Genomic DNA, 142,348 nt, shown 5'->3' with positions numbered 1-142,348 from the left:
GAATCATAGAACATTTAAGTTGGAAAGACCCACATAACTTACAGGAACAAAGTTTCCTAGGAAAGTGTGAAATGTTGAGTGAAATGACATCATTATCAAAATGCTAAAAAATAAAATTACTGCAATTAATATAATTTAATTATGAAGATTCACAGTGATTGAGTGTGGTGACAATCTGCCCAAGGAACTATTCTCCCTTGTTTAAAAGAAAAGTCAGGTAATTCATCCAGTAGCAAAATTACAGATGAGAGATCTACAAGATGAGGAACTAAGAGGTGACAGAATGAGCAATTTAATTCTTTTATCATTTTTCATACTTCTCTTTTCTTTCTGCGTTTTCTCAGGTAACAGCTTGAACCCAGCTCAGCATCACACCCAGATAAGCAGCCCCGCTGATCCTTAAAGGCTGTGTGTTTGTTCATCACACTTCCCAGCACTTTTTACCTTGAAAAATAATTACAATGGAGGACAATAACACCCTGTTTGAAACCTGGCTTTAAATAGGTCGAGTCGCAGCGCAACTGGTCTGACCTGGTCCGTGTTATCTCAGATGAAGCACGCCTGACAGAAGGAGATCTCTTTTGGCACCAGCCAACAGTCACAGACAGAGCTGGGAACCTGCATTGTGGAGCAGTGCTGGGGTAAGGATCCTTCCACCATGTGCCCTTGAAGGGCAGGCGCAGTACTGTCCTCCTTCATTCCAGACTCCTCAAAATGCTTCTGCAAGGCTTGCCACGAGCAGTGAGAGGTGGACCCTAAGGACTTGGTCTGAGCTGTGTCACAGTAAAACAGGACACATTGGAGCCAAGAACACCTAAGGAACTGAAATAAGGTTTATCATGGTAAGGTGTGGGGTATTTGGTGAGTGGCTGCACGGGGAGGAGATGGAAGCAGGACTTGCTTGAACCTGCAATAGGTTTCACAGGGATGAACTCTTTGCTCCTAACATTGTGTTGTGGACTTCAAGGGACTGGGAGTACTGATCAGGAAAGAGATTCAGGGTTCTGCCTGTGCAAGGCTCGTTGGATGATCTGGGCACAGCATTAGAGTTTATAAGAATTATCTTCTTTGAAGATAAGTTACTAGTGGTAGTAGCGAGACTACACTTAAAAGACTTTCTCTATATCTTCTTGAAGTAAATGGTGGGTTCCATTTACTCTGGTGCTTACCTATCAGCTGTGATTAGGTAATCAGGCATATGATGGCTGATAAGCATACATGGCTGATAGCAATGATAAAAATGAGTTTCCAACACTATCCCTATAATTTAAAAATACAAATTAATTAAGGTTGTTCTTTTTTAAATACAATCATTGAATGGCAGTTCTATGAGTAACTTTTCTATTAAATCCTAGGACAAACTTTGCTCTGTAAAAATATGTTGTTGCAAATGCTCTAAGAACTTAATTTACTTGCCCATAAATTGCAGCTCTAGAGAAAAAAAACATTTCCTGTTTGTCCAGGTCAGGAAGACTATCTTTAAGGATGTTTACAGGATACCCTGCATATGCAAAATCTCCATGACAAACAGAAATAATTCCAAAGTTATTTTCTTGAAACCTTCCTATCTTTAAAGAAGTGTTGCTTCTTTTGGATCCAACTCAGTGAATGACTGAAGTACCCCTATGGCCACTGTGACTTGGTTTTGTTTGCTTGGTTTTGTTTTGTTTTTTTTTTTTAAGGAAACCCTTAGGTGAATTCCAGATTCTAATTTCAGTTATGTTTGAATTGTGCTCTTATTCACTTTAGATGTTTGCAGTGTGGATCACTACTCTTTTTCTTCTCAATGCAGCCAGAGGTGAGACACATGGTTGATAACTATATAAATAGTAAAAGTTGTTATGTGCAGCTTACACTAGAATATCTATATTGTAGAAAAAGGATGTTCTTTGGGATGGATTTCATATACTCCATCGCTAGGACCACTGAGTTATGTCATGTCTTTTGCACATTTAAGCCATTTCTTTTTAAGTCTGTAAAGGTTTCTGCAGCTTTCTAACAAAATGGGAATTTGGAAGGTATTTTTATATTTAAATTGATAATGAAATTCTTCCAGAACATTTTCCCCTACCCACCCTCAACCCACACCAGCATTCATGGTAGCTACCACCCTGGTAATTAGAGCCAGGCACTTACTCTTCACAGCACTCTGCAGAGAACAAGAAAATAGTCTTTGTCCAAAACACCTCTTTACCAATAGGAAGGAATAGTTTCAACAGGGACAGACACACGGAACAAAAAGAAACAAAAAGACTCAAAAGTCCAAAAGTTTGCGAATATCAGAGAAAAGACACCTGTGAAAATGCCTGAGTCACTTGTGGACTCCTATCCGCAGCTCCACAATTAAATCCTTTTTTTCTTAGTTGCATTTCCAGTTTATATTGTTCTACCCCTGCATTTCCTACAGATTAAGTCACGGTCTGGTGGACTATGAGCCTGTCCTAGGTAACAACAGTTTCTCATTGTTTCCAGTGTCTTTTTAATAGCAATAAAAATTATTTGGGATTTCACAACTGTTGTGCTGCAACAATGTGTAAGGATGACAATTAATTGCAACACCCACATGTCATATTTCCATCGTTACTGTATTAAAACTGCAACAGAAATTGGGAAACTGGTCTTTAAGGCACAGACCTCACTTCCTGAGGCTGTGCTTTGCTTTCAGCTTCCACTCAAATTCCACTTTATTGCTTCTACTAAAATCTTATGGTGATTAAAAAAAAAAAAGGGAGCTGTTTAATGTACGTTGTGGAGCAACCAGAGGTATCTGTTTTAATGTTTTGGGCGTCTTTTACATCTTCCTGAATTGTTGCACAAGCAGTAACAATTTAGATAATCCCTAGAGCATTATGACTGATTTCAAGGACTACTCTGTGCTGGCAGCAAAAGCTGGTTTATTCTGTGGATCAAGATTTTATTGTCTTTTTCCGAGGGCTGGTAACAATATGTTTGACCATACACATCCTGCGTTCTCCTGAGTTCATCAAGCTGAGCTCTAGGCTATGTTTGGAGCAGGAATCACTCTTGAAGTTCAAATCCTTGCTACAGAGCACAAACAAGTCCCTTAACGAAAAATGCACACAAGTGCCACCTTGATCTGAATCACCCATTTTCTGCTTCACTGGTATAAACACTCTCCAGGCAGCTTCTTGAACAGAACCTGTTACGTTCACAGAACACTAACATTTTATTTTGTGTACACCAGGAGGGGAAGTTTGCTACAAGAGGCTTGGATGCTTTACAGATAGCCCCCCTTGGGCTGGGATCCCAGGAAGACAACTGGCAGGCTTGCCCAGCTCTCCAGAAGATGTGAACACAAACTTCCTTCTTTACACTAGAGACAACATGATGAAATATCAAGTAAGAAACTGCTTTGTTTTTAAACACTGACAGTACATGCAAAAAATTATAGGGATAGTTTCTTTTCTCCTTTTCTTTCTTTTATTCTGTATTTTTGCTCATAAGTCTCCCAGGAGAAGGCTCAATTTTATTAGACACATAATAATAATAATTTTCTTCCATCTTTTTCTTTTTCCTCATTTCAGCTCTCTGATGAGAGTCATCTGAGAAATTTTGGATATATTTTATAGGCTTCTCTACAGTAAGAAAATGGCCCAAATACAGTTTCAGGTTTAGCATTCTAAAGCTAGAGGTAGGGAAGGCAGTAGAAAAGAAAAACTCAATTTTGGCTCCTGCATTTCCACAGATTAAAAACGTGTTTCAGGCCCATATACACGACTCAGGAATGTTGTTCATAGGCGTGATTACTGGGTCCTCTGAAGGGCATACAATTAGTCTCAGAGGCTCTGCTTATGTGGTTGCCAACACTGAGCCCTAAGAATAGATAGTTAAGAGCAAAGACCAGAAGAGAAAATATGTATATTCACCAGAAAAGGTCAGGAAAATAGGGTGAAAAATTAAAGGAAGGCTTAGAAAGGAAAACAGGAGGCTAAAGACAAACTGGAGAAAGTGAAATCATATGTGGAAAGAGAAGGAAATAACCAAAACCAGAATGAAATGGGTATGGACAAAGAAAACAAACAAACGTTAAAACTTTTTTTTTTTTTACTGGGACTGAGGGAAAATAGATGCTAAAAGGATAAAGAAAAAGACTTGATAAGACATAGCGTGGAGAAAGCTTGAAGAACTGAACCAGGTTATCCCTCTTGAAGACACATCAGGCGGGAAAATATAGAGACAGCAGACTCTGGAGCTCTATGGAAAAAATGGAAAAAGGTGAAGTTATCAACAACATTTGAAAACTTGTGGACTGTGACACAGTGACAGATGGAAGTAGTGTAAAGGAGTCTGTAGGACTGTTTAGGACACATCAAATGGGAATGTACTGAAAGCCACAAGCAGTGTGTCAGCCCTTTCCTCTGGAATCAGCAAGTACTGGAAAAAGCTCACAGCAGGATGCTTGAGGTGTTGGAGATGTCTGGGCTGGGCCGGGTTTAACATGATGCAGGTTTTTGGAGCTATAGACTAATCTGGTGAAAGGTAAGAAATGACCACCACAGAGTGTGAAGAGCAAGAAAAAATAAAGCAAATACATATGAAGGGAGGGAGGGCAATTTGGTGGTGTTGTTGGCTTACATTACATGAAAAAGGCTTAATAGTGTTTTTTTATAAAAATGGCAGTCATAAACAGTAAAGGTGTTTATGATTTCTCCTCAATAAACCCCAAAATACCTATAGTCTTTGACTTTGTAAACCTGGTGGGCTTTCTCATAAAATATAAATGAGCTTAACAATGAAGGTCTTATCTTCAAAGGAAAAAGAAAGAAAAATAGGTATAGTTTCAAAGTCAACCACATAATACCTGTCAGAAGATGCTGTCTTTGCATTTCTATGTTTGATAAAATCTTGTACTTAATGGCAGTGTTGTACCAGCATATCTCAAAGCATTGTGTAGGGATGCCCATATTATTAGTTCAATTAACTAGAGGAAGTGAATAATTTGTTGAAGTGATTAACTGATTCCCCCTAGAAAGTCAGTGAGGAACAAGACTCATCTCTTCAGAGTCCACAATTATGCCTTAACCATTGGGGTTTTATCAAAATGTACACTGAGATGGAGCAGTCACATCCTTTTTGTGTTGTTTGTTGCTTGTTTGGTTTCTTTGACACAGAAAATTTCAGCTACAAATCCTTCAACTATCAAAGCTTCGAATTTCCGAACACACAGGAAAACTCGCTTCATTATACACGGCCACCTTGCCGGAGCAGATCTCCCCTGGATAACAAGTATGTGCAGGGTACGTATGACTTTCGTCTGACAGTCATTTTACTTGTATTTGAAAGTCCAAATATCCACATCTTAAAAAGTGGCTTAAAACTCCCATGTAAAATTTACACCTCTGTTCTCTTGTTAATTCAGAGAAGGGGAATGAAACTTAGAATGATACCCAGTTCCACATGACCACCCCCTTGTTCCTAGCTATGAGTATAGTGCACTTCAGCCTTCTGCTGAACGCCCTTTTGCTGCATTCACCTCCACAGGGAAAGCTGTAATTAACTGATTTTTCAATTCCTTGCTAATAATAAGGGTGGAAAGAAAAGAGTGATTTTTCTCACCTCAGGAAAAAGGTCAAAATTAAGGTTTCAGTTTGATTGAGACATTTGATCTAATAAAACCAAAAGGCTTTGTTCAGCAGATTGGTTTTCTTTTACTCGGGCACATTTTAAAAATGAACTTGTTTCAGAATAAAAAAAAAAAATCAGAAAGTTCCACTGGCAGAAGTGTATAAATGAAAGATTTTGGTTAGAACTTATGAACTTTGAGGCCGAACAGTTCAAGCAGGTGCACACGAATTTGAGAATCCTTTTAGATGATCCAAACATAACAAATTTGAGGAACAGATCTTGGGCAATAAAAAAGAAGTCATACTATCCTCTTTTGGTAACTGGGGTACTGTCATTAAGAGAAGTTGGTACCCTAAATCCAACCAAGGCATCTGGAATTGAAAACAGAACTGAAGAAAGATTCTGTGTCCTTATACAGTGCTCAGATCACTGGCTCCACTCTGCCTCCTTGTGTTGATTTTCAGCATCAGTAGGAATTAATATACTAAAGGTGTCTTCATCAGTTGCATAAACAAAACTTGGTTTTTTCTATAGTTAAACAAAATATACTTGTTTATGTTATATATATCCTTAAGGACCTGCTACAATTGCAATTAATACCGTTTTTCTTCTTGTCTCCCCTTCTCTTGTTTCCCACCAGTTCATGTTTCACACTGAAGATGTGAATTGCATTTTGACCGACTGGAGAGGCGGCTCCAGTGGTTTGTACACTGACGCGGTGAACAACGTCCGCATTGTGGGGGCTGAGCTGGAGTATCTGGTGAACTTTCTCGAGGTAGAAGTATCTATGGAATGTGAAAACTATAGTCTGTATGGTAAAGCTCATGTTCAGAGTGGCACCTTTAGGTTTGTGTCAATAGAGCCAGGAAACACAGAGGTAGTTGGTAACATAGCTGAAAGTGTCATTAAAAGGCTCTAATCTCGCACAAATGGAAATACCTGCTTTAGCACCAGACCACAGATAAGCATGTCCCTGGAGGCTTACAGGCCATAGTTGCTGAAAGTTTGTACTGGATGAACTTTTTACTGGATAAGAGATCAGATTGGAGACTGTCTAACAAAACCGGTAGGTCAAGAGTGGTAATTGAGGACCAATATGATTAAATATCCCTCTACGGGTCACACATACTGCCTCCTGCAGGAACTGAATTGCAGCAGAGAGAACTGACTCTCCTGCAGCTTCAAACATCAGGCTTCCCCTGTTGAAGCTCAGCTGAGCCTGGCACACCAGCAGCATTCCAGGCATGGTCCTCCCCATCCTTAAGGACCTGCGTGGTGGAGCATATCCATGACAGGATGGACACTAGATTCACACAGATGGTATGTCCTGACAAAGGCAGAGCTCCTTTACCACAGACTCCTATCCTGAACAGACAGACATTTTCAGGGGTGAGGCAATGGAGTCATTCATCTTTTGGAAAAGCAATCAGTGCAAATGTAGGGACTTATGTGCAGAAATTCCATCATCCTTCATTTCTATCATAAGGGCCAGTTCCTTACAGAGGTGTGGTATGAGAGAGGTGGGGTGAGTGGGGAATTGCTTCTCTTTAAGTAGAGATCCCATTGCCCATAACTATAACTTTCCACATAATACACCTGCCTCCATCACCCACTGCTCTATCCATGTCCTGGCACTGCATGGGGCCATGCTGCAGTTTAACAGACTTGTATTCCCACACTGCTTTTTAAGTTTCCATACATCTTCACAGAAGGACTATGGCTACTCTCCTGCCAATATCCATTTCATCGGCCACAGTCTTGGAGCACACGTTGCTGGGGAGGCAGGGAGAAGGAAACCTGGCATTGGAAGAATTACAGGTACTGAAGTGATTCTTGATGATGGAACTTTATATTTTCATGAAACTGAAGAATTGCTGCTCATTTATAACACACAATACAGACTGCAGTGCGCTGATTTGTCATAAACAACAGTGACCAGCCAACAGGACGTCACACAGGTCATAGGATAAGCCATTCCTGTGGAACACCAGCATTTCACATATCAACATTTAAAGCTCTGAGGAAGGCTCAACCGCAACAGACCAAAAAGGCATAACTGCCCTGACTGGAGCTAAGTAGAGGTCACTTTTCACAGGTCACAGGGAAAAAAGACTTTCAATAAGCCCCAGGGAGCACTTGGTTACGATTTGTAATGATATAAAGAATAGGAAGAGAATGCTGTATTATATGTGGAATAACAGACCTGTAAAACACTAGCAACTCGTTGTCATACTTGGTTTTAAAAACCCACTCTAACATGACTTTTCAGCAGTTCAGAAGTTTGAAAATCTGAAATGAAAAATTAAACCCCCTAGATAAGATGGTATTAAACCCCAGCAGGATAAGATGGTAAATAGCCTTGGACATCACCCTGATAATGAAGAAAGCTGTTAGTCACACAGCCACACACAAAGAGACACAGTATCCCGACACACTCACACATCGCTTTTTTTAAAGACTCACCATTTTCTGCTTTCCTTCTCCTCCAGTCAGTTCTTTTCTCTGCACAGACATTGGTTTGTCTGAGCCATGTACACAATAAGCAGTTCACATAAGCAGTTCAGGGAAACTGGGATCAGAGATGTATTTTCTTTATCTCCGAGGGAACCTCACTGACACTGAAGGGGTACCATTTTCAACTAAGACCTTTTGGATTTGTGGCCAAAAAAATTTTCTTAAACAAATCTACATGCTCAGAGTAACATATCAAGATTTCATGTTTTTGCTAACATCCAAAAAAACCCCAAACCAAAACCCAACAAACCTCTTCTTATAACATTTTCCCTTAAAAGTAAGCCAAGCAGCCATCAGCATTTTACAGTGCTGCAATGTCTCCAATCCCCTTTCTATTAAAACCTTACTGTTTTGCTGGCTGTGAACCACAAAATGGGTTTTTACATGTGGAGTAAAGGCAGAAATGTAATGACATATAGTATACACACCCTGTATGTGATGATATACATATAGTAGTATTTACTCAATCAGATGTATCTCCATTCGTTTAGGTTTGGATCCAGCTGGGCCTCTTTTCCAATATACTCCCACAATGGTTAGGCTGGATCCTTCAGATGCAAAATTTGTTGATATAATTCATACTCATGCTGGTCATCTTTTCTTTGACTTTGGTAAGTTTTCACCCAAAGGCTGACATGGGCACATGGGTTGGCCACAGTGTACCTGAGAGTGATTGGCCTGGACTCATTGTGCGTTTCAGCTCCAGGGATTCTTCAGACTTGTGGCCACCTGGATTTTTACCCAAATGGTGGGAAGAAGATGCCAGGATGCCACCAGTTTCATGTACCTCCTGCAACTCGGAATGTCAATGACCTTATGAGAGGTAAATGTATTTTAAAGAAGTAATACCTCATTGTAAGCTACAGTTAGAAATAAAGACTAGGATAAGGTAAAGCCTTTTGAATGTATATGTTATTTATGTAGCTCGGATTTGGGGGAGGGAGACAATACTCAAAAATGGAACATTTAAAGCTGCCTCTGAAATACCGTCAAATTTTCTTTTATACTAACCAATGCAAATTCCAGATGGAAACTTCAGTTAAAGCATAAAAATTGTTCATCACAAGCTTTATAAGAGCCTGCCACTGTGCTGACAGATTGATCTCAGTGGGAATTCCACACATGAAGGACTGGTAAAATTTCATTTAAGGCTAATCCAAAAATTAGTATTTTAAAATCTGAGCTTCCCTTCTCCCTTGAAAGACATCACTCCCACTATTACTGGGACTCACCATGCCATTAAGCTTTAGTATCTTCAAAGGAAACAGCTCAAGGTTAGAAATATAAAAGATAATAAAATGACTGTTCCATTAGTAATTCATGTTCTTCAAAGAAAGCTGGGCAGTTAATCAGAATTACCCTGGGATCCAGTACAATAGATCCACAAAATCCTGTCTTCTGATCCTAACCTACAGAAATGAGAACATCTGTTATTCACAGCTGAATGTTTTGAAATCCCTATCATTAGTTAAATAATGCTTTCAAAAATACTCTGTCTCAGAACTGGTCGAGAACTGAGTAACAAAGAGAACTGAAAGCTGGCTGGGCACAGTCATTTGGAACCAAAACACTTTCCAATTGGACTGCATAAAAATGTCTGAATTTTCAGCACAAATAAATATTTTCAAGAGACATTTCACACAGACTGTTTGCAATGTCTTGTCATGAAGGAGAAACAGCTCTACTGAACATGAGCAGATGGAATTTGTTGTTCATGCAGATCATAAAAATAGAGACAGCCTTAACTCGTGCCTCTTGGTTAAACCTTGCATTGTGCATCTCTGTTCTGTTTGGTAATATTTACATTTATGTAGTGCTTTTATGTATGAAGTGCTTTAGAAATAATATTTAGTAATTTTTTTTCTACAGTTTTGTCATAGTTTGAGATAGCCCCAAAATCCAATTCCCTAGCTCCATTCCCCCTCCCACATCTCAACCTAATGTGAGATGGGTTTTTCCAGACAAAACACACCAGACTCAAAGTGGGGGAAAGGGAATATGTTACAATGACTGTACAAATAAATACCATATCACATTATACACACGATCACAACTATCTCTACCATGACATATGTATTTACACTGATCAGATCTCTTCTCCCCTCCAAATAAAAGTCTAGGAGGGAAAGAAGGACAGATCCCTTCCAGTCCTTAAGCAGCAGCATCTTCTAAGGCAGCAGTCTGTCTGTCTTCTCCACATGCAGCAGCTGATAGCTGGCTTTCTGCCAGCACTCACGAGGGAGGTATCCAACCTCTCTCGGCCCCATCGCCTCCAACCGAGGGGTCTTCCGTGGGCTTCGTAACCCCAGACAAGGTCGTATCACCACGTCATATCACGAAGACACAGGGGGGTCTTCGTGATGGTCTGGTATCTCCAGGAGACTCAGCTCCTTGCAGGGCCTCTGTGCCCTGTCTCTCAGGCTGCCACCTTGGCAGCAGTGTGAGGGGGGAAGCCAAGGTCAACTCCCCCCGCATTCCATCTGGCCGTCCCGGTCCAGCTCTGGGACGTCTTTTGAGCTTCTCAGCTCCTCTCTCTCTCCGGTGCTGCATGTCTAAAACTCTTCTCCTTAATAGGAGTCCATCTCCCTCTTTTTTCAGAGGGATCTCAAAGGAGTTTTGGGGGGGGTCTATTATCAGTCTTACCCCCAGAACTCTGTCTCTCAGCTGCTGGCTCTCTCTCTCTCTCTCTCTCCCTTTCCAAGAGTCTTCTCTGCGGTGTTGCATGTTGTTTCTGCTGCTCCTCCAGTTCAGGTTCTTATCTGTCCTGGCTCTCTGCCACCGTTTCTCTGGTCAGTGCCGGCTGCTACTCTGCGCCCATGGAGAAAACATCTCCCGGCATACTACAGGCACTTAGTCCAGTCTAGCACTGTTCCAAGTCTTTGCAGTCCCCCCAGCCAGGGCTGGGAGGCCCCAGAGGCCCCAAGGGGCTCAGAGCCCCTTCCTCGTGGCTCTACAACATGGCCACCTCTCTACAACAACCAAACTACCACTCATCTCTTCCGGTGAGATTGTGGGATGTTGACATTTTTGCAGGAGCGCCCATTGGGCAGAATTTCAAAACTTCCAGGGGTTTCCACCCTTTGGGGTCTACCACTTCTCTTAGCCTCTGGAGGAAAACAAGGTTCAAACCACGACAAGTTTTTAATGCAGTAGGGAGAGTATAGCTGTTAAGTGAAGTTGGCGCTAACACAAATTAAGCCAACTGTAAGAGCTGAGGGTTTTAAAGTACAAACCCTTCCGAATTAAAGAAGGAGCTATAAAGAAAAGATATTCAGGAAGCCTTGACAGTGCAGATTATTATCAAGAAAAACATACAAGTACTTTTCAGAAGGGGTTTGGTGTGGTTTTTTTCTTTCCTTATGCAAAGAACAATGTGTCAATTGGTCAACACCAACTGGTATATCTTTAAGATGCACAAATATTGATAGTAGGGGTAGTTCTGATTTCACTGTAAACTGTGCCAGCTTGCAATTACTTCAGTGCCTCCAAGACTTCTCCTGTGACTAGGTGAGCCCCCACCATACGCTGAAGCAGAACAGTGCATATTTTTATACAACCAACCTAACTTCAGTATATTGTATTTTGATGAAGGAGAGACTTCAGCGTCAATGAATGCAACACTTTTTACAAGGGATCTGTAAATACAACCCAAACAGCATTTTCTCCTTTTCTTACTGGCTGCTTATAAATTTCACTCCGATGGGAAAATGTACTTGTTTTAAATAGTTCTGACAAAATTGAGAACACACTGCCATACATTTGGCTTTTCAGAGAATTTAACAGAATCTCTATTAAATGGCTACAGATTTTCTAGAGGTTAAAAACACTGAAAACCACTAAATTTAAAATAATTACTACAATTACCTTTAATTCTAGAAATTAGTGGAAACTGTGGTTTTACAAAATACCACATTGTGATAACTAAGCATATGAAAACTACTTCATAGTAACTACTGTTTGCCTTACAAAACCTAAGCTATGAATTCTTTCAGTCTTTGAAATATCAAAAGGAAATTCTCCTAAATCCTCCTTGTTTCTCATGCTAAAGTAAAAGCAGCTGAGTCCCCATACAGGACGGGAGGCTGCACGAGGTCCACCTTGGTGCATGTCCACCTCTGGTAGAACCTACTTCTTCCCCATCAAAAAAATATATATGTAGGCATAAATACACTTTTTTACTCCAAAACCAAATAATTCACCCTTTGAAGGTCTTTTAATTATCCCTTTTTTTTTTCCCCCTGAGATTTCACTCTTTGTGCAAATGCTTTTGAGAAAAAGAGACCAACAAACGTTGCTTTGGCATGGACTTTATGTCAGTGAATAGCTTCAATTGTTTTTCACCTGTTGTTTGGGTTTTTCTCCTCAGCATATAGAGCTATTGGATGTGGGCATAAAAGAAGTCTCCGGTATTATGCTGAGAGTATTATCACTCCAAGTGGATTTGTTGGGTATCAGTGTGAAACATACCGAGATTTTGTATTGGTAAGTATTGGGTTTATATTTATCTGAGGAATTATAGTCCTGCCTTTCTTCTCTTAATAATTTCTGGGACAACTTCTACATTCAGAATCATGGGACTGTGCAGAACCACTGACCACCTTCATCCAGACCACACTCAAAACCAGGCAAATTTAAAAGCAGCAAACTTTAAAAAAAAAATCTATAATAAAAAAGGACATAAAATATAAACATCTAAAACCATTACAAAGGGAGAGATGAAGAGGTAAGAGGATAATGGGAAAAAGTGGCTGGGCTCACCTTTTGGGTAGGTCAGCAGCAAGGGCCCCTCTGGCTCAAGGAAGTCCATCTAAACCTGATGGAGCCCATCATGAAAAGGACAGCCCCTAGATTTCAGAAAAGCTTCACTGTCTAAAAAATAAACATCCCCAATTTGTAGGGCAGGGGGGATATTTATCCAGCCCAGCATCGCTTACACAGCTCTCAGGCAGTGCAGAAACAGGGCAGCATGATGTCCTGGTGGTTCATATCTAATGGAATTGGGCTTTATTGAACCACTTCTGGCAATGCAACTGAGGACTGGCCAAGGAGGAGGACACGTCTGATTTTTTTCCATCTACTCCCACAGGATTTACTACAATAAGGCAAAAAATGTTGTTACTGTTTGTATCAATGCTGCCACGTAACTTGAGAGTTTGATATAATTCAGGACTTGAAAACCTCAACCCTGTGCAATTTAGTAATGTAAGGGAAATGGGTTTTTTTAATTTCATGATAGATAAGTGGTGATGATGATCATTTAGCTTTTTAGCCATCAAATGCACAAATAGCCAAATATCCACAAATATCAGTTCCAAACAGAACCTCCCATATATCAAAACTGAACTATGTAAATATAAAAATGCTGTTTTTCCCAACTACAATAATCTGCTTTCATGCTCATCTTTTTTCTCTCTTCTTCCTTTTTTTTTTAATGGATGTCAAGCTCCTGATCTGATTGTCTGATCTATGTAATAGATTAATTTCATCGAGGCTCTGCATGGGAATAAAGGCTGTAGAGCAGACAGAACAAATTCCAAAGTGAGAGTCTAAGTTCAGTATTTCTAAACTTAAATGTTTTTACTGTAAGAGTGAGATATCCAGCCAGACCTCCTTTGAAATATGGTGTCACGGTTTGAGATAGCCCCAAAATTCAATTCCCTAGCTCTATTCCCCCTCCCACATCTCAACCTAATGTGAGATGGGTTTTTCCATTTTCACATTATACACACGATGACAAACTATCTCTACCATGACATATGTATTTACACTGATCAGATCTCTTCTCCCCTCCAAATAAAAGTCCAGGAGGGAAAGAAGGACAGATCCCTTCCAGTCCTTAAGCAGCAGCATCTTCTGAGGCAGCAGTCTGTCTGTCTTCTCCACATGCAGCAGCTGATAGCTGGCTTTCTGCCAGCATCCACGAGGGAGGTATCCAACCTCTCTCGGCCCCATCGCCTCCAACCGAGGGGTCTTCCGTGGGCTTCGTAACCCCAGACAAGGTCGTATCACCACGTCATATCACGAAGACACAGGGGGGTCTTCGTGACGGTCTGGTATCTCCAGGAGACTCAGCTCCTTGCAGGGCCTCTGTGCCCTGCCTTCAGGCTGCCACCGTGGCAGCAGTGCGAGGGGGGGGAGCCAAGGTCAACTCCCCCCGCATTCCATCTGGCCGTCCCGGTCCAGCTCCGGGACATCTTTTGAGCTTCTCAGCTCCTCTCTCTCTCTGGTGCTGCATGTCTAAAACTCTTCTCCTTAATAGGAGTCCATCTCCCTCTTTTCTCAGAGGGATCTCAAAGGAGTTTTGGGGGGCTGGTACAGTCTTACCCCCAGAACTCTGTCTCTCAGGCTGCTGGCTCTCTTTCTCCCAGCTCTGTCTTCCAGGAGTCTTCTCTGTGGTGCTGCATGTTTCTGTTGCTTCTTGGTCTTATCTCTGGCTCTCTGCCACCGTTTCTCTGGTCAGTGCCTGCTGCTGCTCTGCGCCCATGGAGAAAACATCTCCCGGCATAACTACAGGCACTTAGTCCAGTCTAGCACTGTTTCAAGTCTTTGCAGTCCCCCCCAGCCAGGGCTGGGGGGCCCAGAGGCCCCAAGGGGCTCAGAGCCCCTACCTCGTGGCTCTACAACATGGCCACCTCTCCTACAACAACCAAACTACAACTCATCTCTTCCGGTGAGCTTGTGGGATGTTGACATTTTTGCAGGAGCGCCAATTGGGCAGAACTTCAAAACTTCCAGGGGTTTCCACCCCTTGGGGTCTACCACTTTCCTTAGCCTCTGGGGGAAAGCAAGATCCAAACCACTACATATGGTTACCCATCCTATCTATCACTAGCAGAAAACCTTTCAATGGACCCTGTAAAAGATGAATATATTACCCGTATTTTACAGATCAGGTAGTAAGGCACAACATGCATTAAGGTATTTACTTATGGTCTCTGCAGAACCACGAGGAATTACGCCAGATTTTCAACCTGTTTCTCTCTGATTTCCAACCAGATAAAATAACCTGACTGACCATTTCAACTCCTTTTTCCACCACACAGATAAATACTGAAGATATGATCTCAATTGAGAAGCAAGTACCTTTTCGAAAAAAAGGCTGGGAAAAAGCTGAAATATGCTAATTTCTTAAGCTTTAAGAAGTGAGATTAAAACAGAAAATGTCTGGTAATGCACAGTGTTATTTTCCCCCCAGGGAGACTGTTTCCCATGTCCAAAGGAAGGATGCCCACTGATGGGTCATTATGCTGAGAAGTTTTTACATAAAACTGAAAAAGAACAGCAAAAAGTTTATTTAAACACAGGGGCTTCCTCTCCTTATGCTCGTAAGTGCTCATTTTGGGTGGTGTATTCTAAAGTGGCAATTAATTATGTGTGAAAAAGGGCCTTACACATCTGCAGAGAGCTGCTGGAGTTAATGAGTGGCACTCATTAACTAACACATCTAGAATTTCAGGAGTGTTAGGAACATGCAGTACCATCATTATTTGGGAAAGCTGAGATAATTGTGGAAATATATCAATGATGCTCACCTTTCAGTTAAACTTGGTTATTACATCATAGCTTAAAAATTCTGTACAGCTGAAGGTGGGAGGAATGTTATGCTGGAAGTGCATAATTTCAAATAGGAAACTGTTACAATTTTTTTATTGACAAAAATTTATTAAAATTGGAGCATTTCAGAATAGTTTCATAAAGCTCATCAGGTCAAAATGGCAGGGAGTAATAAGAAGTACAGGTTTAATTGGGATTAATGTAGAAGCAGACACAGAACTGGGAAATAAGAAAATTAATAAATAAATTGTAATTCATCGCAGGTGATCAACTTCGAGGCCAACGAATGACAGAGAGCCTTTGAGGTTTTTATTCACTAGACACTAAAATATGAAAGCAAAAGTAAGAATAAACAAAATCTTATATTACACCTTCATAAGAGCAAAAAGTAAAAAAGTTATAGAGAAGCATGCTATTTCTCCAGTCTGAATGAATACAGTGATTTCAACATTTGCAAGCTGTTGAGTTTATAGTAATTATAGCCTGAAAGACAAATATAACCTTATGAATTGGGGGAAGAGATTCTTCTTTGAATAGCCTGAATTAAAGCCAGTACAAAAACTTCCCAACCCTAGTTGCTTGAAATCAATATAAGCTGTTGCATCCAAGGCCCTTCTTCTGCCTTAGACAGGCACAAGTGATGATATGATCTGAAAGCTTTTGGGCTGTGACAGATACAAGAAAACCCCTAAACACTCTGTCTATATCAGAATCATCCTGGGAAAACAGAAGGTTTTGTTTAATATATCTTTACCACAGCAGTCCAGTGGGCCTCACCGCACAGCTGAGAGTTTACATGCTACCCGTGCAACCGCTCATAAATGTAAGAAATCACAAAATTAACAGTGAGGCCAAGTGGAAGAGCAAAGTACAGTATTGACCATGACAGATTAAATACTCAGCAGATTCAGGAGGATGGCAAAGACTGGAGCAGTGATTTTAGACCACTTTCAAGAAATTAAAACTACCAGAATCGCACAGAACATTTTCCTTAAAAAAAAAAAAATCACGTTTTTTTGCTTATAAGCACATTTGTGCAATCCTTTCCTTTCCCCGAAAGACATTGAAACACACAAGAAATTTTGCCATTAAGAAAGAAATCTCCTTACAATCGTGATTGATTTGATTTTGCTTTCAAAGGCTGGAGAAAAGAGATACACGTCAAAGTATGTGCAACAGAAGTCACAAAGGGGAATATAGATGTCGCCTTGACTGGAACTAATGGGATCAGGAAAAAATATACAATTGACAAGTGAGTTTAATATGACTGTTGAAAAAATGGCTCTATCTTTGTTGTCATATTGAATATATACACAGCTATTTTTACATGCTTCATCTTGTTCTATTATGGTCTGTGATGTACACTAGTAATAAAAGTAGCTGGTAAGTGGTTGAAGTTCCCTGTGCTACAGATTGTGGTAAAAATCTGTCTGCGGGTCTCTCTTGCTCTGTATTTTCTTTTGTTTTCTGGAGTTGATGGTTAGCATGGCAAATTGGGCAAGAGCAAAAAGCTCTGTGGCTACTGCTGGACTCAAACATGATTTAGCGTTCTCTGAGAGGACAAAGAGCTGCGTGATGTACAGTCATTTAATTACCCGCTCCTCTGGGGAGTATTTGAGTAAGAAAATTGCAGCTTTCTTATGAACCGTGCTGAAATACGGATTCCTGTCTACTCCCCCTGGATTTTTCTAGTAAATGTGAATTTAAACCTCAATAAAAAGACCCTGGGCAAGAACACAGCTTCAAATTGTAAAACCAACCTCCTCTGTGTTTGAAAACAGCACCATTACTGATCTGTACCAGGAGTACTTTTGGTTATAAATACACAACTGCAGCAATACACGTACAAGTAATTTCTAGGTTAATGTAATGTGTGCTCTGTTACAGTGAACAGTGATGCCACAGAAGGCACAAATTTAAACTGTGATTTTCAATTTTCTTCATGGTTGAGAGCAACCAGAAACACTGACAGAACATTTTGACTTGGATTTATGTGAAGATAGATCTTATTTTCCAAAAATAACTTACGGAATAAACCATGGCAATAACTGACAAAGAATGTGCTGAATAATGTAGTGTTTTCATCCTGAAAGGCACAGGAATTTAAGCAGCTGTGTAATTTGCATATGTATATAAATCCCTCTGAGTAGCTATCTCCTCCTTGGGTACTAACAAGACTATATATCAGGTTGACAGACTAAACCTGTCTTGGGATCCACGATCACCTCCTTATGTAAGCAGGAATGTTGTTTCCTGTGCTTTCTTAAGTAAGATTAATATTGAGACTTTGTGTCCTTCACCAATCTGCCTAGCTGGTATCTTCACCACAGACTTATGTCAAAGGGGGGAAAAAATGACATTTAGTCCTCAGAACTTCCTCCAGTTATTCAGGATAAATAATTCTGGGAGAGATGAGGTAGACTCAGCACCGCCACAATAGCTTCAGGGAAGCCAAATAATTGCAGTACTGATGTGGAGGAAGAAATCAACCAAAATGCCAATGTCAAGGATACATTCTTTTCTAATTCTTACAAAAAGGATTGAGTGAAAAGTGCATAATATATATATATATGCTACATGGCTTGAATGACTAGTTAGCAGAGAGTCGGCATTTGTTGTTTCTGGACCTGAGACATGATCTGCTACTGCTAGAGCTGGAAGCCTCAGATCTGTGTGATCTGGTTTTGCATCAAGAGTCCTGTATGTTCCCCAAGGAATATATACTCTAAGAACGTGCCTTAAGCTAAAATTTTGCCTGACTTCTCTGATTTGTAACTCTCTAAAAAAAAATAATAAAATTATAACACTGGTATTCAAAGCTCAACTCAAGCATCCCACAGCTCATCTTCCTTTCTGCCTGTACTGTGGTGGTTTTTCCCCCTCATTTTTATAGAACACCAAGCATCACTTCTGTGCTTTTCTTTTGGCAGGGGAACTTTCAAACCAGGCAACACATACTTGAACTATATTGATACAGAAATTTCTGGGAACATTTCAAAAGTTGAGTTTCTCTGGAAAAAGCATCTGGGTCATGTAGACAGGGGCTGCATGGGAGCTGAAGAAGTCACAATAATATCTGGGGAAAATGGAAATAGGTAAGTCACAATCTAATGATCTGTGGGTGAGAAGGGATAGAGGTGGGGAGGGAAGAGAACAACAACCAACCAGCCAAGAGAAAAAAAGAAAAGGGAAAAAAAATACAAAGGAAAAAAATACACAAAACACCTTTGCATGGTATTGTGTTCCTTAAAGCAAGTGGGTAAATAAGAGCCTAATTTCATGGCAGTACCTGGGTCTTTCATGGACTGCAGTTATTTCCACAGCTCAGCACTGCAGTGAGACCTTTCCAAAAATCAGAGATATCAAATCTGAAATTCAGAGGGGGGCTGTAGCCCTGCACTGGTAAGAAATGTAGGAGTTTTTCTCCTAAATTACAGTTTCATGTGCCTACATCCAGCACATCAGAAACACCTCTGCAGAGTACAACACCCTTACTTGCCTGGGCAGGGTGCCCTCGGCTGACTCCAGCCTCAGCCCATGGACCTGGCACCCACTGGCATCTGCAGGACATCAGACACACTTTTGTAGCACAGAGCACACCTCTTGGTTAGTTTTAACCAAAATTAATCCAGCTGAGGCATCCACACTACTCTGTCATGTAAACCCAAGTGTGGTAAGTGGGGGAAATGGAGTGAGCAATTCCCTTCAGAAACATGCTCCTGTCCCAAATTAAAATGCTAATGGAGTGTGGGCAAAAAGGCAAACACATCCTAAAATTTAATAATTAGTCACTAACTAGTCATTTTTTAAAAAAAAATATTTTCATAACACACACTTTATGTTCTCAGTCTACTGGAACTCGTGCTTTTTGACCTGCCGTGAAGGGAAGAGGATTTCTACTGATTTTGTTAGGCTGCTGCTAAGAAAATGGCCCACGTACTGAAAAATATTTCCTTAAACTCTTTCCCCCTTGGCAGGTCTGTGTTCTGTGGGTGTGGGACTGTGCAGCCGAGCATGTGGCAAGCCCTGGCACTCTGCTGAGGCTCAGCCAGGAATGCCATGCTTGTCCACTGTGGCAACACTCACCATCTGGAAGAGGACACTGCAGTCAGCAGCAACAGATTACAAAGCTCCCTCAATAGATTCTGGAAAGTTTGCCCAGCCCACTACATGAGCTCTATTTCCAAGTTAATGTTGTCAGCTTTTCTCCATACAGAGGAGTTCCACTTCTTTGATTTATAATTACAATGACAGCTAACATGTGTTTTAGTAGTAACACACATGCAGTGTGGTTATACTTTGCAGTGAAAGGGAAAAATAATAAAACAGGAAAAAAGAGACCTTACCAATTCCCATTTGAAACACTATCATCTTGAGAGGAGCACTCAAAGAGAAGCAACTGAAAAAAAAAATAGGAGAAAGACATATTAAAACCAGAGAAAAACTAAAGAAAATACAAAAAAAGAAAAAGGGGCAGGGGGGAGAAAACAGGAGCATAGATAGATACAATAAAAAGTGTATTAAAAGTGCATACTTACTCGTTCAGGAAAAAGATACTTGCATGCTTTCAGAAGCATCTGATTGCTTCTATGTCAGGAGTTTGTGTATATTTTAAATATATAAATAAGCAGAGTTTGAATGGTGTTATCTGACATATCCTGCCTTCCTGAAGAACACTTTTAAACAACATTTTAGTAGCACATCCAGAAGACTGCTTAGGAGCAGGGATTGTGTATCAAGTTGTACAGAGGAACTCTATTATCAAAAGTTCACCATGCATCAAGCAGGATAGCTTAAGGTACAGCAAAATACTTGATTGTTGCCTCTTCCTGGGGAAAAACTCATTCATGAGAGCTCTGCTGAATGCTGGGTGAGCTGGGATGCTCTCAAAACTGTGTTGGATTATTGAGGAACTTGAATTTTCTGGCAGTCTTCAATATGTAACTATTTTTTTTCTTTATCAGTGAAGCTGAATTTTCCACCTGTACTTCGCCTTTGTGAAGATGCTTAAGTTGGGCTTGAGCTACATTATTTGCTTTAGCGTTGCCACTCCAAATTTGTCAGCATTTTGACTATACTGATTAGCAAAACCAGACTAGCCAGAGTTATCAGCATCAGCCAAAATAAACTAAGGTTGTTTTTGTTTCAACACATGCTACCCACAAAAATTCTTTGAGTTTTTAATTACCCTAAGACATTCAACTAATTTTTACATCTGATGTGAGGTTTGTCATTCAGGTGCAGAAATTATGTCTATCAATTCCGCTGGGTAACTGTGTTCTGTCCCATCCTAACAACAATATTCCAGAATACTTCCAGTGGGGTTTATCAAAAGGTATTGATGATGTTAGTGTTACCCAAGGCTAAATGTTAGTGATGAACAGATGTGTTTCAAATTATGCAGCAATAATTTTGAGATGTCAGAACCCTGTCACCTCCTGTGAAGTTTGCTGAAGGAGCTTGCTTAGGACATTTGACAGTTCAGCTGTCTGCCTTCTCAGACTCGCTGCTTCTGTACCCTTACCATCTCCATGTGAGCAGAGTAGGATCCAGAAATCGTCTTTAGCAGGAAATTCATCCTTCTTTACTCCTTGGCAAGATGCCCCTCTTGAGCAAGACGGGACTTCCCTCTTCTGTGCTCCCCTGGAGATGAACAAAACAACCCCCCAGGTATTTATACACAGTTAGGAAATATCTGCAGCCAGTAATTACAACATCTTTAACATCCTCCATAAATCACGCGTGGCTTTCTGCCCCACAGTTGCACAAATTAAAGAGACTCAGAGAGGGAAAAAGAAAGACTTGTTTTGCCTTTCTTACAGCCAGGAACTGAAGCAAAATAAATGTAAATATTTCCCTCAGGATTGCAAAAAATTGTGCAGCAGGGCCAAGAACTGGATTTATGACATGAGACAGGAGTATGATCAGTGCCATGTAGGGCATCGCTTCTCACAGAACGGAAGCAATGTCCCCTTGAACTCAAGACTTTCCTAAAGCCCAAGCCCTCCTGTCTCCATACTTGACTGTGCCACTTTTGCAATTCTAAAAACTAATTAGATGTTTTTATGAATAATAACTCATTTCCGAATACAAGTTTCATTTTGTTTATTTTTAAACTATTGGTTTCAACAGCATTCTGACAAAACATGACAGTTCATATGGGCTGATGACTTGTGCTATAAGTGTGGTACAGCTAATTAGACCACTTATAAATATGCATTTTCTCACCCAATCTTTTCAGCTAAAAATAAAATATTGCATTAATTTCTTCCTCTTGTGTTGTCCTGTTTTCATTTTTGTGATATGCTATTTCTTGACTTAATTTTTGTTCTTCGGTATAGTAGACATCAACACTGCATTTCTTGGTTAATATATTTTTAGACAGAGCAAGAGATTTATTTGTATGAGCTAAAGGTGAAAAAACCCCACATTGACATCAGCTGTATGTTGCTGGTAGCAAATAGTCTTCTTCCTTGTTTCTTTCTGTATTTAAAAATTAAAATTGTTACTTGTATGAAATTTTTGGATACTATTACTTTGTATTAATGAGCTAGTAAGAAAAATGCAAGGGTTGGATATTTCATCAGACCATCTGCCTTTGACTAACCTGGAACAGGTAATTCTTTCATGTCTTTACAACAGGATAAGCCAGCTTTTCAGAATAATTTAAATTGCGTCTTTAAAATGTCAAGTGAGATGCACCATTTGATATGTTTGGCTGTCATGATGAAAGGTAGCGTTTTTTAAAATCAATTGTGCTTCATTTCCCCAGGGTTTTTAAGGACGTATTAAGATTTGCATTCAGTCTTTTACATTATTTAAATATTCTGCCACACTATAAGTGCTTCAGAATTACAATACAATTTTAATTTTATACTCCTTAGTTATGTGTTCACTACAAAAATTATGACAAGGTTAAGTTGCTAACAAAGCCATTATAACGCTTTCAGCCTCAGTCCCTTTCCTCTCTTTTTTGACAACAGGGTGAGGTAAAACAAATATACACACAAACAAACCTCTTGAACCTTCTATAGAAGAAGGGAACAGCAACAGTAACCAATCCAAAATATGAACTATCTGCTCCACTCCAGTCACCTCTATTTACTTTATATGTGACATCAGAAAAGTAATGTTAGGAGTAAACTTAACGCTTGTCATAAAGGAACGTGTGCAGGTGTGGAAATGAGAAAACAAGGAAGATTTTTTGTCAGAATTATCCATTAACAGGAATAAAAGTCTATTGCATAGCACAGCAGTTGCTCTTCTTTCAAAAAAAACAGAGCCTATCAAAATATACCTCATAAATATTTGTGAGCCCAGAACTAAAATAACAAAAATAATGAAAATTAATTAAATAGAACTAATAGGCAGAGACCTCAGCGTTCAGTCTGTGCAATTATCTCTCTTCCTACTCTTGATCCTATTCTAGTCTGTGACTTTTCAGATTTTTTTCATGCTACTCTAATGCACTAGAATATATTGATACAATCCTTGTAAAATAACCATAAATCTGTGGGAATAAGCCTACCAAGTTCTTCTGGTCTTTCATCTTTGTTAGTAATGAAACTTGACAAGGCTCTTTTACAGAAAGCCTCTCCAGTGCCTTCATTCTGCCTTTAAGACTACCTCCTTTCTGATTAAATCATTTTACAGATCAGTCACTTGCCAGCATCTTTCCTGGTAGAAACTCCACAGGAAAATCCATATTTTTTTTCCATGTAAAAACAGATGAGGTTCTTTTTTGTCTCCTCTACATTATCTGTATTTTGTGTGTTCCCATGTTATTTTATCAGCTTTTTTTCTCTCTTCAGGCTTCTGTTTCCCCAAGAATAACTGATTCTTTTCTAGACAGTTGCATTTGGGTAAGTTTTCTGACTTCTTCTTTTATATTTAATTCAGATTAGGGTCTTTGGCTTATCAGAAGTGAGTGGATGACTACAGTGGTCCAATGCCTGAGAACACACATCTTGAAGGTGCTTTTGGTAGACCTGAAATTAGTTTTTGAGTCTTTTCAGCCCACAGTTGTGTCATACCACTTACCAACTCACCTGTAAGATCACATGGCCTAGGAGGAAGTCTGTTTTCGCAGTTCCATTCTTGCAGGGACATCTCCTCACTCACTCCTCTTCCATTTCCTGCTGGATATTTTTACAGGAAAATTATTTACCTACAGTTCCCACTCCATTCCTTTAGTGCAACTTACTGATTTTTCCTACAGCAGGCTCCAATTCTCAAGTATGTATCTGTTTATAGAAGGTAAAATTAAAACTTTGGAAAGGAATTTTGTTGAGACTTTAGTGTAGTCAGAGTATTCTGTGTAACTCCTGGCTCTAACAATTATGTTTGTCAGGCTCCTGGGACAGAAGCAAAATGAAAGAACTTTGTGCATGTCCAACATTCATTTGAGATATTTTTCCAAAACCGAAGCTGACTGGAGCTGGAGTTGCCATAGGGAGGGTAAAGAATTGACCTATCAAAGACCTATGAGTAAATCCATCTTCAGGGGCTTTCTACAAAACTTTTGGCTCTTTTAGTCTACTTTCATCATAACGTGGTATCAGGGACTTTTTAATTTCAAGTAGACTCCAAGCTGCTTTAAGTTACTCTGTTTCCAATAATTAGGAAGCAGAAGTTGATAGCATGCCCACATCTAATTTTATGGCATATTTCCAAGATAAAGCAGAGCCAGGAATCTGTTCTTTATCATTAACTAGCAAGGCTATAAAAACTTGCAGAGAGCACATGCATCATGGCCAGCCCTTGCACAAAGCCAGCCCGCCCCGGTGCTGTGCTGCAGGAACACAGAGCTGCCTCCCCTCCCAGCGCGGGGCTGGACTGGTGACAGTGGAAGCGTGAGCAAGTGTGACAGTGCAGGCTGGCAGTGCTGTCAGTCTGCCATCCATCCCATCATTTTGGCCTTTCTTGTGACACCAGGAAAGCTCAGGGCCAAATGCAGATGTCCAGAGTCCTGGGTTACTAGCTTTGTTCTGAGCCCTAGACTGTACAGAGCTGCTCAGAGCTGTGCTTTTATCCATCCACATAGTCATGATTTGCATTCACCTTTCAATTTCCAAGGCAAATCCACAGTTAGTGCCTTTTATTTCACCTGATTCTTTCAAATGAGTTTATTATTCTAGCATTAATAGGACATAAAGCATTCCGAATAATGAACTTCACCCTCTTCCCTTTAATTCTGCCCATTACTTGTAAAGAAACTCTGGCTGTCCTTACTGACTCCTCTCTGCCTTTGGTTACTTTCATCATCTGCTCCATAAATCTCCAGCTCACAAACCAATAGTTAACATTATCTTTGCTTGCTTTGACTGATTTAATTAAATCAGCATGTATTATGGAAGGTCATAAATATTTATAATTCCAAAATATTCCTTTTATTACTGTTGTGTGATACTGGAAAGGATACATAAAACAAATTGGTTTTGTCTCTATTCAACATAAAATTTCTTCACTGACTAGAAAGAACATATTGGAATTAGACAATAGAAATATCGAGAAAGTGTTTTATTCATGGCTCTGCCACTCAGAGACTACAGGTAAGATCCTCCAAATAGCTGGGTGGTCTTTGTCTATACATATTAACAATTCTCTAGGGGATGGAATACACAAAGCTGCTTCCAGATGACCTCCACCCAAGCTAAGAAATTCCTTAACCATCTTCAATCTAAAATTGAACTGAGAGGGAAAAATGTTGGGTTTACAATTTTATACACTTGTCTTTCTATGAAAGCCTCATGAATTTATGTATTGCTGCACTTGAAACACAGTTTCTGAGATTCCTTTGGAGAACATGATTCTCAGTGAGTGTTTTGATCCTCTTTTTCCTACCTAAATGAAGGCCACTACTGCCAAAATGCATTTATTTCCTTGATAATTCTCAGGTTGACATTTTTAAAACCACTGGATATGTTCATTTGCATATCGTCAGAGGAAACTACAAAAGCCAGACTTTTCTTCCTGCTCACAAAACCCCATTGTTCCTCTTAACACATGAAAATGGGCCCAGAAAAATTGACCATTCCTAAAAGGAGCTAGAAATCAAAACTTTACAACATAGGTTAGAGATTATTTTTACTATTAATGCTGGCTTGTCATGCTGGCCTACATTAATTTAATCTGCTTCCCTGTGTATTCCCTCTGAAATACACAGGGAAACTCAATGGCACTGTTTCAGCACTCACACCCAAAGTAACTCTGTGGAAAGAACAGCAAAATATTTGAGCGTATCCATCAATCCCGATCCCCTAAAAATGTTTCAAAAGGATCTGACTGTCACACAAAGATGTCCATCAGTTTCTGAAGATGTTTCATAAAAAATAGAGGCACCAGTTTCACTGGCTGCTTTCCATTTAACTCACGTGCCAGAATTTTGACAAATGGGGCACACAACATTCCTTATCTCTCTTCCTTAGCTCCCGAAACTCATTCCTCCCCAGACTTGTCTAATGAGCTACATTGTTCTGAGGAGATATGTGTGCCACACCTGCTGCCAAATTTCCATCTTCCAGTCAATGAACACAGACTAGAGTGTTGACAATTTTTTATTAGCTAGATCTGTTCTGTCTTATCTGAAATAGTGTCTTCTGTATAAGCAGCAATTAAATATGAGATCCAGTCCCTTACCAGCCACTGCTCCCTCCACATTCCTCTGAGAATTCTTTCTAATGACTGTCTTTGTATATGGCACTGTCTTGTACCACTTTACCAACAAGAACAAGGTGTTATTTCTGAAATTATATCTTCTTTCAGGCAATGCCCATATCTCAAGACCACAAATTGGGTCCTTATGTGAACCATAGATTCGGGCCAAGTTACTTCCTGCCCTCAGGCACTTGAATCACTCCTTGTATAAGGATGACAGTCACTCCTGTGCAGTTGCCTGAACAGGTGATTGTGGCAGCACCCATCCTGTAGATAACAGTGTAGGGACTTGAGGTCTTGCCCAGACACTGAAAGAACTGGGTTCTGACATAGCTGTGACTCAACCTCCAGAGCACAGAAGAGAACCAGGGATTTATGTGATGGACAAGTCATGAAAAGATAAATGACATGATTATCATTATCCTACCCTTCTCCTGAAACAGTTCTGAATGAAAGTGGCTGTGATTTCTCCCATATAAGTGGATCACAATATTGTCAGCATATGTCAGTTATATTCAGAGCATGCCAGGTGATAAGAGAGCTTGGTACAGAGACACCTAATCTGGGAATCCCACATGGCCTTATGATTAGTCAAAATGGTAGTGGGAAGACAAAGACTAGAAAAAGCTATTATTATTAAATGCTCATATACCTTGTCACTAAGTTGTAAGACTATTTTTCCTTACTCCTGTCTTTCTAAAAGAAGTGATTAAAAAAAAGTTTAAAAAATAATAAGCAGGTTTGATCATATGAAAATGTACAAGGGTTTGCTTTGACAAGGCATGTACATCAGACAGCTATCAAACAGATAGCTGTGACTTCTAGAGGGGGACACAGAGCGAAGAAATTAAGCTCCTGTTCTGAACACCCCAGCAGAGATGGGTCAGTCTGTTACCTGTAACATGAGCTTACAATAACTAGTTAACTCAGGAAAGCATTTCATTACTCTTACGAACATTATGTATGATAACCCCTCTGAGGGCTCAAATGGACTCGTCTTGCTTTTTTCAAACTAACAAAACTTCAAGAGGTGAAAATTTTGATGAATTCGATATGACCAAGGCCAAGAAAAGGTAATATCATTTCATCCAGCAGCAAGGGTATCGTTCTTTACAAAGGTTCTCACTCACCCACACCAAGCCTGTAATTAGAGGCCATGTGGGCAGGTCTGCACCTATTGTCGTGGGACTGATTCCAAGTGAAAAGGGCCAGTAGCAACCAGGATTTGACAGGGAGCTGACTGAACAGAGCCCGCAAAGCAGCAACCCTTCCTCCATTCAGAGTGGTAAGTGGCTGAAAAACTGGTGGGGTTTGGGGGCGAGTCTGTACTAACTGCTGGTTGGGGCTGGAGTACTGCAAGAACTCACAGGCTGAATGGTGTTGTCTGAGCCAACATGCAAAAAAGCAAACAGTAGCACTCAGAGTGATCCTCAGGGGACAGAGACCCTGGCAGCAGCTACAAGGCTTAAAACTTTTCAATTCCAGGAAGTCCCAGTAGGAGATGAGAATTTCTGGGCTATGATAATGTAATGCAGCTAGGAAAATGGGGTGGATTCAGTGGGGCTAAGGTAATTTAAGCCTGAATATATCCCCATATTTTTAAAGGAAGAACAAAATGACAGTATTTCCAGATGGTATCCGGACTTTTTTTATTTTTTAAGGCGAAATGCGTGAGAGCACAAATAACAGAGAAAATGAAAAAGGAGGATAAAATAGGCTATGTATTTAAGCATTATTAGGAGCACTGCAAATTTAAAGGGAGAATGGAAATGGGGAAGAATTATGGAGCTGTTATGTGGAAGTATATGGAAAACAAGACATTTTTTGTTAGACTACTGTACACAGAGAGACTTGAACTAGTCATTGGCAAGGGTTAGTCTGCACTTCAGAAATGGCAAAAGGTCAATGGAATTGGTCTTGGAGTTGACTAAATTTAAAAGCAGCCTAATCATGAAGACAAACAGTGGAGATCATCTTGGAAAGACAGACTAGTGGCCAGGTGGTGGCTACAAGTCAGCTGAAAGCCCCCTAGTTACTCAGAATTGACACAGCTACTTCCCAAAACTGAATCATGTTTGTTGTTGGTTTGTTTTGGTTTTTTATGATGCTTGTACTAGGATTAAATTAGTGTAATTGTCTATGGAAATTTAAATGTATGAATCCCAGTATAAGGTCAAGGTGAGAACCCTATTATTTAGGAAATATGAGCAAATACTGAACAGTAGGAAGCCAAAGACATACTATTTTATTACCTTACAATTTCTTTGGATTGTTCACCATTTCTAAGAAACTGACCCAAAAAACCTTAAAATCTAAATATTACAGCACCTTCCAACATACTTACTAACCTTTTATTGGAGTGCTTCCCACATTAAATGCCTCAAGAATATTTTGCATCACTGTTCTGAGTCATTCAGGTCAATGCCCTAGTCAACAGCTTCAGATTCAGTTTAAGAGGTCAATTGACACTCAGAAAAATCTACTACCCAGACCAGACAACCTGTGTGAGTGAGCCCTGCCTTGCCTTAGGTATTACCTCGTATAGAGTGGTTTGAAGGAAGAAAATCTACAAAAGGTTCTGAACATCTTTGATCTGCTACAAAATTTGTTTCTCTAATGTTAAATTTGTATTCAGTTAAAACCAGTTTCCTCCTGGAGAGCTTCACTGTACCTACAAGCTGATGAGTAAGCAGGAAAGGAGAACTGGCTAATGCCAAGATGCTCTTTTACTTATTTATCCTCATTTGGATTGAAGCAGAGCCAAAGAGCCTTCATCCAGAATCAGGACCTTACTATGGACTGTTCGTGGGGAGGAGCTGGAGGTTAATTTAGGTCTTTTAACAATGCCAATTATTCTGCTACCTGAATTACTACACCATATCACCAGCATTTTGCTCAGTACTGTGCACATCAGTTTTCTGTATTTGACAGTCTGGACAAATAGTGTGCTTGAGCCACTGAGCAGGGGCTGTGCCTAGGAAAGATGGTATTCTTTTTATACATCTACAGAACAAGCTGAACAACAAAATTACATTCAAATAAAACAACTCCCAAAATCATATTTTACTCTCAGGTATTTGCATATGAGTAAATATGTACATGATCTCCTTAATGAGGCCTAACGATACTATTGCAAATTTTTTCCCTTAGTTTCTTTACCATTTTGACTGACGTTCAATACTAGGGTGTGCAATTAGCAAGCATTCTCTAAATGCTCAGGCTCAAAGCCTTGCAAGAATTTGCTGAGAAAACAGGAAATTTAACCTGCAACTTCTATACCCAAGGTTTATATGCTACATTCTGCATGGGTTCTTCTCCCTTGTGTTGACTTTACTCTTTAACTGAGCTCTGAGCCAAACTACTGAAAAATTTAAAAGGCTAAAATAAAAGAGTGGAAAGATAGAACTGCAAAAATATTCTCTGTTTAAGGACAGTGCCAGTGCAGGAAATAGAGCAAGTAAAATTGGAGTGGTAAGGCAAGAAAAACTTGAAAAAAATTAATAAATCAAAAAGACCTGGCAGAAGGTAACAAACTTGAACTTCAGTACTGAAAGGGGAAAAGCAGACCTGAAAATTGGGAAGACAGCATAAGATTGAAGGGACAGCAGATGCCATGCTTAGCCTTGTTAACAGATGGAAGTGAGCCAGCACTGCAGTTGGGTGCTGCTGGAGGGGCTGTTCCTGCTCGGGCGCTGCTTGCTTTGTGCTGTATGATATCAGCAAAGGCTGTTTCCTACCTCAGCACAGACTGTGGAGGTGAGACAGTAACTTCCCATTTAACCTCCTTGAAACACAGGACAAGGAAGTGGAAGGCACTGTCCTCTCCCTTATCCATGCCACTTCTCACTGTCACAGGAAATTGGATAAAACTCCACATTAAAACCAACTACGTTTTTGCCCTGTGCCTCCAGCTGTGTGGTTATTTCAGGACAACGCTGGATTTCCTTTTTCCATGGCTACTTCTTGTTCCACCACTGCTGCTTGGCTAAGTATCACAGCTCCTCCTGTGGTCTCAGGTTGTATGGCTGGGGAAAAACCATTTGCACTCTGAGCCCTTGCAACCCTAAACTAAAAAGTCCTCTTTTCACTTTGCTATTCTCACGATGATCCAAGAAGACTTTGTTTTAGTCTTCTCTATTTTTCCAATATGCCTGTTGAAATGTGCACGCAGCACCAATGAAACATCTGTGCTCTTTAAAAAACAGCTCTATCTATATATTGAGTGCAATATGTATACTGAAAATAGTATCCTCCCAACTGTATGTGTGGAAACAAAGACTAACAAGTTCCCTGGTGCTTCAAAAGTCACTAGTAATACATTACCAAGATTTCAACAAAGGCCTTTTCAGTTATAGCTTCCTCAAATGTTCACCTCTGTAAACCAAGAATGATATGCAATGTGACAGCATTTATTTTCACCACCAACAAAAATTAATCCAACACTCATAACCTGTACCTTTTTTTACTATCTCTTAATCAGGATGTAAGTATTTTTTCAGTATGAGCTCGTGTCCAGCAATACCAGTGCTGAAAGTTGACATGCAGTGTAATGCCACTGCAAGGAATTGATTCCTTTTCTAAAATCTTGATGGCTGATGAGCCAGCATGAGCAGTGACTAAATATAGGATAAAAAAATTAAGTTAAAAAGCTAAAAATCATGATCATAGTTTGATCATGAGACATTACTGATATGAAATGATATATGGTATGATATGATATGATATGATATCTTGCACAGTAGCAAGAACTGTATTTGCAAATCCAGGAGCAGCTATCTGGTTCTTTCAACTGTATCCTGAAATGTAATTATTACTCAATGTTTGATCTACTTAATCCATGCATCTAATTTTAATCTACTTAACTGTTGTAGTACCACATGCATATAATTTGACTTTCTTAATAAAAATATCAAGTGACAAGGAGATCATTTTAGAATCCCAGTATCGTGCAACTTAAAATGTTGTTCTTATAAGACTGTCAGTTAGTTTGTCGTGTCATGTACCTGAATTCAATTACACAACCTAATCTTTTAACAGTTTTTCACAATTTTTCTCTAATGACTGAGTATCCTGTGGAGGGTTTCATTTTTCTGCCTCAGGCTGACACTGGACTGAAACTCCTCAGGTCTGAAATTCTTCAGCTAATTCATCCTACTTTTTTTTTTACCTGTTATTATGTTAGTTTTCTTCAAATCATATATCTGGAATTTTTTTACAAATCTTAGAAAAAAATTGTCAATACTTTCTTTTGATAGCCTTTTATTTTTTGAAGGATCTCAGCTATGAGTTACTGAAGTCAATGATTTTAGAATATTTAGTTTCAGCAGCTGTTCTACATTAGATCTAGAATTATTGTCTGGACAGAGTATCACCATGATTCTTCTTCTCTTGTGTGATACTTTTTTTTCTCTGGTGTGAATATCAGCTGGTTTTGGCAACAAGAGACAAAAAAAATTCATCTTTTTAATTCTTCCATGCATGAAATATTTATACTTAATTCATAACTTAATTCTAATGGCCACGAGTGTACATGTTGGCATGGACATTTTCCTTATGAAACTTGTGTGACTCCTAGCCAATAATTCTCAGTTATCAATATTGCCCTTTTTTGTCCTCTTGTTGTCTTCCAGTTTCTTCCACTCTACCAAGTTACCCACAGGTTTTTAATCTCTTTTCTATTTTTTTTTCAGCATACAGCTACCCAATTTTCACTAAAGAAAACAGTGGCCATTTTGTATCCTGGTACTACTCACCAGAGAAAGAAATAACAAGCGTTATAAGAGAATGGTGAGTAAAATTCTTAGCAATTTGATAAATAACGAATTTTGTTTAAAATTTTTTAAAAACCTATTTCCTACTGTGAAATTATTAGGTTAAAATACTGATTATGAAAAATGAGATTTGGGCTGGTTTCTCTTTAATAGATTCCGTGTGTCTGCTTGTGTGCATGTCCTAAGGAAGGTGTGTGGGTACATGTGTGGGACTTAAAAGTACACTGTTGACAGTCATTATACAGACTTTCTCATATCTCACAAACCATCTACAAGTGGCCCATGAATCACAGACTGAGCAACAGTGTCCTGAAGGTGACTTGATGGCCTACTGTGAAGGACAACCACTGCTCCAGTGTAACTTTTATACAATAGGATGTCAGTCTATCAGTATTTGCAAATTTTTTTTCCTGAACTGAAAAGCAATTTAGAAATATTTAGTGCCAGTTTTGCTTCAAAAGTGCACGTCTTCTGTCCATTGAGTATATTAACTGAGCTAAGTGTTCAGTAGCCTCTTGCCAGCACTACTGCTTAGGCTGAGATCACATTCCCAAACAAGTAATTCCAGTTCCTCTTGTTCAGCACTACGCCTCTTCAATGCCCAATGAAAGAGTTTTCAGGTTGTATGCTGCCTGAACCCTTTTTAAAAAGACATGATTTTTTGACCTCTTTACAATCTTTTTGTCATTATCATAGATCAATATAAAAAGGCTTCCCACTAAAAAATTGTCTTCTATCCAAATTATATACATTAATAATAACATTTCTGCTGCTTCTTTTACTAACCTAGCTATGTGTCCATTTCAATTTTCTGCCTTCAAAGGAAGATCCTCTGAAAGAAACTGTGGATCACCTTTATTTGTCAACAGTCTCCCACATTTTCTAAAATTACTTGCATTTTAGATTTTAGGTCAGAAAAGGAATTATACTATCCTTCCTGCGGTAGTGTTCCCAACGTGGACTATACATCTCCTGGGTAGGAGGACTGTCCATTAAATATAAACAAATGCTCCCAAGCTCTGCAATCCCTTTGATGTGCTGCATCATCTGTGATTTTCCTGTCATCGGGTTCTCAGCATGGTGATGGGGAGTGCTTGACAGATATTCCAGCTGAAGGGAGCTGCTCTTTTTGGCGAACAGTTCACTCTTCTTGTCCTTCACCAGCAGCTTCAAATAACTCCTGATCCTTTTCTCTCCTATTCTTACTGCCAGACCTCCTCTCTGATTTCCACTCTCCTTGAGCAGATTGATCTTTTCTTTTCTGTTAACTACACCGAAGGATAAATTAGAATTGGGATCAGAATTGTATTTCCAAGGAAATTTCATAATTCCTCTCAGCTCAGCACTCTGCACCTCCTGCTCACTGCTTAGATATTTACCCTCTTTTCTCTGCCCTAATACATAAACAAGCTGTTACCAAATAGAGACTTCAGAGTTTTTTAGAGAGTACTGATACACACTCTCTGACCTCTCCCATTTCGCTTTGTTAGGAAACCATGTCTTACAGCCAAGTAATCCAACTTCCACCAAAAACACGTACATAGGTGGATCACATATACCTCCTGTTTGACATTTGTCACAGAAGCTTCAAGGACAAATTCTGTAAAATTCTGAATTGTTTCTTCTTTGTTTCCAAGAGCATTTTGTAGTGTCAAGGAGCTTTGGAGCACTGTTTTTCTAGCTTTCTCCTGTCTGTAGAAATATCCCTTGGAGAGTGTTGCTCACACAGCAAGATTATAACTACTACATTTCCCATTTTTTCTTAATACTTCTAATGAGCTATCCCAGTGGCCAGGAGTGACAGCTCAAATTTTTGGTTTAAAATAAAAGCGGTACGATGAAATGGGAGGAAGATGCCATAGGAAACACCTAGAAGAAGAGGAATTTGAGAACTGTGAATGAGGAAAATGGGAAGGGAGAAAGGTGAAATAAATGGAACTCCTGCCCTGGAAAAGACAAATAAACAAGTGTAGACGAAAGGAATCTGTATAAAGTCAGGGATATGAAAGTGCATAAATAAAAAGAGCCCTGGCTAAAAGCAGCCCAAAGAGCTTGAAGATAGAATCATATAATTGTTTCGGATGGAAAAAACCTTTAAGATCGTTAAGTTCAACCCTTAACCTAACACTGCCAAGTCCACCACTAAACCATGTCCCTAAGTGCCACATCTACACATCTTTTAAAGCCCTGCAGGGATGGTGACTCCACCACTTCTCTGGGCAGCCTGTTCCCATTGACAGCCCTTTCTGTAAAGAAATTTCCCCCAATATCCCATCTAAACCTCCCCGGTACAATCTGAGGCCATTTCACCTTGTCCTGTCTCTGGTTGCATGGGAGAAGAGCCTGACCCCACCTGGCTACAACCTCCTTTCAGGTAGTTGTATGGAGTTATAAGGTGCCCCCTGAGCCTCCTTTTCTTCAGCCTAAACAACCCCAGCTCCCTCAGCCGCTCCTCATGGGACTTGTGCTCCAGCCCCTTCACCAGCTTTGTTCTCTTCTCCGGAATCGCTCCAGCACCTCAATGTCTTTCTTATAGTAAGGAGCCTAAGCTGGCAAGTGTGCAGACTTGATCAAGTTACAGGGATCCCTGTCTGTGTTGTACCACACCTCTCACCTATCTCTTCACAGCTGGAAAGAAATCAGGACCTTGGATTCTGGTTAATTCCCTCAGCAATCTGCATGTAGTATTGTCTGTGCAAGAAATACAATGAATGGCAAAACTGAGTGGTGGGGAAGGATCGCTTCCCACACCCTGCTGGCAACACTCCTCCTAAAGCAGCCCAGGACAGCAAAGGGTGTTGGGCATGTTGCTGGCTTGTGGTCAGTTGGTGCCCACCAGGAGTCTCAGGCCTCTTTCTGCAAAGCTGCTTTCTGTCTGATGGGTTCCCACTGTGTACAGACCAGCGTGTGAGGTTATTCCTCTTCAGGTGCAGGTCTTTGCATTTCTCTTTGTATTACACTCCTTTTAAAAGGACAAATCACTCAAAGCAAAATGCTTAACCTGTGTATTCAATTTGCTTTAGGTGGTTGGAATGTGGATTATTGCATTTTATCTCCTTGGCACAGTAGCAGGTGAGACATTATACCTTAAAAACTACCACTAGAAAGTGAATTCATATGAAATGATATATAGGATATGATGACTGTTATTTTCCTTTACACTGAAACTGTAGTATGATTTGTGGGTCATTGCATGACAATGTCTATTACTGTGCGTAGAACTAATGCTAAAAGGCTCTGCTTTGTTTACAAGTTATTATTAAGAACACAACAGACATAACTCTGTGCTGAAAATCCACAGAGAAATTCAGTGTCACGTGTCCCATCAAGCCAATGCACGAGCTCTTTACATTACATGTACAAAGTACATGTACAGTTCTTTGTCATGTACAAAGAACTGATCAGCAACAGGGTGTTTAGCACAACTGTACTAAAACATAAAAGTTAAGGATAAGTGAGCATGAGACCCATTTGATCTAGAAAAAAACCCTACTATCTTAAAGGAAATGTTCATATCATTCACAGTACAAGGTAGATATGCTTCATTCCTATGAGCAGACACACAATGCTTTGGAGTAGAAACCATGCAGAAGCAATTCTAATGAGCATTTCTTAAAAGTCTGTTTTTAAAAAGAAACTGAACCAATACTTTACCAGCCTAGGAAATGGTGTCAAAACTCTGTGTAGGTCTTTACTTGGTTTATTCTCTAAGTATTTTGCTCCCCTAATGTTACCTGTTTTGGGCAAAATGCATGAAGGAAACAAGAATGAACTTCAAGAAATGAGTTTCAAAATTTAACATAAAATTAAATACTTAGTTTTCTGCTCTTCAGACTACTGTAGTCCCAAATACATCACCGAGCATAAGGGAATCGGACATACAAACAAGTTATTTCTTCTTCCCTAGGTAAAGAAGTTTGCTACCCCAGGCTTGGGTGTTTTACAGATGACCCACCCTGGTCTGGGGTACCAGGGAGACTTCTGACAGGTTTGCCTGATTCTCCAGAGCATATGAACATCAGCTTCACTCTCTACACCAGAGAAACAGGAAATAACTCACAGGTGACATTTACTTTTAACATAAAAAACTGACTAAACCTAGAAATATTAACTTGTTACCAAATCTATGTCAGTCACCATAGGCAAACAAGTCGAAATAAGAAGGTAGTTTGAAGGTGCAGTAATGAACGTACTTTGGTGTAAAGTACAAAAAAAAAAAAAAAAGAATGAGTGTAGGACATTCATTATGAATGATCTGTAGGACACAAAAAGTTTCCTGGTATTTTCCTGCACAAGGTTATAGGTTATAGCAGACTACCTTCTGCATATATTTAGGTCTCTGAGCAACAATGCAACCTCCTTCAAATAAATAGCCTTTTGAGCATCAGATGGGAGAGCAAATATTCCTGACTTAAAGGGGAGCTGAGTTAGAAGATACTGTGAGTTTTAAAAATAAAAGTCTGAAGGTGACTGATTTTATGCAATTTCCAAACCCACATTCCACCTTGAAATTGGAGTAATTTTACATTCTCACCTGTCTCTCTGCACTCTAAAAGTAGAATTACTCAAGTTGCTTATGCCCTGAAATACTGAGCAGAGCAATGTGGAAGAACCTGGAAGATCAGGAGCTGGGATCACGTGGCTTCAGTAAATGCTTATGAAGCTGCTAAATTCCTTTCAGACCCCCAAACCTCGTGTCCCCTGAGCAGTACAGGGACGCTTGGCATTCCTCTGAACTACATTGCATTACAAACTATAATGCCACACCACTGCCCTTGCAGACATCATTGCTTACAGCAACTCTGGTTGCCACACTGAGAATCTAATGCTCCATGGATGAGAACCTGTAACAAAGTTCTACAATCTGCAGAGCAGGGACGTGTCAGCACACGAGATACACTCAGCAAATTGCTCAGCAGTTCTGTTGCTGATAACATAAACCAAAATACTTCTTGCACTACTTCCCAGTACATTTAAACTTAAGTGTATCTATGATCTAGGGCACAGCCCATCCACACCCAAACTCTCTGAGCTCACATCACAGCCTCTGTATTTGTTTGAAAACAATACAGATAGTCAGATATCATTCTCAAAGAAAAATATATAACTAAGTAGGTTGCAGCAATGTGTGAAGACCAGTTTCAGCCCTACTGCATGCAATTCTTGCATGAAATTCTTCCAGCCTTTCTGGAGTAGCTAATGGCAAAACAGGCTGCTGCTTGGATGCAAGCAGCACATTGAAGCCAAAGGTCAGGTCGGTAAAAGGACAAGCTGAAGCAGGAATTGTGGAGTTGGTGGGCTGCACCCTGGAGGAACTCGCCCAAGTCAGGCCAACAGACACCACTGACACTGTGGCCCTTTTAGGTTGCTTCATATTCCACTAAAGGGGGATCTTCCTGTGTTAAGCAGATAGGAGCAGCAGAAACCACATGGCAACAACCCTTTGGAAACCATAGTGGAATTAAGAAAAGAGGGATAAAGGGGTCCCTGAGTTCCGAAAATCACAGACCTTTGTCCATTCAAAGGAGTTCATTTAGTCCTGCAGACTGACTTTTTTAAATGTTTGAAAATATGAATAGATAATTTTATTTTTTTTTTAAACATACAGGTGATCTCGGCGATAAACTGCTCAACCATCCAGAACTCACATTTTTCTTCACACAGGAAAACCTCCTTCATCATTCACGGATTTGGCAGCACTGGAAAAACAGGCTGGGTGGTAGAAATGTGCTTGGTATGAGAGAGTATCCTCTGATTTCCATCAGCAGTAGTAGCTTTGTCACTATCCTTTAGGCACTAACATTCACCTTCCATTTTGCAGTTCACTGGGTAGTAGAAGATACGAACCAAGAATTAAATTTCACAAAAAACAGAATGTTCCCACTCAGGAAGATAAAGCAAAGTCAAGGTTTCTTGGTCATCTCTGAGATGCTGTTTCTCTAGGGAGTTTCCATTCCCAAACCCTACAGATCAGATCAAAGCAATAAACTGAACACAGGTGTCTCCAGTCTCTACAGCCATGTCGGAATATTGGATTAGACACTGCCGCTCCCATTAACAGAAACTGAACTGTCCTTCAGTCAAAAGGCCTTCAGGAGTTGTAAAGCTCAAGTTTCAGTTTATAAATACTATTCTGGTTCACCACTATTCAGTTTTTAAAACAAACAAAAACCCTACCAACCAACCAACCACAACAAAAGCACCACCATCAAACTTTTTGCTTTTTGTTTGATTACAGTGAAAAAATGTTGAAAAGAAACAGTATTTCTTTCTGCCTCTCCACACTACAAACTACAGGAAAGGAGAGAGTCCAGGATGCACTAGGGTTTCAAGCTTTTGTTTTCCTTGTCATTCACCCTTAGCTGTTTTACATGAATTAATTTTTGTTTCCACTCCTTGTTCTATCTCAGCCTTAAGTGAGCTTTAGTTACAGAAAACTATAACTGCAGACTGGAAAAATCACTGATGTCTGCAAGGCCATGCCCAGTACTGAAGTGACCAGTGCATTAGCTTTCTTTGCTGAAATAGAACCTTTCTGCTCTACTCCATGTCTTTTCAGTCTGACATGACTTTCTCGGTTTTAAAGGCATTTAATAAATAAGTCTTCTTCCTATACAATTCAGTTAAGCTACTAACATCCCTCAAAGAAAGTCAGATACTGCACATAGAAAAAACTGTGCAGTTGTATGGCTTTTCCAAATTGTTTCAAATATGCATAAAAACACTGTATAAAGTAAAATATTCTTATTACAGTTTTCATAATCGATACTTTTTGGAATAATATATTCTGTCTAGTAAGAAGATGTGTGTTTCAGTGTGGTGTGGGCTACAGTGATAGTCCCATTTTGTAGAGAATGAGATATTTCCCTATTATGTTACCTTTTAATGCTTTTTCTGATTTAAGTTGAATCTCTGATTATTACTTGTTTTCTTAAATACTTTGCTTTGTGTGTTCCCACATCAGCTGCTACTGGAAGTGGCAAACATCAACTGCATTGCTGTGGATTGGAAAGAAGGTGCAAAAGGCACCTACGTCAGTGCAGTGAACAACATCCGCGTGATTGGGGCTGAGGTTGCTTATTTCGTAACAACTTTACAGGTAAAAGACCCCGCTTCACCTCCTGCAATTCCTCAGTGGATACAGGGGGGTTATGACACTGCTGCTTTGGGTTTGAACCTTGTCCAGTACGGTCAGGCAGAGCTGCACAGCGCATGCAGCAGAGATCCAGCTAATTACACTAATTATCAGCCACAAAAGACGCAAATTAAGCTAATGTGGCTGAGAAGATGTGCCAACTAATTAAAGACCAGTAGGTGGCAACATTTCCATACGATGATACAGGCAAGAAGGCATTCCGTGGAAAGGAGGCAGGTTCAGTGCTTATAAGAGTTTTGCAAGCATTATACACATGTGCTAGAAGTACATTAAGATCTCAGCTTACACCACCAAAATGAGCAGGAGCTGCGTCACTTGATAGTGCCATATTTGCAGTCTACAGACACAATAAACTGTCCAGTTGCCTTCTAGTTTTGAACTTCATGTTCCTGAAGGCAGGTGTTCACATTTATAAACAGAGCACAGAATTGCTCACTAGCAAAATTTGTGTATCAGCATTTCCCACTGACTTCAGAAAGACTCATGAGTACTTGGAGCAGCTGAAAATCAGAATCCTGCACGGCCATGGATTGATCCTGGTCAGGAGGTGCTCATTTTAAAGTGCTGCGAGAGATAATTCAGAGCCCACAAAGCAAAGTGCCAAAATTGCAGCACCTGACAATCAAAGACCACTTTTCTAGATTCTGCTGGGGTACAATCAACTGTTCCTACCTAGGAAACTCATACCTAGCCTCACACATTTGCTCCTGGATCTTTATGTGTAAATCCCAGGTCATTTGAAGATGGATTCAGTTTCTCATTTACTATCTCTATTGCTGCACCATTTGCAGTCTCGGCCTCCCTTTCTTCCCTTACAAAAATGCATAGGTGATGCTTAGACTTTCTTTTGTTTTCCCCGATTTACAAACTTTTAGAGTTTGACTGCAGGAAAGGTTAAACTGCATTGGAAATGGAAGTACTGCAGTAAAATGTATTCAGAGGAGTCTGCCATCTAACAATAAAGGTAGACGGGCCAATACTACTGATCTACTTTTGGTACACACAGTACAAAACAAAACTCAATTAAAAGCCTCAAGCAATTAGCAAACTTATTGGGTTTGGTAGTTACGAAACACATCAAATCCCTGAATGAAATCTGTCCCCTTTGTACAGCCTACAGACTGATTAATCTCCTTTTTGACCTTCAAAACACGTGTAATATCTCAGCAGTGCAGGTCTTGTACAGGTGACACTTGGCAAAAAGAAGAATGTCACCCCCCCTGAGCTTGTCAATGAAACTATTATTCAGTGATATGATCATATATTCTAAGTAGACATGTGATAAAAAATAGCTTCATAATAGAGTACATAAAGAAAAAAATAAGATCACTGTTATGGAAGATGACATTAGGCATTGATCCAAATAAGGTTCATATTTTGTCAGCAAGGGTAGTGGAATACGGGAAGCATATGCCAACACTACAGCAGTGAATCCTGCATCACTGTGCATTTAAAGTTCCAGACTGGATCATGTTTCTATCAATTCTTAGTGTAATTTAAACAATAATTAACTCAAGGGGCTCACACCCTGTTTGCTATGCAGAAAGTCGTTCTAGATGTTGCCAGAGGCCCATAATGTCAGACACGCTCTTTGCTTGTTATTCAAAGCCTGTGTTCTTATCTCCCACCACCACCACCACTTTAATGATCAGAAAATGTTCGGATACTCCCCTTATGAAATCCATTTAATTGGCCACAGTCTGGGAGCACATACTGCAGGAGAAGCGGGAAGAAGGATCCGAGGCATCAGACGGATAACAGGTAGGCTGTTCACCAAGATGCAGAGCCAACAGCCCATGTCTAAGGGAAAGAAACTTGCAACACACTGGTCTGTAGACTGGAATTAAATTACTGGTAGTGGTGGAGCTACCTGTCATAACAGTATTCAAACTTTATGCCTCTTAGAAACGAGGAAAATTATTACATCTTCTCTCTCTATTTAGGTTAAGAACTCTTTACAGGAAGACTTTAGTGGAAGGACAAACATAGCTAACAAGTTTGTAACATTACCATCATTCACTGTGTTACATCAAGCCCCACACAAAGACAAAGCAGCAAGGATCCTTAGTTATACTTGTTTGTAAAGCTTTACAGGACAGTAATAAGCTCACAGGTAATGAAATGCCTCCTTCATAGTGATAATATGCTATTATATAATGAACTGAAAAAAAATTTTACTCCTGTTGGAATAGGTTTTCAAAAAGGCTCACAGAAGCATACTGCTGCATATTTTTTACAGTTTAGCTTATAATTCACATCATTACTGAGCATGCCCTGTACAATACTGAACACCCGATGTCATAAGTGGGGAAAAGACATGTTAACATGTGCAACGCTTCTCTCCCTCCCTCAACTAATAAATGTTGTGGGTTTTTAGGTTTAGACCCAGCTGGGCCCTATTTTGAAGGCACTCCTCCTGAGGTGAGGTTGGATCCTTCAGATGCAAACTTTGTTGATGTTATTCACAGTAATGCTGCTCACTTTCCTGCTGCAGGTAAGTGTTCATGTGCAAGTAAGTACCTGCAGGGATGGGCACGTCAGCGAGACACTGACATCATCACATGCACATCTCAGGGTTTGGAATGTATAACACCACTGGGCACCTGGACTTTTACCCAAATGGAGGAACTGTGATGCCTGGATGCAATGATTTAATTCTAGAGATGAAGCAAGGCGATTTTGAAGCTATCATTGCAGGTAAACATACATTTCCAACATGCATAGTACTTTATTTTTGCTCAATTCTGAAACATGAACTGTGAAAATAACTGCCTGTTTGGGAGAAAACAGCAAAACAAAATTTCTTTTTGCCTATTTACTTCTAAGTTAAAAAGGAAATGAGAAATAAAGGCTGGAACAGAACAGTGCTCCACAGAGAATGCTGTAGGGAAAGGAGGTATCATTCATGCCTGAGGTTTGCTTCTGTAATTTGAAATTAGATGTAGGACCCAAAAAGCAGGAGACAAGGAGTGGGCAGGTCCAACAACCCCGGCAGGAGGTTTTCCAGGCTGAGATAGGCCAGTCTTGTGACCAAATCAGCAGCATGACACCACCATCTCTGGTTTCTTGCAGCATCTTGCAGATGCTGTAAAGAGCATCCAGCACTTATGAGGCATGAATTAGGCAAGAGCACTCAGCGTTTCCAGGGACTGTACATGCCTCAGCTCTCTCCCTGAGACTTCTCTGTTTTCAGAGGCTTTGGACAGGTTGGCAGAAGGCTGCTGGATTCTCCATGCTCTATTAAGCCATAAAAATGTAATCATCTAGCTGTGACATCTCAAATATATATATATATGCATATGTGTGAGTGTCTTCTTAAAAGGGATTGTTACATCACAGCAGACCAACACATCTCCCTTGAAATCTTGAGGTAATGACACATAGTTCTCCATATAAAACACAGACAAAACAGTAATTCTTCTACAAGTAGAAACATGCAAATTCAGACAAAAGGATTAATACCAGACCATGCTGTTGTTCCATTCTGTGCCTCAGCTGTTTCCATGGTGAGACAAGTGCAACTCTCATATAGGATAACAAGAGGTTGTCTCACTGATGATCATAAACTTTTTTCCAACAGATGCTACAGTGCTCGGGGGGTGCCATCACTCACGCAGCCACGAATATTATTTTGAAAGCATCCTCTATCCCACTGGATACCTTGGATATCCCTGTGAAACGTACAAATCCTTTCAGGAAGTAAGTACATCAGCCCAGGACTGTGTGAGGAGTAAAGAAAATCATCCAGGATTCAGGGGCAGGTAGCACTTAGATGCTGGTGGCTGTGGTCCCATGGTGTGGTTGTGTAGGAGGAAGCACAGCACACAGTAGTTCCCATCAACTATTCCACTCTGGAAAATGAATCCTGAAGCATAGATGATATCACCAAAAAAGTGGGAAAAAAATTAAACCTCGTGGAATTATCGCCCCAAACTTTTATGCAAAGGGCACATAGGTTAGATATATCTATCCTACTAATTCCTGGCTGGAAAAAGAGACATTTGGAGCCTCCAGAATCCTCGACCGTCCTCTAATTTACATTGGACACAGATTAGAGCACCTAAATTAATGCACTTATGAATGATGCTCCATTTATTTTCTCCCATATGATATTGCAATGTGAATGTGGGCAAGTTCTCTTCCACTAGGAGGGTAAAATTGGCTTACATTTTGAACTAGAACCTAACTGAAAAATATTTGAACTAATGAGTTTCAGACCATTATCATACACAGATATCAAACCTGCTCATTCTACACCCTCCTGGGTGCAGGAGCCATTATCTAAAACAAGTTTATCAGGTTTTGGTGGTAAGCTGTGACAATATACAGCACTGCCACAGCTTTGCAAGATCAGAACAACATCTTGAGCCTTAATTTCATCAGAGCTAGGATGAAAAAAGACTCATTAACTGATGCTCTTCTTTTCCCTAGGGAGACTGTTTCCCATGTCCGCCCGAGGGATGTCCAATGATGGGGCACTATGCTGACAGATTCCCTGATAAATTGAAGAGGGAAAACCAAAAGTATTTTTTGAATACAGCAGCAGATGAACCTTTTGCTGGTGAGTGGAGAAGGTTTGTTACAGTTGTCCACTTGTTTGAAAAGTCATTGCCTTGATGTGATTTACAGCCGTGTACCTGTGTTGCTTCTATGAACAACTGCTAATATCTCTGACAAAAAATGCTACATTAGTTATCAGAATTCAAGCTCACAAAGTCTTCCATTTCTTAACAGGAATGAATTCCAGTTAGAAAAAAATAACTTCCTGGTATACTAGCATTTTTAGGTCTCTCATAGCAATGATAATCTAGATTTATTTTTGCTTTTATTTATGCAGCTTGGAGACAAAAAGTATTTATAAAACTGTCTGGTGTAAAGAAAACGAGAGGAGACATAAACCTAGTTTTCTATGACACAGAGGGGCACACAAAAGAATATGAAATTGCCAAGTAAGTTAAATTATTATTTCTCTATAGCATTTAATGCTCCTAACATTGGTCTGCATATTTTCCACATATTTAAGCTGTGTGAACATTTATCCTGCATTGCAAACATTCTGCTTAACATCAGATATGAAAGAAGTTATTACGTAAGTAAGACCCATGAGGGCAGATGGATGGTTGAGAAAAGGAAATGGAAGTCACTTCCGTTTCCATGAGCTCTGTGTTTCTGTGCTCCAGCTCACCTGCAGCTCTCCCTGCAGTGACACCTGCAAACCTGGCACACAGCCTGGGGGACAGCCCCCGGTTCACTCTTCTCCTCTCCCTCTGGTCTCCTGCCACAGGCCCAATAAAGTGTCTAGTACTAGTTTTCATCCTCTCCTTGTTCAGAGCATAACGCCCCAGAGCCCTGGTGCTGTGTTCTGTTAAAGAACAACAAAAATGCAAATTTCTGTTGTAACAAAGGGAAAAACTGAAAGTTTGTGGAGAATGTGATTTGGTTCAGCAATCTCTGCCCCGTCAAACTTCATGTTGCTGTCTTCATTCTGTTTGCAGTGGAGACCTCACTCAAGGTGCAGTCTACACAAAATATCTTGATGTTGAAATTAACCCCAAAAATACTACAAAAATTGAATTTCTCTGGAATAAAGCCATATTTTCTCTGCTCTGGACAAGACTAGGAGCAGAAACAGTCAATATAGTGCATGGAGAGGATGGACAGAGGTAAGTATATCCTTTTTACAGGTCAGAAGGAATGGGAAAGGAGTGCAAAAACCCTAGGAGACAAGACTGAAAAATGGTCTTGAATTGGACACATGGTTTGCATTCAACAATGTGAATTTCAGTAATGACAAGGACAAGTTGCTACACTTTGGACAGAAAATCAAATGTTTGAGTAGGCACCAGGGAATAATTGTCTGGAGTAGAATACGGCAGTGAATAATGTCCAGTAATTTACAATTACAAACCAAGATAAAGCAAACCTCATTCCCAGGTGCATTATCAGAATTAGTATACAGAAGATCCAAGAAGTATTTATTCTAATTGGAATAATTGGGGTAAGACTGTAACCAGAACTAGGGGCATTTTCAAGTTTGGAGAGTATACTTCAGGAAAAAATACACACAGACTGCAGTTTGGAAAAATATCAAAAGATTAAGAAAACTTCAGAGCAGCTGAAGGAAGTGTGTTCCTCAATAAAGAAAAACCTGGAGAGGAGGACAGAAACATAGGCCTAAGCTGTCTGTGAAGGGTCACCATCAACTATTCCAAATATCCACTGGGTTTAGGTCAAGATTTAATTAATGTATTTCACAACAGAAGAAATATTGCTTAGATATTAGGAGAAAAACCATAGTTTGGCATTGTCATGGATTATTTTGAGAGGCTGATGAAATCCCTTTTGGTATGAGCTCCTAAAAACCAAAAAGCTGCAGAACTTTGATTGGGGCAATCTAGTTAAGCACATAGCCTAAATAAAGGGAGCTTAACAACCCACCTTTCTGACTTTTATCTAGAGTTCTATATTTGTGAATCTAGAGATTAATTTTATTAATATATTAAAACTTAAATTTTACAGCTGGTCCCCAAAAGAAGGACATTCACCTTGTTACTGTTAATATACAGATGCAAATATTCTGTACAGCAGGCTTTTAGGAAGGCTTAAGTGGGATTATGAGTTGAACTAACAACCCTCAAGGTGACAGCTGACACCCTTTCATTTTTCACGGGGTGAAAATAGATAAATAAATCTTGATTCAAGATATTTTTTCTTCTCAGGTCAACTTATTGTGGCCATGGAACTGTGGCATACGGAGTTCCCCAGTTACTTACACCTTGCTAGAGGTCACCAAGTTCTGTATACAGCAGCTGAGCAAACCCTCAGCCCTGTGCATGGAAATGTTAGTACATAAGGCAATTAAAACAAAGTTTAAAAAAAAAAAAAAGTCCGTTGCTTCCTTTGGTTTTTTTCAGCTCTTTGCAAACACACTTGTCAAGGTTTTTCATGTTTGAAACAAGTTTATTGTACTTGTAACTATGGGAGAAATGAGAAATCACAGATGCTAAAATCCATTTATAACACTGCACAGTCTTGCTTTACCAGTGCCCCAAGGTGAGAGCTGAGTTCCACCACATTGACAGATAGAAAATCTGGCAAATTATCACACACTCTCAAGGCAGCACGTGTCCTCAGAATACTCCTGAGGCTGAGAATGGTCCCAAACAGCCCCTCTCTGTGGCCCCTGCTGCTGCTCAAAGCTTTCCAGCCCCACACAAGAACACAGCCCTCAGAAGACACTGGGATGAGGCAGGAGCAGAACAAGAGCAGGACGTTCCTGCAGCAGGTCAGCACAGCCCCTTGTGCACAGCACGTGCATGGAAGCAACAGATAAAAGTACAAGTGAAGCACTCCCCACTTCGGCAGAAACTAAACACTGAAGCCCAGCTCCTGGCTCCTGTTCAGCTTCAAACATGCACCTTTGCTGTGCCCGCTGACAGTCCTAGAGAGAAACGCTGAGTAATCTAGGCTTTGCAAAACCTCGCTTTGACTGTTCCCCATTTCAGTGAACACTACCGCTCTGCGAAACATGGCATGAGGGAGCCTCCTGGAGCTTTAAGAGACCGAGGTAGTGGATATTTTTCAAAGTATAAACCCCAAATTCTAAGTTAATGAACAGGAAGAAAGAGTTAATCATTTATTCACTCCCATTTCCCCACGTTTGAGAAATGACGTCCAAGTACTTGGGCAGATAAACTTCTAAGAAAGTGGTGAGGAAAACGTGCACAATGCTGGGAAGCACCACACCATGTCCCAGGAGACAGCCAGAGCACCCTGCAACTCCACAAATTCAGTCCTTTCCTCTGCATGTTCCTATTCCAGGCCACATCTTCTTCAGGATTGCAGAAACGTAGCTGTGCCTTAATTTATCGCTTTCTTTTTCAAATGCCGTCCTTCCTCCAAAGCCTCTGACTGTGAGGCCACAAGGAGGCCAAACAGCTCCTCCAGGCAAAGAGCAGCCTGCATCATAGGGAAGGACATGCACCCCAGCACTGCCCATTCTTCCTGAAGGAGCTGAAACCCAACGGACCACGGCCTAAGAAATTGTCTGTTTATGCTGTTTGCCCTGTGTTATTACAATGCTGAAGAGAGCAGCAGACTAGCTCTGATAAAATCCCAACTCAAATCTTTTCCACCAGCTCTTAAACTAATGGGAAAGACTGTCCCCCCCCCATTTTGAACAAGTGTTAAAACTTGTCAGTGCACTAGGGCATGTACTGATTCTCCTATATCACTGGCATGAACATATTTACAAACTAAAATGCTACTCCAATTAAAGATGGGAGCACTAAGCTCTAAATCAGTATCAAAGTGATATTTTAGTACAAAATAAAATTTCACTACTGTTGAAAGAAACAAATTCCACTAGCACAGGTAATAGCAGTGTAACACCTATACACACAGCTGGTATCCATTTGGTCATTCCCAGAGGTGGAGATTAGGGAACATCAGCTCTGCAAACATAGATGGCCATAAAGCCATAAAGCAAAGCCAAGCTGACAAAGCTTTCTAAGTGGAGTTAGCTCAGGTCTCATTTCTTCCTGAGTTCACTTACAGCCTTCTCCTAAAAATAAACAGGTCCAAGGGGTTCCCAGGCCTAGTCCTGTTCATTTCTACAGGCTATTTATCACCTTTTATTTGATGTATCTAATTGAACAACCTACTGAGCTCTATAGTGTTCCTATATAAACCAGCCATGTCCCAATGTCTGGGGGAATTTTGTGTGTTATTTGTACAGCTTTCCAGTGTGTTTGCTCTCAGTTCATCCCTCAGAGAAGGGCTTTCTCAAAACTTGGGTTACACAGGTAGTATAGAAAGGATCCAAAGGGTCAGATAATTGTCCTTCTACATTTACTCATTTCAACAAAGAAATTAAGGTGATATCAGGAGAAGATAAGGCTCTTTCACTATGAAAAGAATATACCAACCAACCACTAAGAAGTTTTTCAAATTGAATTTGACAAATTGAGCTGATGTCAGGAATGGGGCACAAAAGACCCAGAAACACAGGAGAATTCCACACCTGAAGTCACTTGATGCAGGGCAAGGAAGGAGACATAAAAACAGTACGGCTCCCTACTAACTGTCCCAGTAGATCCCCAGTAGTCCCAACTACACAACACTAAAAATAACAGTCTTCTCAGCCAAGACAAAACACACAGATACATATAATTCTCTTTAATGTCCTGCTCCTGATGCATTGCTGCCTAGGAATTATCCTACCTCTGGAGCTCCAATCCTATTCCGGCCTCCAGCACACTAATTCAAGAAATCTATGTCCATGGGTTTTGGAGTTTTCAGAGAAACCAACCATTAAAGTTGTTTTTCAGTTTAGCTATAATCTATAATCTGAAATAAATATTCCTATCTTTCTAGGAACATTTCCAAGGATAAAGCAGACTATAAAAAGTGCTTGCAAAGTTTGCACATTACTGCATGGACCTTCGAGAGGCTGCATCGTAAGTAGTTCAGATTTGGGGTTTTTTTTACCTTGTCAGGTTTTTGACTTCTCACGACACCACATGAGAAGTATAACGGGGAATTACAGCTCACATTATGCTATTCCTCATGATAGTTCTAAAGTAGCTCCTCTACATCTGATTAGGGAAAAAAAGTGCAGCCTCAATAGGACAAAAATCACTCTGGATTTAAGCTATGCTTTAGTCTATTTATGACCCCCCAGTCTCTAGTGGAGCAAGCAAGCACAAAGCTGACTCACGCTTGTCTTGCGTACACAGCAGTCATAGACAGATGCTGCAGAGAAGACAGTCACAGCACCCTGTTCACCCTGAGAAAATTCAGCACCAGAAAGCTAAGTGTGCTTGCTAATCGAGTGGGTTAGCAAATCCCAGCTGCTTCTTTTTCTTCTTTCTTTTTCTACTGTTCTAGATGCTTGGAATTAGGATACTGGCCCTATTCCTTCTCAGTGCAGCAGAAGGTAAGCATTTAGGGATTAGTATTTATATTGCCTTCCTATGTTGCTGTATTTTGTGAGGTATTATTTTACAACATGGTGCTTTAACAGTTACTGATTGAGGTTACATGGCTCACTGTCCCATACAAGAATGGTGAGATGAATGCATGTGCACGTTGTCCTTCCTCTTCTCCACTCTGGAAATTCTAATCTAGGAATAAGCAAGAAATGCTGATGTTTCCTATGTCAGAACAAAGCTATTGCTCTACCATGCCTAGGGAATTATTTCTTGTACTCTTCTTAGTGATGGAAATGGAGAAAAAGCCAGGGGCGGGGAGTGGAGGCAGTCTAATGAGGCTATAGTTTTATATTCAGCAGAAGACACTGGCTTGTGTAGTGTGACTTCTTGTGTGCAGTCAGCTGTTCAGCACAGTCTCAATTTATTACTGATCATTTGCAATTCCTTGGCTTGGTGTTAGGAGAAACTCTTCAGTTGTCTTTGCTTTGGGAAAAGCAACATCTGGGGAAAGATACCCAAGGTATGAGAGAGGATACCACAGAGGAACTCCTCTGAAGACTTGGTTGATAAGCAAGAGGGCGGCTTCTTTCCTTACAGCAAACTGTAGCCTCTAAAGATCTAGGAGGGGGAAACTTCTGGTCTTTGCTTTCTGTTAAAAGGAATCAAGAGACCCCCAGAGAAGCGATGCTGTGAGTTCTGACTAACTGCTCCTCTTCTCTGCTCACTCGTGTATTATTGATCTGATCCTAATGCTACAGGCAAAGAAGTTTGCTATGAAAGGCTTGGATGCTTCACAGATGATGCGCCATGGTCTGGGACTATAGAAAGACCAATCTATAAGTTACCCTGGAAACCAGAAAGTATAGACATTCACTTCCTCCTGTACACAAAAGAAAATCCTACTGACTTTCAAGTAAGAACTGTTGCAGTTTAAACATTAGTAAATCACATGTAAAAATCGTGAATAAACACAGGCTTCAGCTGTGTTCCTGAAAAGTGTTAAAAATTCCACTTTGTTCAAGAGACAACCTCTTCCAGCTCCTTGGCAGAGTCCCCACTGAGAAGTACCTGGAAACTGAGCATCTTTGAGTATTTTTTTCCACAGACAAAATGAAAACACTTGAAAAGTAAAGTCTTTTCTGCTCTAAGATATGTGTCAAAGCCTGTTTGAATGGAAATACAGACCTTAAGCCATAGTCATGTGAATGCTTGCAGATGAGTTTAACATTGCATAACTTTTAAACACCTATACAGATAACCATAGTTCAGGTCTTTGCAATTTTGAAAAACTATTTACAAAAAGCAGATTTAAAGGTTTATTAATTTATTATCTACATTAATTTAATATCTGCATTCCTGTAGGAAGTCTCTGCAGTTGATAAGTCAACAATTGAGAACTCCAATTTTAACACGAGCAGGATGACCAGATTTATAGTACATGGATTTATAGACAATGGAGAAGAACACTGGCTGTCAGACATGTGCAAGGTATGTACCACAGGAACATCCTGTCCCTCTGAGGTACCTTAGTTTGCATTTATAAACACAATCCTAAAAATTGTCTGATTTCCCTGTTTCTAAACAATTTTTCTCATGATATTTGAAGTGATAAGAAAGGGGAAAAAGGTGACATTTTCAAATTGTTATTAACTTAAATATGTAGCTTTGCACCTTGAGGAAAAGCATGAGGCAAAATCTATAAGGTTCTTCTCTTTATTGAAGTAAGTGACAACAGGATTTGACTCCATAAGTGTCCTTTTTCTTGGTAAAAACAACACAAACCCTGGATAAAGATACTGCTTAGGATCTAGGATGATTCCAGAAATAACTGCAGACTCAGAGCTGCTGAATCCTGTTTTCCCCAGAGAAGGAACAGGTTTCTAGATGTGGAAGTTTATCACAAAGGCTTGGGCTGCCGTGTGGCTGTTGGGGGCTGTTTGGGCTGGCCATTATCAGGAGCAATAAGGCTGTAGAAATGATATCCAGAAGGGACCTCAAGGGGAGCATTTCAAACAAAGCTTTCAATCTAACACTTACTATGAACACTGAATGTAGTAAAGCACTCTGCTTTATTGATTTTTCTGCTAATTCCACGAATTATTTCTTAACCCTGTCCCCACACAAAGTGCAAATCCAGCTTGTGGTTTTCTCAAGTCCTTCAAACATGCTTATGTGGCAGCTGTAGCTAATGAAAGCTACTGGTCATACAGCACAGAGCAAAATCCCAGTTGGTGGCACTTGCATGATACGGTTTTCAAAAATCTATTAACATAACCACAATTTTTTAAAATTATGTGTTCCTATTTTACTTATGAGATCACTATCAGAAACAATGTGAAACTTAAATCAAGGTATTTCACACTTATTGCATCCCCATCACCTGCTTTTCTTTGATACTAGGTAAAAAGAAAAGAGATTAAATTTATTTGTCACTTTCTCTTGAAAAAAAAAATCTATGTTGATTATCACTTTATGAAAATTCACAAATGATTGTTGGATTTGTTAGTTAATAATTTAATTACAGTATTAGAAACATAGTGATGTTTTCACACTTTTCTCTCTCCCCCTTTCCCCTCTTAAAATAGAGGGTTTTTGCTAGAACTTCACAGTCAACAAGATAGCTCATAATTTCCTTCAGATAGTACCTTGAATCCATTTGATCAATTTTCACAAGGATGTAGAGGCTTGAGATAAATCCTTAATTTTTTTCTCCATGATGGTGGCCTATGTTTTATCACAACAGTCCAATTTATTTATATTTAGGAAAAATTTGGTCTCAGTGAATCTTTTTAAAAAAGAGTGGAGCAAATGGGATTGTGAATACATCAACCCTCCTATGTGTATCTGTTACTTACTTTCCTTCCCATTAAGCAATAATCCTATCTGCACATTGATTTTTATTACTTCTAACATGGTCACAGACACTTCAATTGCCTTTTTTATCCTTTGCCAGTTTTAACTGGTTTTGGATGCTTTATAATGTCTGAACACAAAGCAAAGAAGAATAACTATACATAAGCTTCTAAAGCAAAATACTTTTAGCCAAACAATCCAGCTCAGTGGAGGACAGTAAAGCTTCTCATTCTGTGGCAGACAATAAGGCGTCTGCCTGCATATCTGTCTATCTATCTATCTATCTATCTATCTATCTATCTATATCCAAAGAAAGTAATAAATTTGGAATGGATATTCAGGAACACCATCAGTCTATGCACCCTCTTATAAAAAGGCATTCTCTTTTTTAAAAATCTGTATCAGAAAAACACTGTTGATTTTTATAATCAAAAATGTAAGTTCCAATTCAATTTTAATTAAATAAGTATTTTTAAATCACTGAAGTGAATCAGTACATAAGTAGAGCTCTTAGTGTTACATACAAAGTTTGATTGAAAATAAAAATTAAAAGTAGCACTATTGATATTGTTTTCCCTTCTGTAAAAAATACTGCTATAGGCATTTGAAATGATTGTGGCCATTCCTACAGCACATCACCCTATTTCAGCATTGTGTGAGCACACACGCCACTGTGAGCAGGCACGACCACACCCACATGCTACAGGTTTGGTTCTTAAAAGGTTGTCATACAAGTTCACACAAAATATATGAGTTGAGCTGCAATAAGCAACACGACTCGATTCCGTATTGTATTTACCATGGGTTTTACTCTTGTTTTATGAAACAGAGGATGCTTACTGTGGAAGATGTGAACTGCATCTGTGTGAACTGGAAGAGAGGTGCAAGATGTCAGTACACCCAGGCATCAAACAACATCCGTGTCGTAGGCGCCGAAATCGCTTATTTTGTAGACGTTCTTATGGTAAGAGTATTCTGTGTACAAAGCTATAGCTATAACACTGATTTGAAAGAAATACGGTACTGGAACTTCCATGAATGTGGATGTAGCCAGCAGAAAACAGTCTTCTGCTCCACGATCATTTCAGTTGTGCTGAAACCAGACCTTTTCTTAAAAGAACTGTTCTAGACAACCTTGGGATAGGAATTTCAACAAGATATTCCCACAGTACAGCCAGGCAGAAATAATGGACACGGCAAACTGCTTCTTTATGGAGACAGAACCTACCAAAACCTACTAAAGAGCTCGTAAGAATGCCAGAAAATAAGCTGCCAGTCAGCAGAGGCTGGAGGACAACTACTCTCAGGGAGCAACAGTGGCTGGGGACAAGCAGGACCCACCAGGGAAAGCCACGGCGGACAGTACCCAACTCCACAGAGGTGCCCCATGCCCACTTTTGTAGGCAGCTTCACATGGGAAGTGATGCTTGGTTTGAAGCCTTCTTTTAATCTAATTGCTTTCAACACACATTTCCCACAAAATAACTATAAATTACTAAAAACAGAGAGCATGCTGGGTCTAGGAGTGCTCTGACCCGTGTCTCACTCTCTACATCTGCATTGCAGCTCCTGAGTTACTGTCCAAAAAGGCTGAGGGTATCTCTCCTCTCATGTTCTCCCCCAGCTGCATGTGGTGCCCAACCTCTCAGGTGCAACTCAGAGTTCCTGCCTGGCTGACTCTCGTAAGCCAGATAAGCATTCTGTGAATCTTAACAGGCCCAGAATGTGACACAGGTACAGTGCCTCTCAGAACAGAACTGTCTGGAGCTGTAACAGCCTCCAAAGGCAGGGAGCACCTGAATAAGGAGTTTTGAAAAATCTATGTATTGAACATAAGTAACTATACAGGCAAACAGATGCTGAAATCCTATAAGAGTTCCTTATAGGAGAGGAGTCAGTGGTCCAATTAGAACTAGTTTTTCAACCCCTTTTTAGTCTTCCCTATTGCTGATGAAAAGAGATGTAGCAATTTTTCTTTGTTGTTGTTTTCCCAGGACGAATACGGATACTCTCCGGCTGATGTCCACATAATCGGGCACAGCCTTGGAGCACATGCTGCTGGTGAGGCTGGCAGGAGGAGGCCAGGGATTGGAAGAATAACTGGTAAGTCAGTGACTTCAGCCACCAAACAAAACATTGCTGCTCATTTCCTCTTCTGGTTTTATCCATGGGCTGCAGGGTAGTCAAAGTAATTTGAGTATTACAGAACTCAGCCTCTTATGGTACACCAAGGAGCCGTGCCCTGATAAGCATGGGAAAACAGTCAGCATGATGATTATTTTGCTTGCACATGTGTTACACAGCAAAGGAAATTTTCTAACATGTTCAGCCCTTCCAGAGGTAAAGCTATGGGTTTGATCTCCTTATTCATCACACGGGCAGCACCAAGAGCGTTGTGCATTAAGCAGAGTGACCTTTCATGCATAAAAGACAATTTTGGATATTATTAACACAACCCTTTTCAATTGGTTACTTTTCCTCAGGGATTTCAGGCTTGGTGAACCTTGGACTAATAGTCTACAAAAGTCAGTTTAAAAGCAAACCCTAATGTGTTGCCCAGGGACAAGAAGAGATGCAACTATAAGTTGGCAAAAACTGTGTAATTTGCAAGACTTTACAAGCTCCTGAAATTGCTGCAGTAATGTGGGAAGCAAATCAATTCTATTTTCTGCTAGGCTCAAAAGCCAAGATCGTCATTTCAAAACAAGATGTTTTTCCCAAAATCTGACTGGAGCCAGAAGTAGGCAGGCAGGTTTCAACACCTTCAAACACACGGGGTGCTATCAGCTGAAATTCCTCTTTGAGTACTCTCAAGCAAGGTGGGCTAGAAACCACATGAGTTATATGGGATGCAGACACAGCAACCTCAGTCTGAACATTATTAAAGGGAAGTTCAATTAAATTTAAAAAAAAAAAAAGTTATTTCCAAGGGTTGGGATTCAATATTGGTGTAAATATATAAATTAGTAAAATTTAATAGGTTTCACAAAAGTAACCTCTTTGACTTCCTGGAAGAAAAGCCACTTGGTAAGAGAGAGCACACATCATCATTTCATTAATGCCTATATTACCTAGTATGAGGAACCCAAGGCAACTGTATATTGATAGTCATTATATATAATCAATCAGTGTTATGTGAAATGATTCTACATCTACTTCTCTTTATCTATACATAATGCTAGTCATTTTCATTCAGGACTGGACCCTGCTCAACCTTATTTTCAAGGCACTCCAACTGAAGTCAGACTGGATAAATCTGATGCAGACTTTGTTGACATTATCCATACAGACTCAGCTCCCACAATCCCCAACTTAGGTGAGTATTCATATCTACTGTATTAATACTGAATTATTTATGCCCTATGGCACTTAAGTAGTCAATTGTTCATCAAGACTCTGTTGTGCTGTCACAGACACAGAACGAATACACCATACTGGTCACTAACAGCTCCTAAAACACCATGCACAGACAAACTTGAAGCCAGCAGCTACAGGTATGAGACAATGTTAATTTAAAGCATGCTTACCAATGTTTTAAATGCTTCAGGTTTTGGCATAAGACCAGCAATAGGACATATTGACTTTTATCCAAATGGAGGAGAGGAAATGCCAGGGTGTGGGAAGAACGCTGTCTCACAGATTGTAGATCTCGATGGTATTTGGGAAGGTACGTATGTTGATTCCATTATAAATTCATGGGTATGTCACCTGTCACGGTGTAGCCACTTTCTCTAATTCAGGTGTTTTGCATTAGCTCTTGGTGTGTCCACCAGCAATGGCAGCTGCAGAGCACAGCAAAACTATTAATAGGCTCAAAACACCCAATTTTTCAGAGCTCATTAAAAAATAAACAAGACAAAGGGTTTGCCTTTGCAAAATATGTCTCCTCTAAAGTATCTAATAGCAGAAACAAAAGTTACTGGAACTGTGCCAAGAAATTTAGAAGGGCCTGTAGCACACATTGCACTTTGTGTCTAGTTGCTCAGCAGCAGCACTGATGGAGCAGGGCAAGGATGTTCACAGCTGCTCCTGTTAGTGTATCTTCAGCTGAAATTCTTCTTCTGAGATAGAACAATTAATGTAACTCTTTTTTAAGTTACTGATTACAATCCGAGTTGCCCTGATGTTATCGCGTCTACTTTTAGCCAGCTAAAAAAAGATTGGCACATAGCTGCTCAATTACACTGTTCTTTGTTGTTTTATATGGCTCTAATAAAATCTCTGAGTATTACAAAATTTCTGTCTATCTACTTAAATTGTACATTATGTTAAAAAAAAAAAACAAAAAAAACCCAGAGGATTTCTGCTGTGGAGATTTTTCAGTATATTATCTAAGGTCTTTCTTATACTACTGCAAACACCTTAAACTCTGGGAATCCATGAACTGATTTGTGATAACTAGCCTTTTACTCCATCTTTTATTAAATGCAGCTGGAGGCATTACTTTTTCTTTCTCCTTTTTTTTTTTTTGGATAGAGTAAACTTGTTATTAATAGTGGGGAATTAAAGCACAAAGAAATAACTGCACTGTATATGATCTTCTTTTTAACCTAAAGATAGGAAAGTAAAGGCAACACAAAGAAAAATAATATATTCATTATTTTAATCCTAAGAGTCTCCTTTCTTACGCACCCCCAAATAATAATTTTGTTTTGAAGTCCTCAGCTGAGGCAAATCAGCATTGCCTTAGGAAGTTCACTGTTAAATACTTTTCATTTGGTTTTCTTTTGTTATGGTAATGCAACTGTTGCCTCATGCAGTTCTCATTTCTATTTAAACTCGGTCAGATTGCACAAATGAGTGGGTTTTGGGGGGCAGGGGCTGCACTGAGCTGCACAGTCTCCACAAAGCATTTCAAGTTTGCATTTTATACCTGTTGAGTCAGTGACATTCCTTAGGGCATCAATTCCCCAAAAGTAAGTTAGTTTCCAACTTTAGGTTTGATGCTCCAAGAACTGTGTTAAGGCTTTTGAGCAGGAGTGATGCACCCCAATCACAGGGCAAGGGCTGTGCTGATCTCTTTCCTAGAAGGGTAACAGAAAGGAAGAACTAACCTGGAAGCATCTCTTCACAGGAACCCGGGACTTTGTGGCTTGCAATCATTTGCGGAGTTACAAGTATTACTTGGACAGCATCATCTACCCTAATGGCTTTTTAGGCTATCCTTGTGCTTCATATGATCTTTTTCAATCAGTAAGTATCTCTCAGAACTTCATGATGCACCTTATTGAAAATAGTGGCTCTTATCTGTGCATCTGAAATTCAATGTATTTATGCTAGCTTGCATCCAATGAATGTATCTGTAAGAGGAGTCAGACATCCAAAAGTATTACAGCTTGTGCAGATGACACAGGTGAAAGTAGGAGAAGGCAGTAGCAGAACAGGGGCATATCTAGTTTGGTGCTGGTGTGGCAGCCCTGAAGTACTACTGGAGCCTGTGTGGCTTCCCCAGGCCTGCTCCTCTGCATTGAACTGGGGAAGAGGCAAAGAGAACAGGCTGTCCCTGTAATGGCCAAATGTATTTATCAAGAGCAAGGACTGTGATCCCATACTGTAGCAGGCAAGCTTTCAAACACAGCTTAGGTTTCTTGGGTTTAGAACAAGAAGTAAAATAATATGTGATAACCTGTAGTCCTTTGGTGACTGAAGATGGCTCCAGGGACAAAGCAATGCTTTATGGACCAAGGTCAGGAAGCCCTTCCCTGTCCCAGACTGGGAGACAAAGAATTACAGTCTAAGAGCAGCAGGAAGGTGACAGGCTCATCATACCCTACAAGCAGCACAGACAGAGGTATAAACTTGCACAGCGCTTAGATCAACCTTTACACATTCTAGCGGGTAATAGAGATCACACTTCTCAGATTGCTTTGGGAGAAGGTGACTACCTGCTTCTGTCACCATACTAGAAAGCTGCTTTCATGATAAAAGCAAGGTTTGTTTTCAAGACAAAGCCTCCCTTGACCCAACCTGAAGCTATAAGGAGACATCCTTCTTTCTCATCAGTTGCTGGGAAGGACACCTCTCTTCCCTGCTCCAGTTCAAGACTACTCAAGATTGGCACTGATGTGGTTGGATTGAACTAAATGGCCCAAGAAGCAGCACAGAGCCCTGAAAAATCAGAGCCTCTGAGAAAGCTGGCTAGCTCCCATGATCCTTCTCAAGTCATAGAAAGGGTTACTTGAAATCTGTTGCTGTGATACAGGGCCAGTTAGGTGGGTATATTAAAAATATGTCCTGCGACTAATTTTTTGTTCTTGGCTGGCTGGATAATGTTATTAATAGATATATTTGTTTTCACTAGGGAAAATGTTTTCCATGCCCAGAAGAAGGATGCCCAAATATGGGTCACTATGCAGATAAATTCAAAGGGAAAATTACAGAGGACTTTCTCAAATTTTACCTGAATACTGGAGAGGCCAGGGATTTTCCTCGTGAGTTTTGATTCCTTCCATTGCTACCTACTCCTTGTAAAAAAATTTTTAATTTTCCTGCTTTACAATCAATTTTAACAGATGAACAGGTCTCAACATAGTGCAAGGGCTGTTCAGTTCTTCATGCTTTTTCCTGTTTTGCTCCAACACTACTGCCCAGTTTGGAGCCCTCCAGTACAAGAAAGCTGTTAGCAAACTACAGAGTCTAGTGAAGATCACTGACATGTTTAGTGGATTGCACTACAAGGTGCAAGGAGAGGAAAGGATAGGCAATGCACGCAAGTTGCAGCAAGGGAATTTCTTATTAAGTAGTATGAAAATCACAGTCACAATGACAATGGCTAAAGGCGGGAAGAGGGGTCCAGAGAAGCTGGGAAATCTCTACCTTTTAGATGTTCAAAACTCCATTTGACAAAGGCCAAGAGCAAGCCAATCACAGCTGGCCTGGTTTCAGAACTGGATGGACCAAATGAACCTCATTTACAACCTTAGTTATCCTAAATGTCAGCTCTCAAAACACAGTTCTTCCTTCACCTTTGTAAACACAATCACAATCTTCTCAAGCTGCTTTTGCTTATTGCACACTGAAAGAAATCACCCGCCCAAAAAATTATTTTCCTTTAGCTTCAGGATTCTTTTACTGCTTAGATTCTGTATTGATTCCTAACATGGCCTTCTTTCCAACGTCACTGTGTATGAAATCCTTAAAAATGCTGAAATCTATATTGTATTTACTATGGTAGGGACCAGTTTTCTCTTTTTTCTTTTCCAGAAAGTAACACAAATGTCTACCATTTCTGATGTTGATCTCATTAGGACATAATGACATACCTGACTCATTGGTGTTTTGTATCTTCTGCTTTCAACTACTGTGTACAGACAGGAAAAAACAGACAAAATGCCAGCATTTGATATTTTAGAGACTGTTTCTCCCTGGGTACAGCCTAACTTACTGTATTTCTTCTGTATAGTTTGGAGGTACAAAGTAACTGTGACCCTCTCTGGAAAGAGTAAAGTAAATGGATATGTAAATGTTGCCCTGTATGGCAGTGATGGGAACACAAAGCAGCACCAGGTCACCAAGTAAGTTAATTGTTCAACAGAAAAGAAACTTCTCTTCTAGAATATTTAATTCATATTTTTAATTAATAATTCTGTTTAAATTGATGTTTTTTTAGTGATCAAATTCTATCACTGATGTAAATGTAGCAATAGTTCACTCACTCTGGGTTTACACTTGAAGGGAAAAGGTTAAAATGCAGGATTTTAAAATGCCAGAATTTGGTGTTGCTTGCTTGCTGTTCCACAAAGGACTTGCTGGACCTGCAATAGGAGAGTTCTGATCTTTTTGTCTTTCACAGGCTTGTAAAATGTTGCCACAGTTGCTTTCAGCTAAAGTTACCTTATGATTTACTATACAAAAAAATCTACTTTTTGTTGCTCATATCTTTCCTGCTTACACTGAAGCTGCTTCCTTGCCTCTTGTGGTTTTTGTTTATTTGCATTTTTCTTGTTTGCTTCAACTAAAATATTTGAAATTATGAAAAATACGGAGAAGGCATTTTGATGTGAGGTTTGGGTTTAATTCTTTGCTTTTTTTACTTATAACTATGTCACTTCCACTTTTCCAAGGACTTCACATCCTCATGCCAGCAGAAGGTGTGTGCTATGAGCTGATCCCAGTTCACATGCATCTGTGCATTCACCTGAGATGAATCTGGCAGACCTGGCAGTATGGGATGCACTCCAGCCCTCTCTAGCTTTGTAGGACCTGTTTCAATACAGTTGCTGGATGTGAAGTTCTTTTCTTCTCCAGCAAAACTTGCTGTATCCTACCAGGCACCACTGTGGATCCAACAGAGGAACAAAAAGGCAGACGGATTTTGTCCTGTCTCTCATTACTTCCACTACCATAAGTCTTTTAATATGGAGGGGAGTAAACATTCTCCTCTGCAGGCAGATGCAGGAGCGAGTACAAAGCTAGGGGGAGGAATGAAAGTCCTGTCTTTCTCATGAAGCTTGATAAAACTATAGAGGTTTCTTCTGGGTGATTCATTCAAATGTCTGCTGACAGGGGTAAATTTAAGAAAATAGAGTGTGGGTCTGAGAGACAGCAAAGAAAAGGATTGGAGAAGTATTGGCTAATGTTCAGTGAGATGCAGTAGCTGAAGCCTTCACCAGTCTCAAACTGCTGTCATTTAGAATTTGCTCTGTTGGTGCGATATGAAGCAAGTAGTCAGATTATAAACCAGGGATACCAGGAAGACATGGCCATGTTACTTGGCCACAGTGTGGGAATCTCTGCTAGACAGCCAGGCTGAGCAGCTAGTAGATAAACCTTCTGCCCATCCAAAACAAACCCAACATCTGTATCATATAAATTAACTAACATTAAATGAAAATTTCATCTATATGCAAAAAAATCCCTTCCCTGCATAAGCAACAGGGAGCAAACTCTACCACCTCCACAGGGATTATCCTCTAACTGAGTCCTCACTGTGAGGTGTGACTGCAGCATATCAGGCCTACCTGCCTCTGAAAAACACTGATTTGGGATGAATTAAGTTGGAAAATTAGCAGTAATGTTGTTACCATATTATATGATAAATATTGTCTCTCTGTTAATTCTCTACTCATTTGATACCACAGCCAGGCCAATGAGAGGACTGGTAATTAATAGTAGATGCTGGCATGCCTCACATCCATAAAATGTTGTTTTTCACAGGGGAACTCTCAAACCAGACAACACTTACACAGCCTACATCGACGCAGAAGTTAATGTTGGAAAAGTTACAAAGGTTAAATTTCTTTGGAACAACAACTGGATTAATCCAACTTTGCCTAAATTAGGAGCTTCAACTATCACAGTAGAATCTGGACAAAATGGAACACAGTAAGTATATCCATTGGGAAAATCTTGAAAGTTACTTGAGAAGATAGGTGACAAAATTGTGAGTGGATTGAAAGCCTTTTCACAACTAAAGCTATTCAAAGCATTAAAAGAAAAAGACCCTCAAGAAAACCTTTTATTTCCTTCTTTTCAAGACACTGTTGATCCATAGTTTGATTCACTACTACTTCAAGTCTTGACCTTAAATAACTCGAAAGAAAAACTTAAAATCTTTCCAGGCTTTAGAAGAGCAAGTTTCCTGTATAACTCTTTGGGTGAGAAAAATTAGTGCTGGCTGGATTGTCAGCATCACTCTTGCCAAGCTCCACAAGAACTGCTTGTTTTTGTGTCAGATTCACAGTCAGCTGGGACCAGCAGAAGTATTCCATTGATATGGATGATCCTTGAGGTCATGATTGACAAAAGAGGATGGTGACAATAAGCCTTCCAATGAGGACTAGTACTTAGAGCCTGCACTTAAAGCCTCTCTATAAAATTGAAGTAAAGAGGCTAAAAGCGATTGCTCTAGACTTCATGGAATATGGCTTGATGTTCAGATTACAGAGGTAGGATTTACTGATCCATTTTTTTCCTGGACTTTTAGTAATTAAGTCCCTCATTTGCTTATTTTATTTTATCCACCCCATGAATTGGTATCTAGAACAGGAGGTACAGTGTAAGTTTTAGATCCATATACAAATGCACAGTTAAAATTCCATCACTTAAAAGACAACATGGGAGATGAAAACAATTTCAAGCAAAGGGAAGTGATTACGGCACCACTTTAACTTACCTTAAAGCAGAGATTCTAGGTCCAGTTTAGTCTCTGTTCACCACACCAAAGCACATCACTGATGAAGTGTATTCCTGTAGATAGGAACTCACTTTTCTACTGACTCATGGCCTCTGTACAAGTAGTTGTGGTCATCTACATAGTGATGGTAGCACAAAATCTGGAAAAGAAAAAGAAACTAAAATTAAAGGAAGGCAGGCAGTAGAGTAGAATGGACACAGTCTATCAGTGCTTTCCCCAGCAGTAATATTTCAAACTTAGATGCTCAACATTTGTTCTGTCCATTCGTGTCACATGACAAATCAGGCTGACTTACATTAAAACAAATCCATTTGTATAATCTCAAGAAATGTTGACAACTCAAGGTGCTTGCATTTATTTCTTCTTCAGATACCATTTCTGTGGGTCCGAGAGCGTGAGAGAAGATGTTCTGCAAACTCTTACTTCTTGCTAACAGCACATAACCTTGCTATCAATAAAAGCTACTCATGCAGAAAACACTGGAGTCTGCAGTCGTATACTGATGATATGTGGGGGTAATTTTGTTTGTTTGGGGGTTTTTATTTGTTTGTTTTGGCTTTGGGGGTTTTTTGGTTGCTGTTGGTTGTTTGGGGGTTTTTTGTTGTTGTTTTGTTTGTCTGTTTGGGTTTTTTGGTTGTTTTGTTTTGGTTTGGGGTTTTTTTTGCTAGTTTGGGAGGCAGAGGTTAAGTCTATGGATATCTCTCTATAGATAGAATTTTTTTAATAGCTTTAGGAGAGAATGAGCCAAAACCAGTTGTGTTCCCCTGCTTTCAGCCTGTTTTGAAATAATTTCAAACCAGAGGAGGAAAGGGGGCAGGTGACAGAATCTGGATAGTGGCTCCTGGGCAGTACCAAAAGAAAGCAGATCTGCTTTGTGAGTAGGAGGAGTGGATTAAGGAATCTGATATTCTTAGTCAAACTGAAGGCTAAGCCCAGAATTAGCACGAGATAAAGATGAAAGAGAGATAGGAGGGGACGGTGAGAGGTTACAAAATGAGGACAGAAGTTTAAGTTTAATTACCTGTTAGAGATGGAATAGTCAACTTGATGGAGAATTGCGAATGTGTTTTGGGGTGTTAATGCTGAACTGAGCTCATACCATGCCCCATCCCTGGAAGTGTTCAACACCAGGCTGGATGAGGCTTTGAGCAACCTTTCCTAGTGAAAGGTGTCCCTGCTCACGGCAGGTGGGCTGGAACTAGGTGGTCTTTAAGGAGCCTTCCAAACCAAGCTATTCTAGGATTTCTATGACCTAAACAGAATTATTTTGAGAAATCTGCACAGAAAATTTCAAATGTTAGTGAAGTTTCACTGAAATGCTTATAATCATAACATTCTCCAAAGTATCCTGAAATCCCTTATGCTGGGCCTCAGCCTTGAACAAAACTGCTGGATGATGGGATCGAAAGAGGTAATGCAATGAGAGGATCGGTTCTTTCCATGCTTTCTGATGAACACATTCAGCTAAAGTGTGGAGAGTTCACGAATTCATTTCTGACCCTGTGTAATCCTGTCTCAGCTCCTTCAGCCTGCTGCTGGAGAAGCCAGCTGGACTGCCTCTGCTGCCAGAAGTAGTCCATCCTCACAGAAAAAATCCCACAGAACTGATGGAGATCTACCACTACACAGACCTAACAGTCCTGGGGACCTTTCCTGCAGTTTCTTCTCAGGTTCCCCAGACTGGGGCGCTCTGGTCTTTCTGCCTTTCTGATCCTCCCCCATAATATCTTTTCCTGAAGGACATCAACCTCCCAGCAAGGCTTTAGATTCCCTGTGCAGTGGTGGAGGTTGAAACCAATTTATTCTGTCTTAGAGCACTACTCTTTTAATATAGAAAAAAAATAGTGTTTCTTTTTTATTCAGTGCATTCTGCCAGCTCTTGAAGGGAGATGAGGGCTGTAAAGAATAGAAAAGGGACCATCATCAGCATTGAAGATTAGCTACCTGTGGGCATGCTCTGAGCTGGACTAAGTTCCTTATGTAAAAGCCAAACTGCTCCTTGCTTTAACACAACTGAAGATAATATCTTCCAGCAATTTCAGTTTCAGTCAGAGATGTGCAGGATTGCTTTTATGTTTAAAAACTTTCTAAATTGCACTTGTGCCTCTTGCCCAGATTAAAAGGCACTATTTGGTTTAGATTAGATATAAGGAAGAAGTTTTTTATTTTAAGAATGGTAAAACACTGGCACAGGTTGGCCTGAGAGGTGGTAGATGCCCCATCACTGGAAACATTCAAAGTCAGGCTGGACAGGGCTCTGAGCACCTTCGTCTAGTTGAAGCTGTACCTACTTATTTCAGGGGTGGGGAGGGGTGGTGAACTAGACAACCTTTAAAGGTCAATTCCAACCCTAACTACTCTATGATTCCACCCAATTTTGCTCCCTCAGGAGCATAATATTGTTGCCTTAAGAGACCACACCCCCCTGACATTGCCTACTTCCTTCTGCCTTCACTGTTTGTCTCTTCCAGACACTGGCTTCCTGATCTCAGTACCTCCTGCTGAGGAAACCTCAACAGGGTTATTAACTTCCTAACACTGTAGAAGAGTTTCTCCTTTGTCTTTTGTTCCATTACCTTGGTATAAGCAGATTCTTGCCTACGCAGTTGTTTTGACAGTTACGATATTCTCGGCATTATCCTTTGCCATAGCCACTTCAGCAACCCATGTAATTTTAACAAACACCTAACAGAATCAAGACATTAAAGCTGACAATAGCATAATAAAAAATCTCCTTTTAATAATGAACTGGAGCTGCCGTCATCTTGTTTTAGCCGAGCAAAATCTCCCCCCTCTGAACATTTTACAAAGCTATTACATAAAATGCAATGTTAAATGAACAACAAATTACTTTCCCTTTAGCTAGCTTTTAATGCTAATGGTGCTATTTATTCCTGACCTTTTGAAATATTAGATATTTTAAATGACAACATAAAAAGAATTCTTGTTTGAAAACGCGAGCGACTTTAAACCACATGTTATTACTTGTAAGTATAGCATGCACATGCATCATTCATTTCAGTGTCCCATTTATGGCTAATTGGTATATATTTCAGTTGACATATATTGTTCTCCTGCAAATGTGTCAAATTCCTTAACGATGTTGGTGACAAAAGCAGAACGCTTGAGATATATAAATTACTCTCTTTACCATATAATCATTCTTATCTATTGGGAATGCTATTTGTGACAAATTGTGTTCAAAAATACACACTAAATTGATTATTTTTTTTTGAACTTTAATATCACACCATTCATGGCAAGTCTTTGATTGAATCTTTAAATGTAGGAATGTTTTGATTTTTATCCGCATCATTTTGTAGCTTTTGAAAAGCTCACTTTATTTATTAAAGGAAGAGTAGCACAGCAAGGATCTCAAAATGTATCTTTTGTTATCAGCATAAGAAAACAAATGGGCTATAATTGTGGATATAAAGTGAGTAATTTGGTGAAAAATGCTTTGTGCTGTAGTTAAGGTTTTATAATTCCTGCCAGAAATTACTATTATTTTGTTGGTGGGCAGCACTGCAATCAGAATTTTAAATATGGGAACAACTTGGGACACGTATTTTTATTACATTTGAGATTACCATGTGTGATGCATTTTTCTCCCATATTACAAATAATCTGAGAATAATAAAAAAAAAATAAATTGAAGATTTCATGTGGCTCTAATTATTACTGAGCTATACCAGAGCTCATTGTTGTCTTTAGACAATGCTGTCCACAGTCATTACTTTGTTCCGTAAATCAGTAGGATAATGAGGTTCTATCTTTCAAGAAATATCTGAGCGTATCTTAATTTGGCATTGATGAATTCTCTTTGCTGAATCTCTTGAGGGGTTTTTTAATCTAGTTTGTCATATTAGAGCTTTCATCACCCAGTCACAGCTGACAGTGTAACGTACTTGTATTTATTTCCATACCTTCCTGGGATGTGTCCTCAGAGGTTGCAAATAAGAATTTTATGATGTTATGCCTTGAAGGCTAGTCTTTCCTTAGTTTGAGTGTAAATCCTAAGGTATTTTGCCATACCCTCATACTTCAGAAATATATACTATGTATGGTTGTGTTTAACTGTGGAAAAACAAGACTAAATTTGTTAACAACTTGTTACTGATATAAACTGGGGACAATTTCTTTGTCAAAAGACATATTTACTAGAACAAAATACTTTTTTTGCCAAAGAAATTATGTAACTTAAGATACTCATTTTGTTTCCTCTGCAAACCCTCTCAAATTTGAAAACAAGAAAAGGGTAGGATGTATCCCCTTTCTTACCTGGTCAAAAGAGGAGGCTTCAGCAGAGGGCAGAGGAAGAAAGGAGAGGGTCGATGTGATGTTCCACAGCCCTGAATGAAAAAATACTTATAGTGACCTACATGACACTTACTTCTAAACCGTGCCTATATACAAACAGAAGCAAGAAGCAAAGTACTCTTTAAATTATGTCTAAATGTTGTATTCAATTACACAATAACATTTGAGTGGCTACTACCCTTGCTGGCACCTTGAAGACATGTGAGACCCAAAGACAAAAGTTGCATTCAAGTTCCTCTTTGTGCTGTGACCCATGGAATTATTGTTGTGGCACACAACCTATGGAAAATCTTACCTTTAATTGCATTATGTAGGTAATGGCTTCACATCTCACCAGTTATGGAGGTAAAGGGGGAAAAAAGGTGGATCTAAATCTCCACAGTAATGCACTTCTTTACATAGTAATTTATATTATTAAATTTTTTATAACCTAAGTCTCGCTCTCAAGAAAAATAACAGCAATGAACATTACTGGTGGCTTGGGTACCTCAGTTTTGGGGTGTGAAGTTCCAGAGGTTGGATTCCTCTGGGAGTCCTGAATATCCTTTTTGGAGAGTGAGGTCTGCCCTGAGTGCGGTACCATTGCTTGCTTAGAAGAGGCTCTCCATTAAGGAGGAATATAGTCATCACCTTCTTTACACGGAATGCAAAACACAGAGTAAGCATGTGTATGTTCCTGCCTGAGGTGATGGAAGAGCAGAAGCCATCCCCTCCTTCTCCCAACACAAAGCACTCTGTTTGCTGGCCACAGCCTGAGTCAGATGACAGAAACTCCCACAGGAACTGCTTAACAATAAATAAAACAAACTCTTGGTTTAGACTGACAACCTTTTCAGCACTGTCCTTAATTCCTTACTCAGAAGTCATCAGGAGAGGTGTGAAAGAGGTTGTCCACCACCTGCAGCTCTCACCAAGGTGCTCTCAGTTCCTCAGGGGGGTCTGTGGCCTGACCTCACATCTCTCTCCAACCTGTCTCTTTTCCCCTTTGCTTGCAGTTTGGAAATCAGTGCCTGTGTCCGTTTTACACCCCTGGAGAGGGACAGTAAATTTAGTGGGGAGCCAGTGAGGAGACTGTGTTTGCTCCCTCTGCACCCTCATTCTGCAATTATCCCTCTCCGAACCTGCATCTCCCAGAGAACACAGGGAGGGTTTGGGAAAGAAAGCTTCTGCCCTTCATTAAAGAGAGACTGTAGGTCCTCAAGCCTTTGCTTTAATCCCAAAAGGCATTAAAATATCTTTACTGGGTCATGAAAATCAGCCTCTCAGTCCCTCCCACTGAACCTGAATTACAAACCCTCTCCCAGTGCCTGTGACAGAGAGGTCACTGAAGGGCAGCTCCTGGCACTGCTGTGCCATCCCTTGCTGGGTTGGAAGGGATGGCAACACAGCAGCAGAAAGGAGCATATTTTTGTAGCAACAGACCCTTGTTGGGGATTAAAAACTTCTTTTTAAGCAAGGAAAATGTTAAGAGTGAAAAGTGACTGAACTAAAGAATAATTCTCCTTTTGACCCACAGAGAAAGAGGTGCCTAATGAAAAGATATGATCACGGACAGTGTGAAGATAACTGTCTGATCAGATAATGGAATTGTTTTCAGTGATAAGAATGAATCCATTACTAATGCAAATAACGATAATAATTATAATTTGCAATACAGTAAAAATCACCTAGTCTGCCTCCTCCTCTGACAGGAGACTGTATAATAAATTATAGGCTGAGAAAAAAAAAATCAAAGGGATAAAGGTTAAAAGATTTTTAAAAATTCTGAAACTTAAATGCTTATCAGGGAAGTCAAGACCTGAAAGCAGAAATTGGTGCTATTAAATAAAGCAATTGTGAAGAATGAGATATTATGGAATTGATTAACAAACCAGAAACCAAGCATTTCCTCATATCACTACCTCTTGTCACAAATTTCAATAATTCTGAAAGAACAAAAAATTAAGAGTTGGCATATAACAAGGAAATTAATTTTTTCAATGTAGGTGAATATGCTAATAGTACCCTGGGAAGATGAATATAACTTAACACACAAAAAGCCCCCAGAAGATTCAGTAAATTTGAGGAGTTTCACCAGTTGTTTTTGCTTTGCTTTGGTATCCAGAACAGGTCCAGCTGTTCCCTCACTCCCAACCGGGACTGCATCCTCAGACAGTGCACCTCTACCGGGCTTTTAGGGTTGTCTGGGCATGCCAAGATGCTTATGCCAACTCCATAAGCTTTGTTCATGTGATTTCGGGTATGGAGACAGCACGAAAAATGCTTAATTTCACCTTGGGAGGAGTAGAATCATCATCATCATCATCATGGCCAGTCTTCGCGAACGAAAATTTGGGCAAGATCTTTACCCACAATTGTTACAAGCGCGCTGGTGATACAGGGCTTTGCAAATGCGGGTAAGGCCTTCGGGCCCGCGCAGTGGATTTTTCAGGTGAGACACAGTGAGCGCTGAACTGAGCCCACCCTTTGATCCTAAGGTTCATCTGCCTTACAGGGCTGAACGAGCTCCATCTGCCCGCGTTTAGAGTTGTCCTTCTCTTCGGTGTGTTCGGGGCTCCCCTCTCATCTCCCGACGGCACTGTCCGCACAGGCGAAGCCGCCACCTTCCCGCTCCTTCCCGCGCCCGGGGCCGGCCCCAGCGGTCGGGGCCGGGCTGCGCCGTCGCGCCAGCGCCCGGGCGCGCCGGCGCGCCTGGCCGCGCCACAGCGAAGTTCGGGGCCGCGGCCCGGGGGAGTGGAATAGGGCAGAGGAAACAAATCTTGCCTGCAGAGTTTGCACGACAGTGAGCTGTTCTCTTGTTCACAGAAATTCTCTTTTGGTTAAGCAGAGAGGAAAGAGTGATAAATAAGGTTTATCATTCAGTGCTGGCATCACATTAGTCTTACAGTTTTAAGTGATAGAACATTGGGAATCTACCAAGAGGTCATGAGATTCTTCCACACCCGTCAATTTTGAGTAAAGTAACAGCTATTAAGTTAAGTGCTAAAGCACTGTCTTCCAACACTCTTAATTTAGATCTTCATTTTCCAAAGGACATAATGTCCCATTACAGCCACAAAGAAGATGCCAGAGTTTTTAATGACAGGAGGAGTGTAAGGGAGACTTAAAGACCAGAGGTGCTGACACCTAGCCAAAAGTAGGAATGACTACTGGATTAAATTAGCCTTTAACCTCAGAGTGGAGCCCCATTTTCTGTGGCTGGAGTATTTTCTTGCATTTTAAATTCAGAGTAAGAAGCTCAATCTATCCTGCCCAAACTTCCCCAACAAGTCATTCATGAAGATACAGATCTCTCACACTCCTTGAAGTTTTTCATTGCAGCATTTTTCATGTAGCTCAACACACTTCAGGTCAGCAAGGCATAAGTAGTTTATCAGAACCTCCACAGTATCGGAGTTCAAGGAAAATGCTTTAACAATGCAATTTGTAAAAGCAAAGTGAGTGCAAAACTCACAGTCTATTTCATAACCATAATTTGTGGTTACCTCATAGGTGTAATTTATCCAAAACACATCCAGCTAATACAATATTAACTGCTACAAGCTCCTAAGGTTCAAACATGCACCCTTCAGTTTGCACACAAGGCCTTTAATCATTGTTTGCAAAAGTCAAAACCACAATGTGCCTCAGCTCCCCATATTACATTTCATTGTTTGTTGATGCTTCATCAGGGCTGTTTCGTAGTGAGATGTACCCAACACAAGCCCTTCATGTGTATGCACACAGAATAACCTTGGCATCTGTTTCCAAATCTCCTTCCAGCAATAAGATGCTGATCTGCAAGAAATCAGCACCCACTGCCAACAGAGCCATAAAAGAAAGATCATAGGTCTATAAAATGTGATTGAAAGACCTGGGGTTTAATTAAAGATTTAGACTCAGGGCATGCATGAAACTAGTCTTCAGATATGTCAAAAGCTGTCAGAGCAGGAATGGGATGAAATGTTCCCATGTTCTCTAGGGGTAGGACAGCCAGAGAGAGTCAAAGCTGACATTATGTAAGACTTTAGACAGGTGAGGACAGTGAAAGACAAGTCAACTGCCCAAGCAGGCAGCATCACTGCAGGATCAGAAGGTTTAAAACCAGACTAAATAAAAGTTGGGAGTAGCTTAGGCAGAACTAATACTGTTTTGCAGCAGGACAGTGATAGACGATTGATGTCTGAGGTCCTTTCTAGCTACATGGATCCCTGTGATGCTCTGACAGAGAGACAGTTGCAGTCAGCAAAAATACTGGATGGATCTGCACAGAGATAGAAAAGAAAAAAGGGGAAAATATATATACTATACACTATGTACTACCTGACTCTGAAGGAGAGAAATGAAAAATGCTTCTGTGGGATGTGATCAGTGTGGTTTGTCAACATCCCCTCAGTCCTGTAGCATTCTTGGTAAGCGTGTGGCACTTTTTGATTTTCAATCGCATGTGTTTCACCCCTAAGACAAAACAAAAGAGCAACAACATTATTCAAACGCTTTTTGGAACACCCTCAATCACATATCTGATATTTCAACTGCCTTACACAATTATCAGACTGAAACACTGACCTTATTATCCTGAGTTGACAAAATATCTATCCTTCTGACCACTGAGTTCTACAACTAAGGACTTTTCCATGGATAAGGCAGCTAGCTGAGTGTTCCCAACACCCTACAGACAGTACTGCCATCCAGGACCCCTGCTTACACAAGGAACATCAGGAGAAAATTATCCCAAGAAGGATCCTGTAATGTTTTTTGTGGAAAACCACACTTAGATACAAGAACTCCTGCATGTATCATCCAGGACCAGCATCTTTTCTGCTGGATTCTGCTCTGCTCACAGTTAACTTATTTCAACTCCTCTCATTTTGAGGAGTCAGTTGTCATCTAGGTAAAGTGTTGGCGAGGGGTCACGGGCTGAGAAAATAAATCTATTATGATTGTCACTAGATGAAAAGTAAAACCTCTGAACAACACATTGAACTGCAGTGTTTTAACTGCAACCTTGCATGTTAGCAAATACACAGGCACGGCATGCAGGGGGTTTGTTGTGGGAAGCATCAGGGCAGCACTGAGATTGCTCTTTGTACTACAGAGGAAATGTTCAGTCTGGTGTCCACTCTTATCAGCTGATGGCAGACGGAAGTTCCTACTAGAGGTGCAGAGCTTATTCCTCAAAGGGAAGGAAATACTCCTTGCTGCCCTTCGGAAAGGGAGAGTCACCTTTCTAACTCCTTAGATTACTATGGTTTAATAAACTCTGCATTCACAGCTCTCAATCTCACCACTTCTTTCTGTTTTGAAACCTTCCCTGATCTTGTTACTGCCAGAGCACACCAATGCCTTTGTCCTAGTAGTTCAAAATCCTGGTTACACACTGATTCTTTCAGTCTCCTTACACTCAGTCTGGTATTGTCCTCTTTTTATGTCTTGGCTCTGCTGCAGCACACGATATTCCCAGAGTAAGCTTATATTGTATTTTTCATTTCTCCATGTTTGTGTCAGCTCACCTGTGGACACGGATAGAAGGATCAATCTACCAACTTCTTAATTTTTTTGCCATCCCATGGTAGTGAACACCATGTCCGAGTTCAGTAACTTCTGCTGTGGGCACAAAGCCAGAGGTCCTGGAATATGGTGTCTAGTAAACCTTTCCCTATTATTATATAGTCTCTGAAAAATTAGAAAATAAGTACTACTTTAAAATTATAAGCAACACCCACTCAACTGTATGTTAACCAAAGACAATACAGAATTTCTCAGTTTGCAGAAAAGTGTTTGCAGTCAACTGACTTAATATATGGCATAAGGATTGGCACAAGAGTTTTTGCTGCAAGAAATTGATCTTTGCATCTGTGGAACTGCACAGGCTATAGTGAAACTTCTTGCTTTGTTTGAATATCCACATTCAGGTCTCTAATTTGAAGGAAAAAAGCACAATAACTTATTGTGACTGTATCGGTTCCACCACAAAAATGTTTCTCTGTGTTAGAACACAACAAGGCATGAATGAGAACTAATAAAACAGAATTTATTCTTAAAAAAGAAATTAAGTACAAGCATTCCAATATCAGTACCTAATGAAATTGGCAAATAACAGGCCTGAATCCCAACTGCACAAAGCATCTGCATTTCTCACCAATTTACCCAGGCTGCATGTCTTGAAAATAAAGCAGCTCTTGCACTGAGTAAAGGAACTCTACATTCATTGTCCTTAAGACATTTTATAAGTTGTTTTATTCTATTGCTATTCACATGAATATAACATCTGCAAATTTCAGTAAGGGCTTATGTGATTTTGTAGAACCAACAATTTATACATAATCCTTCCTATCAGGATGGGGCTGTAACTTTAAATATAAACACACTCATATGAGAAAACCTGGAGATTTAGAAAAGTCCAATGAAAGGATCAAATTCTGAATGCACATACATGAAATTCCACTGGAAGCTTCAGCGATGTGCTAGAACACTGAAAGCAAAATTTGGTTCTCAATGTGTCTCTGAAGACTGTAATTATATTTCCCATTGTACTGGTAACATTAATTGAATGTTTAGATGAAATCAAGTTCATTACAAGTTAAATACAGTACCTCGCCTATTAGGATGGTGTTTATAATTATAGTCATAAAGCACCTGTAAAACATCTTCATTGCAGCACACAGGAGGAAGTTGGGGTGTAGTGGCTGCTACACATCTCAGTTCACTCTCTGCATCTCTGCATCTGAGCAGCATCGTACACGAAGGTCACACATGCCCCTGAATGCTCTCTAAACCTGGTGACAACAATGCAGAATTTTAGAGGGATGTGGCCTACAACTGTTAGCAGAAAAATGTAATATTGCATAAATTGTTATGCAAGGTTTTTTTTAGTCCAGTTGGACCTTACTAAACATTTCTAGATCTATAAAGAGGTACATTTTCATGCAAATATACCTGCTTATTGGCCTGATAATACAATTTTAACAATAAACCAGCTTTTAATATACAAGACCTAAAGCTTACCATTCTCTTTGATACACCAAATTTTATATTTGATTTCCTGGCTCTCTGAGAGCACTACTACAGAAAATACCAGATTTGCTTATGGTATTGCCCAAAGTCATAGCCATTTTCATAAGAACAGTGACACCCAAAAAGAAAAATTAATTTTAAGGTATTTTATTTGACATGGTTGAAGACACAAGAACACTCAAGATACAGTCCAGACAAGTTGTGAACAGCTCCAAACATCAGTGAAATCTGAATTTATCTTGCACAGAGGTGAACAAGACCACAATGGTTGGTTTTATAATATAGCTTATTTCAAGCAGGTGAGTACTGTGACCTTATGCCCAACAACTTTTATACTATTCATCCGCTTAAGCCACTTCATATCATAAATATGCAGCCTATCTTGGCAATTAAATGCCTGCAATATATAACTAGCCTTCTCATAATAATGCATTAAAACTCCTGTATATAAGTATTGGTATATTCAATGTAAACTGTCCTAACCATCACTGCACATTTATCATATTCTAACACAATTAATCATTCCATCACAATTAGCTGCTAAAAACTTCAGCCTAGAGTTCAGTAACTTGGACCCAAACTTGCAAGTTGCTGCTCAGAGCAAAACTTCTGCCAAGACCCCTGCTTTCCCTACGGGTAGCAGGCCTTGTCTTTTCAACATTAAGTTGCACAATGTCATCTGAAACCCCTACCAAAAAAATGCTGCACAGGGAACCTCCTGCAAAAGTATCAGAACTATGATTCTAAAATTTACTCATTCCCTAGTAAATTCCACATTAATTTTACAGCCTACCATCCTTTATCAAAATGGGCATCCACATGCCTCTTACAATGTGAAATTGTTTAACTGGATTATAGTCTACAGACGACAGCATAACATTCTACTTAAAATTCTAATTCCTTAGGAAGACAAGCTAATTTTCCATTCTTAAAGAGGGCAACAAGGATAGCTGGGAGTTTGTTCAGTAGTTCAGTGCACTGCAAAGATAAGCTTGATAGTGCTCTCATCAGACTGAAGGAGGAAGTGCAAAAATATGCAAACCACATTTTACAGCTGCAGTAACTTCAGCAAGAAGCCCCTGCTTGGATCCAAATGGGATCTTACAAAAGGTGAATACAAAGGGCAGAGAATCACTGCTGTGCAGGGAACTGTGCTTCAGAAGAGCTGCAGGAACCACCCTGCAGACAGCTGAAAACAGCACGAAAACCATGGGCCACCTAATCTTGCAGGTCACCTCCTTTTCATAGGGGAGAGGAGGGCAGGGCAGCCATTTAGCAGACCAAATTCTGTGTTAAGGCCACTGAAAACAAATCTGTGCAGAACTGGACCAACCCAATTTAACATTGCATGCACAGACACCGAAGCCTGTTTTTCTTTAAGAATTTTGTCTTTTGGTAGGTGAAAATGGTAAAGAGAGACTGAGTCTTACCTGCAGCTACAATACATGAGTGTTGCCTGACTTTGGAAGGTAGTTTCTTGTTTGCAGTGTTTTTGTTTTTTGGTTGTTTTTTTTTTTTTTAAACTAGAGTTCCTTATTAAAACCCAAAAACCTAGTGAAGAAGCTGTATACCCAGATTATACAAACTAATTTTAAACTTGGTTTTACAGGAGGATTCATCCATTATTATGATGAACTGCTGGAGAAGGAATGGTCACCATCTGAAATGAAGAAATGAAAACCCCAGCATCATACTAGTGCATCTGTGTAATGTGTTTAACTGGTATGACTTGTATTGCAGGAAGAATGTTGTATTCTCTGACACACCAACATTTCTTTCCTATTATTGTAAGATCACCTTTTTACATTTCATATCTTATCATCTTTAAAAGCCTATAATTACAGAAGCTGATTGAGAAACTATGTTATTTAAAATTAACAGCTGAATGAAATCAACAGAGGCAAAGAGCATTTTTATACAAGAAAATAGCACTGTAGAAAGAAAGAGTCTGTACAATATTTAAATATTGTATATACATAAAATTATATTGTTTATAACTCATCTTAAAGTTTCTCTTGTTTGTAAACCATGGAAAGCAACACACAAAAAAATCCCAGTATTTAGCTTTTAAAGCATTTAGCAGGCAGCAGGAAATCGACTGCTAGCAAGCACACTTTGTAATCATAGAAAGTATCCAGCTGGATACTATGACTAGCATTCTCCTTAGTCCTTTATTTATATATATATTTTAAAGCTAAATGCAGAACACACTTCCCATTCAACTAAGGAATTCTGCGGGAGACACAGAAAACTCAATGACAAAATGCAGTGGATCAGTTCTGCAGCTCTTTATTGTGGCAAAACTGCAGGATAAACACAGAAAGCTTAAGTGCAGGACTGGAACATAAATTAGTGAAATTACTGATTAAGCTTTTATCTCCCAAAAGTGTCAGCAATGAATTTAACTCATGCTCAACTTATTAGAAAGGAAGGTTTAGATTAATAATAACGTTTCAAAGTTTCAAAAATGCAATGAATTCCAGCAGGTAATTGGGCAGCTCTGTATAAATGCTCTGAAAGCATCGGTATTTTGGGGTGATTCTGGGTGGCACCAGTCTGCTCATTTGGAGTGGGATTTGGATTTCAATCTGTAGTTGTCAGTTCATGGCAGATATAGAATGTAGGTTTCAGAAGTTTTCCACCTGTAGCATTTTGCAAAATAGAAACTATTTGAGTTGCAAAAGAAATATTCCAGGTGAACATGCTTAAGAAAATGTTTCCAGAAAGTTGTTATCTGGAAAACAAGATGCTGCCATGACCATCTCCGCATTTCCCCTGTGTCAGAGTTCTGTGCTCACAGACATGTAAAGCCATGTAGCTTTATTTAATGCTGTTTGTAGTTGCATTATATTGGCTTCTGCCTTCCACTTTATTGGCCATTCAACTCAACACAGCAATATATTTTACTCCATTTAAATGTTTGCTACACAAAATATATTATGGTACTTGTGATCTGAATGGTTTTCTCTCTTTTAAGTCACTTAAATGTTCCTGGACAGCCATCATCTACCTGTACTTCCAAATCTCAATATAGGAATTAATAAGATAAAAAAATAATCACTTGGAGAAGTGCTTGATAAACCAGACAGGTCAGTAGGACTCCAACAGAGTGGAGAAATCTGCAGACAGGAACCTCGAAGTTCAGTGAAGGCAAGTGAAAAGTCCTGAAGCTGGGGAGGAATAACCCCCTACACCAGGACACGCTGTGGACTCGGAAGCAGCTTGGCGGCAGTAAAAGACCTCGGGGTCTTGGCAGACACAAGGTTCAGTGTGAGCCAGCAATGTGCCCTTGCAACAAAGAATGCCAACAGCCTCCTGGGCTGTATTGGGAACAGCACTGGCAGCAGGTCAAGGAACGTGATTATTCCCCCTTATTCAGCCCTGGTGAGACCACACAGCTGGAGAGCCAGATCTGGTTCTGCGCTTCCCAGTACAAGAGAGACGTGGACACACTGGACTGAGACCAGCAAAGAGCCAGGAAGATGATGAAGGGATTGGGGTATCTTCCATGTGAGGAGAGGCTGAAAGAGCTGGGGCTGTTAGGCTCGAGAAGGCTCAGGGGACGTTAGGAACGTGTACAAATGCCTGACAGCAGACAGTAAAGAAGATGCAGTCAGACTTATCAGAGGTATCCAGTGAAAGAGGCAATGTGCACAAATTCAAACTCCAGATATTCCTTTTGAACAGAAGAAAAAGCTTTTTTGCAGTGAGAGTTGTCAAATGAAGTTTAGGCATCTCCATTTTGGAGATATTCAGAACTGAAGAAAGCAACCTGTTCTGGCTGACACTACTCAGAGCTGAGAGGTTGCATCAGACAGTCAATGATGTCCTGTTCAACCTCAACTAATATGTGATGCCATGGTTTCAGATGGAAACTAATAAAAATAAGTTTAAAAGACCCAAATGGGAAACAGCTTAGCTCTTAATAATCTTCCGAAGTATAATGAGGGCAATGCTAGCTAATTAATCTAACAGCTTGTTCTGAGAGCTTTGGCAATAAAGGCCTTGTTTTCAAACTGGAGCAATCAATATTAGGCTCTTAGATATATATATTTGCTTCCTAAATCTAATTTTAGGGATTTCTGAGGATTTTCTTTTCCCATTTCTTTGAGTCATTAATTTTCAGCACTTTAAATTCCGAAAGCACCGGGTAAAGTTAAAAGAATACTACAGACTACTAATTTGTTCCCATTGCCAGAGGATGGTGCTGTTTAAACAGATATCCCACACAAATACACCCCCTACAACAACCATGTGGGTTACTGACTTTTTCTTAGGAGGAAGAGGAAGAAGAAGAAGAAGGCAAAGAGATTATACTTTTATATATTTTTAACTAACCTTCGAGACCCAACAATAATCCATGTGTACTTAATAAAGGTAGATCTTTAAGCATGCTTGAGTAATTTAGGAACTTTTAACTACCTCTGGAACTTTAGCTCCCAAAACTTTTTAAGGGTCTTTCAAAATCCAGCCTTTGATCATCAAAGGGCACAAACATGACATTACATTACCCCACCTCACTACTAGCTGTTCTCATGTAGCCTGCTGAAATTCAACTTGATTACATGATATATGAATGTCAAAAAATGGAATACTGGAAGATCAGTCTCACAAACAGGCTGTGGTGGGGAAAAGGACCATTAGTAGTTTAAGAAATCAATACCAACTTTGACACTTTTAGAGGTTGCAACATCAATGGCCATGGCTTTGATTTCAGTGTCCCCAAACTGCATCAGTGTTTTGATCTCCCGCCGGTTTGGCACTGAAGCATCAGTTCCCGTGAGATCCAAGCGAAGGGTGCCACACTTCTTCACCCCAGCCTCGGTGATGAAGCCAACGTTGTCTTGTTCTGAGCTATAGATATTGATCACTATTACTAGCTGGGAAGGTTTGGCAGGTGTGTAGCTGCGCGTCACAGTTTCCCCAAGGGCTACGGATTGGTCGGCTGAGATAAATTTGTCGAAGACATCGGTGCACCAGCGTGTGCCATCTTTGACCAGAAGCTTCTCCGGCGGGTGCTTCCCTTCCACGAAGCGGTTGAGCACACCAACGCCGTAGGTGAGCGGGGAACGCCGCACTTTGATGACAGCAGGGTCCAGGCCAAAGAGAACAGCTCCCTTGAGGATGGTGAGACCCACATCCTGAGGAATGATGACTCGACATCTCGAACCAAACGCGCTCTGCACGGCTTGTTGGAGCAAGGGGGACTCGGCGAAGCCACCCACCAGGAACAGAAACTTGACGTTGGTCACTTCTGGCTTGTCGAACACTTCACCTAAACAGAAACAGAGCCCATTCAATAAGGAAAAATACACTGTGACAAGGCAATGCAAATGCAAATCCTAATGTCTGAGTGCACCGAATGTTTCATGCACATGCACAAGATCTGAAAGTGCCACATCTATGCCCACACTGCCACTCTCAGCATTCACTACTCCCACTTCTGTAGTCTCTACTATACTCTATTTCACTATGAATTCACTTACCTCAAAGCATACAATATTTCTGAAGTGGCCTTTAAAACAGAATTTTTATTTAGCTTCTATGAGTAAAGGGAGACATACATTTCTTGCAACAAAATCCTGCCAGTCACATTATGGGTAATAGGGAAACAGACACCATCTTGCCACTTCAAATATCAGTGAGACATTCTCAAACCCAAATGATTCCCACACCCATTACTGCATTCCAGATAAGTCACCCCATTTTAAATTCACTTATTATTTCTGACCCTGACATATTAACCATAAGAAATACCATCTGTAAAGTTACACCTCCTTACATTTTTACAGATGTTCCTTCTTAGCTCAAACCCACAATCCCTACTTTCAGGAATATCATACAGTTCAGCTGCAGGCTCACCCTTAGTTCAAATAACTGAGGCAGCAAGACTGAGTTACATGGCACAACTGTTGTAATTCTACGCCTCTCCCTCCCTGTTCATATGTAAGTTCTGACCTCTGAAGTTAACCTAATAATCCCTCACATATAGTGAGCAAAACTGGATATTCCATTCCAAATATGATTCAGTTAGTGTTTTTTAATGTGTAGAACAGAAACACTTTGCTCAGTACATACATTATACTCTACTTGATACAAATCCAATCTTCCACCACAAAGATCTTAAATAATCATTTTCCCAAAAAGCCCACATCACTTTCCATTACTGGATAAATAAATACGGTGCTGCTTAAGCCACACCTGGAAGTACTTTTACCATGATGCATCATTTACTATTTGCATTTAAGAGATGTCAGTGATTTGGAGGGTCATGAACAAAAGCTGGGAAGAAATGAACTAGAGGTCTCAATAGCAGGAAAAATCAGAAGCTAGTTACACCTCTGGCATTATTAAGCTGCTGCCTGAAACAGGAAAAAGAAAAGCAGGATCTGGGTTTCTCAGTGCATTTTAATTTTGTGAATGCTTGCAGCCCTGGAAGTACAGAATAATTGAAGCTTAGGCAGTAACAGGACTGAATCACACTCAGTAACTAGTACTAGAACTAAGCAGGAGGAGTATGTGTTCAGATGTCCCTCACTTTTATTATTTTCCTAACTAATTTGTAGACAACTACAAGTTTCAGAACTAAATTCCTTGCCCACAACTGGTACATACTAGGAAGGTTATTTGACTTTATTACAGTTACTGCCCTGAAACAGTGAAGAAAAACCTCCATTTCAACTCAGCCAATAAGTGGAATTACACACAGATACGTACTGAGGTGCTGAACAATCTGGTCAATTGTAGGTTTAAAAAGAGCATTCATTGCATCCGGGCTCATCCTCAGCATTCCCTGGGAAGACCATTTCACAAAGTCCACACTGGAAAAGAACAGTTAGGAAAAAACATTAAAACATTACAGCTGAGTTGCAAAACAATCATCAGACATACTAAATACATGAATGAATGAGTTTACAGGATCTGTGACCATTTTGCTTGGAAGAAAGCGCCCCACTTCACCCTAGCCCCATACCAACCGCAGCAATGTAAAATTTTAAAATAGAATTATTATTTTTCCTTGTCTAATTGTTGTTTTCTTTGCCTGATTGCCTTTTGCAGCATTAGCAATGCTCAACTGCTTCCTGAAACAGCTGGCAGTCAACCCGGGGCTCGCTCACTTGAAACAGCACTGATTCAGCCCAGAAGGGCAACATTTAGATTACAGCAGTAGCGGGCCAAAGCCACGGGAAACACACAAGGAAAACAAGCAAGTCTGGAAGCCTCAGGAGGCAGAAGAGAGCACAAAATTTTTAATGAAGCACAACATTTATTAAGTGAATACAGGCATTAGGTTATTCCATCACTGATACACATCTATACAGCTCAGTAATCTCCCTTTCACTAATGCACACTATATTTCAGCCTTTATACTCCTTCTATCCTGTTATCCAACTAATTTCATTTCATTTGAAGGAAATTTTTAGCATTGCCTCTAAGATTCACCATAAGAACTATTAATAAAAAGGAAATGGTCTTGTGAGGGGGAAATTTTAATGATTTCAGAACCTCAGGCTCATTTAGAAAGTGACTCTTAGCTGGATTTCAAGTCATTTAGGCTTACAGTACATTTACCAATAACTTTTGAAAGAGATGCAGGAGTTCCTGCCTGCATACTACATTCACAGAATCAGAGAATATGCTGAGTTGGAAGCAACCCACAAATACTAAGGTACAGGTACTAAACATCAAATCTTTCCCTCTCAGGTCCCAAGCATTCTGCCCTAGATTCACAGGCTCTCTTGTTCATTCTCTTTTATGTCATTATCCCCAGGTCTCCTGTAGTACATAATTTCAAAAGATGCAAAATGCCCATTTCTACCTTCTTCTCACTTCCTTTTCTATAGCAGCCCACGATCTTGTCATTTAGGGTGACTTCTTGATACTGAAAATCATGAATTAAAATCTCTGGAGGGGATTATGTCTCCCTACTTATCCAGCAAATTATCTAATTGGTAAAATACCAGAAGAGGCAAAAACCTGCCATCACTTCAAAAGAAGAATGCTTTCCCCTTGCAGAGCTTTATGCAGTAGTACATGCTTTCACCAGTGATCTGATCCTGCTAGTAATTGTCCTCAAGCCATGAACATGTTTACACATCTCACGGTCTTGGATTTGTTCCAGGTTGATAAAAATTAAGGTTCTACGTAACTAACTTTTAGGCAACAAATTCTGTCTTTGATCTGATGCTCCTAATTAACATGAAAGGGACTCACAATACACAGTCAGAGTCAAGAAAGTGATGCAGTGGTGGCCTAATAAAAGTCATACAAAGCAATACCTGACAACTGCAAGTCTTGTACAGAAAAGCTTTTGCAAGAGATTGATCAGAACTTCTCATTCTGGAAACTGCAATGGAGGCAATCCCATTTTCTTATCCTTATTACATTTTTACACTATTATCTTTCAGTCTACATGTAATTAGGATATTTGAATTATTTGTCTGCATCCATTTAGTTTCAATTGCCTACTTACTTGCTTTTCCTCAAGGCATGTTCTACACTGTGGCCTCGAAACTTCTTGTAATAGTCAATGAAGGAGAAGGGCAGAGTGATGTTTAGTGGGTTGGTCCTGTCTGGAGCTGCTGCCCGTTTACGGGACTCAAATGCTATCATCAGATCCACCCAGGCTGCAGGACGCTTGATTTTAAATTGCTCAATAAAATCTTCTCCAAATATTTTACACAGGAGCTTTTCAAATTCATAGTCCACTCCTAGAGAACCATAAGGCCCACCTATACCACAAACAAAGCACAGCTTTAATATTCTGAACTGCTTATTACATTTCCAGTTGACCACATAAACATCAGAGCAACACTAGAGCAAGACTGTCAAGGGAGAAGGTCTACAGAAAGAGGTGTCTTTCCTAAATGTAACAGCTGGTCTAATACACAACATGCTCTTACCTTTGCCTCACTTCTACTCCTCTATCATCATAGCCAAAGTAAAACTAGCACTATAAATCAGAAACATTTTTATTAGAAGCAAACTCTGCCTTCTTATCCACACATGAGGAGGTGTAGGTTGGACTTGTATTTAAGAGTAGACACTCCTAAATGTGTACATTCTCCCATTTGCTTTTACTAGGTTGTTTCCTGAGGTAATCTTACAGATACCAGTGTGAGATTTGCCATTCAAAAGCATCAGATGCATTAAGTGATTCATCCATGTCTGATGACCAGCAGCTGGGTTATATTAATTTTGAATGCTGGTCTTATTTAAGGAAGAACTGTTAGGAAAATGTAATAAAGGCACACATTTCCTTCACTGACAAATCAAAATATTACATAAATATATAATATACAATATAATGACATAAAGCAAGCAACGGAAGTGACAGTACCTGTTGCTTTGTACAGCTCCTTAAGGTGTCCTTCAGGGAGTCTGATCTGATGGACAGTCATATCCACTGTGCCTCCTCCACTGTCCACGACGATGTAACGGTCCCCTAGTTTGCCGAAGGGAGAGGGCAATGGTACTGACATTAGTCTTACCACCCAGCACACTGCAATGACAGCTTCTCAGGGGCACTAGCACCATGAGAGACAATGACCTACAGAAAGCCAGAATGTCTGTGTTGAAGACTTGATCATTACTAGTAAATATAATGCAATGACTGATAACAAATATAAAAGTCAGATGTCAAAAGCTATTGATTTAGCGCAGCTGTAAAGCAGATTAGTGGCACCGCTCGTGCTGCTGTGTACATTCTAGTGGGCTTCCAAATTAATACTAGGGCATATTTAAAAGGCCTATTCTGAGGAAAATATTCTGCATGCATTTTAAAACCTGGATGGCTTTCTACCATCTCCTTAATAAACCATATTTTGCTAGAGCATATGGAATTGCAGTTCAGTGTTACTAACTAAGAGCAGCACATAAACCTGTGGTTTTTTCTTTTCCTATTTATAATCACGGTGAGAACAATGCAGTGCTCAGCACATTTGTGGGAAACACAATATTTGCCTGCAATATAAAACCAGTGACAGCAAAGCTTATTCAAGAAAGGACACTACCTTCTTCCAGTTCAGACCAGATCTCTCCTATGACATTTTCCACCATAAAGGTACGACTCTGTCGTTTATGACGCACGTGTTCCTTAGCTAGGGATTGACAGAGAATAAATTACTGAGGATAAGAAAGCATGAAGAAGTGGGTATTGTAAGTTGCAGGGTTATGCAAGCAGGCTGACAGGCCTGTATGTATCACTTCTTAACAAAACAGATGAACAAAAATTACTGCATTGGAATCAGGAACATTAGAATATCACTCCTATGAAGAAGAAAAAACGCTTTTCAGCCACACTAATCTTCCTTGATATTAACATATATATTATATATATTTTAATATATACTAATTAACTAATATAAACAATATAAACAAATAATACATACTAATAACCTAATAAGAAAGCTATAAACAGGTCTGACTTGGGGCTTTTTAATATATTCCGGATTGCAAAGCATGGGCTGGCAGTGGGGTAGGGGGGACTGGCTCATCACAGCCTCTGTCAGCAGTAGCCCCAGTCCACTGCCTTTCAGGATGTCAGTCTGTCTCAAAACTAGCAGCCAAAGCACTGCTGTTCAAATTAGTAACTTCTTAAGGACACAGTGATCAGGAGGTCTAACCCTCATAATATTTAAAATATACATTAATTAAAAATTAAGTGTATCTAGCCATACTGTTATAACAATCAGTTAACTTACAAGACTTAACTGCTACTTAGACATTTAAAAGATGCAGAACAGTCTGTTAAGTGAAAGCAGAATAGCGAGAATCTTTGCCTTATGCTTCTAAATCAACCTCTACAACTGAATGATCAAAAAACCCCACATTACCTGTGTATCCTTCACTCACCTTCAAAGGCATTTTATAAAACACTACAGAGGAAAGGCATGTGAAAATTCCTTCTGAAAATATCAGCATGCAAATCACAGAATGCATTTTGCTTCCTGTTTCTCTAGTGCCTACCACCAGAACACAGACCAGCAGTTCCACCTGCTCTGTACCCTCCCCATAAAGCCCCCCGATGCAGACAAGCCACACCAGCCTCACTGCACTGACTCTGCAGCACAGTGGGAGCTCACACGACGAGCACTCCAGGACAGAACGAGCACTAGGTCCAAGGAAAGGCCTGACACAGAGTCCCCAAAATTCAATGGCAGTCCTTTCATCAATCCTGTGGGCTAGAAGTGAACACAAGAGCCAGTCTTTAACTAAAACTGAACTAAGCTTATCCTGGCTACTATGAACAGTAAAATTTTTGTTTTGACTTCACGGCAATAATATGGTCCTTGCAGTGCTTCTCTCTGTTTATATTTAAGGGTTTTTTCTCCTTAATCTGTTCTCAGCTTGTCTTGGGTGCCTGCCATGCTTTTATGAAATTTTAATTCTAACCCCAAATTAATTCATTCCAAACTTTGTTTTCATTAATTTTGACATGAAACCTTTCTCATCTCCAATAGCTCTTACCATACAAAGTCAAGAAGGAGAGTGGTAATCCCATCCAAGGGTTAGCAGAAATCCATGATCTGACAGATTATGCCCAGCTTCAAAACCTTATCCAGAGAAATTATTTTCTTTTATTATTTTCCCAGAGGCAAATCCCTGTGTTGTCTGACAGTGAGTTCATGCAGAATCACATGGAACTCGAATGGTTCAGGGCATGAATGAGAGGGACAGAAGCTGAGGGGCCCCTGAAGGGACTGTATCCTGGAACAGATTGTGTCCTGTACTCTGCGTGGGCCTCCAAACACTGAACACATCTGACAAGAGCTGGCAAGGAGAGGCATGGATTTGAGAGAATGATGTAGTGACTCTGCTAACTGAAAAAAAAATGCTCTGGTAAGTGCAGAATAGCTTTACTAGCCTAATCTTCCATTTGTCTCTACTGTTTTGACATAGCAAATGTGATAAAATACAGATTCTTCTGAAAAATTCATTCTGGAATAGACTGTCCCACTACCATTAATATCAGGGCAATTGTCACAGTGCACAGCCATGGCAAATATGTGCACTATGCAGCAATCAACTCTTAGTGCTGTTGATTTTTTTTTTCTCTCCTACTTCCCTCCAATTTCAGCAGGATACCAAGCTCAAAAAACTCTGGTGATGAAGGATCTTTTGGCAAGTGACTTGCACTGTGGTCTAAGCCCTGTCCCTCACTGTAAGTCAGTCCTCAAACACTGACACTAGCAACAGATCCCAAGTCAATAAACCAGAAGTGCCCTATTTAGTTGGTCTTCTACGAGCAGATAAATTCATTGCTATATTCCAATGCCATGTGTTCCACTGAGTGTTTAAAGTAATTAATGGTATTTCATAAAGATGACATCAAAAAGCATCTGCCAAAACTCTGAAACACCTCAGACTAATAGTTTCATTGCAGATCCAGTTATTTAACACTGCTTCAATAATGCAGCTAATCAAACACGTAATTGTTTCCAACACATGAAATTAAAAAAATGATCCAACATGAAGTACTGACTTAAATTAAGGCAGAAAAATACTGCTGTGAAAATACTAAAAGACTCCCACAAGATCCAAAAAAGGCAAGGCAAGGAAGCCACCTGCATGCTAAAATTAAAGGAAGAAATTCTTTCCTGTGAGGGTGGTGAGGCCTTGGCACAGGTTGCCCAGAGAAGCTGTGGATGCCTCATCCCTGGAAGTGTTCAAGGCCAGGCTGGATGGGGCTCTGAGCAACCTGGGCTGGTGGAAGGTGTCCCTGACCATGGCAGGGGGATGGCACTGGACAATCTTTAAGGTCCTTTCCAACCGAAACCATTCTGTGACATCTGCTGGATCAATGTCTAAACTAGTCTATCTACAACAAACAGCAACCCAGTTTATAAAAGCAAACCGATAGCCTGAAACATTTCAAGAGAACAAGGACAACAAGAAACAGTAAGAAAACAGCCCTCATGCCCAAAGCAAACTTATGCGTAAGGATCCAGGAAGTGAATGAAGAGAAGTACCCTGTGTAAATCCAGTCCCAATAGTGTCACTCGGGCTGTAGCCGTTGACAGGTGCCCTACTACTCAGCTCTATCATCTGGTGCAGGCGGAGCTTTCGGCAGTAGATAGAGGCAGCCTCGGGTTCCAGGGCAATGATCAACTGCTCGGGATTTTCAGGAGATGCCATTCCTGCCTGAGAGAGAGAATCCATCAGAGAAGTGGGGTGGGAAGTCCCGCAGCCTTAGCAGACCCTTTCAGTTCTTGAACAAGGCTCTCCCCAGCTCATGGTCTCAGTTTAGGTCACCCCTTTGAGTTCAACCCACAAAGGAGCTGCTGCCAGCGGTAAAGGTCTGGGAATCGTCCTGCCCACAATGTATAGCACAACTTCACAGGCTGTCACAGGGAAGAATGCATGCACTTACCATGCTAAGTATCTAACCAAGCAGTTGTGTACATGACAGGTGGAGAAACGAAATAATTTTGAAACCTGTAATGAATGGCCTAAACCCTGCACTCCTAATTAACCTGTGAATTTGCCTGCTAAGAGGGGCCCCAGCCTCCTTTAAGACATGAAAGAGTACCTTTGGCCTCTCCTCCTCACAACAGTATTTTAAGTATGCCTTTCTTTATGTCCTAGATATGCACAGTCCTTGCTGAAATAAAGTTCCTGCACTGCTGAACTGTACAGCAATATACAATACACTTTGCCAGTAATGCATCTTCTGACTTACAACCAACATTTTCTAGTTCAAAATCCATTGCTTTTAAGCACATTCACTTTTATAATATCTTCAAAATGCTCAGTTTATTCAAGGACACAAAATAAAATGGGGCAGGTTCCCTAAAATGTAATGAGAACAAAGCTAAAAATAATCCCACATTATAAAATCAACATTTGCCATTCTTTCTATTTTCTTTCTGGATTTTCAGCCTTCAGATACATAGATTTTCAAGAAGCCACAAGTTCTTATGTAACCACATAGTGCACTCTCAGAGCTGGGCTTAGAGAAAAATATTCAAACAACAGTTGACAAAATTGTGGTTTTGTTTCTTTTCCCCTGTACTTCTGCCTACAGTATGATTTTATGTTAAAACAGAAAATATCTTTCAGCTCTTTCTGCCCAAATTTTGGTTTACCTGCTATTATTTTTCAGTTAAGTGCCTGAGTACTAAAGTATGCTAGCAAATACAGAACAAAATGAATATGTTTCTGCTTCCACAGTCAGTCTTCCAGCCTTCCAATTCATACACACACATTGTGGTGTCTCCAGAGCATCCTCAAAAGAAGGCAGACTCCCATGGAAGGACTGCAGACCTGGCCTGGAATTTGGCTTTTTTCATACAGCTACATTGTGGGGTTGTGGGAATCACTGGTTAATTTACAACTGCACCTAGAAACTCAAAGTAAAGCTGGTTTAAAAGTAATATCAGGGTAAGACTTGGAGACACAAAATTGTCCTTCACATTTACTGACTCATTTTACCCTCTCCATCTTATGAAATATGATAAATAGATTCTTACAGAAAGTATCTGCCTCACTATTGGTAACAAAAAAGGCAAAACAACCACAAATAAATTTCAAAATAAAAAAGTGAGGGTTAAACTACACAAGGTTGCTCATTGTTTTAAAAGCACACCTCACGACTGGGACTATGGTCACTTTACATCTTTTATTGCTGTTAAGAAAAACCTTCTGCTTTAGTTACATCCACTGGACTCAGCAGCATGATCTGAAATTAGTACAAATGTCTGGGAAGGAAAATACTGTGCAAATACTGCAGAATATCAAACCTTGCCAGCTATGTGGCAACACATATTGAAAAAATATTATATGTTCGCAACCAAACAATCAAACTTTGGAAAACACAGGTCCACAGCAGCCAGAGTAACTCTAAAATGTAGAAAAAGACTATCAAGCACAGGTCCAAGCATAACCCTCCTGCCATCACAGCACTTGCAGGTGAGCATGTTGGCAGACACAGGCTTAGACAAAGCTCTGGAACTGTACTGGGGATGAAGTTCTTGCACTGTGCCTTAGTATAAACCCAGTCTTTCCTCCAACCTGTCTGGATGTAGTAGGCACAAGCAGGGCTGGTTTCAAGCCAGCTTACTTCAACATCACTTACCCTCATCTGAGCTTTCCTACGCAGGAAGCTTTGATTTGTTGCACTGGAAAGAGCAATATTCGAGATATGGATCAATACTTGGTCTTTGACAGACATTTATCTAATCTGCCAAAGAATTCAAAAAATGTATGGTCTCTGCACACAGATTCTCTCAGCCCTTTACTGTCTTTGCCTTTGGAGAGTTTTGCTAAAAGCCTAATCTGAATCTTGCTGAAATTCCAAGGCCAGCACTTGTTGCTCCATCCAATAAGGGCTTGAAGAACAAATAGCTCCTTACTACCCTGCTGCACTTTTCACTTACATTAAATCCATTATCATGTTTTGTGAGAGCTCTGAATCTGAGCAGCAAGCGGGTTTTTCCAATCTCTAGCAATGTGGATGAATTCAGGAGTGGTCAGCCTGCTCCATGTACTGGGCATGTGTCAGCAGCACAGACAAATCAATTCTTAGTCTCAGTCTAACCTACGCACTGAAGACAAAATTGTGTTTTAGGGAAAAAACAGTTTGTTGCTCAGGATATTAAAATCCAAAGACTACAACATAGATAATTTGCAAGAGGTGACAAGAATTGAGTTACACACACAGGGAATGCACTGGTATTTCCTAACTCAAAGCGGGGGCAGCAGGGGTGAGGGGGATGATTGTATTAACTGTGAGATCATCTGTTCTAGGGGGAATTTTGGTACAAACTTCCAGGGCTGCTTCTGCTAAAAGAAAACAGTAAACCATTAACAATAACATTTGCTTCCTCCCTCCTCCAGCAGGTCTGCACCATGACCTTTTCACACTGCAGCCTGCACATCAGGAGAGGAAGGCGGTGACCTGCGGTGGATGGACTGAGCTCTGTGTTCTCAGACCCTCCAAGTATAGCAGATGCTATTCTTGCTACTTTTTCTCTCTAGTCATTATTTAACATACCCAAAATATGTCCTGAGGAAAACATCCAACAGAAATGGCAGTTTTTAACAGTTCAAAGCACAGCTGATTCTAAGAGAATCTCATGAAGAATATGTAGAGGTTTTTTGCTTAAAAGCTTTTCTTACAGAGTTTGAAGGGCCAGTTACAATGAAGAATGTGTTATTTCACATCACAGAAACCATATAAAGAATCTTCTACAGTGAAAAGTACAAGGCAACCAACACATATTTTTAGATGTACACATACATATATATGTACATATATACACATACCTGCATACATATTTATATATAAGTATATACATATATGTACATGTATATATAACAATCAATATTTCATACCTTATGTATGTAGCAGTTCTACTTAGACCATGAGAGAGAGCACATTAGTCTTAATATATATATATATATATCCATACACAGCACAGAGAGAACGCAGGAAGGGGAGATGATAAAGAAACATGAACACACACAGAATGCGAAGGAGGAACGGAGCAATGAGGTTGTTTTAATACAAGCCCTAAGATGAAGACTTAGGAGGCAGTACATCTGTCCCATCATTACAGCCAAGGAGCAAGGGACAGATGGGAGAAAAATATTGAGCATGCAGAGAAAAAGGAGGGAAAACAGCAGGCAGCAACACAAAGAAACAGTGATGCATTTGTTAAAAATATTAATTGTAGACATTTGTGAATCTGCTGTATTTTACACTTGCTGCTTTCTATTTGCCTCACTCCATGTTCTTGCCCAATGCTGCCCAAGTACTACTGTAATTAAGAACAGAGATTCATAAATTAACAGGCCTGAACAGGACAGATCTAAACAATGTCTAGATATTCAACATTCTATAGATCATTCTGGCAGTGGAACAGATGCACCAATTTGCTTTTTGCCTAGGGCAGATTATAGCAGACTTTATAATAGCGCAGTGTCTTGACTCTAGCCTGCTAGGGAGATTTTCTTTCTCCCATAATACTCACTACCAGTATAAACCCAGTGATCACTTATGAGACATGAAGGAAGCAGCCATTTCTCCAAAACCACAGAAGTGGAAAATTCATCATGGAATTACAAAAAATTCTTTGAGCACCAAAAAAGTTCTTAAAAATGAATTTATTTGCAGAATATGGCTGCATTTATATACCTGGAAGAAGCAAACACTATAAAAAGAACTATGCTAAAATTCAACTTTGCTCCTATGCCTAAGGACTAAGATTCCATTTTTTGACAAGAGAACTCCCAGATTTTCACTCACTCCAGTAACACAGGTCTGTGAGCTGGTGCCAGTGCATTGCTGTTCATGTGTCAAGATTCACGATCGACAGCAAGCCTCAAAGTGCTTCAGAGTCTCATGTACTGGAGCATTAATAACTTTACTATTCAGATGCAGGTGAATTCTCAACCTGGCTCACTACCTTTGTTTTTATAGCCACAGATGTGTCACCAGGAGAGCCATAGCTGACCACAAAACATTCCTGATTCTGTGAACAGCATTAGCTGCCAACTGTTAGCCTAATTCATCATTAGCGAATACTCAGGTCTGAACTGAAGCTCAGTATTAGCAGTCTGAGCACTTCCAGAGAACTAAACAATTTTCACTCATTCCATATGCAGAATCATCATTACTACAGATTTAAAAGACGCTCCTTTTAAAACCCAGTCTCACATGCCACAACACACAGCAAAGAAAAGCAATGTTCTAATATTGTTTTAATAGTATTGTTTTAATAGTATTGTTTTAATACTGCCCCATATATGACCTTAAAGACGGCATTATAGTAGAATATTCTACATAGTCTGAACCTTTTCAAAAGACAACGACAGCCATCAGGTAGGCCTAGATGAAAAGGTCCCATCTCTGAAAGCTGCTGTAATCAGCATTTAGCTGTAGTCCTCCACAGCCAGGCAGGAATGCTGCTGTTCTATCAGGCTTTATTTATTACACCACAGTGACCTCAAAAGAAATAGTATGTTAGGAAATACACCATCATTGACAAGGTACACATTTCCTATTACTACTCTTTCAAACTACAGAAAGCAACAGTTAAGAGGTTTTTTCAGAGAGATACATCAGATATCTTTTTAAAGGAAAGGAAAAAAAAAGCCTGACCACTGATCTGTAACACAAGGAACATGCCTTACATGGAGTGCACCTGTTTCTTTGAGTTATCAAGCTGACTGAAAGAACTGACTGGATGAATTCTAATTTCCTGCTTTGATATATTTTGTAGTCATCCAAGACCTAATTCAGTACTGCCTCAGGGCTGTAAGCACTGCATTCACAATTAATAGGACGTTTCTAGATACAGAAATGAAGCATAAATAGAATAAACAGATAAACATGTACAAAAGAATCACTCTCATTACACAGTTGCACAAGGCGCACAGACTAAAGAATCTTTTCTAACTTTGCATAGGAACCCACAAAAAGGTAGGAAATTCCTCCATAACCCCAGAACTCCAGTTCAGTGTCCCAGCCAAATGCTAGCGTTGGCCAAACAGCAAGCTTCCATTTCTACCTGTGACACGTAGCACATGCAGAAGCTGCAGGGACAGCTACATCACAGCTCCACCACAGCCTTGGGTCCCCACTCTTCTTTCACAATTTTTCACCTTCACCAACTGCATTACTTTAGTCACTTCTGAAGCAATGCTACAGGCCAGGTGAGTGCAATGATCCATTCTTCTGGTTGGTAGAAAGAACCTTTCAAATGTGTTTTACTACTAAAGCCCCATTTGTAGGCACCAGAGACAAAATTTAAACGTTGGATCCCATGAAACAGCTCCATAAAGATACCATGGTTCATTAGGAAATGAAGCTCGGCAGGACAATATCATTCAGCCAAAACAACAGAAGTTGAGAATTAACATCAACATTTTGCTATTTTCCAAGATATTTATTGTAATTAGTAACAATAAGAAAGGCATGATTGCAAGTTAAGCACCGTGCAGGCGGCATGAAGAAAGTATTGTGCAACTGAATGAAGGCGAGACAAAAGAATGGCTGGAAATGAAGTGCCTCGTGCAATCGAGGGCGTTTAAACTAATCAGTTCATTGTGTGAAGGGATTCATGGTAACACCATCCACTTAGTGCCTTGCTAAGTGAGCTCCTCTAATCCTCCTCCTTTTTCACTAGCTAGCACTTTCTCCAGTTCCGTGCCATCCAACTGGGATGTCGCAAATAAACGACTGAGATGTAATTACGGAGGCAGAGCACGCCAGGAAAGAAGATGAGCAACACGGGAAAAGACAGCACTGTCCCAAAGAGGCGCACGAGGGGGAGCTCAGCTGGCCGGGAGTGGGGCAAGTGGATATCACGAAGCTGCAGGAAAAGCACAGTGCATGCAGTTTTGGTAGATCTTCAGCCTTGAGAAGCCTTCACAAAGAATGTCTGAAAATCACTACAACATCACATACACCAATGCTTTGCCTTTAGACTTCAGAGTAATGAAGAGCGCTGCAGTACAGTAAATATCGCGAATAAACAGAATACAGTGAGGTCAGACAGCCCAGTTATCTCTGTCCCCTTATCTGTTCAAAGACAGATGCTTAAAATTGCTGAACAGCCACAAAATAAACAGGATTTTCAAAGATTCCTCTTAGTGACCACAGCAAAGAGGCTGGGTTTGCCAAAGGCAGGAAGAAGAGCTGCTGGGTGCTCCCCTGCTCTCAAAAATTTATCCTCTGGATTTAAGAGCCTAGATGAAAACTGAATACTAACATTTTTTTTTTAATCCAGTCAACACAATGTTTGGGTGGTGGTTGATACTGCAAAGATCTGACATTTACAACGTCATAGAGGCAGGTTTTGCTTTACAGAACCAAGACCATTTGGCTTTCTCTTACACAACATTTTCTACACATACATGCATATACATTATAGATATACAAAGATGCACACGTTTTCACACTATTATTGCTGGTTGAGCTAAAATTAGGCTTGTGGTACAGATCCTAGTCTGATCAGGTGCCACTCATACTTTGCATTTCACAAGTGAGAAAATAGTGGATAATTATCACAGCTGCAGAATTCCTTCAGTGTCAGTTCCCCCTTCTGTACAGTAAAGTGACAAGACAAAGATACTCATCTCTCTGTGAGAAAACTGCTTGAGAAAGCATAAATGAATTCTCAGGCTATGGTTAAATAGAAGTAACTTCATTTTGCAGATAAGCTATGGAAGATGAAAAGTGGAAAAGCCACCGTTTTAAGGGAGGGGACACAAAACTGGAAATTAATAGATCCCTGTAATAGTTCTTTTATTTGCTTTGCACAAGCATGAGGGATTAAGTAACATGAAAGACACAGAAGGATGAACCCCAGTGTAAAAATCGGCCTTTAAACTGTCTTTAGGATTTTGGGATTATCCTGAGACCTCTCTTCTGATACTGCAGATATCTTCCCTTCTGCTATGAGGACATAGATACTGCTACTATATATTTATACACTATTTCCCTGCTTTTAAAATACCAGAGCGTAGGATTTGCAGTGCTTTCTGAATTCCCAGGGCTTGCCCATACCAGAAGCTTGTACAAAGTAAATAACCCACAGAAAATTCACAACCTTCCCACAGTCTTCACCTAGCCTGAACTTATTGCTGCTCCAACTCACAAGCTGTGAACTCCTGTGAAGGGAGTTTTTAGGTGAAACCTTCTAACCTGCAGGTAATCAGGATAGACAATAATAAGGTGCTTCATATTTGCACCTGTATCACTGGTATGGTGAACATCACCAGACAACATATGAATTAACTCCAGTTAATAGTAACACTACTCCCCATTTCAGAGTTGCACATGAACCTGTATGTTGAAGGAGTAAGAGATTTAAATTAGATTTTATTTATAATTAAAATTAGTTTTATGGTGGAAGAAACTCTTGGTGGCCAAGGAGCAGCCTAATAGCTGCCTGCAGCTATCTGAAGGGCAGTTACAAAGGCAACAGAACACAACTTACTCTCAGTCTTGCCAAGAGATATAATGAGGGGCAACAGCCACAAATTGCAGCTCTTAGACTTCAAACTGGGTGTTATAAAACCTCCTTTTTACTAGAAAGGTGATGCAGCACCAGAACAGCTGCTCAGATAGGCATCTCTGTCCTTGGAGATTTTTACAACTTGGCTAAAGAGAGCCACTGCTGAGCTGGTGTTGGCAATAACCCTGCTTCAAATGGAAGGACAGATTAGATAATCTCCAACAAACACTTCCACTTAGTGCTTCCAGGATTCTAAAATGCTGCAGGTATTCCACACTGAGAAAGACCAGAAATCCTTCCCAAAGGCCAAAGACCTACACACTTTTTAATCCCTTGTCTTTGTGACTTTCACGTCAAATCCTTGAGTGTATCAGTGAGAGGGAGCCCATTGTGTCTGACAGTATGACAGCAGTACCAGCCTCTGCTACAACCCTGCAGCTATTCAGGTCCTCACAGGTTTCTGTATGGACTGCAATTAGAACTTTTGTTTAAGTGTCTTGGGATCAAAAGGAAACATTTGTCACAGTACACTTCTTTTTAAATCTGAAAATATATAGAGTACAACAGCTCTAAGCAGTCCTTTAACCTTAAATATCAGCCAGCAGTCATTTAAAAAGTGACTGCAACATATTGAAAGAAATTACTGTATCAAGGATGCTCAAGCTGAGTTTACAATATTAACCTGCACTCCAAAAAAATCTGCCTCGGTCCAATGTCTTGTCGGTGAGGGAAATTCAGTTCCTAATAAATTCATTTTCCTGTATTTCATTGTAGAGTTAAAATATGGTCTTTATGCTTAGAAGTATGAGAATGCTGTCTGAAATAGCAGATATGGACTTCAAGCCCAATTTTTTGCATTCAGCTCTGCTACAAGCTTCCTAATATAACATTTTACAAGTCACTTGGACTAAATTTTGTGAAACCACCCCCTAAAGCAAATGCATCAACTTCTGAGTATCCAGCTCAACACCAAGGTTTTCAGTGGAGCTATTTGTGAAGTTTGTTGGATTGGGGGGTACTTGTACTCTGAATAATCATGCTGGCTGCCAGTCCTGCAGCTGATCCCACTACTTAGCAAGGTGCTTTGAACCAAAGCAGAACCCATTTGATATTTCACTTCTGTTTACCAACCTATCAGTAAAGCTATTCCTATGACAAGAAATAATGTACAGCCTGTAACATTTCTCCCTCTTAATGGCTGTCTAGAAACTATGGCATTATCTCATTCTGAAAAGCAAGAAAATAAATGGGGCACCTGGAGCTGTAATGAAGTGTGACACTTATTTTCAGCACACTCAAAATAATGAATTTGTGGAGTTGCATTGGCTACAGCCAGAACTGCTGCATTTATGTGGTCACTGATTAGATGAAGCAGTTTGTTATTGATGGCTAGGCTGTCTTATTGAGATAAATACCTTTGGTAAGGACAGTCTGATTGCCTCAATTTATTTTTCCTGGTGTTGCTATTACCCAGCTAAGAGTACAGACTGCTTTACCTGAGCATTTCTATACTTCATATTTTATAGATTATTTTTATAATCTATTCTTTTATTTTAACCTGAACTTGGAATTATTCAGGACTGTATACTTGTCAGGTTTTCTGGATTTTGTATTACAGTTTCCCTTTTTTAACCTATAAAACCTTTTTTTTTTTCTTTAGGAAGGAAAGTGGAGCATAAGGAAGGATATACCTGAATTAAGACTATTGGCTACCTATCATGAAGGAGCATTTTTGTTTAAAATTCATGGAGAAAGTTCTGCAGTTTACCTGTGCTTATTTCTCAAAAAGCTTCTGTGAACTGCCCATAAGAAAGATAACTTCTTGCTACACACAGGCAAGGCACTTGATTTCAGGATCATTATGAGAGAGAAAAGGACCTCTTATATTTGTGAGATATAAAAGAATATCAATAGTTACAGCAGACCTTACCTAGGACACCAGATCTAGTCTATCACAATTTGGTCTCAGAAGTAATCCCAGAAATATAGACAGAGGTTTCTAGGGAGAAGCATCTTGGATCCTTTATTAGGTAAGAACAACTGCAAGACTATGAAATTACCAATGCTTTTCTCTGTGCAAAAAAGTCTCCAAATTGCTTGTTTTGTTGTGCCTCTGCCCTTTCATTCCCCCAGAAGTTTCTCAGGTACTGGAACCACAAATAAATCCAAATTAGCATTACTAAAGCTGAGTCACATATTGCTGAATGATAACGTGGTAAGGTGGAGGTTATGTTTTTGACAAGTTGATGGGACCACAGTGGCATTCAGTTCATATTTCATTAAGGTGATGTTGCTGCAGCTCATTCCCAAGGGATTGTTGCCACAGATCACATTTGTTGCACAAATGAAAGCTTAGCTCCAAGTGGCATTACCAAGAATTTTTTGCTGCATTACATTATATCCCCCAAGGTGCAGGAGAACATTACTTGCAAGTTTCATGACTAGCGTGCATTAGAAAAATGAAGCCATTAAATTCTCATAAGCTTTTCAATTTTTCATGTTATAATATTCTAGAAATGCTTTTTTGTACCATGGGCATGCATCAGTTACCACAACAGCAAAGCCTGACTCTTCCTATTTAAGTCTAGTTTCACATTTCTAGTGTGTCAGGCTCTCTCCTTTTCTATATTTTGAAATATCCTCATTGTAGGTCCTTATGGTTCAGGCTGATTATATTAAAAAGACACAAGTGGTCTGACTGAGTGGACTTTCACAGAGAAAACGACAGGCTTGCTCTTTTCTGTTAGTTGCATCTTATTCTGTACCTTGGGCTTTCTGATTTTCCTTAATATTTTTCACTACAGTTCCAATTTCACCTTTTATTTCTTTTCTCTGTAACTTAATACTGGCATCTAAGATGCCTTTTAGACCTATCTATTATCCTTCACCATTGTCCTTTCTATGAACTAATTAAAAACAATCAAACACGCTAGTTTTAGATCTTGTCCACATTAATTTACATTTGTTTGTGGACTTCTGTCATTCCCTAATGATTGTAGTTTACATCCTTTCAGACCATCGTTTTCTTCTTTTGGTTGGTAAACCCCATCTAGACACTCTTTCCACCAAGCAGAATGAAGAATTTAATTTTTCGTTATTTCTCTTGGCTTCAGTGACCTCTCAGGCAATGTCTAAGATCCTGTGAAATGTGTTTCAAAGCTTTAGAACATAAGCACAGATGCACTCTGACAGAATGCTATGAAAACCTTTTAATTTACTTGGATAGCAAAAGAAAAAGAAATTCTCCAAATGTCGCAACTTGTGGCACAGAGGTGGACAAACAGAAATGTAGGACTAGATTAGCAGATGGCTTTGTCTCTGCTTTCCCTGTCTGAGTAACTAAAATGTGTAAGCAGAGATTGATCAGTACACATTTTCCACTCTGTAATCTCCACCCCTCAATTAGTTATCTTTTCCTAATTAAACATAGCTACAAGATGCAGAATCCTCCCTAACACATCACTCAATAAGCATTTTAATCCTTATGATTAAAAGGATCTTAATATCACAAAAGTGAAAGCACAGACTCAAGAGATCCCCCAGAAGCTACAAATAATCAAGGTAGTTGATGTATGAACACACTTCTGCCTCATCTGCCTCACTAACAAGTCCTGTTTAAAAAAAATCACCAGCTTCCTAGTGCTGCTTACACCTTTTTATGTGGTTTACAGCAGAAGCCTCACACTGTCCCTACACAAATAAATTTCAGTTGCATGTGTTTTCTGTACCAAAGAACAGGCTTATGAAGGAGTAGGTGTAGCTCAGCTTCACAGATTACAATCTGGTTAAGTCTCTCTAGTCATCTTTTTAAAAAACCAAACATACTTCACATCACGTTTTTATCAGCAACGAATTTTAGGTGCTGTCCCATCAATCTTTCATCAAATTTGTTTATTTTTCTCTGAAGGTTTCTACAGAGCAAACTAGTACTGATCAATGTAATGTAATGTGAAACCCAACACAATGTGTTAAGTAATTCCCATCATGCACATTCCATGACAAAACAGATAGGAAAACAATAATAAACATCCAGCCTAGTAGCTGGTTAAAGAAAGCCTCCGGAATTTCAGGCTCATATACTTAAGCCTATAACTTAGACTACCTCTCTTTTTGTTTATACGAGTTTACCATGCAAATGATTTTATTTGCTATTTGTAACTGAAAGATAAATCTACTTCAGAGCTCTGTAACTCCATTTCAAAATCAACAGTTCATATTAAGAAGAAAAAAACCCTCAATATTTCGAAGTAGACCAAATGAATGACGTTTGCAAGCCTACAGAATATTTTGGGCAAGTTTATGAAAATGCAACATCCTTCTCTTTCCTTCTCTCTGCCCTGAGCGCATTTGTTATGCCATGTTTTACTTCCTTATTTTATAGCTTCTGCATTCCCATACTTCTGTCACACTCCAAACTCTTCCTTAAAACTTTACTCCTATTAGCATGTTCAAGGTATTCCAGCCTGCAGATTCTGCTCTGCACTTACTGTGCCCAAGGAATGTGTATTGAAAGATGAGCTGGAAGAATGTCTTTACTAAAAAGAAACAACGCGCCAAGAGTATTGGATCCTGTGTTCCTCTAATACACAACCTGCAGTGCCTGAATCCCATCTGGATAAGGGATTAACAGTGCTGCTCACAGTAATATATTACAACAGTAAAGTGCTGCTAATGCTGAACCAACGATTCCCGTCTGCCTCGATATAAAGTGTTCCTACACAAATGTTCTTGACTACTTTTAAAGTTTCACCTCTCTACTAGTGGACACACTGGGTTGGTTTTTTTGTCATCAGTAATACAAGACTAACAAAACAATGAATTTTCTTGTGTCAGTAGGACCTCAGGTAACACAGAGGTGGGATCCAAGTTCACGTGTAATTCTGATGAGGCTGTAAGTGCCAGGCCATGCTCAAGAGCAGGAAGTGGTTTGCTTCCATGCCTAAGCCATTCTTGCATTTTGGGGTCTAAATCTCAGGCCCAGTGCAGGTAGTTGCATTGAGCTCCCTCTGCAAGGACAGCAACAAGGACAGGTCCCATCCACACGAACAGGGTGGAGTCCTCCCACATGCTGTCCAACTGGACCATGCTGACAAGGACTTCCAAATAAGAAAATATATCAGCAATTTGAATTTATTAGTCACAATGTGAGTTCTTCATGAGAATGGAATTTTTTCTAATACTGGCAAATACTGCACTTCTGACAGAACTACACCAAAGCAAAGAATTTGAAACAGAACAAGACAGAAACAAGACAAGTTAATGGGACACAGAAACAAGAAAAGTTAATGCTATTTATGATACCTTATATTTTACTGGTGAGGACAATGACAAACCTGACTAAGAATCCTAAGAATCATTATTCAGGATGTAACAAACAGTGATGCAACACACATTAATCCCAGTAGACAAGTTTTGGGAAAGGAAACAAGCCTAAGTGGGTCCTACAGAGCTGACACTCTGCTCTTGCCACAGAGCTCTCTCCAGTTGTGACCAGACCTTATCAAGTGTCACACAGCTTTAGAACCATCTTTGGACACACAGGAATTAAGCATGAGGGACAGAAAGAAGCACCTGTTATACAGGAATAAAGCAATTTTGATTCAGCAAAGTAAGCTGTAAAGACGTGCAACTTTCTACATCCTACCAGACTTAGTCCCTCAGGAGGCCCCAGAGAGCAAGATAAATGAGAACAAACAAATACCTGTTTCAAAGAGGTAATAATAACTCAGGTATAAAAAGAGTTAAGGATACACAAAGCACAATAGATGAAAACAGATTGGGCAGGCAGAGTAACAGCATGAAGCAATGAGGAGTAGTTTTCCCATATAAATAGACTAATCACAGTCAAGTTTTTGTAGGCATGAAAAAAACCAGTATTTTAGAAAGGGTTTCAGAAGAGGAAACTGAATAAGCAATACAGATACTCATGTCCAGGACATGCAGCTTATGCATGAGATGACACAGATGGAGTCAAATGTAGGTTGATTCCCTGTCAAATATGAGGCTAAAAAGTCTTTAGTGGTAATATTCTGAAGAGATACAAACCAGGTCACATGACAGCTGCCAAAAGCCAAAGAAATGATATTGGAGTAACCAAGATGCAAAATCACTGACATCTTGGATGAAAGCTCAGCAGCACAAACAGGAAAAGCTGTCATGCAGACAGAATTAGCAGGATTTGAATAGGCTGGATGGGAAGAGAGAGGAAGAACTGTGAGCTGAAGGGAACCACCCAGATTACCCATTCAATGAGAAAGCAGCACAGTAGCTGGAAGGGGACACTGCAGGAGCCCTTGGGCAGATTAAGAGTTCCAGGTCAGCAATGTTTTGTCTAAGGCAAAACAGAGATGAGGGGATGTCAGAGGTGCACTGAGATTGTGCACCATCACTTCAAAAGCTGATGGATGCTGAGAACAGCAGTAGATTTCCAACACTTCTGACTCTACTCGATTAATTCCATTAGCTTTGCCTAGACAAGTACTTAACCATTCCAGAAAGGCTAGGCTTTACATTGTGAAGCAGTGACTGAAGCTGTTAGTGGTTTTGCTCTCTTAGAGCTACCTCTGCTTCTCACAGATTACTCAGCAGATTTTCACAGCTCATTAACGTTTCCCACTAGTTAACTCTCAGCTTAGACTAGTGGTTGTACTGCAGTGTGTTTCCAGTAACAGGGTTTGTACCACTGCCTTTTCACATTTCTCTCTACATGATGTGCCGATTACTCTTACAACAAAAGTGCTCATTTTCAAGATGCTTGCATCTTCCAATAGCTAACAACAAGAGCTGCAACTTCTGATCCATCTGTACATACTGGTTTGAGGAATGTGTTGGATCGCAAGAGGAATCTGAAAGACTGAATGGCATGCAGAATTCTCACTTTTCTGCATTTGTTTCTTCATCCCCACTTCTTTAAAAACAATCAACCGTGTGTCAAGTTAACATCAATTATTTCCCTAAATTCATGTTTTCCTGCAACTGATCACACACCCCGAGTTAAAAGCCTTGTCAGTCCTTGCTGTTTATCAAGCTTGCCCATAAAAGTACACAATCACAGACACAACCACAGACACAGACACTAATTAACAACATTCCATTGTGCCACAAATGAGAAATGCCAAGAGATCTACCTTACCCTACCCTGCTCCTTCCACAGCTCCCACTTCACGAGCACACATGCACACAGACAGCAGGCAGACAACAATATACAGAGATAATGAATGGGTCTCTAGTGTTTCAGATTTACCTACAACCGTGTCCTTCCATCAGAACTTTAAGAGTGTTTTGCTTCTGGCACTAGCATTAGCAATCCCACAATACAGACTGTTAAGAAAAATGTTGCTCAACATTAGAGATAGTTAGAAACAGAGTTAGAAAAATCTGGGTGCTTCCCAGGACCACTCAGCAAATTACTCATGAACTGGTAGATATTTTACGAACCGTGCATCTCACAGCTGCTGCCAATGCGTTATGCAAGTCTCCGACCAAAAATTAAAAAAAAAAACAAAGAACAAAACCCCCCCATAAAACCAAAAACCCCAAACTGAAAATGAATATGCTGATGAAAATGCACATCTTGTGTATTAAAGACACAAACTGAAACTGAAATAAAGGACATGCACACTGAAAGTGGACATATCCAGGGGGCGGTTGGGGGGAAAGAATTAAATGCAGATAAACCCCTTACTGGTGAAAATAACAGTTGAATTTAATTTTATATCCAGACTGTCCAGTTCAGAGTCCTTTCATTCCTACTGTGGGAAAATGGGAACTGGAAAAAAAGTCCCACCAAGAAGGCTCTTTGCTTTCCCTCTTTTTTGTTTTTTTCCTTTTTTACTTTAAAAGTCTGTGATGACCTAAAGAAAGTTAACAAAACAAAACTGTGTCCAGTATTTTAAAATCAACATTCCCTTGGGTCTCAAAACTGCATCTGTTCCATGTGCACTGAATTCAGCTCAAATATATTGTTCAGGATGACTAAAATATCAGTCTACAGTGAGGGACATGAACATATAAAAGTAAATAGAAAGAAAAAGGCAGTTAAGAGGTGAATACATATAGCTTAAGCTACTGCTTGGTAGAGTTAACTCCTCTTTCAATATTTCTAAACCATTATTTATACAGTTTATACTAGAGCTAATTGTCCCCAATACAGTTTATCATTTAGCCTACTAACTAGGGCTTTAAAGGGGCATTTTTACATTCAGCCTGTAATATTACCTTGTAGGCAGCTTGTCTCATAAACTGCTTTGCAGGCTGTTTCCAAATAGCAGGCACTGTAATAACCCATCTTACTTCAGTGTTTTCGAAATCTGAGCCTCCTTGGTCACTGAGCTCCTAAATAAAAGGAAAACAGAGGTGAATGCAAAATCATAGGTGTCTACTTTACAAGAAAATATTATTTTCTGCTGGCTCCAGAATAGTAACTCTTTCTTTTCAATTTTCTTCCTGTTACATCTATGCTATGAGTCAGGATTACTTCCAACCTGTCAAGAATGCTTTACTGAGCCAAAAAGTGGGATTAGGGTTGAAGCTTTCTCAAGGAGACCTATAGAAAAGTTTATTGCTAACACGAAGTAGAAAATTTGGGTTTTGCAAAAGCAGCAATTTACAGAGTGTTACAAAACATTTATTTTCATTCCTAGTCGCGGTGTGGTATTTGCTGTTGGCTTCAAGAATTCACACATCTTGAATAACAGGCAGAAAAATATTTGAAGTATCACTGATGAACATTATGTTTTACAAACTGGATTTTTCAATTACTTCTTTATACACCACTTACCTTTAAATCAAAGTTTTACAATGCAGTTAACAAGGGGAAGTTACAGTTAACCCCCTTTAAAAAAATGACTGATGGTTCCTTCAAAATTTTGCTTTAAGCAAACATTCAAGACTAGTTTAGTACTTTTATTGTCCTTTTTTTTCCCTTAAAAAGAGGAAAGTCTGTACTGCATTTGCAAATTAGGTGATATACTGACAGGTTTTGGGAAAGGTTCCAAGTAAAATGTCATTACCATATGTCCTATCTAAATCTCCATCCAAACACAGAAAGGTTCAGAAAGGTGAACAACAGGCCTTTAGAACATAAAAAAATGTTTCTGCATGTGCTGAGCCAAGGTGTTTTGTTTGTTTAGCTATGCTGCAGTTCAAAAATCCATGCTGGAAAAGTAGTACCTTTATACTGCACAAGGCAACAGAAACGGGCAGATTATAGTCCAAAGTAACAGCTCACTTACATTGCTTGTCTAATTAGTTCCAGGATTTATTCATAAATGCCAGGGATTTAGTTATTAACATCAGGAAAGGACATAGCCCTGAACAGGCAGCACAGTAAATACGGGACTGTACCCAACCACATTCACATTTGCTAAGAACTTCCCCCCTATATGCACAGCTTCACAGTCATTGTGACTCCACAACCAACCACAAAACAGTTTAAAGTCTTTGAAAAGATGAGGCATTTGAACTAAAGTGGTAGGATTGTTTCTCTGCAGCCATAAGGAAGAGACTGAGATCTCAGAGAAAATAAATTAAACCCATTCAAAAAAGTAGGTTAGCTTTTAGCAACAAGGCTATTTTAAACAATGCTTGCTTGGATGAATATTCTGATTTGACCCAGGAACTCCTATGCTTACGTTGACATTATAGTGGCACGTTTGAAGCCAATGTTTACTTAATTCACAACTGACTGTTTACATGAGGTTTTAAATCCCAAAACCAGTTTACTGGGGCCATGTATTTCACTGGAGAACACAATAAACAATCTTGTGATCACAGACATTTCAAATGGGAAATGGAAAATAATACTTCAGACTACTGTGAGTTCTTCCGAGTCCACAGCTTGCCCAGGGCTTCTACACCTGCCTTGCTTTGTTTACATCAAATACTACTGAGGTCAAAACTTGGCAAGGTTAAAAGTGTTAAGCTCATATTTATACCAGTTATAAATACAGAAGATCTTGATAAGGAAGTATTACCCCACCTTTAAGGCCTGTTCCTTAAAGAATTGCAGAGCGTAAGCAAATATCTCAAGTGCTTTGACTTTTTTGCCATTTGCAGCTGTCAGGTCTGTCTCCATGGTAAGATTCTACAAGAAAGAAAATAACAGGAAGTTACTAAAAGAAGGTAAACATGAAATTTATTCCCACTGCTTGAGGAAAGGGAATCCTTATTATCCACCTGGTTAGAAAAAGTGACAAAACTGTTCTGAAGAGGATTTAACTCATCACTTGAATTTCCTGGAGCATGACATTTTGCTGCTTATTTTAGACTTTGTTTTTAAACACTTACCATGTCCACAGATAACTGCAGGCAGAGAGAAGAATATGGATTAAATATTAAATAGTTGCAATAAGTGTATCTGTAATTAATTGCAACAAAGCTGCACATGCAAGAAATTTAAGCCCAGTTGAGAATTAAAGGCTAGATTTTTGGCTTCCCACCAACACATGAAACCAGAAAACACCTCAACAGAGAAAGTACTGGCTGATTCCCAAAACTCTAGAATGGATCAAAGACAAAAATATAATCAATAGGAATAACATCAAATTAACAGCATGATTTGCACTTGCAGTTCTGGCAACAAATTCTGGGTGAATCTGCTCCTCTGCACTAGAGCTCAGTATGGTTCTTATATTCCATTTCTGCTGACTAGATTTACAGAACAAACCAACTCATGCAGACTCCCCAGACAGCTATGAATTTCACCCAGGAAAATTAGGACATGAAGATCTAAGCAAAGTAGATACTGAACTTCTAAGATTTATAAAGAAGGCTGGCAAAATACAGCTGCCAAATGCAGCGAGAAGCAAAATGAATCACGTTAACTGAAGAGTTTCATTTGCTTAATTTACCCTCTAAACTTAGAAATAGAGTTGCTTCACATCTAGTTGACAATCTTCAGGCAAGGATCTAGTACTGTTCAGAGGAAAATAATCTGAGTAGCAAATGCTACTTGGTTCTTACTTACACCAGTGGTATGTAGTTTCATCTTAAACTTTTCAAAATACAACCAGTGCTTTGATTCAGTGGGATCCAAGTCATGGTAGAAATCTCTTGCTGCATAGCCAAAGCTATGAAACTTTCTCTCTGGAGTTAGGAGGATAGTGGTCGGTGTCTTCTGGTTGGATACACCTGGATCTCCACCTTCCCATCGTCTAACCAAGAAGTGAAACAGCTTCAGTAAGTGATGCTCAAGTTTAGAGCCACAGAAAAAAACCAAGTGTAGCATGAGAAAAACAATGTGGTGGCAAATTTCAGAGACTGCTTTTCCCTCCAAAGATACTAATTTCAAACCCCGTAATACCAAAATCAAATGGATTTATTCCCACCTAAGAAAAAAGGACTGCAATCTTCGTTTCAGGTAATTCAATACATTTTGTGGTTAGTTGTATAATTCTTAAGGACATAATCATTCTCAGAAAAGAATACAGATTCCCTGAAGTAAGACATACACAATTAAAAAGGAAACAGTTTTGTACTTAAATTTTCTAATTAAGCATATAAATGTAAGAAACATTGTACAGAAAAGAAAAAAAAGTAATTATCCTGGAACACAACTAATAAAAACCCAAATCTGGGCTATCCAATTTCTTATCAGGCTCCATGAATGCTTACTTGTATGGGATATTTTTCCTATACAGAATTAGGGACCTGCTCAAGCCATCTGCGCACCACTATGGAGAAGTTGATCAAATCCCTGTTTCTGTCACAGAATACTCTCTGAAACAAGACAAGCCAGAGTTCAAATAACATCTGACCATGTGCCTCATTTCCTGGACACCTGAAACTCTGAAGACATGCCTGCAGATGTTGACCTCTCTGTATTGCACTCTCTACTCACCTGAAGTTGATGAATTTTGTGTTTTAAACGCCAAAAATGCTGTAAAAGTTTTAATCTGTCAAAAATGAAGCAGATTCCCCAACTCCCAAGTATCTCAAAGGCACCAAAATATTTCTGTCACTACTGGTGAATATAACTATCCTCTCTTATCAAGATTGCAAAGGTATCTTTGAGGATACCCAAGAGGCATAAAAGTAGTAAGGTACAAGTAACCCAAAGCTTGTTTCACAGAATGGACAAGAAAATAAAAAAGAACATCAAATATGGGAGCATGCAGCAGCAGGAATTGCGGGGGGCTTGGCAGGACAACAAGGTCAGACAGTAGAAGGTCATCCCAGAGACAGCTGTGAACATTCCTGTCTTCTCCTCATTTTCCCATTACAAAAAAACCCCAAGGCAGAATGGAAGAACAAGAAACTTGCATGGCTGTTCCCTCCCCCCTCACATACAAGTACGTTCAGTATGAGAAACAAACATTTACCAGAAAAGATTTTCTTAAAAAGGTATCAGTAGAAAATCTATTTATGCTCTCAGACATAATCATAACACAACTCAAACAGGAGCCAAGTTAAGATCACAAAGGCAACTGCATTCATTATTAAACTACATGTCGACTGCTTTTTTCCAAAGATAGCAAAATAGCAAAACACAATTTCAGAATATACTCCTGCCGAAGTCCTTATTCTGAAGCACAAAAAGGCTGCCGTGCTCTGTGGTAGTTGTTTATGTGACATAGGCAGATTATTTAGAAAGAATAATTTCCATTTCACTCTCAAAAACACTTGAATCCATTGAAAATAAACTGACCTCTAGACCAAGGCAGAAAACTGACATGGAAAACTGCAAACTAAAGGGTTCATACTTGGCAAAGTACCAAGGACCAGGACCTTGTAACATGCAGGAAACCCCTCAGACCATTCAGCTGGATCAAACAGAGCAAAATCTGCCCCCTTTTGCACAAGCAGCAGCGACAGCAGAGAATACACATCTGAAAATGTTCAGTGTAGAGGACAATTCCGCTGCTCTGAAGCAGAAACAGCATGATGAAGAGTGGAATGATTTCCATCTTCATCAACTTGAAAAAACCTTCCTAAGCCTCCCTAGTTCTGCTACTCAGCCCCTGAGCTATGATCAGCTGGCAAGGGCTCTGCTCCAGGTCATTTCTTTCTAACCTGCTGCTAGAAATGCACTTGGTCAACTCCAAAATCTTTGAGTAGGTGTTACAGCAAACATACGGTTCCAATGTGAAGAAGCTGGGATCTCACAGCCTATGAACAGAAAAGACTGCTATTTCACCAGATTGTTAAATCCCACACACCCGCTGCAGGCAGAGAGGAGACAGACTGATATCGTTTTCCCTTGGAATCATTAATGATTCATTCTGAGTCACCGGGGGGAAATGCCATAAATAGGCTGTGGCTAATAACAATACTTCTTTGTTTTTCATCACGGCCAGGCACATCTTCTCTTTCGGGAACAAGTACACTTAAGGTGCGGTTTAAATGGAGACAAATTTATGTTCAATGCTACAGGCTGAAATTTTCAAAGCCACCTAGAGAATTGGATGCTCACTTCCTGAAGAGTTTCTGATGGAAACTAGACACGATAATTGCTCAGCCTGTATTATTGTTCAGTCACAGAAAGGGCAATAAGGAAAGGGAAAGTGAAATATGACTTAACCATTGGCAATCAGAGACTTAAAAATATTGCCATGTGACATTTTTCTAGAGAGAAGCAGCTGCAAAGGCACATGAATGGTGACCCCTGACTGCAACACTCTTCTCAGGTGGAGCTCTGGCCTCACTCCAGTTAGTGGGGGCTTCTAGTCAGTAGAGCTAGGACTGCAACACCTTCATTCACAGTTTTCTTTCTTGGTACCAATACAGGCAAAATAATGGTAATAATGCTCTTAAGAAAAATAAAAATAAAATACCTATTAAAAGCATACACTTATACAAGCCAGAATTGCTTTAAATGCATATGGGGGATATTTTCTCAGAGCAGGATCAGAGTCAAAAAAGCTATTCAGATAGAACCAAGGTAGATTTTTGCCCAAATGCAGATATATGAGCTTCTAGGGTGATATAGATGGATTATCTCAACAGTGATACAAACAGCACAGACCTGTTTATATCCACAGAACATCTTCACTGTGTATGAGAAGTGAAAGTAAGAGACAAGAGGAAAGTTAGTGAGGAAAGGGCCATAAGGTGATACTAAGGTTAGAGAAATGTCCTTCCTTACACTTCAATCAGGCTAAAAGACAGACCAAAGAGTGATCTGTGCAGAGTGATGAGATTTTGATCCAGAGCTGCAGCAAAACAGTCAAGGAAATGAAAGAGTGATCATCAGAGTGCAGATGAATGCCACAAGGAGTGTGTACGCAGCAGAAAGGCAAGTGTGTGTCTCCCAATAACTACAAGTCAGGGAAGAGAAGGAAAAGACAAAACCTGAAGGTTGAAGTTACACTGAAAAGAGACCACAATCTCCCTCCTTCCAAAGACGGGCTGCAATTTGTTTCACAACTACATGCATTTTTCCATTTTTTTTTTCCATTTGTGAAATACTCACATTCAGTTTGTTGCTATTTAACCAGCAGTCAAAACATCTGTAACTTCATGTAATGGCATATAAATCAATAGGAGTTTTTCAAAACTGTGTAACAGCTCATGTATTCTCTCCAAATGTGACATTATTAACTCATTCTACAGCAGCAAACTTTCATTATGGCCCTGGCACTGCCCTGCCCGCTGAAATGAGGAACTCATGGCCAGGCTGTTCATAAGCATTTACTCACAATGTCAAGGTATGCAGCAAATAACACATACTCCTACTCTGCAACAAGAACCTGAAGTCAACCACAACTACCCTTAAGAGAAGCTGGGGGGAAATGACAAGAGTTGTCACGTGTGAAGTTGTACCTAACAGTGATAAAACAGTAACTAGTGGTTTGCAATCAAAGTGAAGACATTCACTGTTCATCAAGAAACACACACCCAACTGCTGACATGAGTGAGGCTACTCATACATTTAAAGATAAGTATATGCTTAAAGAACTCTGTTAGGTCAACGCTTATAAACTTGGTTTTTTTAGTACTAGGCATCACAGCAAATAAACACACACAAAAACATGACTTTGCCTACTAATTACAGGACTAGAATAATGGTGCTGCTGACATTACACTCAAACTTTGTGCTAAAGCCCCTTATGTTCATTTTTTCCAAAGTAGGACCTTCTAAATAAACCCATCTTATCCTTCCCTGAGACATTTACAGAAAAGCAGCTTTGTTAAAAGGCAGTCAGAAATCTAAGTATCTGGAAAGGATCAACACTAAGGAGGGAAAGGTGGAAAAAATCTTAGGAAGCACAGAGGATCATGCATCACTGGTACGCTTTATTTTAATGTAAACATTCTCCAGTGCGGGCGGGAAGTTACATTTACTCTCTGAAATATTTGTAAATTATCCTCCATGTAAGCCTCATTATATACAGAGTTTGAACCTCTTAATACCTTCTGAACTACTGAAGACTTATTTTGATAAATATACCATTCTTTTAATTGAATTTCATAATTTCACGAGTATTTATATATAAATATATATAAAAACATGACATACATTATTTGGTAAGTCAGTTTGAGTTATGTCTTGCCCAAAATTCCTCCCCGCCAGCCCTATTTATTTATTTAAAAATTTTTTAAATAATTCTTGGTATTAAAATATTTTCCATTGTTTGAAATACCTATTGGAAATATGAATACATTTACCCCTCTGCCAAATGTTCCTCTCTTCTGGTTGGAAATCCACGAAGTAATTTATTTAATTTCTTTTAATATCAGTATCTCATACAATAACTACATAGTTCTGAAATCACAATCATGCTACCGTTATTGTGTTAGGAAGAAAATACCATGTTTTGAACCGTAAGTAGTAAAGTCAATTAAGATTAGGAATATATTCTCAGCTGGGCACAAAGCACCTAGATTTCAGTGTCCCCAATCATCGACCACAGGAAGCCTGGTACCCTGGAAGGAGAAGCTAGTCTGTAATATGAACCCAATGGCAAAATCAGGTCCTAAGATAAAATTTTGAGTGCAAAGAACTTAAAGGACTTCCCTAGAAATGGTAGGGATTTCACACAGTAAAATCTCCACAGAGGTTATAGGAACAGCATAGAATATACACTTTAGGCTTGCTCAGGTACAGTTTCAGAGATGTCTTCCCTCATTGCATCCAACTTCTTTGAGAACTTTAATTAATTACTTGCTGTTGAAAGAGAATAGGAACTGATAAACTTGGGTTTCAATTTGCCAATCCTGTAACCTTTCTGAGACAGCAACACATGGCCTGTCCTTTGCCTTCCAGCCTCGTGCACCTTCCTGTGCTGGTCGGAGAACACCAGAGGGTTGAAATGCATAAAAGCCCTCGAATGCATTAGTTGTCCACACTGCAAGTGGTACTTTGTACCTGGATGGCACAATACTATTGAGAAATTTACCTCCCCTTAGACAGTATTTCAAATCCCTCAGTTGCATTAGAAATATTCTGCAACCATACACAAACCAACTATGCAGGCTGACTGCACAACCAATACTGTCTGCTGAGATTAAGGGAGCTGCATTCAGCCAGCATCTTTGCTCAGAAAAATTGCAGTATATCACACTAGACTGCAGCAAATTAGTCTTTTTGACCTTTTGTTCTCAGTATTGCAGAACATTACCTACTGCTATAACAGCAGCATTGTTTAGACTCTTCTATGACTGAGCTTTCATACCTAATCTATGTCTGAAATTATCTTGGCCTTGTTACAACATAGTGATTTTAAATATACTTCAATAAGAATTGTACAGGTTTTTAATAAAAAGACTGTAAAATAGTGTAACAATGGTTTGCAGGGCATACCTTTCTGATAGCTGCCGTAACAGCTTTTCTATTTGCAATTGTATTGATTTATATTGTGTTCATTTAATTAAGAAATAAAAACATACACCCCCCCCCTTAAGAGCATCTGAAGTCTGTCCCTTACACACATATAAAACAGAACAGGTTTCACATTAAACCTTCATTTTTACATTCATGCCTTTTGATTGCTTATTTCCCAGTATCACTGTTTCATTATCATAGATTGGATTCAAATTTAGTGCTACAAAGCTTCAATCAGTCAAACAAACTACCAGTTTCTGAGTGCAAGTAACTTAGTGTTGTACACAAGTATGATTCCAGGGGATGGGCAACTCCTGGGAGATGCCATGACCCTCAGTAAAGTGTAGCTTCTCTTGGTATCTAAGATAAGGGTATCCTGACTTAATAATGCTCCCTGTAAAATTCTGTATACTCACTGATCCCTCCTTTCACTTGTGTCATCTTGTAAACTCAGCAAAATAAGAGGATATGTTTCCACTGACTACTAAAGCAAATTAAAATACAATAACATGCAACAGAAAGTTATAATCATGAGAAATATTCATACTATGTCTAGACAGTTCTAGACACTTCAGGCTCCTGTAGGAAATAAATACCTATGGCTACTGCAGACAGCCCGTGTTATCACAGTCCAAAAAGAAACGCTGCATTGCAGCCCTTACCTCATTACATGAATACATTCTGGTTCCTTGGTGAAGCTGTAGGCGTAGCCACTGGATGTTGTGCCAAAATCAATAGCCACAACAACAAGAAATAACTGTTCTACAGCATCATCTGCATCAGAGTCCTTCTGTTAAATAGTAGAAGCAAAACAGACACTGAGTAACTGATCAGAATAACTGTAACTCGTCAGTATTTTTGCTCTCTGTGACATGCATATAAAATAAGAGCTTCCCTACAGTTGCATTTATGACCAAAGCTGACACCAAAAAGCTGCACATTCCAATGGAAGAGGAAATTCAAGATATGACTCAACATATTTGCTAGAGCCTTTTATATATAACCTTCTGATCAAGAGCTTCCTTCATACTAATTTTTTGAATACTTCTTATCCTATATTATTAAAACTTGTGGTTTTGGGGTTCTTTTGGGTTTTGGGTTTTTTTTCTTAAACTCATCAACTGAAGAATATGTTTATATCCATTGATGTGGTATATTTGGGACTTATTTGGTGGTTTTAGGAGTTAACTGTGTGATAACCTTGAACATGAGGTACTATTACTATTCAAAAATAACGGAGACAGAACAATCCAAAATACAGCAATAAGCTTTATATCCCATGAAAATTACGAAGAATTTCCATAACACTTACTTTGCAAGCACTACATGCATTCTTTCCTCCTGCCTGTGCTAGAATGTGGAAAGTTGTTTGGCTGCTTATGGTGAATTTGAATCCTTCTTCCTGCCTTTTACCTGTACTCCTGCAATCCCTGAAAAGCATGCTCAAGGGCAATGTAGGAATGTTAACTAGAAGAGCTGGAAGGATTATGACTCAAATCATAATGATTTGATATAAAGCACGGTGTGAATAAACAAGTTGTACCATTCCCCAGTAGGGTGTGGCCTAACCTAAACCCTGTATAAAGGAGGAATGAGTAATAAACATCAAAGAGCTATTCACATGCTGATGAGCGTTAAAGCACAAACAACTTAGCAAGACAAGAGAACTGAAGCAACTGTCTTATCTTTTACAGAGGAACTGCCATATGTTCTCACTCTGTGAGCAGTGTACCACCATATTCCCCACATATCTCCATTAGTTCCATGCCTACTACTTCCAGTACATTTCCATTGTGCCCCTACTTTTGCCAAGATCAGCCCATAGGCCTGCTACTTAAAATGGAGAAACACAAGTAATAAGTTTCAGTCTCAAATCATGAAAAGATTTATTTGGATTCTCCTAATAAAGCTTTTCAACTAGGACAATATGTTCTTTATATGCCTTCCTCAAAGAGTTTAAGGAGCAAATGTAACTGAAATAGGATGTAAATTCATCAGTACGACAGAAGTAAAAGGGGAAGTTCTAGAGAATATGGAGAAAGAAGGTAATAAAAGCAAAAAATTATGAGTGAGAACACTGGAAATCCTCAAGATAGGTTCCTGTACAACTCTGAACTCGATTCAGAAAGCTAAGGCAGAAGTCTGACAAGGATAAAATGTGTTCTGAACACGATCCCTTGCAATATCATGAAATACACTGTGCATTTCCTGTGTTACAAATCATACAGATGATCTTAAAAACATGTGAGACTTAACAGGATTTTATCAACAAAATCAGCATGATGTACCAGAGATTAAACACACTACCTTTATGGGACATTTGCTTGCTTCTAAATGCTTACAGAAGTTGTTATTTCCTTAAGAAATGAAACCAGTTCTATTTTGAGCTTCTCTCTCTAGATGTATGTATCTATAGGAGGAGATTCTTTTCTCTGGGAATTTGGATTTTACTGTTCAGTATCATTTATATCCCTCTGGTTTTTTTTGAATGGGACTTTTCAGGGTCTGCCTAAATAAATCAGTGATAACGACAGGGGCAGAACTCGGGAACCCTGAGGATCAAGAAGCCCCTGTGTTTGATACAAAAGTATGCAGCAAGTAAAAAACAGCAAAACCAGGACCATAATGAAATGAATGAGAGCTCTGTCACCAACCCTAGTGTGACCAAAATTTCCCTTAATACTATGGATAGCATAAAGGGGATCACTATGTGAGAAAATGACAGCTTTCTGAAGAAATTATGTCCCACTAAACAGGCAGGAGAAAGTAACGTCAGCACACAGTATATGTTAAGAGTGCATTTCTTACCACAATATGTGAAGGAGACAGTGGAGTTATTCCAGGGTCTCCCAGACTTTTGGCTGGTGATGAGTAAGCAGATGTGGAAACTGCATCTAAAAGGAAACAAACGTTTGTCAGTGTCAGTAAGCAGAACGAGCAGGATATGCTTTGCAAACAGCTATACTATTTTTCAGTTGTAACAAATCTGCTAAAAAAGAAAGCAAATTCCACAGCTGCCATCTAAAATACATGGTTTGCCCTTACAACATGCTCAGACATAGCTGCAGTTTCGGTTTTAAAATATTTGTCTGACCTTCATGACTAACTTCCATTCTTTTGCCTCTTACATTGCCATGTACAATTTTAAAATTCTTCCTAAATATATTCACAAATCATAGTTGATACAAGCATCTCAAACACTACACACTCACATTACGGCCCAAGATTTAAATGTCTGAATGCAGAAACTAAACACGAGTTGTGAGATCAAAAAAGACAGATTCATTTTAAGAGAAAAAGAGGAGTTGATAGCAATGGAACAAAGCAGGAAGAGTAAGTTGCAATTAGTCCATCCTGAGCCTTTATTCTGAAACTTTCCCAAAACTGTCTCTGTTTTTATTCTTCAATATACTCTGCACTGAAACATCTTGCAGCTGTTAATACTACTGCAGGACAGAATCCAGCTGGGAAAAAGGAAAGTATTATTAACAAGTCATCAAAGAAATATTTCTACCCGGCATACAATACTAAAACTTCCTTTAAAGGAACAGACCAAATGAGTGATAAATACTGTAATGCACTATTTGTATTTACACTGTTGATGACAGAAAAGGAAATGGCTTATTAAAACAATTAAGTATCGATGAGTTATAAGGATTTATACATATGTTCTTTTATGAAGAATACAACAGTTTATCAAAATGTAGAAATGGTACCACACACTCTGTCCCTGCTCATACCCCTCTCTCCCCAAATGTAAGCCTTGATTTTACTGAATTCTCTTCTGTAGAATACAAGCTAATGAGATGTAAAGCAGAATGATGTAATAGGTCTCTGAAGATTATTAATCATAATAAATATTAAATAATACATTTCAATATATTTTTATTACTATTTGGATATATCACACACTTATGCATAGCATGTTATTCCTAGACATGACTGACAAGTCAAAGCTTTATTCCAAGATGACACAGAAGTTACTCTCAAAGACCTTAGAATGACTTAGTGAAGAATCCTGTTGTTTCTGGTAATCAAATATGTGTTGTTTCCCAGGGAAGATTCAAAAATTCTGCAGTGGGCAACTATGGGATAATCTGCCACAGGAAAAAAAAATGTTCCTCCGAATCTTAATATTGCTCTTGTACACCATTTATTTCTTTAAGTTATAACATGCATGTTCAGCCTGGTTTTCAGAAGCATTTACAGAAGCAGAATGTTTGCATTTCATACACAAGTTCTCCAGGAATATATAATGTTACTCCTCTTGCAGTGAAGTACAAAAAGTCACAGGTCAAATGTGACAACCACAGGGTCTGCTTGGTTCATTAAGATATCTTCAGAACAGATGCTGTTATGAGCCTCCTTTGTGCCATTTCTTCCTCTTTTCAAAACATTAATTATTGTACCATCAATGTACCATTGTTTTAGAATTGAAGAACAGTATTTCAGCATAGAAAAAAAAAAAAAAGGAATAGATCACAATATATATTCCTTGCATCTTGCTGTCATTCCAGGGGAATGCTGGACCTGAACCAGTACTTCCTGAGCAGACCAGGACATCACAATACTGACTCAACATCTTTGGAAACTGGCTCTTTCCCCCTGCTGAGGATGCTGACTTTGCAGACATCAATCACTCTCTCTGTGCTGCAGTGTTTCTCCCTGTCACTAGTTCTTTGGGTTACCTGTTTCCGCACTCATGTTTCAGGGATGTGCTGGAGCAGGTCCAGAGGAGGCCACAAAGATGCTCAGGGGGCTGGAGCACCTCTGCTCTGGAGACAGGTCGGGAGAGAGGCTCCAGGGAGAGCTTAGAGCACCTTCCAGTACCTAAAGGGGGCCTACAAAAAAGTCAGAGAGGGACATTTTACAAGGGCATGTAGTGATAGGACAAAGGCTTTAATGCGAAAGAGGGATTTCCACCAGACATTAGGAAGAAATTCTTTACTAAGGTGGAGACACACTGGCACAGGTTGCCCAGAAAAGCTGTGGCTGCCCCATCCCTGGAAGAGTCCAAGGTCAGGTTGGACAGGGCTTGGAGCAATCTGGGATAGTGGAAGGTGTCCCTGCCCATAGCAAAGGGGCTGGAACTAGATGATCTTTAAAGTCCTTTCCAACCCAAACCATTCCATGATGTATTTTCCATCCTGTCTTCAGCTTGGGTGTACCCTGAGAACTTATTTATAGCTTTATATGTAACTCTGAAAATCCTGTGTGACAGTATACACATTCTTTTTGTATTTCACAGAGCGGTGATTAAATAACCAGTGCAGTATTCATATCCGTCCAATGAAACTGCTAATTTGGGTTCTATCAAGAATTTATTCACTTAACTTGTGATAATCCAGAGGTGTAAAAAGTATACAAGGACACTCACTGTATTCCTAAGTGTAAAAATATTTGCTAACACATCCAAAAATGTTAATCAGAGATAAGAAGTCTGTCTTAGAGATCCACAAAAAATAATGTTTAAAACAGAAAATGGACTTGGATACTTTTCATCAAAAATCTTTGAAACAAATTGTCCATTTCACTTTCAAAATGCTCTTGACAACTTACACATAAAGGCTGGAATTGTAGAAGGACTAACTTTTTCTAATTTTCATCAACTGTTCAGCTCTGCTGGAAGGTTAAGGTGATTTATCAACATCTTTAGAAGAGAGAAAAAAACTCCTTCCAAACCCATGACCATTCTGCACTGTATTCACTGCTGCTCCTGCAAACACCCACCTAAATAAAATAATTCTACAATGCATCCTACATGCCATCAGCCTAGAGAAAGATCAAGCAAGGAAAATCATGGAAGGCAGTGCTACAACCTCTAAAGTAGCACAGTACAATTTCAACCCAAAGGTACTGTTAGAGTGGTTTTATAGAGGTGCTATCATGTTGGCAAAAGCAGAAGTCAGAACTGATTTCATGACTACTAATCATGTGCAATAACTGGGGCAGTCATAACTGTGATATTCCAACTGCTGTTAAAAGAGGCTCTGACATGCTCAGAGAGGTAATAAATGAATAAGTGCAGTTCAGAACACTGGGAAGTTAAGATGTGTTTTATCAGGGTGGTTGGCACATACGAAAATGGCTTGCAAGCCCATCGCCCTGAATTCAATGTCAAGACTTCTTCTCAACAAGCAGTGAAACAGTTGTTAAAAGCAAATGAAATCAGGAAATTTGTAACATCATACTCTCTACCTTATCTAAACTGCAAGGTGTTAAAATATATTAGCCCATGTGGGAGCTTTCATAATTTGTTAAGTGTTTCCTTGGGGGAAAAAAATGTGCATGTGCCACCAATTTTTACAGCTGTGTTCTGAAGAGCAGTAAATTAATGGATATTCCAGGATATTTAAGAATCTCTTATCTCTAAAGCACTGTGATTGGTTGATCTGAAGGAAACAAAAGCATCTGTTCCAAGCTAGAGATTGGGAAAAGGGTTGCAAGGAACCTGATTTGCAATCACGAAACAGAAAAAGGATGCCTAGCCTGTCCTGGATAGTATCACGGTATTTGGAACAGTTCTTAAATGCAGAATAACTTATTAAGGCTTCTGTGATGAAAAAACATAATCAAGTAATGTTCCACGTAGCTCAAGTTCCAGCTTTATCTCCCATGTTTACTAAGGATCTCTATCTGTGTCAAACTACATGCTATGAAAGGAACATATAGCTAAACAGTATACATTAAATAAACAGTTAATCCCTGCCAATTTGCACCCTAAATTAAATGGACGAATCTGATCTAGAATTCAAATTAAAGTAAGTCTTAGAACACTTACACCGGTATTGAAAATAATCTTTTTCTAAATACAATGCAAACTTCTTGAATAAAAATTCTTAAATTTACTTATGATATGAATATTGACTGTCTATATCAGGAGCTTGGGTAATTTCACTAAATGTGTACAGAATAACTTTGAGCACATCTTTACAATTTCTGACTTTAGTCCTAACCTAAGCAATTGCCAAAGAACACCTTGGGAATTTTCAAGGTGAGCAGAAGTAGAAGGGAAAAGAGAGAAGGCTCCTATTTTCAGACTTTTTTTTAACATTCAGAGGGTTCTATCTGATTTGCAAATTCCTAAACAATTACAGAATTTCTTGAAATGATGAGATTAGCAGGTACTGTATTAATAATGAATCATATTAATTATCACATTAGCTCCAATTGTTGGTTTGGTAGATTTAATTAAAATTATTCCTTCTTTTCATCTAAACACATGCAAGAGTTTATTTTCTGTGGTTTCCTGCAATAGGCTAATCAGTTTAGCTTTTTCTGTTCTTCAGTAAATGATCAGCTACATTGTAGATTTGAACAAAATGCAATAAAGGATTAACCTTTAAGTGTCACAGAATGCAGAGTAGAAGCAAAGTCCAGAACATTTATAAAAACTTAGCTGATGCAGTGTGAATAGTTCACTGATTGCATGTTCAGCTGAATCTGATTTTCTAATAGATCCAGAGAACAGGACCAAGCTCATCATTTAACTAGAAAGATCAGTCAGTGGCAGCTGCAAGACTATAAGTCTATTCTGAATATTTTGGAGCCCCTGCCACACATTCCTATTCAGGTCTGGATAAATGAGTTTTAGTGAACACTAAAAAAAAAAAAAAATCAGACATGAACCAGTACAGGCCCAGATAACCAGTTTCAAGACAGTAGCTTCAACCTGTTTCTAGAAAGATGACTGCTCAGCCTCACAGTCACAACCCACTAAGGTGGGACTCAAACAAAATAACATTTTAGCAGCCACACAAAATATTCTCCTTTCTATTAAATTCAGTTTTTATTAAATATTTCAGCTATATATAACTGAACTACACATTTCATGGAAGTAGTTCCTTTCCCCAGCGAAGCAGGATGCCATAGCAGTGGATTCCTGGCAGAAGGTTCCCGGCAATCCAAGCAACACAGGCAATGGATAAGCTAAAGTGGGAATCATCTCTAAAAATTTAACAAGACAAGTCAAAGTAGGAACCCCGGCAGCATGGTATGCTACTCCACAGCAGAAAGCACAGAACTGCAGTCAGATCAGGAAAGGGGGGACATTTCTCAATATGTCTCATGTCACCAGTACACCAGATGGAAAAGAAACAACTTTTAAAAAAAAGAAGAAATAATGACTCAAGCCCCAACTTTGCCATGCAAAACCCCACCACGGATCTTTTCAGGCACATTCTGCAGTACTTTAGAGTCATGCCTACAAATGCAAAGGCTTGGCCAGGAGAGAAGCTGCATTTTCCAAACTGTCACAGACCTCACTTCCAACTGATGGTGAAAGGGGCTCACCATGCTCTGGATCTCCTACAGCTGTTTTGCAAACCAGAAAATCAGCAGCATAACCACGATATCACCTCTCTGTAGGAACACGCCTGAACACTCGTGTGTACGTTATATCCCAGTCAACCCAAGTTAATCTCTATTTCTATCCTGACAAAGTGGCCACAAACCCAACATTTGCTAATTAAACTCTTCTCGCTATTTTCTGAATCAACAACAGGATCAATACTATTCCTTATTTCAGATCATAGTTACAGCATTTTAAGAAGTGCTCTTACAATGATAAATTGTTTTTTTCAATCCGTAATATACAATGCAATTATTTCCATTCATTGTGCAGATCTCAGTCTCTGACTGAGCTTGAGGATCCACCCCAAGGACCCAGTGGTTTCTTGCACACCCTTTTCCAGGCTCTCCCAAACTCCCAACTGAGAATAGCTGCAGTACACCACCCTGGCTCAAGATGAAAGCTGCAATAACTCTTTCTGATTTGTATAATGCATATCCACTGTTCCATATGCCAAAATATTTGAGCTCTCAGCTATTTGTAGGCTGATGAACCAGATGCACAGGGTAAGTTGGGATGCATTAGACCTACTAAAAATGCCACTATTACAAGTGAGCTTTATGGCTCCAATAAATCCAAGTTAACTGAATTTACCATGTATGTGCTGAATACTTTCACAAATCAAACACTGGCACATATCTGATAGCCAATTTTCTGGAATTTCCAGCCATCCAGCACATGGTGAGAGAGACTGCTGCTATATGTACATATACTGCTCTGCTCTCAGTCAGACTGTTGGCAATACCAAAATATTAGCCAAATGCTTTATTTTCTATTTAGGAACTGTGTCTGGATTTAAAATTTAGGAAAAAAAAGGGAAAAAAATCCAAACTGATGTACTGAATCAAATATGGCTATAGAGTAGTCATCAGGCAATAAGAGAATGGAACGATACCACTGTTTTTCATTCAAAAGATTATATATCTTTTTGAGCATGAAAATAATTTTGACACAAGCAAAGCTGGTTAATGATGAACAGGAAAAGAAGGGTTTACCATATTGCTACTAGCTTATTCAGCTTTTCCATTGCTGAGATTTTGCTTTGCATTAAGTACAACATGTCAGAGCTTCCAAATGTAACATGACAACCTAAAGCATTTAACTGTAAACACAAAGATGGTCTTTGAAAATACTTAAGGAACAACAAAAAAAGAGACTGAGAGAAGCAAATAATAAAAAAATTAAAAACACTTAAAATATTCTTATGCGTAATAAAAAGATCCCATATTTCATATCAGAAGTAAGAACCTTCTGTTTCTACTGAATCCAATGGCACCACTGTTATTGCCATCAACGGAATCAGAGTTCTTTGTTTTAAAATGCCAGTAGGCATCCAGCTGGTTTGCTGGAAGACTGTGATACACTTCTCTTCCATGAATACGGCCATAGCTAACCTCTGATACAAATCCAAGTTTCCTGATAGCCTTTCATAATATCTGGTCCCCCGAAGAGCTGGTATTCATTGCACTGATACCAATTAGAGTGCAGTAATTCCCTAAGTAAAAAAAAAATAATCTCCCAATTCTTTGGATAAAATTCTAAGAATAAGACGTTTTTCATTACGACTTTGACCTTTTCCATTTATGCTTTTACACTGTCTCCCACCATGATTACGGTTTGACTAGAGGAATTACTTTTTCACTATGCTATCCAGCTTTTTAAGTCAAGTTTTTACCTTTATTGTTAAGAGTATTAAAAAATAACCCCAAGTTGTTTTTTAACAACTCACTCTGTGGACTATATTCATTTTCCTGCGCCTCACTGGCAAAGGGAAACCGAAAGGCACTACTTGTGAACTTAATTTAAGATGAAAGAAACACACAAGAACTTGCAATAACCTTCTGAAAATGCCACATGGGTTATGTTCCCTTCTCCTCTTTTTGACAGGGTGTAGGCTGAACTATTTTACCTACATTTGGTCTGACCTCACTAATGCTTGGTAAGCTGGACTAAACCATTGTGATCACGCTCCTGTGCATGCTGGGTATATAGTGCCTCAGACAGGTCCTTACCAACAGCTGTCTGCCCTTCAGCTGCCTTGAACTCAAACCCTTTCACCATCTACACTGTAAGTCTCAAATCCAGCTCCACCTTGAATGACTCAAGAGCTTTCCAGCTTTTGTGATCAGCCAGCTCCCTTTTCCTTCCCCGTCCTAATGAGATTCCAACTTGCTCAAAACCTGCCCACGCCCCAGCTCCTGGGCTTGGGGGAACTCTCCAGTGCTGCCTTGCAGTGATCCCTCTCTTCTTCCACTCCAGCTCTTCCACACCCACATATGACTGCCAGGAGAGACAAAACTGATCCTGGGTTACAAGCTGCAAAGGGCAGGCTGCACGTTGTGATAAAGGTGGGTTAACAACAGATTTGGCAGCTCAGAGTGGTAGAAGAGAATTCTCCATGATCTTTCTAAATATTCCACAGACACTTTAATACACACTAATCTGCTGTTCCTCCAACAAGCTCTTCTCTAAACTTGCTTCCTTCAGGCTTCCTTGCACTATTTGCCTCAGTGCAAGCACTGCTTTCCTGTATCTCTCATTTCCTCCATCACTACTTCCAGAAACACGTAAGGAACAGAAAGCAAAACAGAGATGTACAGAATTCTGTATAGGTTTCCTGCTGCTTCTCCTTCATCATGATGTCTGTCATCATCTGCCTCCTCCTCTTGGTTCACTGCAAGGTTATCAGGAATGGCACTAATAAGATTATGCTCTAATTCCCAGGACCATACTCATAAAACAGAACTCCAGTGATGTTAATCACTCTCTTTGACAAAACATGATTTCCCACCTGAGAGTGGGATAATTCATTGTTTTCTCTTTTTAAAATGCATTATCAAAATATTCCAGAGTTATCAAACCCTGTTTTACTGCAAATCTCTATTTAAGAAGCATCTCAAGATGCAAATGTATCCCAAAAAGAACACAATCCTAGATCTACCTCCTAGATCGAGATGTTCAAGGAAATATTATTCAAAGACTGAACAAGAATCGCTGTTCAGCTTTTCCAGACCATGTGTCCACCACACAGGAAAAAGTACACTTTTGGGGGTATCTGTTTACTTAGAAGGTAAAAAGGTTATTTAGTTTTCAAGCATTCTGAGATTCACAAAGTATCTTGCATTGCATCAAGCTGGATGAATGCAGTGACACCTTTCTCTTAAAACATAAATTGGAAAAAATACTTGAAAATATTTGTCTTCATATGAACAATCTTCAGGAATGCTAAACATGATTCATACATTTGTAGAGTCCAGACAAGAAAAAACAAACCTCTCTCACCAATTCACAGGGAAAAAAGAAGTGGGGGGAAGGGTAAAAAGAACAGCCAACTAGAATAGCCATTATTTATAGCAGTCAGCATGAGTGATGCTATATATAAATCCCTTCATATTCTTCAAGGTTATTAAACCCAATTTTTTCAAAGATGGGAAAATAAAAGAATATTAGTTGTGGCTAAACTGAAAAAAATCCTATCACATTTGACAAATCATTAGCAAAGTCATCTGTGAAACCATAGTCTGATTTAGCTTCTGAGTGACATCTCATTGCTATATCAAAAGTAAGTTTGCATTTACTTTTTTTATTTGGTGATCTTGAAAACACAACAGCTATCAGGCTTAGAAGAAAGTTCCATGGAAAATATGAGCAAAGAAGAAAATATATGATTAGTATTTGTAGAGTAGGTCATAAAGTCATGCAGTCACCAACCAAAATCTATTTCCAGAGCTTTTTATACTAGCATCCATCAGGCTTATATTGAAGTGCCACTTCTACCACTCTGAGCTGCCATGACTGTGCACACAGATCACACTGAGACCAACACTGACCAGACAGAAAACCAACTGCAAAGTGACCCTGTCATGGTGACAAGCCAATGGCAAAGGAGTTCCTGTGGCTAAAATCGTAACAGGACCATAGCTGAGTCAGCAAGAAAGCTACTACAAAAGCTTGATTTTTGAGTGCAGCAGTTCCATAATGACAATACTGGAAGCTTTTGTAAATGGCATGCCCTGCTGTTCAGATTACAGCATGTGCTCTACTCAGGTATCCATGGAAACTTGAGAAAAAATGTTAAATTTGTTGTATCTGTTTGGCACCAGGGAATGGGTCTAGTTGACAGTCAGCACTGAGTCCTCAAACAATGATAAATCCACAAGACCAAACGGTCACATTTCCCAAACAATGACACAGAGGAGACGAGGATGTACTAAAGAACAGTTATTTGCTATTATCTCTTGACAGAGAAAAACATCCCAAACCCTGTAATGAGGAAAGAGACACCCGAATATTCCCTCTTGCAACCTCACAGGGAACAGGAAAAAGAGAAAGTGTGGATACAAACACATGGAACCTCTCAAAGAAAGGCTGTGTCAGGACAAGTGGATATAGAGTGCTTAGGGCTGCAAAACCCTTGGAGAGAAACTGCTTCAACCCTAGACACTGGTCCTGAACTACACTTAGAACACAAGATGTATCCAAAAAATGGACAAATTGAAGCAGTATTCCCAGATATCCTTATGGGATAAGGAAGTAGCATAGAGAGAATAATTTATCTCTGGTCTCTTCCCCAAGGAAACTAATGCAGGTTGGGCAGGCTATCACAATAGAAACAGATAGGAAGTGGATTAACTCCCTCAGATGGCATGGAATTGCTATTATGGAACTACATTCACATAATACACACTTTTCTGGACTCAAACTGATAACAATTACTAGAAATCTCTCTCAATGTTCCTCAGAAACTGCATCTGCAGAGCACAGTCTGAGAGTATTGACTCAGGGACTGACTCAGAACTACTGATATAAGAAACAGCTAAAAGAAAAACCTTCTCCAGGTCTCCTGTTCTTGCAAATTCAGATGTCTTTAGAACTGATCCACCCAGAGCCCTGCAAATCAGTCCTGGGGCCAGCGAGCACCCAGTGACTGTCGCCCAGCAGCAGAGCACAAGGTGCTGATGGCAGGGCACACCAACACAGCTCGCTGAGCCACTCTCTGATGTCCTTGACACACCCTGATGCAGTCCTGAGTAAGGGCATTTTGTCAAATCCTTAGTGAAGAATAAAGGCTTTCTAGGCTGAATGCTGGCCTTCATATCCTGAGTATTTTCATTTATTCATTTGCTTACTTATTAGAACTGACTGCATTTTCCTTTTCATTTACATGAAAACCTTTCTCAAATCCCTCTGAGACAGCCTTTGAAGGAATTTCCTGTTTTAATACTGATTACTTACACAGCTAACCACTGCTGTACTAATTTTAAAACACTGCAACGTCACTGTTTTAACAGCAGTTATGGCAATATTTAAAACTTGCATTTGTTTATTTTAAATGCATATCACTGTGACTCTTAAAAGCACAGCACATGAGCCAGAGGTGAGATATTTTTGAGTAATGAGAGCTATGGAATGTTCTTTTAAGATCTAAAATGTGCCTGGTCACTGAGAAAAGGCAGTTTCAATTTAATGACCCAGGAGCCAGGACACTTGTCACAGTGAAGATGATGAAGCCTGCAGATATGTCACAGGCATTTCAGATCACTGAGGTTTGTACTTGGCAGCAGCATTCCCTCAGCTCAACACCAACATCTGTGACCTTACAGCACCAAACATCTGCACACTCTTCAGTAAAACATTTGTGAAGCAACTGTACCATTTACAATCACGACCAATGGACTTCGGAGCTCATTGCTGGAACAGACTCCAAGTCCTCCTGGTACCTCTCTCCTTGCAGAAATACAGCTGAACAAGCAAGTGCAATACTGATGCAACCTGGAGTTTCACCCATTTCTGTTTTCCACTGGCCAAGGTTGTTTAATGGGAAAGGGACAAGTGCCATACAGCAGCTGAATAAGTAAGAACTGAAGTAATTTATGGATAGACAAAATACTCTAAAGATTTCACTAAAGCTGCATATGGAAAATACCAAAATCTACTTTGCTTAAAGAACATAAAAAAGGGAATAGATGCAAACTCCCCAAAAGGTCATGTTGCTTCATGCCAAATAAAGGTCATGACTGTTCTCATTCTCCTAACAGAAAGTAGCATTGTTTGCGTGCATTGTTCTTCATTCCTTTCATCTTCCCTTACTGTTTACTAAGAACCAGTACAGTTTTTTTAAATACCCAAAAAAGCCAATTTGCTTCTTCACAATGCCTACAGACTAAAACAGCCAGAGAGAGAAGTTTCTAAAACCATGAATGGTGTGCTTTTTGAAGTCAAATACTTGTGAAATCCCATCTGACACATTGTCAAAAGGCAGAACCTATTCAGGTACAGAAAACTGACATTATAGGATCCTTTAATGTTTTTGTTTTAACATAAAAAGTATATTTTTAAGAAAGAGAAGGTTGCTTTGTGCATTTATAGATAGAATAGGTAAAATCATAGTAGAGGACGGCAAAAGGGAGTTAATCACCCGGAACAGTTTAGAAGAATAAGTAACTGGAAATTTTAAAATATTTGACCAGATCTGCAACTTCAAAAAGGAAAAAAAAAAAAAAGAAATTCAGTCTTAATTGCAACAGCAGATATGACATCCAGGAGGGGCCTAAAAAATTTCAACAGCACTCAACAAAATAAAGAAGTATTTGGCAGAAAAGAGCACAAGATGAGACACCAGTCAGGTCCCATATAACCCCAACCACCAGTGACACAGTTAGAGAGCAAAACATATCCTAAATCTTGGGATCAGGTCTTTTACAGCTGAGGCAGCATTGTGGTCTTCTGCACAGAACTGGCCTCCCAGAGGCTGCTTTAACTTGAGCTGACATCCGAGGCTGCAGCAGCCTCTTCCAGCACCCAGTGACAGTGGTGTTTGACTGGCACCCTGGTCATGCCCTGTGGACGAGGATGAAGCTCACTTACACCATACACACATCAGTTACAAACACCTCTGGACAGAAGAGACCTTTTGGGGCCTCACTACAGCTGACTGAAGCTTTGGGGAGACTGCAGGTACAGAGAAGGGCAGCTCTGTTGAACACCAACTGCTGTCCCTGTGGGAATGAACTAAACATTTGGACTGAAAGCTCACAGGGTGACAGTTTCATAAAGGAAAACTTGTCGGTTCAACCAGCGTTACCCAGTCGTGAGCCAACGCTTTAGAAATGACAGAAGTCAGTATAATTAGAAGCTTTACATGCAATAGCTCCTGGGTATGACCAATCTCACCCAGGCTCACACTAACCAAGCTGCAGGTACCGCAGTGCTGTGCTAACTGAAGCTGTAACAAGGATCAGCAGGCACTGCACACAACACTCAGCTATGTTACACACAGATATTTCTTTACGCACTGTACTGTGCTGCAGTAAGTGACTGCAGCATCAATACTGTCAATACAACACGCACCAAATCACGTTTTATCCCTGAAGCCTTTTTTCCTCTGACAGCTTCAGCATTCCAGCGCATGGCAAGAACATAAAGATTTCTGACATAAATCATTGCTTTACTACCTGGTCTTCAGTCTTCTAACAAAATCCCTCCTGTGCAGATTCTCCCTATGTCACAAATTACTTCATTTCAGTATTGCATCGCACTAACCTTGCAAGTTGGCAGAAAACAAAACACATGATACCCTGTCATTTGAAAGACAAATGAATCCATCAGTCTGTTCTTCCCGTTGTCAGCTGCATGCTAGAAAATTGTTACAGGTTACTTCAAATCAAACAGATATTAGAGACTTTACTTAGGAAGCACTGAGAGAACATTTAGATGGGGAGGTGGGGGAGAGAGAGAAAATCCAGTAGAGCAAGTCATCTTGGAGACTCAAACAGTTTTAAGTATTGTAGTCCGGTTGGTTTGGGGTTTTTTCAGTGGATACTTTATTACTCTTTTATTCCATTTGCACTGAAATTAAGCTAGATTATTCCAAATCCTCCCCAAATACTATTATTTGTATTCAAACCCAACCTTTTAAGTTTCCCCATACATTTCTACCAGCACCTTTGGCTCAGCATTACAGTTTCCTCAAACCTTTGCAGCATGCAGTGAGGAAGAAGGGATGGAGAACTTGAATGAAATCAGGCTGAGTCTGCATTTCCCTTAAGACTTATTCACCCATATCATTTGTATCCTAGGAACCCCCTTCCCTCCCCCAGCTCCGTTTCCACACAAGGAGAGACCACCTCTGTCCTGCAAAGGCTGTGTTATATTTATGAGGCACAGCGTAACCACAAACGGACCAAACACACAGAATCCTTGTTTCACGCAAAACAAGGTTCAGCTCAGCTCGTGTCAAGTTTGCAGAATCAGAGACATGCAGACCCGCTAACGAGGTAAAACGCCCCGCTCGGGGTTTCCCCCACCCCTACACCTCGGTGGGAGCTCCCCGGTCCCCGACGATGCGTCGGGATGCTCAGGCGCTCAGCCCAGAAAGCGCCATCTCTCCCACCCAGCTGCCAGGTCTTTCTCTTCCAGTGCACCAGGCTATTCGCTACAAGCGGGGTGCTGCCTCTATGTCAGCAGCAGCCCCTGATCTCCTCTCTAAGCCCTCCCTCTTCTCCCTCGGCAAAGGGACACCCGGACCGGCGGGGGGGTCGAAGCCACAAAGGCCCGGCCGGTGGGGATGCCGCGCCGCGCCGCAGCGGCCCACGGGCAGGGCTCCCGCCGCCGCCTCGGCCCCGCCCTGCGGTGCCGCGCATCGATTTGTCACCTGGAGCCCCGCGCTGCTGCAAACGGCTCCCCGGGGGACGGCCCGTGATGGAGGATGAGCCGAGGGCCCTGCGCGGGGATTCCGTGGGGTTGCGCTCCCGCAGGAACCCCCCATCCCATCCCATCCCGCGGGGGCATCCGCCGGGCCCTGGGAGCGAGGGCCGGCGGCCGCGGCCCTGCCCTGCCCCTGCCCTGCCCCTGCCGCGCGGCACAGCCCGGCCGCGGGGCCGGGACAATTGTCTGGCCGCCTCCCCGCCTCCCCGCTCCCCGGACGGGCTCCCTCCGATGCCGCAGCTCGCTTCCACCCGATCGGGCCGGGGCCGCGCCGGGCTGCAAGCGCTCCTGCATTGCGGCGGGGGCCCGGCGGAGCGAGAAGCCGCCGCTGCCCCTTACCTGCAAGCTCCGCTCTCCGCCTCCGACATGCAAGGGCTGGAGCCGCGGCTGCCCAGACCGGGGGAGGCTCGCTCCTTCCTCCCGTCCCCAACCCCGCTGCGCCTTCCTGCGGGCCGGTGCGGAAGCCAGGGGAGGGCCTGCGGCCCTGGCCCGGCGCTGACGCCTTCCGCGGCCGGCAGCGGGGCGCGCACCGCCCGCTCCTCCCGCAGCCGCACAAGGACCGGCGGGGGGGCGGCTCCGAGGGACGGGCAGCCAGCCCCAGATGCGGATTTCACGGCTGCTGAGCAGAAACCCCTCCCCGGGGACAGCTATGGAAGGAGACCCCGCTCCGTGGCCACTCCCTCGTCCTGGGCGCCGGGAAAGGGTGCTGGAATCTTGCGGGAGACGGAGCCGTGAGGATGCCCGCAAAGGTTGCACCGGCTGCTTGCCGTCGGGTTGCCAGGGGTGTGTAGGTAGAGGTAACCCGAACAGTCAGACTTTAATAGGTCCCTCGGCATCACGAATTACGGGGTGACTTTTACAACATGGGATTCTTTTTATTTGTCTTTGGAATGAGCTCTTCCACGTGGTTCTGTGGTGCCATCAGGCCAGAACCTCATGTTTCCAGTGATTTTTAGCTAATTGTCTCCAGGACCTGGGAGAGAAACACCCCTGCTGTCACTTGATCCATGATTAAGACTTTTCCAAACTATTTAAGAGGCCATTACAAACACAAGAATAAAAATAAGGCTGGTATCCTCCCATGCACAATCCTGGAGCCAGAGAAAGGGTTCTCCTGGTTTCCTCCCGTGCTTCATTGTCTAAATCTCTTTTGCTTTCCAGCCTCAGCAGCCAGTCACATTTTGAAAGCACTGCCAGCAGTTCACATGAAATAAATAAAGGCATTAACTCCAAGCACAGCCTCAGTTCCTTGATAATTCCTAGGCTCAGGAGGTCACTGGCATTCATTGCAGTGTAAAATCCACCCAAAGTTCTCCCAAGTCCTCTCACCAAAGCTGTTGCTCACACAAGGCAGGATCCCTGTGAAATCCCTGGAGACTGGGGAATTTTGAAGCAAAATCCCAGATGCTGCAGGTGCTTACTCAGCACCTCCCTCTGTTCCCTGTTTTCTTGCTCTCATGGCATTTGCTCTGTTCTCTGTAAGTTTTATTGCCTCTGAGGACAGAAGGTGTGGCACAAAAGTTAAAGCACTATACTCCTTCATATCTGCACACCTGACTCCTCTCAAAGGCCTTCACCAACCCTGTACACGCTAAGACTCTCTCTCCCTGAAAGTGTCTCATCCAGGGAAAAAGCTGAACTCAGTTCTTCACCTCCCAAAATCAGCAGCCCAAAGGGATTTTCTAAACTGTTGAGGAGGAGAGAGGGAAAGAGCACGGTGGAACAGCAGCTCATTCACTGTTCACATCAGCTGTAAGCTCAGGTTCCCTGGGACACTCAGTAACGTGGGGATCACCCACAGTTTACCAGAGCCCGAGGACAGTGTGCAGTGGGACAGCGTGCACTGGGATTGCTGCTTCCTGCTCTTCCCTCAGCTCCAGGCCAGGCAACAAAGGGGAACATCTGGCCAAGAGTTGGCTTTAATTACCTGTTTAGAGTCAGGCTGAATATTTACACTGTCATTAAACAGCCTCGGAAATAAGAAACCAAACAACTCTAACACTTGGTTTCCTGACAAGAGACTTAAGTAGCAGAAACTTTTCCTTCAAATTAAATGCACTTCAATAGCAATTAATGGTAGGCTTTAAACATGTATTGAGATGATTAACAAAGGCAGAGGAAAAGAAAAGAAGCAATCAAGAAACACATGAACACATATCCAAATCATATACTTTCTGGAAAAAAATGTTGTATGCAGTCTAGTTCCACAATCCCTCAAGAAACAAGACAACACACATAAAAATAGCATTTACTGGGTGCAGACATCTTTCCGAATGTCACGGCAGTGACTGCATTATTCAATATCAGGCCAGGTTGCCTAAGTTACACACTCAGCTGTAGGTGTTTTGAATAATGCAGAAGGAGCATATTTGAAGGCATGTGAATGACTAGCTAGTTTCAGAAATGAGACCTTTCATGGTACATACTTTTATAACCACGTTAAAAAGAAATACATTTAAAGTAAAATTAGATTGCCAATCTGAAATATAAAATTGAGAACTAAGGCCCCTTAAATTTAGTTTTGCTTTATGTAGATAAAAATTATATAAAAATTAATTATAGAAAAATAAAATATTTCATTAGTTTTCCCTTATCATCTCTCTCTCCCCTGGAAATGAAAAAAAAAGTACATTTCATATGAAAGAAAAAAACTTTTTGAAAAGGTCACTGTATCAAATGAGCCTGTTCTGGGGCTGAAGAGGCTCCATTTTTGTTACTTACTCCATAGGAATTTGCCATTTCTATGGTCATTTTGACAGGTTGTTTGGAATCTGTGCTTTTAATTGTTTATTATTTTATAAGCCTAACAGAAAAATCAGTCTAAATATGTAGAAATGAATGGATGGATTTTGAAAAGGATGAAATAAATCAAGTCATCTACATCCTCTGAACCCCTGTTCATACAAACACCTCAGCTTGTCTCATACACAAGATTCAATTTCAGTGTGGGTCTGGAAAGAACTTTTTTCTTTCTCAGTGAAGTAACATCAGCTAGCTTAGTACACTACAGGAGAGTAGTAGCACAAAGGAAACCTTTTTTTGACCCTGAAACATCAAAGTGTTATTCCATCAGACAACCAAGGCACCCATCAGTGTTCAACTCAAGCACCAACCCAGTTGTTATGGTACTGCTGTGACTATGAGGAAAAGCATGATTTCTGCAGTAGCTTGGGGCAGATGTCTGCTTTAAGTTCCCTCTCAGCCATCTATTTTGGACTGAACACCCCTCAAGCACAATCGAGAAGTGATTTAATATACTGTATTTTGCATCTGCAGCCTAGGTGATCCCCAGAAAGCTGCAGCCTCAAACCATTCAATTCATCACACAAGGGGTTCAGACACGCTGGCAGAAACTGCCAGGACAAGAACAATAGCTGCCTAACCTAGCACTGATTTTAGCAGGGCTACCACATACATGTGATCCATTAGCATCAATCAAAATTTCATGAGAGAATTGAAGACCACCAGAGTGCCCTTTCGGGGCCATACCCGCACGTTGTGAGAGCTGTGGAAAACTGTGGCTAGTCAGTGAGAAGAGCTTTGTGCTTCTCACTCATGAGTACAGGGGTCTAAGTGAGGCACTGATGGAGTAGCACGGAGAATCAGTGAGCTGGAAACACGAGGCACAGAGATCTGGAAGAAATACAGGCATTTGAGTATTGCTTTCAATGCACCTGACAGCACGAGGTACGGACATTATCACAGACACAGAAACCAGCCCGCCACTGAAGCCAAACACCCAGCCCAATACTGGTACCAGGGAGAGCTGTATCTTTAAAAACCACACCACATTGCAAACAAAAGAATAGAAAGCAGGTAAGGACACCTTGCATCTTGGCAGCTCAGGAATCCCTCATAAAACACCATGTTTATCTGCTCAATTAAAATTCCTAGATTAATGGTTTCTTACTTCAGAGTTTCCTCTTATGTAGTTTCTGGAGCATCATTAAACATACAATACCTGGTTTCTGTTTGTCACCTGCATAGCTGTTATTGCAGTGTCCTCCTTCATTCCAGCTGTACAGTTTTTTTGGCTTACAGCACTTAACCCTCTCCAGTTCTGCTTATTGGCTCATGTGCTAAAAAACTTAAAAATTATTTTCATTACAGTGTCAACTGGCAATCTGTTACCCTAGATGCAGTTTTTATCTTCCCCTTTCCTAAAAACAGCCTTTTATTTTAATACTAAAGAAGTCTCTGTAAAGATAAGAAGAATGAAAAACTATTCATCACTGTCACAGCCTTTCATTAAAGAAGCTTATTGTGCACATAGAAATATGAAGGATTTCTTCAAAAGGAACAGGTTATATAATTTTCACCTGTCTTTTATACATTTCTCATTCCTGGTATCCTGGCATCTGTTGGAAGTGTATCCCTCTGGGAACACTGCTGGCATAGAGTTCTCCAGCATTTCACAGCAGGATGGTTTTTCAGCAAAACTGCTGGGCTGGAGACAGTAAAAGTGTGGCTCTGGTGCTCACAAATCTCTGGCAACACACTAACTCATTTGGAGAGTACTTTAGCCCTCAGCACTGCTTACACTGCTAGTGTGTGTCCAGCACTCCCATCATATAAATGTTCTATAGTCTTCTCATGGATCACAATGGAATGTGTAGCTGCTGTGTGCACAGAATTAAAAGATAAATTCAATTCCAAAGAGTTCTCACAAACATTGTATGTCCTGAACACCTTTTCTCCTTAAATTCATTGCCCTTCCTCTACCCTGGGTGTCTTAAGAACAGAACAAAGCCAAAGAAACACAAAGCACAAACAAATCAACCCCCAGAAGAAACAGATGTATTATATAACTTAACATGATCATACCATCATCTGTTATTCTCCAAATATGCACCCAACTATATATGGTAAAAAATGTTATTCTGTCAAGGCATTTTTAAAATATCAGCCAGATTGTGCATCCATACTGCCTTGTTTCAACACACATTTCTTATCACTTCTAAAGAAACAAAGCTCTGTATGCATCAAACAATAAACTTGGTTTTGTTACGTGGTTCCTGTGGACATATACACTGCTCAAGTTAGTGATGAGTACATTGGCTCCCACTGAAGTCAATAAAAGTGGCAGATGGCTCAAGCCACGTCTGAAAACAAGGAACTAAAGTTGGGTAGGACAAAATTCTGCAAAGTTTTGTCTACCTTTTCGAAACGACCTCTGTTCTAGAGAGCACGTTGTACCCCCCAGGTGGCATGTTTAAGTGTTATTGTTCATACCTGTGCTTTGCACACTGCTTCATTGAATTATAGAGCATTAGCAAAATTGCAGTGTTATTTGCAGGGCAAGTAATAATTCTGTCCCTTAAAATCATGCTGTACCAGCTCAAGAATACTGAATTTGCCAATGTAAAGGAGAAAGGACTCAGAAAATTAGCAGGCAAATGACATAGGAGTACATAGTGAGTACATTCTTTCACTGTGCACCTGTGATAGATAAAAATGTCATCACAGAAATCCACAGAACATGTGACAGTTACCAAACTCCTACCTAACTGCTTTCTGAAGCTTCCTGTGGTCCAATTAAATACTAGAAAGAAAAGACAGAATACTGAAAGATAAGCAACACAATTGCCATGATACTCCAAACAAATTGTATCTGAGGGGCAAATCTGAAACTAGTATTATATGCAATTTCCATAGATTGATTACTCACAGGAAACAGACATTTATGTTTCCTATAGGAACATATCAGGTTAATGGTTTTGTTTTTGTTTTGGTTTTTTTTCCCTAAGATATTTAAGAAACTGTGTGGGGAATATCCTGACATAATGAAAATGTCACCCAGATCCTCCAGGATAGTACAGAACAAATTGGAAGAGTGGGAACTATGATGCACATTATATGTCATGCATCTCACCCTCTGTCTAAGGGGTAGAAGTGGTTACACTGAGATACACATGTACAGAGGAATAAAGGAAGTTTAAAGGCCAACTGAATAAATTCAGGTGGGCAAAGTCACAGAGTAAATGAGAAATAACACAACCAGTTTTACAAGAAACTACTTGCAGCATAGAGAGGAATGTGTACCTACACCTAAGGCTGGACAAACTGATTACTTACCAGAGTAAATCTTAATGAATTCCACTTACCTCCAACTTCCATCTGACATTTAACAATGCAGCAGGACTGGGACAGTTTAGATTTTGGAGGGAAATAAAGAATAAGCAAAACCCCTCTGACACTCTTAAGAAGTGCCTGGTGAATACTGAAAATGTTTTTAACATTACAAATATATTTTGATAGGTTTTACAACCTTTAGCATTTCATATATATGAACATTATATGATTTGATTTTTACTTCTAAGAATATTATCCAAAAAGAAAAGGCTAAACGGTTGTAGAAGGTGTTTTGCAAATATATGTCTTGGAAATGCTCATGAAACATAAATCCACAAATATAAGTGCTACTGGATCTTTTTCAGAGCATAACTATTTTTAAAAAGAATATTTGATAGAAATTTAAATTTAGAACATCAAATGGTACCATTTATCTGATCATGGTTAGAATTAGCATAGTAAATCACACAGAGGAAAGAAAAATAGATGTGCTCCTAGACGTAGTAGAAATAGATATTTTAGCATTAATCAACTGGTTGAAGTATGTTCAACATTTGAGAAAATTCAAATAACTAACACATTTGTAAAAATTAAAAGGCTAAATCATCAGTCAGTCACCACTGTGAGTCATTTATTTACTTTTGCTTAAATGTCAGAAATGAATGGTGTTACAAGCATCACCGACATCTTCTCAAAATCTTGATGTGCCACTCCTCTCTGTGCATTCTTTTTTAATACCATATGCTCTATTTTTGGAATCTTTAATGAGGGCACACACATATAAATGAAAGTACAGAATATCCCAAATGAACAGAGTAAGTTTTCCACTCAATGTCTAATTTATCTCACCACAGGTTATGTGAGCCCTCTGATAATTTTTTTTTCCCCTATCACTAAAGGGATGCAAAATCCATATGATTATACTATTCTATCAGTTGTTTTAAAATCTCTCTGAAGACATCAATACCAGTTTTTTACAATTTCTAAAAATGGAGTCTAGTATGCTAAAATAAAGACTATGAATCAGTAAGTCATATTATTCCTGAAAAGGTGAGGAAATCCCATGAGTAGCAAGTTAGTAAAAAGTAAAATTATATAATAAGTAACAATCGAACAGTCCTGGAACAAAGACATGACTATTTTTAAGGAAAGTAGTTCATCTTAGAAGATTAGCATCACTGAAGTAGGCAATATATTTAGCTTCTATAAATGAATACTGAATTCATTACCACAGCTATATAAAAATGGATGCAAAAATAAGCCATTTCCTGTATTTACACAAATGTAAACATGAGTATGTTTTGTCTTTGACCTTGGAATTCAATAATAAAAAGAGAACCCAAAAGATAGCAGAACTCTACTGACTTAAAATGTAATTTTAATCCAAAACCATGATTCAAATCTTGCTTTGATGAAACATAAAGCTGTGAATTGGAGAAGTCCTTTATTTTCCCATTCTAATTCAAATACAACAAACTGTATCAAAATCTTTAAACTGGCACATACAATGCAAGAAACATCCTTCCTCTTATTACATCTCTTGGATTTGCTTGTGGTATTTTCAATAAAGATTTATTATTTTAGTCATCTTTGCCAGCAGAAAAGAATGTTGTTGACATTCTTCTAGGTGTTTAGCCTAAATTATTATTAAACTGCTCAAATCTGGTAATTCAATAAACCAAGAATTTACTCAGGAAAAAAACTAATGATCCTTTAAATGTTGCCACTTTCTTAAACTTAACTACCAAAAAGATGATGATTTAATTACTTGAAGAAACATAATGAAATCACCTTAATTTGTTTTTCATTGACTAAAGAAGAATCACATAACATTTACCCCATTAACTACAATAAAAGATCTGGTTTTTATTTCTTGGTGAAGATTACCATTTAGAGAAAGACACAGATTATTATTTTAGTATTCTGGGTATGCATGTGTGTCTTATAAAACCAGGATTTTCACTGACCACAAAAATACTCCATGCCTTTTTGAATTTAAGACGTTCTGGCAACCCCTGGTTTGGATCCTTTCAGCTGGATCCAAAGTCTTTTCAAATCAATGGAAAATCTCCCATTGCTTTTAATAATTTTAAACCAGGTGCCAAAGCACTGAGATGAGGTGATAGCGCCCTTGGTGCCTGGGAACTGTAGAATAAAACATGTAACATATGCCAATATTTCTAATACAGATAGATATTCCTTAGCCAGCACTTCACTCACCTGTGCTTTTTCACAGAAACTGGGATTGTCTACATCACCACAATGACTGTCACAGAGTCTGGAGTCAGATGTTTTAAGAAGGTTGCTCCCCAGTAGGAGTTTGGGTTTAAAAAAAAACAAACAAAGAAACAAAAAAACCCACAAAAAGAGAGAAATGCTGAAAAGGAGACCGAAATGCTTTCAGAATCTTGCAATGCCAGCAGATCTCAGTAAGGACATTTGGAAACCCAAACAGAGCAAATGCACTGAGATTAATGCAGTCACACCTCAGATGATCTTTGTCCACCCAAGATCTCCTGACTTTGAAACACAGGGCAATGAAAGTAAATGTAGAGGCTTCTTTAAATCAGTTCTGCAGAAAATGTGTGTCATATGGGCAGGGTAAAAAAATCATCACCACAGGAAATGGCATTTGGTTTGATTAGAATGGCAGCATAACATTTCTTATGGAAAGTAATGTTTATAAATAGTGAAATATGTGTGAAAATATTCTTCAAATCTATTTGACATCTGTCTTCCAAGGGACTGTATTTTTGGCTGAGTTTTTATTTTCAGTCCTTTGCCTTAAGCTTGCATATGACTGCTCTATTATTTAGAAAGTAGTGGCCTTCTTTTATTAATACAAAGAATGGGCAATTTTAAATTTAAATGTACAAAACTACCACCATTAAATTATAATTTAATGCAGTGCTCAATGCAGGAGAAGTCCTCCTCCTGGAATAGCCTTCTTCCAAAGAAATGGAAAAGAAAAAAGCAGAGACGACAAGTCTGTATCAAATCAAATGGTTCACTAACATAATTCTGGGACTAGCATAAAGTAGGTCTTCAGATTGCATGACTTAAATAAAAATGGGTAGTAAACAAATAAAAATGAAGATACTGCTCAAGAAGCAGAAGGAGCACATGGTGAGGAATTTATAGCAAGGAGTGATGGCTGAGAGAAGAATAAGCATAAGGAGATAAGAATAGTATTTTCGAAAACAAGGTCATTGCAGAAAAGGTTTCAGATTCCAGACTATGTTTATAGCCTTTGGTGTCAAGCTGCCCGAAAACAGATTCAGAAGGACTGACTTCGCAAAAGTAAATTTTCTCTGTCATCTTTGTTCTCACCCGAAGTACTATCTGTCAAAGCCTATAAACTTCACTGTAGATAGATTATGTTAATAAGACATGAAATAATGTATATAGCTACAGGGAAAATAGGGTGCTTGTATCAAATACATTTTCCTGTTCACCCTTGCAAGATCTGAGGGGCACTTTCTGCAGATAAATGGGCTTGGAATGACGTTAATTTAAAATTGTATTTCCAGTTGTAAACAGATCATCCAGACAATGGACATGTAAGCAATCCCAATGTTGCCAAAAAATAACTATTTATAGTCACCCTTCCTTATTCAAACTTTTCAATGCTGAATGTCTAATCTATACAAAAGCAACATACTTAATTCTCATCATCTCAATTTTGCACTTCAGGTGACTTAAACAAGGGGTTATAAAGTCATTTTTTCACAGGTGTCCATAACTCATTTTCCATAGCACTGCATGGGAATTGTGAGGGTTCTGTATCCCTCAATACTTAAGGTGGGGACAACAACAGTTCAGAAGCACTCACTAATTCTGAATGGTGAATTTTAGATTTTCAAAGAGCATGATTTACTGCTGCTTTCTCTGAGATGCAGCTGCTGAACATCAGAAAGAGCATTTAGAGTACTCTGATATAGCTGGATGCCTATCTTGATTTTCAAATTCACAGTCACCTAATCCCTAGTGAAAATCATAGGAGATAATTGCAAAAATGCTTTTCAAAGCCGGCTGTAAAGTGGTCTCCATTTCTAGGTCCTTTGACAACTTTACTGGCACAAGTGTATTCCCCTGTAATAGATGTTTCTGTGTACCCATGTGTTTGCAAGATTTTATAATCCATTAGCAATTACAAAGATTTTTGCTGGAAAGACAATTATGTTTGTCTTGAGGTAGTTCTTCTTAAAACTGTGTCTTCCTACAGGCATTTGAAATTTCAAGGATTTTGAGTGACTTGGATACATACAGGTATCACAGACAATGAAGGGAAGCAGTTCTACTTATATTTGAAATCTTGTGTGTTATGAATGAACAAGTTTTAAGTGGACACATACCATAACTTCCTATCAGTGTGGTAAAGTTTATAGAGAAAAAGTACAATTTCAGATGAGTACTTGCAATCGTTATTCCTTTCAATCCACTGCTAGATCTTGTCATTACAGGCTCTTCTGTTTGTAATGTGCATTTTGTATGTGGCTGGCCCTTCTCAACTGGCACAGCTGAGGAGATGCACTAGATAAGAGTGATGGACTGGTCTCTTTCTAGGTTCCCTTGTTCACCAGTCAGGGTCCACTGCTTTCCCCATGTCCTGCCGTAACATATTTCCGAGTCTGTGGGTACCCAAGTTCCTGCCAGCTGGCAGATGCTCGTACTCTTTCCCAGCTAATAAATTGCAGCTTCAGCTCCAGCTGGTGCCTCAGGAACTGAAGCAGGATTTTGGAAGTAGGACTTGCTGTGTTTTCACTACCACTGCTTTCTGATCCTTCCAGATGCTTTGAGCATACCTAAGCCAAAAGGGGATTAGCTGTCCAGATGTGTATAAGTGGCAGAGAGGTGCCTGTCTTTCCCTGCTTTCAAACAGGTGTTCTGGTGTTCTAACAAGGAGACTTGAACTTTCTCTTGCAGTCAAGATATGGAGGTTCAGAACCTTTCCACATCATACTGAGAACATACCAGCATTCTGCAGGCATATCCACCACTTCTTTCATGTCTCTTGTTCACACACTCATGGTGATGATTTAGACGTAACCCTAATTCTAGAAAAAAACCCCAAACATTTAGGAATCCCAGTGGAAGCGTCTGCTTGCTCAAAGACCATCTTAGTCTCATCACAGTTCTCGATGTTCCTGTCTTGTCTAGTAAGATTTTCTTTCCAAAGAGCTGACATATGAGGGACTGCTCTGGATTGCCTAACTCTTCCCTATAAATTGCTTGAGGGAATCCTGGAACGGAGGACTCGATGTAGCCACAAAACTCATTGGAGACAGGCAGAGCCAGGGACTGAAATGTTCAAATACCTTTAAAAGTCTAGGCCTGTGCCAGCTGAATTTCTTTTTATCACAGCAAGAGGTCTTCTAAATATCTTCATGTGGGTAATGTCACTTGTCACAAAAACAAACAAACAACACCACCCCCACCCCCACAACAACAACAACAACAAAAAAACCCACCAAAAAAACCACAAAAACCACACACACCAAACCCAAACAAATCAGTCTGGAAAGCATTAAAAATTTCAAATCTTTAAGGTAAAGATCTCCTAAACTCTCTCTAAATACAAAATCTATTAAGAATTTAGAAGAGTTTGTTCGTGTCAATGTGAGACACCCACTTTGAATATGAAAAGAGGTGTAATAGTATGAACCCATTGAGGGATGCATTTCTGCCCAGTATCTTTGTTTATGTTAACTGCTTCCCAGGCTGTCTCCTCTGCTCCATTCTCCAGTGTAACATAATCTGAAATACACACCCTAGCACTGTGCAGGTACCAGATTTAATTTATAGGCCTCAATTAAATAGACTAACCATGCAAAGCTGAAGCCAAATGTAGATTCATGTTTAAAATAACCAAGGGGGACCTAAGGCAGGTATTTCTGCAGTATAAGACAAAAAAGTGGGCCATAACTTCCTGCTTGCTTCCCTGACAGCCATCCCCACAAACCTACAAACCTACAAAACCCTGATAAAAAGGCCCAAATTAAATTATTTGCCAAATTTCCCCAGTAGAGGTTCCTTGCTCCTTCCTACTGAAATCAATCATTTCTACAGGAAAATCTATGCTAAGAGAAAAATATTATGCTCTAATCAAAAGCTCAAAAGGTGTAAGTTAAACACATGCCCATTGGCTCAAAGTTCCCGAACTCCTCGTGTCTGTCTCCCTCAAGGTTCAAAGTAGGGAAAGGAGCGACATGAGGCTCTAAGCCTGTACTCTTACAGCCTGTACTCTTATATCAGCTTCTGCAGTAAGTCATTCAGACAGATGTCTTCAAAATCATGCAGGATCCAAATTCTTCAGGACTTTGAACACTTGAATCATTCTCTTTAAATAAGACAACAACCACTTTCCACAGCAACTAAAGTTTCCAACGATTGTAGTGTGTTACTCAAGATACCATGTACTACACTAATCTACTCAGGAGGTGACAGAGGCACGGAAAACCGTGTCAGGCCAACCTCTGAAAGGAAAGGTTGCAGACTCCTGGGCAAACACAGATGATAAAAGCATTCCTGGCGGTTGTTGCTGTCTAAGCATTCTGGAACAGCCAAGGACGTCTTCAGAATGGCACAATATCGTCTTCAGAAATCCACTCTCATTATCTATTTTGTTTGTGCAGTGCTTGTTTTGTCCCTCAACAACCTTGCATGACCTTCTTTTAAGCCGATGGATGTTAAACATACTCAGGCAAGAACAAAATGGAAATCAGCTCCTTACAAAACAATCATACATAGTCTTTGAGTTGACAGGCAAACCTGAATCCAGTAGCATTTTTGGATAAACATCACCTTGATTTGCCTCTCCAGTTCCAAACACATAACACAGAACCAAACTCACAATTGCCAACACATTGGCTATGAACTGAACACATCTTAAAAACAGAAACAAAACCATACACAAAACCCAAATGCAGGAACAATCAACAAAAATCTGAATGAAAAGCTAAACTGATCTGAGAGAACATAAATCTGAGATTGTGCCTGCATTTCACAAAAGCAGCAAAAGCTGCTGCACTGCCAGACCAAACCCTCTTTGCCCCGAGGCCTGAATTCTATAACAAATTTGTATCCTTAGTTTACCTTTTCTTCTCAGGCATAAATGAAGTTGCCTGGAGGTTTTTTTCAGTGCTCTCTACAAAACCTATAAGAACTTGATCACTGACAAAAATATTCCTGCCTTTTCAGTGTTATTCTCACTGTATCTGCTGTCAGACATCTCCATGCATGGCATACAACATACCAAAAAAAGTGTTATGACAGGAGCTCCAGAAACACACAGACAGTGCTTTCTGCATAGCTAAATGACACTGTTCCAGCTGGTTAATTAGTGTCCTTTGATGTGACCTTTTTCCTTCAGCCAAGCTGATATTCAAGCTTAACTTCATGGAAGAAATCAATCAAGTTCTGCTTACAATTCCAACAGTGTAAATCTGAAGCCAGCTCATTGTTCTATTTCCAATGTTACAGAAACACAAAGACAGTACTTTAGACCAACAGCACTGTGAAAGGTGATGTATATTTAAAATCAGACACCAGTAATGCAGAAAGATTACATTTTAAATTAGCAACAATGTCCCAACGGTGCACAAGGAAAACAAATGCAAAGCAGCTTATGGAAGAATAATTTGAATATCCTGTACATACTGCTAAATTCCAAATGAATCCCACAAAAAAGCTTTCTGTCATTGGCAAATACACCATTCAGCAGCTATCAAGAAACAAGCAAAAGTCAAGAAGTACAGAAGAACCAAATTAAAAATTTGTATCTCAGATACAGAGCTATGTTCAACATGATGCTCTCACTTGGAATACTGTATTTGGTTCATACTGTTATGTAAGGTGTATAAAAGCCAAATAGGGTTCACAGTGCTTTTTAAAGAGTGATTTAGAGATATTTTCCATATAACAAGAGATTTTTAAGATTGGGCTTGGACCCAGAGGACACCCAACTGTAGGACAAAACTCCATTGACAGACAGTTCTGCCTAATTAGACTCATCAGGTAGTG

General features: G+C 39.8%; 4 protein-coding genes and 1 long non-coding RNA gene across 6 annotated transcripts; 3 read left to right on the top strand and 2 right to left on the bottom strand.

The window, feature by feature from the left end:
* Positions 1 to 504: 504 nt before the first annotated feature.
* On the top strand, positions 505 to 19,695 carry LOC115307678 (pancreatic lipase-related protein 2-like; the record flags this gene model as incomplete). Its single annotated transcript, XM_029961998.1, has 13 exons — positions 505 to 641; positions 2,408 to 2,445; positions 3,206 to 3,360; positions 5,133 to 5,258; positions 6,227 to 6,361; positions 7,296 to 7,404; positions 8,592 to 8,711; positions 8,801 to 8,923; positions 12,467 to 12,582; positions 15,296 to 15,425; positions 16,795 to 16,906; positions 18,585 to 18,749; positions 19,632 to 19,695. Coding segments are annotated over 13 exons (1,530 nt in total), but the record flags the coding sequence as incomplete, so codon positions are not given.
* A 13,882-nt stretch (positions 19,696 to 33,577) lies between these two features.
* LOC103756375 (pancreatic lipase-related protein 2) lies at positions 33,578 to 46,027 on the top strand. The gene is made up of 13 exons (XM_029961997.1): positions 33,578 to 33,592; positions 35,105 to 35,153; positions 35,989 to 36,143; positions 37,690 to 37,815; positions 39,046 to 39,180; positions 40,890 to 40,998; positions 41,615 to 41,731; positions 41,812 to 41,934; positions 42,818 to 42,936; positions 43,669 to 43,798; positions 44,075 to 44,186; positions 44,733 to 44,900; positions 45,957 to 46,027. Exons 1-13 carry the CDS (start codon positions 33,578 to 33,580, stop codon positions 46,018 to 46,020), a joined length of 1,422 nt encoding a protein of 473 aa, XP_029817857.1. The 3' UTR covers positions 46,021 to 46,027.
* Positions 46,028 to 49,125: 3,098 nt separating this feature from the next.
* LOC103756374 (pancreatic triacylglycerol lipase) lies at positions 49,126 to 62,590 on the top strand. The gene is made up of 12 exons (XM_008922420.3): positions 49,126 to 49,174; positions 49,928 to 50,082; positions 50,532 to 50,657; positions 52,852 to 52,986; positions 54,017 to 54,125; positions 55,219 to 55,338; positions 55,570 to 55,689; positions 57,097 to 57,215; positions 58,324 to 58,453; positions 59,425 to 59,536; positions 61,179 to 61,346; positions 62,527 to 62,590. Exons 1-12 carry the CDS (start codon positions 49,126 to 49,128, stop codon positions 62,588 to 62,590), a joined length of 1,407 nt encoding a protein of 468 aa, XP_008920668.1.
* Positions 62,591 to 64,750: 2,160 nt separating this feature from the next.
* LOC108640711 lies at positions 64,751 to 69,077 on the bottom strand. The gene is made up of 3 exons (XR_001921424.1): positions 68,751 to 69,077; positions 66,439 to 66,509; positions 64,751 to 64,842 (listed from the first exon to the last, which is right to left on the bottom strand). It is a non-coding gene; the product is annotated as an uncharacterized LOC108640711 (long non-coding RNA).
* A 4,527-nt stretch (positions 69,078 to 73,604) lies between these two features.
* Positions 73,605 to 116,010, bottom strand: HSPA12A (heat shock protein family A (Hsp70) member 12A). Of its 2 annotated transcripts, XM_018078503.1 has the most exons (13): positions 115,887 to 116,010; positions 114,007 to 114,092; positions 111,861 to 111,988; positions 105,403 to 105,589; positions 104,416 to 104,520; positions 102,654 to 102,770; positions 86,445 to 86,616; positions 83,487 to 83,573; positions 82,814 to 82,918; positions 81,947 to 82,205; positions 80,191 to 80,294; positions 78,141 to 78,748; positions 73,605 to 75,133 (listed from the first exon to the last, which is right to left on the bottom strand). In XM_018078503.1, the coding sequence occupies exons 1-13, from the start codon at positions 115,900 to 115,902 to the stop codon at positions 75,089 to 75,091; spliced, it is 2,019 nt and encodes a 672-aa protein (XP_017933992.1). In that variant the 5' UTR covers positions 115,903 to 116,010; the 3' UTR covers positions 73,605 to 75,088. The 2 variants fall into 2 exon arrangements, with proteins under 2 accessions (XP_017933992.1, XP_008920667.1); XM_008922419.2 differs by having other exon boundaries at positions 73,605 to 78,748.
* Positions 116,011 to 142,348: the final 26,338 nt, after the last annotated feature.

This window comes from Manacus vitellinus, unplaced genomic scaffold (assembly GCF_001715985.3).
Source record: "Manacus vitellinus isolate BGI_N305 unplaced genomic scaffold, ASM171598v3 scaffold_40_pilon, whole genome shotgun sequence".
Taxonomy (NCBI): domain Eukaryota; kingdom Metazoa; phylum Chordata; class Aves; order Passeriformes; family Pipridae; genus Manacus; species Manacus vitellinus.
Note: the sequence above shows the minus strand (reverse complement) of the source record. Positions and strands in the feature narration are given on the sequence as shown.

Bases quoted from the DNA above. Each gene is read 5' to 3' on its own strand.
- LOC103756375 (XM_029961997.1), top strand. The intron at 35,154-35,988 runs GTGAGACATTAT...CTTCTTCCCTAG, and splicing joins TCTCCTTGGCACAGTAGCAG to GTAAAGAAGTTTGCTACCCC. The intron at 41,732-41,811 runs GTAAGTGTTCAT...TGCACATCTCAG, and splicing joins TGCTCACTTTCCTGCTGCAG to GGTTTGGAATGTATAACACC.
- LOC103756374 (XM_008922420.3), top strand. From the start codon at position 49,126: ATGCTTGGAATTAGGATACTGGCCCTATTCCTTCTCAGTGCAGCAGAA. The intron at 49,175-49,927 runs GTAAGCATTTAG...CTAATGCTACAG, and splicing joins CCTTCTCAGTGCAGCAGAAG to GCAAAGAAGTTTGCTATGAA. The intron at 50,658-52,851 runs GTATGTACCACA...TTTATGAAACAG, and splicing joins GGCTGTCAGACATGTGCAAG to AGGATGCTTACTGTGGAAGA.
- HSPA12A (XM_018078503.1), bottom strand. The intron at 111,989-114,006 runs GTAAGAAATGCA...ACTATTTAACAG, and splicing joins TGTCTCCTTCACATATTGTG to AAGGACTCTGATGCAGATGA. The intron at 82,206-82,813 runs GTACTGTCACTT...TTTGTGGTATAG, and splicing joins GGAGCTGTACAAAGCAACAG to GTGGGCCTTATGGTTCTCTA.